General features: G+C 41.2%; 2 protein-coding genes, 1 non-coding gene and 3 pseudogenes across 6 annotated transcripts in view; 4 read left to right on the plus strand and 2 right to left on the minus strand.

Moving 5' to 3' along the window:
- Positions 1-14,587: 14,587 nt before the first annotated feature.
- Positions 14,588-15,280, minus strand: LOC122447950 (annotated as a pseudogene).
- Positions 15,281-26,934: 11,654 nt separating this feature from the next.
- On the plus strand, positions 26,935-28,090 carry LOC122448963 (annotated as a pseudogene).
- A 30,962-nt stretch (positions 28,091-59,052) lies between these two features.
- LOC122449008 lies at positions 59,053-59,160 on the minus strand. The gene has a single exon (XR_006271829.1). It is a non-coding gene; the product is annotated as a U6 spliceosomal RNA (small nuclear RNA).
- Positions 59,161-59,903: 743 nt separating this feature from the next.
- On the plus strand, positions 59,904-116,537 carry FERMT1 (FERM domain containing kindlin 1). 4 transcript variants are annotated; one of them, XM_043480314.1, is made up of 16 exons: positions 59,904-59,934; positions 68,417-68,585; positions 70,880-71,113; positions 74,307-74,453; positions 75,856-76,069; positions 77,840-77,942; positions 90,977-91,084; positions 91,490-91,621; positions 93,156-93,205; positions 105,688-105,812; positions 106,765-106,871; positions 108,019-108,240; positions 109,063-109,187; positions 110,276-110,417; positions 113,889-114,058; positions 115,753-116,537. In XM_043480314.1, exons 2-16 carry the CDS (start codon positions 68,435-68,437, stop codon positions 115,760-115,762), a joined length of 2,040 nt encoding a protein of 679 aa, XP_043336249.1. In that variant the 5' UTR covers positions 59,904-59,934; positions 68,417-68,434; the 3' UTR covers positions 115,763-116,537. The 4 variants fall into 4 exon arrangements, with proteins under 4 accessions (XP_043336249.1, XP_043336248.1, XP_043336251.1 ...); XM_043480313.1 differs by lacking the exon at positions 59,904-59,934 and adding an exon at positions 59,990-60,165; XM_043480312.1 differs by lacking the exon at positions 59,904-59,934 and adding an exon at positions 60,400-60,685.
- Positions 97,680-99,838, plus strand: LOC122448740 (annotated as a pseudogene).
- A 23,662-nt stretch (positions 116,538-140,199) lies between the features above and the next one.
- LRRN4 (leucine rich repeat neuronal 4) overlaps positions 140,200-144,179 on the plus strand; it is a 16,282-nt gene continuing 12,302 nt past the window's right edge. The window contains exons 1-3 of the mRNA XM_043480563.1: positions 140,200-140,392; positions 141,485-142,157; positions 143,329-143,533. Of these exons, the coding sequence (XP_043336498.1) occupies positions 141,494-142,157; positions 143,329-143,533 (869 nt within the window). The 5' untranslated portion in view covers positions 140,200-140,392; positions 141,485-141,493. The remainder of the gene's footprint in view (positions 140,393-141,484; positions 142,158-143,328; positions 143,534-144,179) is intronic.

Here is a 144,179-nt window from a genome sequence, read left to right on the forward strand (position 1 = left end):
AGCCTGCGTGTCGCAAATAACGAGGCCCGCATGCCCTAGAGCCCAAGCTCCACAATCAGAGAAGCCATTGCAATGAGAAGCCTACACACTGCAACAAAGAGTAGCCCCGGCTTACCGAAACTAGAGAAAAGCCCATGCAGAAATGAAGACCCAGCACAGCCAAAAATAAATAAAATCATTAAAAAATATTCGAACCTAGTCTTATTACATGTCCATTTTTCACCCCTTTCGTGTTTAATGTCTCTTCATGTCATTGGCAAAATAATAGTCTTTCAAAACCCTATAGCTTCTGCCTGTGTCTCTTAGAATGTTTGCTCTGAGGAATGCCAGCTGCTATGTAAGAAATCTGAGTACTTTGAAATTGCTATGCTGTGAGGAAGCCCATGCTAGTCATGTGGAGAGATTGGGTAGAAAAAGAAACTCTCTGCCACCATCTGAGACACTTCAAGTAAGAACTGCCCTAATGAGCTCATCAGGCCCAAACCTCTAGAAGATAATAAATTGTTGCTTTAACCACTAAACCATCATCATCATCATCACCATCTTTATCATTATCATCTTGCAGAAGTCCTGCTATCCATTCCCTCTGATCCTGAACCTAAGAAGCTGAGCTAGAGAAAGTATTAATAACAAAGTCAGACAAATGGCTCCATTACAAACTAATGATTGCCAGCATCAACAGACATTCCTAGTGTTTTCTGCTTAATTTCCTCTTTCCTTGTTATAATTATTTTTGCTGCTGAACAAACCATTCCAAAATTTGGTGGCTTAAAACAACCATTTTATTATCTCTCTAGTTCTGTTGGCTGACTGGGTTCAGCTGGGAGGTTCTTGCTCAGAGTTTCTCATGCAGTTGTAGTCAGTTGGCAGCTGGGGCTGGAGTTGGCTGAAAGGCTGACTGGACCAGATATCCAAGATGGCTTCTCTACTTGCAAATCTGGCACCTTAGTTGGGATGACTGAAACAGCTCAGGCATCTCTCTCCTTTCAAGGACTTCTTCAGATAGCTAGCTTGAGCTTCATCCTGGCATGGTGGTCTAAGTCGGCTGGCTTCCCTAGAAGAGACTACTTTTAATCTACCATGATAATCTATTTCAATGAAATATTTTTTTAAAGAGAAGGAAGGAAATAAGCCCTGACAAGATGTATGGGTTTAGGAGGGGTTTGATCAGACAGCAGGTTATCAGGACCCATTTACTATATATTAGTATCTTCTGCCCTCTCCTGCTTCCCAAAACATACATATGCAAAGAGAAATTATCTCCTCTCCTTATTCCTTGTGTTGCAGCCTTCACTTCACTTTTCCTGTTGTCTGAAAATTATCAGTTATAGATTTCAGTTTAAAACTGTCCTTTTTGGAATATGTAAACACTTCTGAAAATTTGTGGAACATTTCTCAGTAATTGATTTTCAGTGATGTACTGGCTATCATTTCCTCAAAACTCAGTGTTATTAAAGTTTTTTATATCACATTTTTTGTGGATCAGTAATTTAGAAGCAGCTTAGTTAAGTGGTTCTGATTCCAGGTCTCAGAGAAGGCTACAGCAAAATGTTATCTGGGCTGTGTGTAGTCTTCTGAAGGCTCCGCTGGGGCTGAAAGATACATGCCAAGATGGCATGCTCCAATAGTTCTAGTTATAGGTGGGAACCTAAGATCTTCCCCAGAAGGACCTCTCCAGGAATTGCTTTACTGTTCTCATGACATGGTGGCTGCCTTTTCACAGAATAAGCAGTCCAAGAGAGAGTAAGGGAGAGGTCACAGTGTTTTTTGTGACCTAAGTGTTATAATTCGTCCTCTTTCACTTCCATAATTCTATTGGTCACAGAGGTTGGCCTTAATAGTGAGGGAGAGTATGAATAACAAGAATATGAATAACAGGAGATGGGGTGTCATTGGGGTCATCTGAGAAACTGAGCTCGGTTAAGCCAAGGAAAAGATAATATTGGGAGAAAAGAAGAGACAGAGGAGATATGTAATATTAGAACCAGGAGCATTTTGAGGAAAAGTGAAGTAATAATTTGGGTACTGAAGCTGAGAATGGGGTATGGAGAATCTTGAGAACTTATAGTCCCGACACATCTTGTGAAGGTAAGAGATAAAAGAGAAGTGAGAAGAATGACCAATTTTTTTTCTTTCAAAGTTATTCCTGCACTAACAACAGGAGACAAACTTAAAAGGTCATTTTCAATTTCTTGGCTGAGCTACAAGGGGAATATTTCTCCTGAATATTTAATTGGTTTTATGAGACAGAAAGATATTTTAAGCTTCTCACAAGAAATTGGGGTTGCCTAAATGATATCTTTATTCAGCAAGGACACAGTCTTCCAGGAAGTTTACTTTTGCCAATATAATTAGTAGTTACTTTACAGGACAATAATGTCCAGGTTTCATGCTGGGATGAAAGGAGGTGATTTTCCAGTTAGTGCTAATTGAAAATTGAAGCAAAGGGAACATTGCAATCAAAACAGGAAGGGAAAAAACATTGTATTGTGGCAAGAACCTTAGAACTTTGTTCTTTCATAACATGTAGGGAAGCAAAGAGTTTCTAAGCTACTTTCATCACAGCCAAATTTCTTGGAAAAATGCCCTCAACGTGCTGTTTCTACTTTACCTCCCCGATACCTCTGGCCTGGCTTTTGCCCCCATTATTTGTTCAGACCTGCTTTCATTGTGGTTAACAACAACCTCCTTGCTGCCTGATCTGATGGACATTTTTCTGTTTTTGAACTTACTGATTTCTAAGCAGCAATAACCCAGTTAAGCACCCTACTATTTCTGGAAATACTCTCCTCCTGATTTCTAGGATGTCATTTTCTCCTTGTTTGCTCAGCAAACAACCACTCCTTGTTTGCTATCTATATAACTTGTTTTTCCACTATCCAGTCTCTAAATGTTGGAGTTCTTGATCATTTCTCTTGTCTTTCTGAGCTCTTTCTGCATAATCTTTTCCAATACCTTGGCTCTGACACCATCTAGATGCCAACAATGTCAACATTAATATTTCCAGTCATCATCTCTTCCTAGAACTCAAGATTCCTATATCCAACTGCCTTCTTGGTATTTCAACTAGGGAATTTCAGAGACATCACACTGTCTCTCCTGCTGCTTTTGGTTCCTCACCTCCAACCTGCTGCCCCAGCCTAAGCCTTACTTGTCTTGTAAATGGCATCATCTCACATTTAGACACTTCGGTGAGAAACTTCAGTACATCTTGATGCATCCTTCTTCTCACTCTCTAAATTCAGTATATCAGAAGTGCTGTTGATTTTATCAACCTGTCCTTTATTACCACCCAATCTCCTTGCCCTATCCAACCCATTCTCTACATAGGCAATAGATGGATCTTGAAATAAAAATTTGTTCATGTTATGATCTATTTAACACCACTCAATGTTTTCCTGCTACACCCAGAATTAAATATAAACTTGCAGTGCCCTCCAAGCTGCTGTAGGACTTCACTCCTACTCACCTTTCAAGCTTATTTCAGACTACTCTCTTAGGCCCATTACACCAGCCTGTCCTGCTTCAGGGCCTTTCAGCATGTTCTTTATTCTTCCTAGAAGGTCTTCCCATACTTTTCTTATTCTGGCTCTTTCTCTTCCTTTAGGCGTTAGCTGAATATTATCTACTCGGAGAGACTTCCCTTGACTGTCTTACCTGATATATGTCTCTTTGTTCCCTTTATTCTCTTTTTAGCAGCTTTTTCCTGTCCATCATCACAGTTATTCCCATAGTTGTAACGTCAGCCCAATTTGTCCACAAAGGAGGGCATTGGGAGTCTCTAATGCAACTTGTTAGATTTGAAACAAATCAGAGGTTACATAAACAATGAACTATTTCTCTCCTAACTAGGGCTTCTGCTGGATGTGACCAATCCCACATAATAGCACCCATATCTAAAAATGGATCAGGTTACTCAGCACCTAAAACCAAAATTAAAGACATTCTTGGGACCCCTTCAGTGAAAAGCTAAACAGTTTCTGTTTTACTGTGGTCATGGCCCTCTGTGACACAGATGCAGTCAACCTAACATGCAGGGGCTGGAAGGAATTTCTCACGACATATCATTTCCTGTGTTTCTCATTGCAGTTTATTATTGTTCTCTTTTCCCTCCTCTAAGACCAACATCCCATGAGATGGTCATTGTCTTGATGGAGCAGGAAAAGAAGGTTTGAACTCAAATTCTTCTGTATGAGCACATGAATGAAACTCCAGATTAGATCTTGGCACTTTAAAATTCTTACATTCATAGAAAATATCAACATTAGGAAGCTATAGCCTTTAAAGTAAAGCCTCTCACTTTTATATCTATGGCAAAACTTTGTGTCACATACACTGAGATGAAAACTGGTCTCCTAATAATTGTGCAATTGAAGTTGTCATTTACTTGGCTAAAACTTTCTCAGGAATTTGCACTCTGTTCTAATACCTTAAACAGCTTCTCTTTTATTTTGTAATATATCACAAATTACCAGCAAGTTTTAAGTGGAATTTAATCCACTGAAGCTCCTACTTTCCAACATTCATAAAAGCCATAAATCACCTTTGTCAAGTTACAGATCCTGAAATTCTAGCTCACAAAGCAGCCTGTATTTTGTTAAGTGAATTCAAATCATCCTCCAAGGAACCAAAAATGTTTCAAGTCTTTAAAAATAAATCATATAACAGTGTGGATAGATAAAATTCCCTGGGAAGAAATCCACTTTGCAGGGAATAGGCCTGTATTGGAAAATCTTCTTCACACAACTAAAATGATCTTTGCATATAAAGAATGAGTCACCAGATACCACAAGGGTCAAAGATCCCAGGCTCATCTGTTCCTGAGGAAACTATGAGGAGGAAATGTGGCCAGATGTTCACATTTGTTTCTATGAGGAATAAAGCTTACTTCAGAGCTAAAATACCTTTTGTATTTTCTCCTGACGGTTTAAAAGTCTCTAATCAAGACTCAATTAAAAATTTTAAATGACATCTTGAGAAGTATTTTTGTTTGGTTTCTTAAACTATAAGGATCAGATGATTGGGCTAAGAGATTGTCCTGAACCATCCAAGAATGCTGTATCTGTCAAGACCATTTCATTGGCTGCTTCTTAAAGGAGTTGATGTTGAGCCCTGCATTGAAGTTGCCCAGCTTAACTTCTAAGCAGAAATTTACACCAGTTCCATCTCTAATTCACAGTGTCTGCTAAACTCCTGGAAGAAATTTTGAGACGCCACTAACTATAAGATATTGCTCTCCTTCTATTGCTCAACAAATGCAGGCAGGATGCATTTCTGCTGTCGATTAGTCAGCCCCGAGCTTGGTGTCTTCTCCTTTAATTGGGTCCTGTGGTTATGACCTCCTTCAAACACCTCCACTTTCAGGAAGTAAAGCCCAACACACAACTGAAATATTTCAGAGTCGGAAGGGACCTAAGAGATTACTTCCTCAATGTTCTCATTTTTTAGATAAATTACTGATCAGTCTTTTACTGGAGTTGAATAACACAGAGTAGAACTTTCTTAAATTCTCAACAAATGACAATTAAAAAGTGATCATCAGATATACATTTTAGAGGGGAAATCTGAAAGAAAGGAATTAATTTTCTTACTTTGAAGGATACCTGGCAATCACAACCCAGGAAGAAACCCAATGATGATAATTTTGTACCCCAAGGTTTTAACTGGCCCTGCTAGCAATTGTTCTTAGTGGTACAAATACTTAGTAAAACTCAACTCTTTCTGGGGTGACATGTGTTCCCTTTTACCATAACAAGGTGACACTGTCAAAACTCTCCATTTTCTCCCCCTCTTAGCTGATTAGCTGTACTGAAAAAGATATGGTGGTTTGACCCTTCTCCCTTTTCTATGTTCTTTCTTCACCTCAGTAACCCCTTCCAAAGCCTGTTCTTGAATAAATCCACTTTTTCATACATACCTGATTATGATTTCTGACAACAATCAGGGGCATGTGTATTTTAGCAGGAAGAAACACTTTAGGCAAAAATAATGAATCTCTAATTGTGGAATTTGCAAAATTCTCATTTTAAAGAGAAATCTGAAGCTCTAAGAGGCCAAGGAGATATGGCTGAAGGCACCGTGCTGGCTGATGGTGAGCTTAAGTTGGAGCTCTTGGCTTCCTGTCCCACATCACTCCCCTCTCTCTCTGTCTGCCAGTCCTGTCATGCAGCATCTACCAAAAAATATACTTGGATTTCGTGAAACTGGAGTACTTACGTAGAGAACCCTTCCAAATAATGTCAGACCCATATGTACTAAATATCTCTCTTTAAGAAATACGCAGTTCCCACAACTTCTATGATCAACCACTAACATGATTTTGCATTTCTGCCTTAGGAGATACTGAAAAATATTTTCAATTCTGTAGAGCAGTTTTTGTAATGGACTTTTGATAACCCTCTGCTTTTAAAAAAAAAAAATGCTTAACTGACTCCACTTACAACTCAAATTCAGCATTTTGGACCCTTAAGGGCAGCCACATTTGTTTCAGGACCCTCAAGAGGTTCCTGACCTTCAGATTATGGAGCCCAACAGCCTGCTAGGCCTGAGGGATCTGCCTCTCTTTTCTCTGCCTTTGACCACCACACAGTTTGGCAGCCTCTCCCCCACTTCTTCTGCCCCAATATCACTACAACTCAAGGTTTTTAGCAGTATCAGATTTCATTACATTGTTGAGGAAAACTTAGACCACATAAGAAGAAAGCCATTTAAAGTGAGGCTATGTAAGAATTTTCCTCTAGCTCAAAGGAAAACTTTCCAAAATGTTTAATTCTTCACTGGGATTGCTTGTTGACACACCCTAGTTCATAAACCTACCCCACCAACTCATCTTCCACTCTTTGTAGAAGATGCTTGTTCGCTGCCATGCATAGCTCTTCTGTTAATTCAAAACCCCTGGCCCTGCCCCAAGAACTTAGTTTTGGTCATTGTCAGTGTTCTTCCCTGACATGGTACATGGTCCTGAGGCTTATTTATTTTGCCTGGGTCAATACATTGGGGACGTGAGTGTCAGCTTATGGTTTTGGTATTCCAGGTCCCTTTGAAGAGTTCAAAATGAACATGGATCCCCAAGTCCTAACCTTGAACTCCAATCTCCCTACCAGTGTAGTTGCAGAGAAAAATCTCTATTTCCTGCTTTCCCATAAGGGAACTGAAGGCTCTTACACACATATACATAAATACAGAGTCTCTCAATGACAGACGTTAATTGTTCATATAGCCTAAACCCAAAAGGGGGAAATAAACCATTTCCCAACATGCTCTGTAGTTCTGTCTCTGATAAACAAAATTTCACATTTCTGTATAAAGTAGTATTCATTCCTTTCCTTAATCTTCCTTCCCCTTACAAATTGTTTTCTCAGGACTATTTAGAATATGGAAGAACTGTTGCATTTCTCAACAACTGCTCTCACTTAGATAGCTAAAGTTCTGAATGAATATGTATATGTGTGTATGCATGTAGTTATTACTTTAGACTATTTGTGCTACATACATTTTATTTCCTGCCTTTTAAAAAAAGTCTTGTGACCTGATGCTGCTTTCAAAGTATCCATTATTCAGAGAAAATATTAATAGCCATCAGATTCCAGCATTCACTATTGTGAATGTACTAGAGAGGTTTCACAAGAAGTACCAGAGATGATAGTAGTGTGTACATCATAGAATTATCAGGAAGTTTCAATGAATTCATTATTGCACAAGCATGCATATATATCCTAAAAATATAGTGCTAAGCAGGGTACCTGGCACATAGCAAGTACCCTATAGTTTTTATTATTATTACTTCCCTGGTGGCTCAGACAATGAAGAATCTGCCTGCAATGTGGGAGACCTAGGTTCAATCATTGGATAGGGAAGATCCCCTGGAGAAGGGAATGGCAACCCACTCCAGTATTCTTGCCTGGAGAATTCCAAGGACAGAGAAGGCTGGCAGACTGCAGTCCGTGGGGTCACTGAGTCGAACACGTATGAGCGACTGACACTTTCACTTTCATGTGTATACATATCTATGGTTTCCACATGAGATTTCAGTCTTTTAAAATACCACTGCTTACAAATTGAAAATCTCAGTTCTGGATCGAGCATCAAACTACAGGTTGAAGACAGTCCCAGATATTGTCAATAAAAACCCTTGTTCCTCTGAGGAACACATGCTTAAGGAAAATGCATTGTCTTCCATCTTATAAATCAGCCAAGGATTTTCAAAGCCATTTAAATCACTGACATTTGTGGTGCAGTTCTGATACACTGGATACAATGATAATGTATTCTCCAAAACATCCTTATTAGAAAGGCTGTAGCATCATCAATGCCATTTTATAGTTGGGAAACATAAAGTTAACTTAGGCAACAGTGCGGATTAATGGTTCATAGGTTGAGAAATCCAGAGGCAGGCTGGCTTCAAATGCAACTGGTGCAGGTGTAGTTTGAACCAGTGACTCAATGAGTGATTATTTCTCTCCTCTTTCCTGGGTTGGCTATAATCTCAGCAAACTTCTCATCATTTTAAGAATTAATCAAAGTCCACATGCTTCTTTGTTCATATTCAGTGACAGAGAGTATCTCTTCTGGTAGATCTGGAAAATTAGGAAAGCTTCATTTTTAGATGTCTTCATCAGACCTCTTCTCTACTTCATTGCCCTAATTCAGAAATCATGTGGCCTGGGGATGGAGGAGCTGATGGGCTTTTCCAGATGCTTTACACCTGAGGCTTAGTAGGGACTAAGTCGCCCCAAAATTGCACTGTAAAAATAGCGGAGGGAATTTCTCAGAAGTTCAGAGTTATTGCCGGTCTTTATGCTGGGAAGGACATTCTTAGATGGAGGCTGACGTGCATGTTCCTAGGGAGTGCCCTAGTGAGCAGCACCCTTGCAAATAGAGTGAAAAAAGCAGGGTTGGGCAGAGGGAGAAGCTGAGCTTCAGAGAAGTCTCAACAAGTGCTGTGGCTGACTCTATAGGGAGCTCTAGAGCTGGGTGATCCTTCACAGGGATCTGGAGCTGGAGCAATGTGGGTGGGAATGAGGTGCTCAGGATTTCATACCAGTCGTCCCCTAACCTCCCCCCATACACCCCATAAACCACATACTGTTTGTGAGATGCTCAGGAAGGAAGGAAGCATGCCCCTGAGGGAGCTGGCCCTTTTTAGGAGAAGGTGATTTCAGGAGAGGGCCCCAGCTGTTAGCTGACAACACTTCTAGCAGCTAGGAGTCCTTTTGGCTTGAAGAAGAAACTGGGAAGTACCTCCCAGAAATCCAGAAGCAGTTGTGGGAAAGGAAACAAGTCACCCAGCTTCTAGCAGCAAAGCCCAGGTCTGCAGGGACTGCCCCAGCTCCCAGCTATTTGCTTAGTTTGGTGTGTCTTGATTTCCACACACTGACTGCTGCGGAGCATTTCTGGAAAGAATCCTGGATACACAGTATCTAAGAGTCAGCTGCCTGTCCATGTGTGTTGTGTGAGTCACTATGCGGGCTGAATATGAGGAGGAAAGCAGTGTTGCTACATCTCATGAGGTGGTTAGGAAGACAGAATGTCTGTCCAGACTCTTACCAGAGAACTGTCTGGTTTGAACAAATGAGGGGTGTGACGATCTTGGGAAGGTAACTACAGCGTCACTACAGTGATGAATATTCTGTTGAACCAGCACAGTCAGGAAAGAGAAATCGTGCAAATCAGTGATGGCCTTAGTGATCTTACAAAGTGAGATGATCCCTTCTACACTGTGATGCAAAGTTCACTGTGCGCACATGTAAAATTTTTAATTACAGCCTTCTTCTGGCAAGTACGCTAAATTATTTTATTTCTGACAAAATAATCAAAATCCTACAAATATTCAGTTCATGAATTTAGCCATTTTATCTCAGATATTGTGAGTGTTCACTGACAGTGAAATTAAAAACACACCTGTTTAAAAAAAAAAAAACCACACCTGTTAAAAGAAAATACCTTGGCAACGTTGGAAGACCCAAAGTGAGGGTGAAACCCTGACCCCGCTTTAGAACAGTGGTCCGTGGAAACTGCATCCAATAAACCACTTAATCATGTCTGGTTCCCATGGCAACAGCCACTGAAGCAGCTTCATTGAATAAGACTGAATGTGATCAACTGCCAACATGGAAATATAAATCCTCCCCTATTCTCTCTGTTTTTCAGCAATTTTCTCTCCAGCATGTTCTGTGTTACAAAGCAGGGCTTGGTACACTGCCTGTATCTCCCTCCTCCTACACTCAACCATATTTCATCGGCAAAGTCCCCCTCTACACTGTGTTTTCAACACAGAACACTGAAATGGGGGAGGGGAGCATTTCATACATTCTAAACACTAGGAAAGTAAATAGAAATAGCTCAGATAGTTCCTCACCCATGCGTGTCCTTTTGCTAAGAGCTCAGTTTTTCTTTCAGTCAGTAATGTCTTTCTGTGTTGGAATCAAGTAAAAGCATATTTGTGTTCAGGAGCAAGACAGATTTCCTAAGTAAGAGAGAAGCTATTTTTAGAGGATTTTGGGGGTGGGGGGGTTGGGGGAAGATCTTGGAATCCATCTAAACTTAGATTCAGCTTTTGGAACAGTGTGTCTCATGGAGTGCACTGCACAAACATTTCATCTGGCTCATTATAAACTTCCTGACATGTAAATGTCCTCAAACACTGTACGGTTAGAGTCTGGAGCTGCCTGTTGGAACATTGCACATCTTTTCTCTTCTTTTAAAGCACATTTTCAGTTTTCTAGTTCTTCAAGAACTCTTCAATGAGGTCAGGTTGTGCTGAAAATAACATACTGGAGATATATCTGGACTGAATGTCAGTAAATTTGGGTGAGTTAGCATTTCTGTGTGTGGGGGGAAATGGAGGAGTTGAATCACTCACTGCACATCAGAACTTTCTGAAAATCCCCCCCATCTTTTTAAGTTCTATTTATTTATGGCTGTGCTGGGTCTTTGTTGCTACATGCAGGCTTTCTCTAGTTGTGGCGAGCAGGGGCTACTCTCTAGTTGCAGGATGTGGGCTTCTCACTGCAGTGACTTCTCTTGTTGCGGAGCATGGGCTCTTGGGTGAATGGGCTTCAGTAGTTGCAGTGTGCAGGCTCAGTAAGCATGGTTAGTGGACTCTAGAGCACAGGCTCCGTGCACATAGAATCTTCCCGGACCAGGGATTGAACCCATGTCCCCTGCACTGGCAGGTGGACGCCTTACCACTGGAGCACCAGGGAAGTTCAGTAGATTATTTTTAAGGGACAATGTCAGTAGTAGTGTTTGGTTTAGGGGTTAGCCCTATAGATGCGAATGTGAACTGGAAATTTTCATCCAAGGTGGGTGGCCTGGGGGTGGGGGTTGGTGTGCTGGGGCAGATAATACTTGGCGGTTCAACCAATGTGATTGGATAGGTAGTGGATAAATATTATAAATGTAATAATTCATTAGGATAATTAAGCTATTATTTTGCAAAGTGTGAACCTTGGATCTTGATTCATACAAATAAACTATTATAATTATTTATGAGATGATTAGGGCAATTTGAGCACTGGTGGACTATTTCATGACATTCCATTACCAAATGCAGATAAGTGACAGGTGTTTGAGGGTTCATGATGATGTTCTCGCTGAGGTTTTCTGAGGAAGTGTCCTCTAAACTCAGACCCCAAGGATGAGGAGAGCTGGCAGGCACAGACTGAGGCGAGAGGATGAGATGTGAGGTGTTGGGTGGATAAGTCTTCCAGGAAAAGGAAACTACCCAGGCATAGGCCTGAAGGTGAAAGAAAGTCCTTGGGACTGAAAGCAGCTCAATGTGATTGCCTCAGAGTTTGGCAACAGAAGAGGCTGGGAGGTAAATTGAGGGGTCAGAAGGCAGTGATAAGAGTCTGGACATTTTCTTTAGAGAATGGAAGCCATCAAGCAAGGGAATTCCTGACTAAATTCAGAGTTTAAAAAATCTGCATGCAGGCTTGAATGTCCCAAGAGAATCCCAGGTTTAGAAGGTCTTTTCTGAGGGCTCCAGCCCTCCTCTTTCTGAGCTATGGAATCTGTGTTCCTTATTCTTTGCTGTTGCTTCATGCATTACAGGTTTCTCTGGTGGCTAAATTGAAAGTTCCATGCTGACATGAGGGAGGTGTTGCTTACTTTTTGCTATGGACTGAATTGTGTCCCCTGCAAGTTTTTATGTTGAAGCCTGAACTCCTGATGTGATTGTGTTTGGAGACAGGGCTTTTGGAGATAACTAAGGTCATAAGGATGGAGTCCTTGCCTAATGGAATCAATGACCTTCTAAGAAGTGGAAGAGAGAGAGAGGTCAGTCTTTCTCCACACACTAACACTGATGGAAGCCCACGTGAGGATACAGCAAAATGGCAGCCAGAAGAGACCCCTCACTAAAACTAAATCATTCTGGTACCCTTATCTCAGGCTTCTAGCCTCTACAACTATGACAAGATAAACTTCTGTGGTTTAAGCCACACAGCTTAGGGTGTTTCGTTATGGCAGCCCAGGCAGACTAAGACATTCTTCCAGGCCCTGCTCCATCCAGTAATCCTGGGCTGGGACAACCCTTAGAGATTTTAAAATCTCTCAACCCTCTGATCTTGATCAGTCATTAAAGATCATCAATGTTATACTCCCATCATAATCACAGTTTCATATCTTTATATCCAAGTACTTTTCTCACCACTATGAAGCCAAGAGAATGTGTAAAGAGATGGTTTTACTGCAGCAATAAATATGTATAATAATCTGATGTTAACATAATCACCCATCTCTTCAGTTTACTCTGCAAAGACATATCTTAGGTCTGTTTGGTTTTCCTTACTTGAAAACTCTCAATCATTACACCAATATGCAATTGCTAACTCCCAAGGTTGGGTGAGCTGCATGTGGTATTTTGGGCATGTGTTTATAAGAAGATAGCCTTTGTTTTATGTTGATAGAGCAATGTTATCTTCTTCTGGCTGCCTTTCATAGACAAGGCAACTGTTCAAAACAAATTGCTTGGCAAATGCAAATTGTTTTGAACAAATTTTGCAAATTTGGACATGATGCTTAAGTTGACTTTTAATTTCCTACACAACAGATTTTTTTTTTCCATTTATTTTTATTAGTTGGAGGCTAATTACTTTACAATATTGTAGTGGTTTATGCCATACATTGACATGAATCAGCCATGGATTTACATGTGTTCCCCATCCCGATCCCCCCTCCCGCCTCCCTATCCGATCCCTCTGGGTCTTCCCAGAGCACCAGCCCTGAGCACTTGTCTCATGCATCCAGCCTGGGCTGGTGATCTGTTTCACCCTTGATAGTATACTTGTTTCAATGCTATTCTCTCAGAACATCCCACCCTCACCTTCTCCCACAGAGTCCCAAAGTCTGTTCTGTACATCTGTGTCTCTTTTTCTCACAACAGACTATTGAAGTATGTTTCTTTGCAAAGTCTCTAAGCCCAAGTAAGCGAGTCTTTCAAGAAAGCAAGGAGAAGTACCAGCTTCTCTGGCAAGATCTCAGGGGAACTAGGAGCCCTGTTGCTGCCAAAGTATTGTCTCACCACTTCTGTCCGTGCCAGAACCACCTTTAGTTGTCATTTTCTCTGGATATTATATCTTCTCTAACTTCCATCTAATAATATGATTTTGTGCTCATATATGTGAATCTGTATGAATTTGTTTCATGAGAATCAAACTCAAAAAGTATCAACTTAACTTTATATTCCATTTTTTCTTAATTATTATTATTGGCTGCACTGCACAGCATGTGGGATCTTTGTTCCCTGACCAGTGATTAAACCTGTGCCCCCTGCATTGGAAGGCAGAGTCTTAACCACTGGATCAACAGGGAAGTACTTCAACTTACATTATATTCTTAAATGAAACTAAATCTGGCTCAACCTCCATCGGCTTTAGTAGTGAAGAAATCCAATTCCAGACTTTGGGTGAAAAACTTCTTTCCACTCCACCAAGTATCTTGCCTTTTGATCTGGAAGAAATAGAGTTGCCCTTTCCTCCTCCTTCATCTCCTCTCCTCATTTGGGTGAAGGCTCTTTGCCAAAGCCCCTGAGTAGCAGCCAGGGTCCCAAACTCTTTGCGTACTTGCAGCCAACCTATTCAGAGGCCCTATCTCTGCAGATTTGAAAATAGTTCCTACCAGGTTTCAGGAAAACTAATATCCTCCATCCCAAGCCCACCCCTTGTCCTCATGTGATATACCTCTACCCTTCAACAAAGAGTTTAACAGTCACCATAATCAAGGTATGGAACATTTCTACCACCCCAAAATGTTCTGACATGTTCCTTTCCCTGACTCTAAGCCTCAATCAACTATTGATTGATTTTCTGTGTAGGATATACCATTCTATCCACTCACTTGTCAATCCACATTTAGGTTGTTTCCAATTTTTAGTGCTTCTGAATAATGTTTATAACATTTTCACACAGGTTTTTATGTGAACACATGTCTTTGATTAGATGTTTAGGAGTGAAATTAGGGATTGTGGCTCATAGTATAGGTATATGTCTCACTACAGTAAGTTTTTGTTTAACTATAAAAAACCTGCTAAACTATTCTCTAAAGTGGCTGTACCATTTTTTTTTCTGAATAGCAAATAGTTTATTAGTAAATACATGGTTCCAGTGACAATAATAAACTCACTTGAACAGAAGACAATAATCAAATCAAAAGAACAAACGCTTGCTAATCATCAGAAAATCTGTGACCATTAGGGTTGTCACATAGACATCCAAAATCACTCAGAGGCCAAATCTAAAGAAGATATGTCCACTTATTAGTCCATATGGAACAAGTCCATAGCACCTGAAATCTGTAACTGTAGATTATCACCTTCTGACCAAACATGACCTATTGGCACAAAACAATGTCTTTTAAAGAAATCTGCTGGGCCACTGGTGAGAATTTTGTCTTCGGCAAAACCAATTAGTCTTTTACAAATATGTGATTTTTGATCACTTGGGCTTTTTGTAATCACAATGTCATCTCTTTGGATACCATAAAAATGTCGATTAAGACTTTCTGCAAAGACAGTACCTGAATTTTGAATTGTAGGCTCCATTGATGGTTCAAAACACATGACAACACTACCAACATATTCAAAAGCACCATGGGCTATACAGCCACACTAAATAGTAAAGCTAACAAGCCAAAGCATTTTTCCCAGAACAGCACAAAGCATAGTTCTATGTAGACTCTGCCACCATTGACCATAGGTCTTTTCAACAAACCATTCAGTTTTTAGTGTAGTAGCAGGGCTTCCAAGAAAAAACGTCTAAAGCATGCTTCAAAGCATATACAGGTGATCCATGATTTCAGGATTCCTGGACCTGCAGAAGTCTGCCTGGCTGTACCATTTTGTGATCCTACCAGCAAGATATGAAAGTTTTAGATGGTTCATATCCTTGCCAACAATTAACATTGTTAACCTTTGTATTCTTAGTCATTCTAGTAAGTGTGTATTATGTAAAATTTAAATACATCTCTATTCTTTTTGTTTGTTTGTTTTTTCCCTTTATTTTTATTAGTTGGAGGCTAATTACTTTACAATATTGTAGTGGTTTTTGCCATACATTGACTTACATCTCTATTCTAAATATATATGGAAATAACTCCATATAACAATACTAATGCCTCTGAGAGGGATATCACTTAGTTTAAGATGATATTGAGGCAGGAGGTAGCCATCCCCACCCCCCGCACCATGTAGATACTCCAAGATGAGACTAGCAGGACAGTCAAGGCAGGAGGCTAAGCTCTGCCCAGATAGGAGATAAGAGACCACATATCTCTCATTCTTGAAATCAGGAGAACTCCTCAACTGCACATGGGCAGAAAGGTTCCTTGGAGCTCAAAAGGGGAGTGATGCTAAGTGATGCTAACTACCCATAGGCCTCTTCAGTAGAATCCATCTTGGCTAAGAGATGTGTGGGCACACATGGAAGGTCTTGAGATATACCAAATATGAACTCTGAGCCAGGGAAATCAAAATGATTGGCTAAAGGGAACCTGGAAGAAATGCCCCTTATAAGTGATTCCAACTACAATGAGGGCACAACTCTGCAACTCTCTCTTTGAGTCTGCCTGTGTGTCTATCCACACATACTATATATTTTTTCCTCCTAGTAAACACTTGACTTGTTTCACTGCTTTTCATCTTTGTGGGAATTCTTTTTCTGCAAATCCACAGAGTTAGGGTCTTGTCACTGACCATTGGTCTAAGTGGCTAGGATTCAGTGCTCTCACCACCGCTACCCAATCCTCAGTCTCTGGCCAGGAACTGAAGCTCTGCTTCAAGCCCCTGCAAGCCAAGGCCACCCAAGATCAATATCAGCTAACATCTTAGTTAGTATTTGTTCATATACTTTTTCCAGTATGCAAAGAGTTTGGGATCCTGGCTGCTCTTCAGGGGCTTTGGCAAAGAGCCCTCACCCAAATGAGGGGAGGAAAGAATGCAGGAGGAAAGGGCAACTCCACTTCCTCCAGATCAAGTGGCAAAATACCTGGATTGAGTAAACCCCAGGTGGTGGCCTGATCCTAAATGAGTGGGAGGAAACTTTTCACCAAAAGTCTTGGATTGGATTTCTCCACTACTAAAGCCAATGAAGGTTGAGCCAGATTTAATTTCATTTAAGAATACAAAGTAAGTTGACACTTTCTGAATTTGATTCTCATGGAACAAATTCATATATATGAGCCTAAAATCATATTGAAACTCAATGACTTCCTAGGAACCATGCAATAGTTCTTAAACTTTTATCAAAACATTTAATGGGATTTCCCTGGTGGCCCAGTGGCTAAGACTCTGCCCCCGCAATGCTCGGGGTCCAGGTTTGATCACTCCTCAGGGAACTAGATTCCACGTGTCTCAGCTAAAGATCCTGCATGCTGCAAAGGTCGAACAGCCCATGTGCTGCATATAAAACCTTGTGAAACCAAATAAATAAACAAATACATATTTAAAAAAAAACATTTAATGTTATTTCATTGGAATGGGAAATGGGAAAATGAATTATTGCCATTACTAGAGAAGACAGGCTCTTTTCTTTTTAAATTTAATTAGTTAATTAATTTATTTTTGGCTGTGCTGGATCTTCGTGGCTGCTTGGGCTTTTATTTTGTTCCTGTGAGCAGGGTCTATGCTCTAGTTGTAGTGTGAGGGCTTCTCATCACAGTGGCTTTACTTGTGGACCTTGGGCTCTAGGGAGCTCGGGCTTCAGTAGTTGAGGCAAGTGGGCTCAGTAGTTGTGATTTCTGGGCTCTACAACACAGGCTCAGTAGTTGTGGTGCAGGGGCTTAGTTGCTCCTCAGTAAGTGGGATCTTCCTGGACCAGGGATTGAACCTGTGTCTCCTGCACCAGCAAGCAGATTCTTTACCATGAGCTACCAGGGAAGCCCTAAGACAGACTCTTTTCAAACATGGGAAACCATTTCAAAGGGATTCCTTGTTGGGAATTTGGGGAAACCATTAGAGATGATTAAGGTGAGAACTAGTGGATGGCAAAATCTGGAGAAAAATGTTGTTTATTTTTATTGTTTTTGGAGTATTACTGTATTTATTAGACCTACTGCTAGGTCTTGTTGTTGAATGTGTTAATATTACAAGCAACAAATGTGGTGTTTTATCACACACTTGTTTTCTTGATATTTTTATTTCTCTCTTCTACTATAAGTGAGTTCTAATGTAAATGTAGGGTTTTTTCCCCCTTATTTTATGCTTTTTAAAAATGGCATTCGGAGAAGGAGCCTATAGGCTTCATTAGAGAGCAACAATATATAAAAAGTTGCAGTGCATGGGCCCATCCCTAGAGACTCTAACTGAACTTGAGTGACACCTGGAAATCTGTATATTTGCTTATGCCTGCTGTCACGCAAGGGTGAAACCCTTTGGGGTTAGCACCTGTCATACAAGGGACAAGGGCCAATTCGAAAACGTCCTACAGAATGGGTAAATGTGATATTGTGATTTATAATAAATATATATATTTAGGTATAACCACTTTGGAGACAGTATGGAAGTTCCTTAAAAAACTAAAAATAGGATACATGTATATGTCAGGCTGAGTCCCTTCATTGTTCACCTGAAACTATCACAACATTATTTGTTAGTCATCTGCACCCCAATACAAAATAAAAAGTTTAAAAGAAAACTAAAAATAAAACTATCATATCATCAACAATCCCACTCCTGGGCATATATCTGTAGAAAATCATAATTTGAAAAGATACATGCACCCCAATGTTCATTGTAGCACTGTTAAGAATAGCCAAGACATAGAAGCCACCTAAATATCCACTGATAGAGGAATGGATAAAGAAATGTGGAGGAATGGATAAAGAAGATGTGATACATAAATGCAATGAAATATTATTCAGCCATAAAAATGAATGAAATAATGCCATTTGCAGCAACAGGAATGGACCTCAAGATGATCACATTAAGTTAAGTAAGCCAGACAGAGAAACACAAGTACCATATGATGTCACTCATATGTGGAATCTAATTTTTAAAGAAATGGTACTTACAAAACAGAAACAGACTAATAGGTACTGAAAACAAACTTATGGTCACCAAAGGGGAAATATGGTGGAGAGGTTACCCTCTCCAGGAGTTTGGGATTAACAAATGTACACTATTTATGAGACAAATAACCAACAAGGACCTATGGTGTATCACCAGGAACTCTATTCAACATTCTGTGATAACCTACATGAGAAAAGAATCTAAGCAAGAGTGAATATATGTATATGTATAAGTGGATCACTTTGCTGTATACCCAAAGCTAACACAATATTATAAAGAAACTCTACTCCAATAGAATTCTTTTAAAAAATTCACATGTGTGTGTGTATATATTTTGTATATATATATTTATATGTACATATATATATATATTTAGTCTCCATCTCTGTTTCTGGTACAGGCTCCTAAAACTCTTGGATTTTCCAAAATGATAAGAGTGACAAAGGTGCATTTTATTATGTTGATGAGGTAATTTTCAGAGCTAACCAAGGATGGGGGTTGGTTGCCAGTGAAACCAACCATGATTGGCAGGTTGGAAGTTTGAGTTAAACCTCCCTGACCTCCGGTGGTGGGGTGGGGGGAGAAGCTGGAGGTAGACTCAGTCACCAGTCATCTGTGTAATGAAGCCTCTATAAAAACCCAAAAGAATGGAGAGGTTTAGGAAATCTTCCAGGCTAGTGAATACGTGGAAACTGGGGAACGTGGCTCTCTCAGAGAGGGCATAAAACATTGGCCTTTTCTCCACACTATGCCCTATACATCTCTTCTGTCTGGCTATTCCTGAGTCATATCCTTTTATAATAATCCAATGATCTAGTAAGTAAAATGTGTCTCTGAGTTCCTTGAGCCACTCTAGCAAATCAAACCTGAAGAGGGGGTCTTGGCTATCTCTGACTTCTATACAGTCAGCCAGAAATACAGGTGATAACCTAGCCTGAACTTGCAGAGGGAAAGCAGACTTGCAGGACTGCACTCTTCACCTGTCAGAATGAGTTGAATTGTAGGGACCCAGCTCGTGTCTGGAGCAGTGCTTGTTCATGGTATGACCCTATACTCTGCCTCCCTGACCCTGAATCAGAATTGGTGGCAGAACCCAAATCATTAAGGAGGCAGCTTGATTAGGGAAAGGAAAAACTAGTAAAGGGAAAAATAGGCATCCCCACCCCTTTTCATATCTCAAGGAAGGTATGCCAAGATCAGGGCCCTGGTGGATATGCTATGAGTTCTATTCTAGTGGAAAAACTTCCCACCCCCTTACGGCACACACTGATGCCGAATAGTCTAGATTGGAGATGTCAGCTGTTGAATGAAGTTGTCTGGAATGCCAAACACTTTTCAGCAAGGGCAGCAGGGACCTTGTAATATGAGGGGTATTGCATTCTCCTCATGGCCAAACATCCTGGTCCAAATGCACCAGAGCTCCCACACTGTGTCCAGCTGCTGTCCTGGCTCTGGCAGATTGGTCCTTGATTTAGTGAGAATCTGAAGATCATACATCTGTCTTCCTCATCCTGGTTTTGTAGATTTTGCCTTTTCACAATAAAGACAATGAAATAAAGATACTGTGTGATGTAGTAAAATGTGTCCAACCTTTTGCAGGACAAGTGACAACCCTAAAAAGGAACCATCTGGTAACACAGCTGATTTTCAACAAGCAGCCAGGAGAGAGATACTCAGGAAAGCATGGAGCCTAGGCAGCATTTAATGATCACTTGGGTCCAATTTCTACGTTTTACTAATAATATACTTTGAGAACCCAGATTCTCAAAGGCTTATCATTCATTTTCCATTTTGAGAGGCAGTTTAGCAGCAAGAAGATAGGGCCAAGACTCCGAGCCCAGGGAATTTTGTCTCTGAGAGCTTTCAAGGCTTGAGGAACTCCTTTGGAATTTTGAGAACACATTCCAAACACATTTTCTTTTGGCCGTTTGTGACCTGATTTTATTGTATACAGCATGGATCAGTTCATTATTGCCCCATTAACTACCCATTTTACTTGCTGATGATTCTGGGTGGGTCAGCCTTTGAGTTGGGTGGTCCTGATGCTCTCATCTGGGGTCACTATGGTAAGTGGAATAATGTCCCTCTTCCAAAGATGTTGATGCTCTAATCCCTGATATTAGGTCTGGGTATGTTACATGGTCAAAGGGACTTTGCAAATGGAATTAAGTTTATGGACCTTTGACTAAGAAGATTATCTTTGATTGTCTGGATGGGTCCAGTGTAGTCACATGGGCACTTAAAAGTGTAAGAAGAAGGCAGAAGAGTTAGTCAAGAGAGATGCAATGGAAGAAGAGATGGGAGAGATTTGAAGTATCAAAGGGACTTGACCCATCACTGCTGGCTTTGAATATTGAGGAAAGGGTTCATGAGCCAAGGAGTATAGGAACAGCCCTCACTAACAGGCAGCAAACAGGGGGCCTCAATCGCACAACTGCAAGAGACTGAATTCTGCCAACAGTCTGAATAAGCAAAGAAAAAGATTCTCCCCTAAAACTTCCGAAAAGGAATGCAGCCCTGCTGACAGCTCAGTTTTAGCCTGGTGAGATCTATGTTGGAGTTCCAGAACTGGGAGGTGATAAATGCACATTGCTTTAAGCTGACAAAGTGGTGTTAACTTGTTCTATAGCAATAGAAAACCAGTACAGTCACGCACATTGCTACAATCAGGCATGACAGGCCGGATGAACTGAGCAGCTCATTTGCATGTCTGGTGGTTGGTGCCAGCTATTGACTGGACCTCTCTCCTCATCGTCTCTTATGCTTGAGGAGATGAGGCTGGCCTACTGCACCTGGAAAGAAAGTGAGAGCAATAGCTACAAGGGTTCTTAAGGCTTTGCTCAGAACTCCCCACAATGTCATTCCTGCCATATTTTATTTTATTATTTACTATTGTTACTCTTATTATTATTATTTTGGCTATGCTGGGTCTTCGTTGCTGCCCACAGACTTTCTCTATTTGCAGCAAGTGGGGGCTACTCTCTTGTTGTGGAGCACGGGATCTAGGGCAAGAGGGCTCAGTAGTTTTTCCTGCCACATTTTATTGATCACAGCAAGTGATAAGTTCTGTCCGGACTCAAAGGGTAGAGAAATTATTTCCACTCTTTAATAGGAGGAAATGCAAAGGCATATTGGGAAAGGGCTCCATTTTCATTTCTAATTTTGTTAATTTGGTTCTTCTCTCTTTGCTTCTTAATGAGTCTTGCTAATGGTTTGTCAATTTTGTTTATTTTTTCAAAAAACCAGCTTTTAGCTTTGTTGATTTTTGCTATGGTCTCTTTAGTTTCTTTTGCATTTATTTCTGCCCTAATTTTTAGGATTTCTTTCCTTCTGCTAACCCTGGGGTTCTTCATTTCTTCCTTCTCTAATTGCTTTAGGTGTAGAGTTAGGTTATTTATTTGGCTTTTTTTCTTGTTTCTTGATGTGAGCCTGTAATGCTATGAACCTTCCCCTTAGCACTGCTTTTACAGTGTCCCATAGGTTTTGGGTTGTTGTGTTTTCATTTTCATTCATTTCTATGCATATTTTGATTTCTTTTTTGATTTCTTCTATGATTTGTTGGTTATTCAGAAGCGTGTTATTTAGCCTCCATATGTTTGCATTTTTAACATTTTTTTTCCTGTAATTGAGATGTAATCTTACTGCATTGTGGTCAGAAAATATGACTGGAATGATTTCAATTTTTTTGAATTTTCCAAGACCAGATTTATGGCCCAGGATGTGGTCTATTCTGGAGAAGGTTCCGCGTGCACTTGAGAAAAAGGTGAAGTTGATTGTTTTGGGGTGAAATGTCCTATAGATATCAATCAGGTCTAGCTGGTCCATTGTGTCATTCAAGGTTTGTGTTTCCTTGTTAATTTTCTGTTTAGTTGATCTATCCATAGTTGTGAGTGGGGTATTAAAGTCTCCCACTATTATTGTGTTAGTATTAATTTCCTCTTTCATACTCGTTAGCATTTGCCTTACATATTGCAGTGCTGCTATGTTGGGTGCATATATATTTATAATTGTTATATCTTCTTCTTGCATTAATCCTTTGATCATTATGTAGTGTCCTTCTTTGTCTCTTTTCACATCCTTTATTTGAAAGTCTATTTTATCTGATATGAGTATTGCGACTCCTGCTTTCTTTTGGTCTCCGTTTGCATGAAATATTTTTTCCAGCCCTTCACTTTTAGTCTGTATGTGTCTCTTGCTTTGAGGTGGGTCTCTTGTAGACAGCATATATAGGGGTCTTGTTTTTGTATCCATTCAGCCAATCTTTGTCTTTTGGTTGGGGCATTCAACCCATTTACATTTAAGGTAATTATTGATAGGTGTGGTCCCGTTGCCATTTACTTTGTTGTTTTGGGTTCACGTTTATACAACCTTTCTGCATTTCCTGTCTAGAGAAGATTCTTTAGCATTTGTTGAAGAGCTGGTTTGGTGGTGCTGAATTCTCTCAGCCTTTGCTTGTCTGTAAAGCTTTTGAATTCTCCTTCATATCTGAATGAGATCCTTGCTGGGTACAGTAATCTAGGTTGTAGGTTATTCTCTTTCATTACTTGAAGTATGTCTTGCCATTCCCTTCTGGCCTGGAGGGTTTCTATTGATAGATCAGCTGTTATCCTTATGGGAATCCCTTTGTGTGTTATTTGTTGTTTCTCCCTTGCTGCTTTTAATATTTGTTCTTTGTGTTTGATCTTTGTTAATTTGATTAATATGTGTCTTGGAGTGTTTCGCCTTGGGTTTATCCTGTTTGGGACTCTCTGGGCTTCTTGGACTTGGGTGGCTATTTCCTTCCCCATTTTAGGGAAGTTTTCAGCTATTATCTCCTCAAGTATTTTCTCATGGCCTTTCTTTTTGTCTTCTTCTTCTGGGATTCCTATGATTCGAATGTTGGGGCGTTTCACATTGTCCCAGAGGTCCCTGAGGTTGTCCTCATTTCTTTTGATCCTTTTTCCTTTTTTCCTCTCTGCTTCATTTATTTCCACCATTTTATCTTCTACCTCACTTATCCTATCTTCTGTCTCCGTTATTCTACTCTTGGTTCCCTCCAGAGTGTTTTGGATCTCATTCATTGCATTATTCATTTTTAATTGACTCTTTTTTATTTCTTCTAGGTCTTTATTAAACATTTCTTGCATCTTTTCAATCTTTGTCTCCAGGCTATTAATCTGTAACTCCATTTTGTTTTCAAGATTTTGGATCATTTTTATTATCATTATTCTAAATTCTTTTTCAGGTAGATTCCCTATCTCCTCCTCTTTTGCTTGACTTGGTGGGCATTTTTCATGTTCCTTTACCTGTTGGGTATTTCTCTGTCTTTTCATCTTGTTTAGATTGCTGTGTCTGGACTGGGCTTTTTGTATTCTGGAGGTCTGTGGTTCCTTTTTATTGTGGAGGTTTTTCCCAGTGGGTGGGGTTGGACGATTGGCTTGTCAATGTTTCCTGGTTAGGAAAGTTTGCGTCGGTGTTCTGGTGCGTGGAACTTGATTTCTTCTCTCTGGAGAGCAATGGAGTGCTCAGTAATGAGTTTTGAGATGGGTCTATGTGTTAGGTGTCACCTTGGGCAGCCTGTATGTTGACGTTTAGGGCTATGTTCCTGCGTTGCTGGAGAATTTGCTTGGTATGTCTTGCTCTAAAACTTATTGGCTCTTGGGTGGTGGTTGGTTTCAGTGTAGGTATGGAGGCTTTTGGACGGTCACTTATTACTTAAAGTTCCATGTAGTCAGGAGTTTTCTGGTGTTCTCAGGTTTTGGGCTTAAGTCTCCTGCCTCTGGATTTCAGTTTTATTCTTCCTGTAGTCTCAGGACTTCTCCAACTACACAGCACTGATAATAAAACTTCTAGGTTAATGGCGAAAAGATTCTCCCCTCATTAGGGACACCCAGAGAGGTTCACAGAGTTACATGAAGAAGAGGAGAGGGAGGGGGGAGATAGTGTTGAGCAGGAGGAGAAAAAGGGGGACTCAAGAGGAGAGAGACAGATCTACGCAGTTATCTGTTCCCAGAATGTTCTCCGTAGCCCAGACACCCACCAGGATTCACAGAATTGGATTGGGAAGAAAAGGAGAAAGGAGGAAATAGAGGTGTTCTGAGGTAGAAAACAGAGAGTCAAGATTGGGAGAGAAAAATCAACACACTCCTGAATAAAAATGGGAACTGAATATTGATTCTTAAATGTTCACAATTTATATCATATATTGAAAAACAAAAATTAAAAATCTAGAGTAGAGATTAGACTCTTAAAAATACTATATTAAAAACAAAAACCAAAACACACACAAAAAAATTTTTTTAAATATATATGAAGTTCAGTTTAAAAAATAGGGCTTCTCTTTTTTTTTTTGGTAAGGTTATAGTGTATTGAAAATGAAAATTAAGGAGTAGTAGAGGAGTACTAGAGGACTTTAAAAGAAATAAGAGAAAAAGAAAAATAGAAAATAGAAGAGAAAAAGGAGAAAAAAAAGAAAGAAAAAAAAAGAATTTTCCCTAATTAAAAAAATCGTAAAAATCTATGAAAATGAAAGTTAAGGAATGATGGGGGAGTAATAGGGAATTTTAAAGGAAAATAAAAGAGAAAAAATAAAAAAGAAAAAATTAAAAAAAAAATTTTTTTTTTAAATTTTTTCTTATTTAAAAAAAAAAAGTAAAAATATATCTAGGAATTTCTCTGGAGCTGTTGCGGTCAGTGTCGGTTCGGCTCAGTTTCAGATATCTCCTCGTTCCAGCTTACAGATCTCGATATCTACAGGCCTCTTCCGGTATAATCGGTGTTTTCTACAGGAATTTTAATCTGTTGCACCGCTCTCTCCTGAAGCGGTTCCCTTTGTTTATTTGGCTTCTGTTTGCCGGTTTCTTCAGAGCCTCATTTCCGCCCTGACACAGGCGGGCGGAGGTGGACTCATTCAAGTAGCTAGTTCTGTCGCGCTGCTGGGAGGGGCTGACGCTGCATGGATGGGCTGGCGCTGGTTTCTCGGTCTGCGCTGCTCAGAGTCCCTGCCGCTCCTCATGGAGCGCACCGCGCGCAGCTTCAGCTCAGCGCTGAACAAAAGGCTGAGTCCGCTCTTGTGCCTTCCCCGTCAGAGCGTTCCAGGCAGCCAGAAGCTTGACCGGCGCACTCTCTCCGGGTGCGGCGCACCCTCTCCCACGGTCCCAATCTCGGTTTCTGCCGGCGCCGGGTGTGTGCGCCTTCTGCCCTCTGCCCCCAGCCCGTCCCTGCCCGCGTCGGTCGGGTGCTGCGCGCTGTGTCTCGCCGCGACCTGCTCCTGCCTCCGGGCGGGTCCGGGCCAGACCGCAGTCTGCGAGCCCCTCTCCGGACTCTCTCGGTCCCCCCGTTCCGCGAACGGCCGGCAGCGAGTTCGGGCCGGTCAATTTTCTCTCTCTTCCCTGCTCTCCCACAGTTCAAGCCGGCAACTCTCAAAAGCTCCCTCCGATTGTCCTCAGGGCACTCAGGCCCGGACCCTACCCCAAACAATGCCGCCTGCTCCTCTCCGTGCCGCCCCCACTTGCTGGTGGCGGATGCGGGTGTCTGGGGCACTTTTCTGCTGAGAGTTGCTTTTAGGCAGGTAATCTGTGGGTTTTATTTATTGTTTCCCTCCCAGTCAGGTTGCCCTCCTAGATTCAAACGCTTCCCCCAGGCCCGCCAGTGCGAGGGTTTCCCGGTGTCTGGAAACGTCCTCTAAAGACTTTCTTCCCGGGACGGATCTCCGTCCTTAGCTCTTTTGTCTCACTTTTTATCTTTTATATTTTTTCCTACCTCCTTTCGAAGACAATGGGCTGCTTTTCTGGGCGCCTGATGACCTCAGCTAGCGATCAGAAGTTGTTTTGTGAAGTTTGCTCTGCGTTCAGATATTCTTTTGATGAATTTGTAGGAGAGAAAGAGGTCTCCCCTTCCTACTCCTCCGCCATCTTGGCTCCTCCCCCCAAGCATTTCAACTTTATTTTTAATGTAGACATTCTTTACTTCTAGTCAATGCAATATTTTCTTTAGTGATTAAAGCAGATGTAAAGTGTATGTTCAAGAGACTACAAATAAGCTCTTTCAGTTAACATAAAATTCAATTAAAATCATGATTAACCCAGAAACCAGGCATTCCCATACCTCAATAGGCGAAATTTTCCATCCATTATTTTTCCCTTTTGATTGTAAATCTTTCTATAGAAAGCACTGATGGTCAAAATATTTGTCCCCTCAATGCCAGGGTGGTTGCTGCCTGCCCTGGGTCCATCATGTCCCTCAGTGCTAGGCTTCCTTTCTTGTTGTTTACATATGTATAGAGATCTGCCTAAGAAGGAGATAGCCTGCCATCCAAGTGGGGGAGCCTATGCCAAGAGGAACCACAGTGGAACAAAGCCCGAGCATGGTGGGAGCCAAGCAGAACATAGCCCCAGAGCACAGAGGAGATGCTAATGCTGCCTGGCCCACACTGCCAAGGCAGGCCTGGCATGAAGAAGTGCCGGGTGCTCTCCATTCAGAGCCATGTCATCCACAGCTAGAGGGCAACTGGGTGGCCATGTTCCTACTGCACGTTTTGCAGTTTGAGGTGGACACAGTGAACTTCCTCCAGTTTTCAAACCACACAGGCTAGTCTCACTGGAAGGGCCAAGTGTTGAACTCAGATGAACTCCCCAAGCTGTCAGATGGCTGAAGCTGAATGACATGAAGAAATATGACAACGTGCTCACAGGTTACATGTGAGACAAATCATTCCTGGCCATGGTGGTAGACATCCTGTGGAAGATGAAACAGCAGAACTCCAGGCTTATGTGAGCAATCCCATGATTGGAGACAAGTAGAATGGAGAAGACTCCATGTACTTCCCTTGAAGACTTCCTTCAGGTTTACAGAGAGAAGGTCATGCTGGTTGCAGACATCATAACCCCCAATCAGTTCTGGGGCTTCCAATGGTACAGAACCCCCCTGCCAATGCAGGAGAACTAAGAGATTCAGGTTTGATCCTTGGGCCAGGAAGATTCCCTGGAGGAGGACATGGCAACACACTCTGGTATCCTTGCCTGGAGAATCCCATGGACAGAGGAGCCTGGCGGACTACAGTCCATAGGGTAGCAAAGAGTCAGACATGGCTGAAGTGGCTTAACACACACAAATGACCAGTTCAAGACTGAGTTGCTGAGCAGGAGGAAGATCCATAGCCAGAAACAAGCCTTAGCAATGATGCACATGCTGCATTTGATGGGCCCCAACATGGTGGTCATCAACACCTCAGATCTGCTGTCACCCAAGAGGCAGCAACTACCCAATTGAGCTGGGGAGCCTGAGGATGCTGACCACCAATGGCTCTGTGGTGACACAGCACGTTCATGTGGAGATGCGCAAGGTGGACACAGTCTTCGTGAGCACTGAGGGCCTCTTCACAGCCATGCTCTTGGTGTGGACCCACAGGCACCCTAAGGATCTCTGGGTGGTCTGTGAGAACACCATGTTGCCAGGCACCATGTTCTGCAGTGGACGATCAAGTGCACAAAAGCCAAGGCTGGGAACAGACCAAAGCCTAGCCTGGCCTAGCTGAATCTGAAAATGGTCCAGAACAAAAAGAGTGTCAAGAACCCAGAGATCATTGTCCAGGCCACAGTGCTATGAGTGATGCAGAAACCTGCCTCCTTAATGCCCATCGTTAGGTTTTCATCCTTGTGAAAAATGTAATGTCTACCTTAGAGCTGTGATCAAAATTTGATTTTTCTTTTATGAGAAAAAAAAAGAAAGAGATTTGCCTGATTATTCAATTAGGGGAAGGCAGAGTGGGGGATACAAGTCAGACATAGCTAATTGGACATGCACAGGCATGCTAATTGGGGAACATTTTATAGGTGATGCATGCATGCATGCGTGTGCTAAGTTGCTTCAGTCATGTCCAACTCTTTGCAACCCTATGGATTGTAGCCCGCCAGGTTCCTCTGTTTGTAGGATTCTACAGGCAAGAATACTGGAGTGGGTAGCCATGACCTCCTCCAGGGGATCTTCCCAACCCAAGGATTGAACCTGCATCTCTTATATCTCCTGTGTTGGCAGGTGGGATCTTTACCACTAGCATCACCTGGAAAGACCTTACAGGTTATGAAAGTGAAGATGTTAGTCACTCAGTCATATTTGACTCTTTGTGACCCCATGGACTAGAGACCACCAGGCTCCTCTGTCCATGGAATTCTCCAGGCAGGTATACTGGAGTGGATAGCCATTCCCTTCTCCAGGGGATCTTACTGACCCATGGATCGAACCCAGGTCTCCTGAATTGCAGGTAGATGCTCTACAGTCTGAGTCACCAGAGAAGACTTTATAGGCTATAAATTTTATCAATTATGCTGAATTGTCACATAAACATTGTTACACTTGTTTTTAGCAGTAGCCTTAAAGCCTGTCCTGAATAACTTTATAGCCAGCAAAAGAATAATTATACCTACTCTGACAAAGATGATCATTTGTAAAGCAAAGCAGGAAAAAAAAGATCAGACAATTTTGTAGCTATTTCATCCTTTTGGGAAATGGTGTGTGTGTGTGTGTCTACTTTTCCAGGGTTGTTGATATAAGTGCAACAAGTAGTGTGAGCAATAGAATTATTGCTTCCTTGTTTAACCAGCAAAACTATGAGGCAGTTCTATTATCCAATATTATGTGGGCTAAGGAATTTAGGGATGTCTGCTATGCTGCAGTGCTTTTTGCAGTTTCCTCAACTATTTGACCAATGGTGGCTGATGGATTTCTAATCATGTCTCTGTTTATACATACTCCTGCATTAGGAACCAAGATTGCCAAAATATTTTGGCATGAGATATCTTCTTATCTTGCTAACATGGATTTCTTACTCTGTAATAGAGAAAATGGATTCATCTCTTTACTTATGTATAGACAATGTAGTAATATATTATCCTAGTAAACACAAACCTTCTATTTGCCAGCTAGTTAAGACTATGTGCCCATCTTTAGGAAGGTGGATCAGCTCCAATATCACATACAAAGACAAAACCTGGGTGAGAATAAGTGATCTCTCCCACAGTGCTTTCATTGCTAGCCTCATTAGCTGGAAGTTTTGTTAGCATGAAATTAAGCCATGGGTCATTTCTCTTGCAGGCTTTTCAAAAGCCATCTCTATAGTATTTGACATAAGGGAGTCACTGGCATAATTTATTTGTGTTTTTTCCATTAAGACATTTGTTAATTAAATAAGAAACAGAATGAGGTGTCCTAAAGTAAGTTATGTCAAGTATCTAAGGATCAAGGATAGTAACAAAGGAGAGACACATTAATATATAGAAGAATTTGTACCTGAAAGGTTAGGCCAGAGGGAGGTGAGTATAGGTGGATGGTAATGTTAGAAACATTTGAAAAGTCAGTGATATAGGTATGATGGTCTCGTACTATGGCAAATTGGTCTTGTACAAACAGAGGAATTTGATGGCAAATCCAACAATTAGACTGCCCCAGGAGATATTGTTGTTGTTGTTCAGTCTTTAAGTCATGTCCAAGTCTTTGAGAACCCCATGAATTGCAGTGCACCAGGCTTCCCTGTCCTTTAGTATCTCCCAGAGTTTGCTCAAACTCATGTCCATTGAGTTGATGATGCCATCCAACCATCTCATCCTCTGTCGTCCCCTTCTCCTCCTGCCCTTAATCTTTCCTAGCATCAGGGTCTTTTCCAATGAGTTGGTTCCTCACATCAGATGGCCAAAGTATTGGAGTTTCAGCTTCAGCATCAGTCCTTCCAATGAATATTCAGAATTGGTTTCCTTTAGAATTGACTGATTTGATCTCCTTGCTGTCCAAGGGACTCTCAGGAGTCTTCTCCAGCACCACAATTCAAAAGCATCAATTCTTTGGTGCTCAGCTTTCTTAATTGTTCCGCTCTCACATCCGTGCATGACTACTGGAAAAACCAAAGCTTTGACTATACAGACTTTTCTTAGCAAAAGGATGTCTCTGCTTTTTAATATGTATATATTAATGTCTAGTTTTGTCATAGTTTTTCAAGGAGCAAATGTCTTAATTTCATGGCTGAAGTCACTGTCCATGGTGATTTTGGAGGCCAAGAAAATGAAATCTGTCACTCTTTCCACTTTTTTCCCATCTATTTGCCATGAAGTGATGGCAGCGGATGCCATAATCTTAGTTTTTTGAATGTTGAGTTTTAAAGCCAGCTTTTTCACTCTCCTCTTTCACCTTCATCAAGAGGCTCTTTAGTTATACTCTGCAACAATTTTACTAAAAAATTTTCATTCTCAGCATTAGGACAAAAGTATAGCTAGAAGCAAAACAATAATTTTCCATTTTGAATAGGAGGACAAATACTTAGTACACACAACAACTGAATTAGTAGGATGGGTCTTATAGGCCCAGTGTGGATTCCTGCGTCAGCTGTATGCCATTGCTGTCATCCCTTTGTCTTAGCGTGGGTGTCATTTGAGGTCAGAAGTTCTTTCTATACAACAGTCCAGTGCAGAGGCCCTTCTTAAGTAGGAAATACAAACTTAAGAGTCAATTCCCATCAGTTTCACTGTACATGAGCTACTTAAGAATACTTTTTTTAATTAATTTATTTTTTATTGAAAGATAATTGCTTTACAGAATGTTGCTGCTTTCTATCAAACCTCAACATGAATCAGACATAGGTATACATATATCCCCTCCCTTTTGAACCTCCCTCCCAACTCCCTTCCCGTACCACCCCTCTAGATTGATAGAGAGGCCCTGTTTGAGTTTCCTGAGCCATACAGCAAATTCCTGTTGGCCATCTATTTTACATATGGTAAAGTAACTTTCCATGTTACTCTTTCCATACATCTCAACCTCTCCTTCACTTTTTCCCACGTCCATAAGTCTATTCTCTATGTCTGTTTCTCCATTCTCACCCTGTAAATAAATTCTTCAGAACCATTTTTCTAGACTCCATATATATGTGTTAGAAAATGGTATTTATCTTTCTCTTTCTGACTCACTTCACTCTGTATAATAGGTTCTAGGTTCATCCACCTCATTAGAACAGACTCAAATGTGTTCCTTTTTATGCCTGAGTAAAGGTCCATTGCCCTGCTTCATTCCATCACTGCAGATGGTGATTGCAGCCATGAAATTAAAAGATGCTTACTCCTTGGAAGGAAAGTTAAGACTAACCTAGACAGCGTATTAAAAAGCAGAGACATTACTTTGCCAACAAAGGTCCATCTAGTCAAGGCTATGGTTTTTCCAGTGGTCATGTATGGATGTGAGAGTTGGACGGTGAAGAAAGCTGAGCGCCGAAGAATGGATGCTTTTGAAATGCGGTGTTAGAGAAGACTCTTGAGAGTCCCTTGGACTGCAAAGAGATCCAACCAGTCCATCCTAAAGGAGATCAGTCCTGGGTGTTCATTGGAAGGACTGATGCTGAAGCTGAAACTCCAATACTTTGGCCACCTCATGTGAAGAGTTGACTCTTTGGAAAAGACCCTGATGCTGGGAGGGATTGGGGGCAGGAGGAGAAAGGGATGACAGAGGATGAGATGGTTGGTTGGCATCACTGACTCAATGAACATGAGTTTGAGTAAACTCCGGGAGTTGGTGATGGACAGGGAGGCCTGGCATGCTGTGATTCATGGGGTTGCAAAGAGTCAGACACGACTGAGCAACTTAACTGAACTGAAAGATCCATTGTGTATATATACCACAACTTCTTTATTCATTCATCTGTCGATGGACATCTAGTTTGCTTCCGTGTTCTAGCTATTGTAAATAGTGCTGCAATGAACAATGGGATGCATGTGTCTCTTTTAACTTTGGTTTCCTCAGGGTGTATGCCTAGGAGTGGGATTTCTGGGTCATATGGTGGTTTTATTCCTAGTTTTTTAAGGAATCTCCATACTGTCTTCCATAGTGCCTGTATCAATTTACATCCCCACCAAAAGTGCAAGAGTATTCCCTTTTCTCCACACCCTTTCCAGTACAAATTGTTTCTAGACTTTTTGATGAGAGCCATTCTGACCAGTGTGAGGTGATATTTCATTGTAGTTTTGATTTGCATTTCTCTAATAATGAGCAAGTTCAAGCTGGTTTTAGAAAAGGCAGAGGAACTAGAGATCAAATTGCCAACATTCGCTGGATCATCAAAAAAGCAAGAGCGTTCCAGAAAAACATCTATTTCTGCTTTATTGACTATGCCAAAGCTTTTGACCGTGTGGATCACAATAAACTGTGGAAAATTTTGAAAGAGATGGGCATACCAGACCACCTGACCTGCCTCTTGAGAAACCTGTTTGCAGGTCAGGAAGCAACAGTTAGAACTGGACATGGAACAACAGACTGGTTCCAAATAGGAAAAGGAGTACGTCAAGGCTGTAAATTGTCACCCTGCTTATTTAATTTATATGCAGAGTACATCATGAGAAACGCTGGGCTGGAAGAAGCACAAGCTGGAATCAAGATTGCTGGAGAAATATCAATAACCTCAGATATGCAGATGACACCAGCTTAATGGCAGAAAGTGAAGAAGAACTAAAGAGCCTCTTGATGAAAGTGAAAGAGGAGAGTGGAAAAGTTGGCTTAAAGCTCAACATTCAGAAAACTAAGATTATGGCATCTGGTCCCATCACTTCATGGCAAATAGATGGGGAAACAAAGGAAACAGTGGCTGAATTTATTTTTCTGGGCTCCAAAATCACTACAGATGGTGATTGCAGCCATGAAATTAAAAGACGCTTACTCCTTGGAAGGAAAGTTATGACCAACCTAGACAGCATATTAAAAAGCAGAGACATTACTTTGCCAACAGAGGTCCGTCTAGTCAAGGCTATGGTTTTCCCAGTGGTCATGTATGGATGTGAGAGTTGGACTATAAAAAAAGCTGAGTGCCAAAGAATTGATGCTTTTGAACTGTGGTGTTGGAGAAGACTCTTGAGAGTCCCTTGGACTGCAAGGAGATCCAACCAGTCCATCCTAAAGGAGATCAGTCCTGGGTGTTCCTTGGAAGGACTGATGTTGAAGCTGAAACTCCAATACTTTGGCCACCTGATGTGAAGAGCTGACTTATTGGAAAAGACCCTGATGCTGGGAAAGATTGAGGGCAGAAGGAGAAGGGGACGACAGAGGATGAGATGCTTAGATGGCATCACTGACTCAATGGAAATGGGTTTGGGTGGACTCCAGGAGTTGGTGATGGACAGGGAGGCCTGGCGTGCTGCAGTTCATGGGGTCTCAAAGAGTGGGACATGACTGAGCGACTGAACTGATCTGAATAATGAGCAACATTGAGCATCTTTTCATATGTTAGCCATCTGTATGTCTTCTTTGGAGAAATGTCTGTTTAGGTCTTTTTCCCACATTTTGATTGGCTTGTTTTTTTTTTTTTTTTTGATATTGAGTTATATGAGCTGCTTATATATTTTGGAAATTAATCCTTTGTCAGTTGTTTCATTTGCCATGATTTTCTCCCATTCTGAGGGTTGTCTTTTCACCTTGCTTATAGTTTCCTTTGCTGTGCTAAATTTTTTAAGTTTAATCAGGTCCTATTCATTTACTTTTGTTTTTATTTCTGTTACTCTAGAAGGTGGGTCATAGAGGATCTTGCTTTGATTTATGTCATCAAGTGTTCTGCCTATATTTTCCTCTAAGAGTTTTAGGTTATTATGAGTTTCTGGTCTTACATTTACATCTTTAATTCATTTTGAGTTTATCTTTGTGTATGATGTTAGGAAGTGTTCTAATTTCATTCTTTTCCATGTAGCTGTCCAGTTTTCCCAGCACCATCTATTGAAGGGGCTGTCTCTGCCCACTGTATATTCTTACCTCCTTTGTCAAAAATAAGGTACCCATAGGTGCATGGGTTTATTTCTGGGCTTTCTATCTTGTTCCATTGGTCTATATTTCTGTTTTTGTGCCAGTACAATACTGTCTTCATGACTGTAGCTTTGTAGTATACTCTGAAGTCAGGAAGCTTGATTCCTCCAGCTCCAATCTTGTTTCTCAAAACTGCTTTGGCTGTTAGGGGTCCTCTGTGTGTCCATATGAATTGTGAAATTTTTTGTTCTAGTTCTGTGAAAAATGTCATTGGTAATTTGATAGGGATTGCATTGAATCTGTAGATTGCATTTGGTAGTAGAGTCATTTTCACAAGATTGATTCTTCCTACCCAGAAACATGGAATATCTCTCCATCTGTTTATGTCATGTTTGATTTCTTTCATCACTGTCTTATAATTTTCTGTGTACAGTTCTTTCATCTCCTTAGGTAAGTTTATTTCTAGATATTTAATTGTTTTATTGCAATGGTGAATAGGATTGATTCCTTAATTGCTCTTTCTGATTTTTCATTGTTGGTATATAGAAATGCAAGTCATTTCTGTGTATTGATTTTGTATCCTGCAACTTTGCTAAATTCACTGATTAGCTTTAGTGATTTTCTGATACTATCTTTAGGGTTTTCTATGTACAATGTCATGTCATCTGCAAACAGTGAGCACTTTACTTCTTCTTTTATGATCTGGAGTCCCTTTATTTCTTCTTCTTCTCTGATTGCTGTAGCTAGGACTTCCAGAGCTATGTTGAATAATAGTGGCAAAAGTGAACACCCTTGTCTTGTTTCTGATCTCAGGGGGAATGCTTTCAGTTTTTCACCATTGAGAATAATGTTTGCTGTAGGCTTATCATATATGGCCTTTACTATATTGAGGTAGGTTCCTTCTGTGCCTATTTTTTGAAGACTTTTAATCATAAATAAGTGCTGAATTTTGTCAAAGGCATTTTCTGCATCTATTGAGATGATCATATGGTTTTTATCTTTCAATTTGTTAATATGGTGTATCACATTGATTGATTTGCATATATTGAAGAATCCTTGGACCTGGAATAAACCCAACTTGATCATGGTGTATGAGTTTTTTGATGTGCTGCTGAATTGTTTGCTAAAATTTTCTTGAGGATTTTTGCATCTATGTTCATCAGTGATGTTGGCCTGTAGTTTTCTTTTTGTGTGTTGTCTTTGTCTGATTTTGTTATCAGGTTGATGGTGACCTCATAGAATGAATTTGGAAGTGCCCCTTCCTCTGAAATTTTTTGAAAGATTTTTAGAAGTATAGGCATTAGCTCTTCTCTAAATATTTGATAGAATTCTCCTGTGAAGCCATCTGGTCCTGGGCTTTTGTTTTGGGGGAGATTTTTGATCACAGCTTTAATTTCAGTGCTTGTAATTGGTTTGTTCACAATTTCTATTTCTTCCTGGTTCAATCTTAGAAGATTGAACTTTTCTAAGTATCTGTCCATTTCCTCCAGGTTATCTATTTTATTGCCATATAGTTGTTCACAATAGTCTCTTATAATCCATTGTATTTCTGCATTTTTCATTTCTAATTTTGTTGATTTGATTCTTCTCTCTTTTTTTCTTGATGAGTCTGGCTAAGGGTTTGTCAATTTTGTTTATCTTCTCAAAGAACCAACTTTTAGTTTTATTAATCATTACTATTGTTTATTTCATTTCTTTTTCATTTATTTATGCTTCGATCTTTATGATTTCTTTCCTTCTACTAATTTTGGGGGTTTTTTCTTCTTCTTTTTCCAGATGCTTTAGGTGTAAAATTAGGTTGTCTATTCGATATTTTTCTTGTTTCTTGAGGTAGGATTTTATTGCTATAAACTTCCCTCTTAGAACTGTTTTTGCTGCATCCTATAAGTTTTGAGTTGTTTTGTTCTCTTTGCCATTTGTTTCTAGAAATTTTTTTATCTCCCTTTTGATTTCTTCAGTAACCTATTGGTTGTTTAGAAACGTGTTGTTTAATCTCCATGTGTTTGTGTTTCTTACAGTTTTTTTTTTTTCTTGTAATTGATATCTAGTCTCATAGCATTGTGGTCAGAGAAGATGCTTGATATGATTTCAATTTTCTTAAATTTACTGAGGTTTGATTTGTGACCCAAGATGTGGTCTATTCTGGCGAATGTTCCCTGTGCACTTGGAAAGAAGGTGTATTCTTCTGCATTTGGATGGAATGTCCTGAAGATATCAATGAGATCCATCTCACCTAATATATCATTTAAGACTTGTGTTTCCTTATTCATTTTCTGTTTCAATGATTTGTCCATTGGTGTGAGTGAGGTGCTAAAGTCTCCTACTATTATTGTGTTACTGTCAATTTCTCCTTTTATGTCTGTTACTGTTTGTCTTATGTATTGAGGTGCTCCTGTGTTGGGTGCATAGATATTTACAATTGTTGTGTCTTCCTCTTGGATTGATCATTCCAGTCTTCTTGGATTGGAAGATCATTGTCTTCCCTTGATCATTATGTAGTGTCCTTCCTTATCTCTTGTAATCTTCTTTATTTTAAGGTCTATTTGTCTGATTGCTACTCCAGCTTTCTTTTGCTTCCCATCTTCATGGAATATTTTTTCCATCCTCTCACTTTCAGTCTATATGTGTCTTTAGGTCTGAAATGGGCTTCTTATAGACAGTATATATATGGGTCTTGTTTTTGTATCCATTTTATGTTTTTTGGTTGGAGTCTATGTTTTTTGGTTGGAACATTTAATCCATTTACATTTAAAGTAATTATTGATATATAGGTTCCTATTGCCATTTTCTAATTGTTTGGGGTTGATTTTGTAGATCTTTTTTTTTCTTCTGTTGTATTTCTTGACTACAGAAGTTCGTTTAACATTTGTTGTAAAGCTGGTTTGGTGGTACTGAATTCTCTTAACTTTTGCTTGTTGGAAAAGCTATTTATTTCTCTATCAATTTTGAGTGAGATCCTTGCTGGGTATAGTAATCTTGGTTGTAGGTTTTTCCCTTTGAGTACTTTAAATATATCCTGCCATTCCCTCTGGCCTGCAGAGTTTTGCTGAAAGATCAGCTGTTAAGCATATGGGGTTTCCCTTGTATATTACTTGTTACTTCTCCCTTGCTGCTTTTAATATTCTTTCTTTGTGTTTAGTCTTTGTTAGTTTGATTAGTATGTGTCTTGGAGTGTTTCTCCTTGGGTTTATTCTGTATGGGACTCTTTGTGCCTCTTGGACTTGATTGGTTATTTCCTTTTCCATGTTGGGGAAATTTTCAACTATAATCTCTTCAAAAATTTTTTCATACCCTTTCTTTTTCTCCTCTTCTTCTGAGACCCCCTATAATTCAAATGTTGGTGCATTTGATATTATCCCAGAGGTCTCTGAGACTGTCCTCAGCTCTTTTCATTCTTTTTACTTTATTCTGCTCTTCAGAAGTTATTTCCACCATTTTATCTGACTCATTCTTCTGCTTCAGATATTCTGCTATTGATTCCTTCTAGAGTATTTTTAATTTCGGTAATCACGTTGTTTGTCTCTGTATGCTTATTCTTTAACTCTTCTAGGTCTTTGTTAATTGATTCTTGCATTTTCTCCATTTTGTTTTCAAGGTTTTTGATTATTTTGCTATCATTATTCTGAACTTTTTTTCAGGTAATTTTCCTATTTCCTCTTCATTTATTTGAACTTCTGTGCTCCTAGTTTGTTCCTTCATTTGTGCAGTATTTCTCTGCTTTTTCTTTTTTTTTTTTTTTTTAAGTTATTTTATTTAAGGTCTCTTTTTCCCAGGCTTCAAGCAAAGTTGAATTCTTTCCTTGAAGAAGATTGAATTCTTTCTTCCTTTCAGCTTCTGCCCTCCTAAGGTTGGTTCAGTGGTTTGTGTGAGCTTCATATAAGGTGAAATTTGTGCTGAGTTCTTGTTTGTTTGTTTTTCCTCTGATGGGCAAGGCTGAGTGAGGTGGTCCTCCTGTCTGCTGATGAGTTAGTTTGTATTTTTGTTCTGTTTGTTTTTTAGATGAAGCATCCTGCACTTTGTGCTACTGGTGGTTGGGTGATGCCAGGTCTTCAGGGGGTTTCCTTTGCATGAGTTCTCACTATTTGATATTCCCTAGGGCGAGTTCTCTGGTAATCTAGGGTCTTGGAGTCAGTGCTCCCACTCAAAAGGCTCAGGGTTCGATCTCTGGTCCGGAACGAAGATTCCACAAGTGGTTTGTTCGGGCATGAAGGGAGAGTAACACAAATATTCAAAAACGAGAAACCAAAGATGAACCCCAGACCAATGGCAGTTACAAAATCAGGCAAATAATAATTAAAATAATGGAATATACACATGTATATATACACTCATGAGTAAAGTGAAAACAGTCCAACAAAAATAAAGTACAGTAGTGATCCAGTGAACAAAGGAAATCAAAAAATTATATTTACCATTTAAGAACAAAACTAACTTGTGCACAAACTGGAAAACAAAACTAAAGCAAGGTGCCCAGTGGGGAATAAAACAATGAAAACAAAAGCAACAAATGTGTTGAGAGCAAAGGAAAGGAAGAATAGATATGCAAAGTTAAATAGAGGTAGATGAAGAAGATATATATACATTAAAGATTAACTGCAAGGGGAAAAGAATAGTAGCAAAGGCAAACAAAGGAAAAAATAGAAAAAAGTAGAAAAAAATAACAGGTTTAAAAAATTAAAATTAAAAAAAGAGGAAAACTCCACAGAACTGCAAAAGCCCAATGTAGAGGTTTATGACAACAATAAAAAATGTGACTGAGAAATAAAAAAGCTCAAAAGCTTAATTGGATTTCTTAGTGCCAATAATATTGACAACTACAACAAGGGGATGGGGTATCCAAAAGAATCTACAGAACAAGTCAAAAAATAAGAATAATAAATGTTTTTCTTGAGTCACAGCTGTCAGAGTCCTTTCCTGTGCTGGGAATCACAGTCCACCTCACCTCCCTAGGATGCCCTCCAATACTGTGCTATCTCTGGACCTGCTGTGGGGGCAGCTAAGATTCTAATCTGGTCCTACCCCTGTGTGTTCTTGCCTCCAATGTCCTCAGCTATCAGACCTAGTGTGCTTTCTTTTGTGGGAGCTCTCAATGGCCTTTTATGTATTTCATAGACACAGAGTCTGCCTAGTTGATAATGTGAATTTAATCTGCAGTTTGTACAGCTGGTGAGAAGATCTGAGGTCTTCCTTAGCCACACTGCCCCTGGATTTCAATTGTGATTTTATCTCCACCTCTGCATGTGGGTCTTCCACTGGGGTTTAGCTCCTGAAGCTGCCCTGAAGGGCTTGGATTTGCCCCTATGAGGGCCAGCTGTGGAGGTGGTGCAGCTGCTTGGGTCTCAGGGGTTCTGGCAGCACCAGGTACTCAGGGGGGTTGGCGGTGAGAGCAGCAGGAAATACAGTGCTCTAGAAGGGTCTGGCAACCAGTATTGGCCAATGCACTCCAGTATTCTTGCCTGGAGAACCCCTTCTCTGACAGAGAAGCCTGGCAGGCCACAGTCTACAGGGTCACAGAGTCAGACAGGACCAAAGCCACCCTGCGCGCATAAACACAACACTTGTTTCTTTTGTTTTGTTTTGTTTTGTTTTTGCCTCTAGCAACTCTGCCCCAGTGAAAGTTGAGCACGAAGGTGGTGCAGCTGCTTGGCTTGTGGGGACCCTGGCAGCGCCAAGTGTGCAAGGACACAGAGTGCCTCTGCTGCAGGAGTCATGGCCCTATCAGTCTTTTCTTCGAGCCTCATGTAGCCGGTGATCAGAAGGCCTCTCTGGCCAGTCTTTATCCCTAACTCCACCAATTCAGGCACTTAGAGGGATCCCTTGCCTTGGGTCCTTCTCTATTGTTCCACGCCTCATGCACATAGAGGGGCCTCCCTGACAGGGGTCCTACTCTGTAAACTGGCGCAACAGGCACTTAAAGGAGCACCCTGGGTGGGGTCCTACTCTGTAGTTCAGTGTATCAGGTCTTTGATGGGCCAGCCTCTCTGTTGTTCAGCTGCCAATGCTGGCATGTGGAGAGAGAGAGGCTATGGTGATGGTTCCACCCCCTACGTGTGACTCAGCAGTATCACCTTGCTTCCATGGCTGCCTGGCTTTCCTCCACAGGCATTTTCCACCACGGTCTCCCCCCTTACATCCCCTCAATCCGTCTGTCTGCAGTCAACAACAGCCCTTGCCCTGGGATTGCTCCACAATCCCTAAGCTCCATCTCCCAGCCGCCGCCCCTTCCAGGAGACCTGCATTCCTGCCTGGCATATGTATTGCTGTGGCAAGGACCATCTGATTCTCATTCCATTTAGGCTGACACAGATCAGCTATTTCGCTCTCAGCCTTAAATGTTTCTCCTCTGACTTGGACAATTGCCCCGCTGTGGGGATTGGACCCCTGCTTCAGTTCCCCCACCCACCAAGGGCAGGTCCAGTCCTACTAGCACTCCTGTTTTTCCTCCTAGTTCCTTTGTCCTACTGAGTTTTGTGTGGTTCTATATATTCTTTTCCACTGGTCAAGTACTCCTGTCCACTCTCAGCTGGTGTTATGCATGCACTGCTGTGTCTGAAAGTGTATTCCTGATGTATCTGTGTAGAGAGATGTACTCCACATCCACCTACTACTCTGCCATCTTGTTCTGCCATCAAGAATACCTTTCATCTATGTTGGAAAGTCCTTTAAATGGTGTCTCTTTCAGTAAGCATGGTCTCCTGGATACACATCATGTGGCATCTAATCTTCATCCAAAGATAGATTACTATAATCAACTTCAGAAAAAGCTTAGAATATTCTTTCAATAATTCAATAAAATTTACAATAAAGTAACATAGCAACAAAGAGGCACCTCCGGTATAGGTAGTAAATGCAAAACTTCAGTATAAACAAAACCTCAGTATCCATAAAGATATATTATGGAAACATAATTTTTCTCTCTAAATTATTTTCATTTTTACCAAATATAATAGTCAAATTAAGACTAATTTGTTGGCAAAATAAATCTGGTTCTAGTAAACTTGGCCTGATTACATAAGTGGAATTGATCATATAGGCTTTTTAAATATGGCTTTGCTGGAACTTTTCAAGAGGAATCAAAAGTCCTCTCAAAGAGTAGCATTGAAAAATACACATTCAGTTCAGTTCAGTTCAGTCACTCAGTCGTGTCCGACTCTTTGCAACCCCATGAACTGCAGCAAGCCAGGCCTCCCTGTCCATCACCAACTCCCGGAATCCACCCAAACCCATGTCCATCGAGTCGGTAATGCCATCCAACCACCTCATCCTCTGTCGTCCCCTTCTCCTCCTGCCCTCAATCTTTCCCAGCATCAGGGTCTTTACCATGTGTAAAATAGATAGCTAATGGGACATGGCAGTATTATTCAGGGAGCTCAACTTTGTGCTCTGTGACAGCCTAGAGAGATAGAATGGAGTGGGAGGTGGGACGGAGGTTCAAGAGGGAGGAGACATGTGTATACCTATGGCTGATTCATATTTATGTGTGGCAGAAACCAACAGAACATTGTAAATCAATTACAATTGAAAATAAATTTTTTAAAAAGTCCTCTGAAGACCAAGAGAGTCATGCCAAGGACTTGCCATGAGATTCTGCCTGCTATATCTAAAGATTTAGGGGTATATCTCTTTTCTCAGGGTCTAAAATATCTTGAGGTTCCTGCATCTTCCAGGAAGTAGCCTTCCTTACTCTCTTGGATAGGCTGCTGGGAACCCAAGAGTTTCTAAATTCTAGAGGGTTCAAGTAGAGAGGAAAGATAAATGCTTCGATCTGCTTACAAAGATACAATTTACAAAATTGTTGTGAGTTAGAATTAGCTTAGGATGGAAAGTTTCCTTTGTTTCAGGGAAAAAAATTAAAAATTTGTACTATTTCCGACCAAAAAAGTCATTAAAATTGTATTTAGTTCATTCAGTCTCATGTAATTAATTTTTGTTCTACTCAAGCCCAGTTTTCCCATTAGTTTTATTGACCTTGCCTGATGATTGAGGATGACAGTGTCAGTGATAATTTCAAGAAATTTGCAAAGGTTTTTGTTAATACTCATCTGATTTGCCTGGTGAAGTGGTGCTTTAATCACTGGAGATTGTAGAAGGTATTCTCTAACTGGAAAACACATTTTCTAACAGTTTATCATTGTGAAATCATCAGCCTTGCAGAAAGAGAAGGTTTTAACCCATCAAATGAAAACTGGGATTTGACAGAGAGCTGGGGAGAACTCAGCAACCATCTTGAGTTTCCCACTCACAGTTGTCACTTACCCACCTTAATTTCTCTGATTTAGGAACAGACTGACCATGTTACAAGGACATCAGGATGGCAAAAGCCTGACGATAAGAGGGCAGAGGCAGAATGGACTTTATCTATATGTGCCATAATCTTACAGATTATGTTGTTACCTTTGCATGAAAGTCAACTAGGACATTCTCCTAATATTTGAGTTCAGTTCCTTTGGCATAAGCTTCAATTTTAACGACAAAATAACATTTTATGTCAGGACATATGACTTCCAGGAATTCACATAATTTCAGGAGATTCTCTGTCCATGGATTTCTCCAGGCAAGAATACTGGAGTGGGTTGCCATTCCCTTCTCCAGGGGATCTTCCCAAACCAGGGATTGAACCTGGCTCTCCTGAATTTCAGGCAGACTCTTTAACATCTGAACCACCAGGGAAGCCCACATAATATACACTGATATCTATATAACATGTGTGGAGATGATTTAATGCTACCTTTTATTTTTACAGTGCTTCCCATATAATTTAACATACTGAATAAGCCTAATTAGTTTAATATCTCTCTTTAAGATGCTTCAGGACAAAAATTACTTTTTTTTCTCTCTTTTTAAATCTTAACTTTCTTTTTATTTATTTATTTTTGATTGTGCTGTGTCTTCGTTGCTGCATGCAGGGTTTTCTCTAGTTGCCACAGGTGGGGACTGCTTTTCATTGCAGTGCATGGGCTTCTCATTGCAATGGCTTCTCTTGTTGCAGATCATAGGTTCCTCGTGTGCAGGCTTCAGTAGTTGTGACTCATGAGCTCTAGAGTGCTGGCTCAGTAGTTGTGGAGCAAAGGTTTAAGATCAAATCTATGTCCCCTACTGGCAGGTGGATTCTTAACCACTAGACCACCAGGGAAGTCCCATTTTGTTTTTATTTCTGTATTTTTAAATTTTTATTAATTTATCCTGGCTTCACCACACAGCATGTGGAATCTCGGTTCCTTGACCAGGAATTGAACCTATGACCCCTGCATTAGAAACACAAAATCTTAACGACTGGACCAACAGGGAAGTCCCCAAAATCACCTTCTTTGTCTTAACAAAATGCATTTCCATTTTTCATACCTTCTTTTACTGAAAACACACATCTTATTTTCATTGTATACTGAAATATTTCCCTATTTCAAATAGCTTTAATTACCTATATATTACCATTTTTAATATTTTTAAAAACCTGGAACTTCCCTGACAGTCCAGTGATTAAGACTTGTGCTTCCACTGCAGGGGGCATAGGTTCAATCCCTGGTCCCAGAACTAAGATTTCACATCCCACAGGATGTGCAGGAAAAAAGTTGGGGGGGGGGATAAAAAAAAAAGGCCTGAATCTCTAGCAAAAAACAAAAGCAAGCAATTTTGAACTGTTTATCGTATCAGCATTCCTGGTTGGCAAACTTGTGAACATACTCTGTAATCTCTAAAAACATGCATTTGCTTATACCAAAATTTCTTCCCTCAATGTCATATAAGACATGTTCCCAATAGACTCTAACATCTTTAATTTTTCTCTAATAAGGAGAGAAAAGTAGGTAAATTTAGACTTGTTTAGCAATTAATGTTTTAGTATTTTACCTTAATTGGAAGTGATCTGAATATTCAATGAATTCCCATCATTTAACTTCATCTAGTAAAAACTTTAAAGCTTCAAGTTACCAAAAGCCTAGAGAAACTATTTTTAGGTAGACATACTACAAAGCCTACCACACTGCAGTCCATGGGGTTGTGAAGAGTTGGACATGACTAGGAGACTGAACAATGAACAACATCCGCAAGACAATCATTCTTAAAGAGTTCACCTAAAAGCTTTTATCCCATTTATTTCTATTCATTACTGAGGAAAATTTCATATTGCCAAGTTATTTTCTTGTTGATAAATTTTGTAACAGAGGTAACATGAGCTTACTGATTTTTAGTAAACCGAGGTAAAAGTGTTATATTTAATGTTGGTGACTCTAAAGACATGTCTGCATTAGTCAAACCAACAAATTAAACTTGTTTTCATTCATTAAAGATTAATCCTAGATCACATGCTCTTTTACAATTTGGGCTTAGTTTTTTGTTACGTTTATAAACATTTGATTTGGGAATTCCCTGGGGGGCTAGTGGTTAGGACATCATGCTTTCACTGTAGAGTACATAAGATCCCACATGTCACTTGGAACAGCAAAAAAAAAAAATTTTTTTTTAATTTATAGTTGCTTTTTTCTTAAGCCAATTAATAGAGCTCTTTTAAAAATTAATTTTTATATTATCTAGAGGTAGAAACATCATAGTTATAATGTGTACACATACATAATATGTCTATCTAGACACAAACAGAGATCTCATAGTTTTCTTGCTTGAGTTTTAAATGACCTCTTCTCCCATTTTTTCTTTTTTTCAGTTTTAGGATCTACTAATTGAACTGTAGTCTGAGGCAATGTGGGCTGTGTTTACATTTCAGGGACATGATAAGAGTTAAAATTTCAAATATTCTCCTAGGACTGCTTTTGTACTATCAGGATTACAATTTTGAAAAGATGTTTTATTAAGCCAGCTTACTCTAACTGTGCACACAAAAAACAGATTTGGAATGTTAAAAGTGTCCCATTCTTGCCATTTTAGGGCTAGAAAAGTACTTGCAAGTATTGGCTCTGTACCAATGGTACATGAAGCTAACTGGAGTTCCAATGGGTAATCAGTCTGTCCAGCAGCTGGTAGTCTTTAAAAGCACAATTTCCTCCTCCTTTTTTTTTTCCAATTTTATTTTACTATAAAGGACAAATATCTCCCACTTTAAGCCACATTTTTTAAAAAAGTCAGCCAACTCGCTTCACTTCAAAGTTCCTTCTAGGCTTTTCCTGCCTAGCAATTCTCTCTAGGTTCTCTACCTAGTAACTTTCCCCTATGTACCTTTCATTAGGAAATATACTGGTATCCCTTTAAGACTCCAAGTCTTAAGATAACAAGCAGCTCAAATAAAATTCATTGACCATCACTTAATGCAAGGAGATCCAGATATCAGGAAAAACTCACTGAAGCACCTGAAAGGTGCTGTGAAGTTGGTAGGGTTGGGGTCCAAAGTAGACTCCAGGTAACCTCAGGTGAATTTGTATGATATCCTATGGGTTATGCCAAGCAATGTCATTGGAAATCATCAATTAAAAAATCTATAACAGGACTATAAAAGTTTTATTTGGCCCAAATTGAGGACTATAGTGTGGGAGAGAGCCTCTCAGATTAATTTGAGGAACTGCTCTAAAGAAGCATGATTTTCAGCAGTATCATACCTTGTCAGAACAAATAACATCAAATAAGTCAAGGACACATTCCTTCAAGGTTTCAAAAATAAACAGATCAGCAGAGCATATACACAGTGAGTCAATATGTCCTTGGCAACTGGGAAGGGTGTTTTATAATTGAAGAAATACCAGCACTGCCATCCTAAGAAGGGACATTTATTTATTTTTAATATGGACATTCTTTTCTTCTAGTCAACACACCCTTTTCTTTAATAGTTAAAGCAGATGTACAAAATATGCTCAATAGACCACAGACTGTTTCAGTTAGCATAAACTTTAAGCTAAATCATTTACAAGCCAAAATGATTTCCCCATACTTCAATATGTGAAAATTTCTTCCATTATAGAGGAAGAAGGATGGAGGATGACTGGAGGATGACCAGAGGATGGAGATCAGTGGACAGTGCCATGTCCTGCAAAAATCTCCAGCTCTGGGGTCATTTGGATGTAGTGTGAATCCCAACGCTGGTATCTATTAGTGGAGCAGCCTAAGATTAGCCACGACATCTCTGAACCTCAGAAAATTTTTTAAAATAGAAGCTACCAGGACAAGTTGTTTTTAGATTTAAAATTATGATCTATGGGAAATATGTATGTATGTGTGTTTGTGTGCGTATATCTCCCTTGGAGCAATGGTTCATTACCGGCTAATTCAATGGTCATGGCAACTTTATAGAACATAATGCCCATGAATAATAAGACTCAGCTGTATATAATATGCTTCTACTACTAATTCTTAAGTTATCAATTTGAGACATCTGTGGACTTCCATGTATAATAGATGAGTATTAAGTTCTCTTACAAATCTCCCACCTCCCAAAATAGGCATATCTAGACATATTTTTAATTTAGTTCTTCTCTTGGTTACTTTTGTTACTTCAAAGTAACAAAGTAATATATTAATACCTTGATTACTTGTTTATTAACCATATCTTTTGGCATTCTGTAATGTAATGAGGCTTTTAGCACCTCTGAAAGTTCTCATGAACTGAGAACTTCCAGATGTACAAGCTGGGTTTTGAAGAGGCAGAGGAACCAGAGATCAAATTGCCAACATTTGTTGGATCATGAAGAAAGCAAGCGGGGGCTTCCCTGGAAGCTCAGTTGGTAAAGAATCCGCCTGCAATGCAGGGGACCCTGGTTCAGTTCCTGGGACAGGAAGATCCACTGGAGAAGGAATAGGCTACCCACTCCAGTATTCTTGGGCTTCCCTTGTGGCTCAGCTGGTAAAGAATCCACCTGCAATGTGGGAGACCTGGGTTTGACCCCTGGATTGGGAAGATCCCCTGGAGAAGGGAACAGCTACCCTTTCCAATATTCTGGCCTGGAGAATTCCATGAACGTACAGTCCATGGGGTCACAAAGACTCAGATATGACTGAGCGAATTTCACTTTCCAGAAAAACATCTACTTCTGCTTCATTGACTACACTAATGTTTTTTGACTGTGTGAATCACAACAAACTGTTGAAAATTCTTAAAATGATAGGAGTACCAGATCACCTTACCTGTATCCTGAGAAACCTGTATGTGGGTCAAGAAGCAACAGTTAGAACCAGACATGAAACAATGGACTGGGTCAAAATTTTGGGAAAGGAATATGTCAAGGCTGCATATTGTCCCCCTGTTTATTAAACTTATATGCAGAGTACATCATGCAAAATATCATGTTGGATAAATCACAAACTGGAATCAAGATTGCCAGGAGAAATACCAACAACCCCAGATATGCAGATGATACCACTCTAATAGCAGAAAGTGAAGAGGAGCTAAAGGGCTTCTTGAGGAAGATGAAATAGGAGGGTGAAAAAGTTGGCTTGAAACTCAGCATTCAAAAAATGAAGATCATGTCATCCGGTCCTATCATTTCACAGCAAATAGAAGGGGAAAAGTGGAAACAGTGACAGATATCATTTTCTTGGGCTTCAAAATCACTGTGGACAGTGACTGCAGCCATGAAATTAAAAGGCGCTTGCTCCTTGGAAAGAAAGCTATAACAAACCTAGAGAGTATATTATAAAGCAGGGACATCACTTTGTCAACAAATGTCCGTATAGTCAAAGTTATGGTTTTTCCAGGACTCATGTACTCATGTATGAACGTGAGAGTTGGACCATAAGGAAGAGTGAGCACTGAAGAATTGATGCTTTTGAATTGTGGTGTTGGAGAAGACTCTTGAGAGTCCCTTGAACTGCAAGGAGATCAAACCAATCAATCCTAAGGGAAATCAACCCTGTATATTCATTGGAAGGACTGAAGCTGCAATACTTTGGACACCTGATTCAAGAGCTGGCTCACTGGAAAAGACCCTGATGCTGGGAAAGATTGAAGGCAACAGGGGAAGAAGGTGACAGGGGATGAGAATGTTAGAAAGCATCACTGACTCAACAGACATGAATTTGAGCAAACTCTGGAAGGTAATGGAGGGCAGAGAACCCTGGTGTGCTACAGTCCATGAGGTTGCAAAGAGTCAGTCATGACTTAGTGACTGAACAACATCCTTTCTTTCTTCCACCCCAAAACTCTATCACCTGTGCCTTTATCTTTGTATTGTTGAGGTTGACTGGACATTTTTTCCCCCCAACCAGTTCTCATTCTCTGACACAAAATGGTGTCCTTCAAGTGAATGCAATTCTGTCACTGGCCACCTGGAGTAGCAGCAGACCCCACAGATATAAGAACTCAGTCCCACAAGACTGTCCTCACTTCAGATGCCAGTTGCAAGAATTGCATCCCAAGTTACCTGTACTCTGTCTGATTTGGTTACAAAGTCAGAGGTTCCCACAAATCCCCTTCCCTCAATGCAAAATAATTTACTGGAAAGATTCACAGCACTCAGGAAAAATGCTGTACTTACTACTCCAGTTAATTAGAAAGAATACAAAGGAACAGGCAGGTGAAGATACTGAGAGTGAGGTGCAGAAGGGTGGCAAGTTCAGGGGCCTCTGTCTTGGTGAAGTTGGGTGCAGGATCTCCTGGCATGTGGATGGGTTCACCAACTCAGAGCCTCTTCAAAAACAATTGCTGAAGGGGTTTTATAGGCATGATTGCGGCAGGTGGTGATAAAGTCAAACTCCAGCTCCTGGAGATTAGAGGATGGTGCTGAAAGTTTTTCATCAAAGCCTGGTCTTTCTGGCCACCAGCCCCAGCCTGAGGCTATCTAGGGCCCTGTCAAGAGTCACTAGTTACAACAAAAGACACTCCTGTCACCCTTATCACTCAGGAAATTCCAAAAGTTTTAGGAACTGTGTGTCAGGAACCGGATGAAGACCAAATATCTCTCTTACTATATCACACTGGCAATGCTCACATCCTGTTTCATAACTACAATTCAGTCTTATCTGCTTTGTTTATGGATTAATTTTTGAAATTGAAAAAGTTGTGTATCCTTTTTTACATCTATTTTCTCTCCTGAATTTTCTAATCGGCTTTATTTTTTCTTGCACTATTTTCCTTTACCAATCCCAAATCTTTTTCCAGACCTCTCATAACATCAAATATTCTTGACATCTTCTTTTGCCCTAGAGACCTCCTCTCCAGAAAAGAGGTCTTCTTTGCTTTTCTGGATTGAATCTACTGTTTCCTGTATCCTAATTGTCCCTCTCTCTTGACTCACTTCCTTGCTTTCTTGAACTCATTTTGAGAATGTTTCTAAGACAGATTTTGTGAGAATTAAATTTTATGAGTCCCAGCATTTCTGAAACATATTTGATTGATGGTCTGACTTGGTATAGAAAGTTCATTTGGGTTCTTTTATAGATAAGCTGGTTTTTCTTACTAAAAGCCTTTGAGTTTGTATATTTCCACAGTGATATTACATTTCTTAATGCTGTACCTTGATATAGCTATTTCTTATTTATTTGATAGATATCCAGTAAACTCTTTAAACTAGTGACTCTTTTTCCTCACTCTAGACAGCTTCACACACTATTTCTGTGATCATTTATCCCACTGTGATTTTGCTTTTCTCTTGTACTGACCTTGATGCTTCTGAACTGTGGTGTTGGAAAAGACTCTTGAGAGCCCCTTGGACAGCAAAGAGATCCAACCAGTCCATCCTAAAGGAAATCAGTCCTGAATATTCATTGGAAGGACTGATGCTGAAGCTCAAACTCCAATACTTTGGCCACCTGATGCGAAGAACTGACTCATTTGAAAAGATCCTGCTGCTGGGAAAGATTGAAGGTGGGAGGAGAAGGGGATGGCAGAGGATGAGATGGTTGGATGGCAACACCAACTTGACAGACATGAATTTTAACAAGCTCTGGGAGTTGGTGATGGACACGGAAGCCTGGAGTGCTGCAGTTCATGGGGTCACAAAGAGTCGGACATGACTGAGTGACTGAACCGAACCGAACTGTATTGACCATCTAGGTTTCTTATTTTTTAACCTATTTTTTATTATTTATTTATTTGGCCATGCCAAGTCTTAGTCACAGCACCAGGTGTCTTATATCTTTGTTGCAAAATGCAAGATCTTCTCTTAGTTGTGGCATGTGAGATCTAGTTCCCTGAGCAGGGATTGAACCCTGGCCCCCTGCTTTGGGAGTGCAGAGTCTTAGCCACTGGACCGCCAGGAAGTCCTGATTTTTACTCATTTTTTGTGTGAAATTTTTTCATGTCAATTGTTTCAATAAAACTGGGATGCCGGGAGCCATTGTGGGAGATCCTACCCATGACGAGGTCATGAGGAAAAGACCTGACACGCAAGGCCGTTCAGGATACAAGGGACCCTCCAGGTTGGCCCCGGCCTCTACCCCACCCTGTATCCTCCCCCCTTTTCTGCTGTTGTTCTTGTTCGCACTGCTGCAGATTCTTGTGTTGCCTGCTGAGAGCTCTCCTGCTCCTCTTTCACTGAATGAGGACCAACTTAAAACCCTAACTAATAAATCTCCTGGACGCTGGTACCCTATGAAGGGGCCAGGGATGAAGGAAATGCTTCAATTCAAACCCTTTTGCTGGCATTCTGGCTTGTTTGATAAATGTGTGCTCTCATTGCAAAAAATGCTCATGATTGTTCTAAACATCCTAAACACAGTATGCTAACAAAAGAAGCCATTAAGCATAGGCCCCTCCGCGGGGTGAGAAAAGCTCCACAAATATAATAGCCACAAATGTGCCTAATAGAAAATACTCTAGATAGAGATTAGCTGGTGACTTCTTGCAGGTAGTTAACTTTTAGACTAAGAGCCTGTTTTGTGCTATATCTGCTGTTTTTGCAATCCTTTGCATTTCTGTTCTGTAAAAATGCAATCCTATCTAGTTCCCATGGAGATGACGCCTAATAGAAAGAAAATAGATTAACCACAAAGAACACAAGGTCGGCTACTGAAGTTGCTTAAAGTTATACCGGGTGCAAGCCATAAAATGTCAACAGGCCTGAAGGCCATAAGATATTATACATAGAGATTAACCATAAAAAAGGCCCTACTAGACACAGAGCCCTTCGGGGGGTGAGGAAGCCCTATTAGAGAACACAAAAAATATTGTTTTAAAAGTGGTTATTGGATCAACGTTTGATTGCTGTTAATGTGCTGAGGTTATGCAGTGGAAACTATTGTTAATATAGTTAAGGATTTAGAAAAATAAGAGTTTAGCCCTAGTGTAAAAACAATAAGATAATTGTTCATTTTAACCAAGGGTGCTAAACAGAGGCTGCCTCACTAGAGCTGCAGAGTCTTTGTGTGGTAAAACTTTTTAGATAAATTTAGCTGAAAACTTCTGCAAAAAGCCTGACTTTTGTGTTAACAGGTTTGTATTTCTACTGTTACAACCTGCTGTACCATGAGATTGCCACTTTTCTGTTTTCTGCTAAGCTCAAGGCCAGAAGATAATGTACAAAAAAATCTATGGAAAAAGACTCTCATAAACAAAAAATATACAGAGAACACCTGGTTTCGTGAAGGACAAGCTGATGTAATGTTAAACTAAGTCTGTGTGCTTATCTCCCCCTTAGAAATGTACCAACTTAGGGTATAAAGGCTACGGTGAAAAATAAAACATTGCCAGACTCTGCTGCACACCCCGGTCTGGTCTCTCTCTCTCTCACTCGCTGATGCCATTCATCCTGAGGGTACCCCTGGATCCTGCTGGGGCTGGACCCCAACACTGGGGGAAATAAATAAAATAAGAATTTTTAAAAGTTTGTTTCTCTCTCATGTTGCATGGTTTCCTTAAATGTTTGATAGCACTTGAAAATGAGGATATAGTTTTTTTGTTTGTTTTTTGGGAGGTGGGGGGAGGTTTCACTGATAGACTTTGCTTTCAGGTAACTAAGTGGAAAATTAGTCTTTAGAGCAGGTGACCTTTTCAAAGGAGACATTTAACTTCTAAAGAGCAGAGCCATCTGAATTCAGCCCAGCAGGGTGGAGATCTTGCAGCCATACACTCTTCCTGAATGTGATAGTGAGCCAGCTAACTGTTCTTCATAGAGATTTTCTATTCATTCCCTTGTTTTTGGTAACACACCTCATATCCACATTTGATCTTTAATACCTATTTGTTGTAGTTGTCATTTTCCAGGACTTGATTTCTCTGAGAATATTCTAGAAAGCCACGGTTACATTCCCATTTTCACATACTCCTAGACTATGGATTTCACTGCTCTGCTTCATTACTAACCACTCCTTCAATTTTCTATCTTCTAGTAAATCTTGAAATCTCTTATTGGTTGTTGGCCTTTCTCCTGTTAACCTTTGTTGCTGTATGTTTATACCTTTTATTCCTATACTGTAGTTTTAGCAGGGAGTCAATAGGATGAAAAGATGAGTGGCCAATCCGCTATCTTTAACCAAAAATCAAAATGTAAACTTAGATTTAGAAAAGTAAAGGATTATGACTATTGTCACATTCAGAATTCTAAATTTTTCAAAATCATACCTGCTACTATAATAATAGCTAGTGTTTATTGAAAATATATTACTAGAAAGTAGGACAGAAATCACTCTAATATTTCTAGATCACCTTACACATGCGTTGAGATTTGGAAAGAACTTGCCGTGACCCTTTTCCTACTAGCCTGGTATAAACGATCACATTTTCCCTGTAGTACAGTCTGGGAAAATTGATAAATTCCTACAGATTCACTTAAGTGACAATTCCTCCCCTTCTTTCATCCCTTAACTGTGAGCAAAAATGCAGGAGAGGCAAGCACAGTATTCTCGCACTGGGATGAGATGCAACATCTTCAGAGGCTCCAATTCCTCCTCATTATTGGAGAACAGCCCAGTCTTTCTTATTTACTTATTACTGTAGTAAAGTTTCAGGCTCTATGCTTGGGGAATATCCTCTCATTTCATAGCACCTTATGAGATGGGTATTATTAGTCCCATTTTATAGAAGCAGAAACTGAAGCTCAGAGATCCAGACTAAAATTTGCCCACCCCCTCTCATGTGTAATGTCAGCAGTACCAGCAGGTGAACACAGATTTGCCAGTTTTCAAATTCTGAACCACCACGCTGTAAAGTCACTGCCAAGATAAGAATATTAGATATGGTCCCCAAACCCCAATCTAGTTTAAAAACTCTGAGTTACAATACCAGAAAAACAAACAATCCAATCAAAAAGTGGGGAAAAGACCTAAACAGACATTTCTCCAAAAAAGACACAGATGGCTAACAAACACAAGAAAAAATTATTATTATATAAATGCAAATCAAAACTATAATGACCTATCACCTCACATCAGTCAGAATGAACATCATCAAAAAGTCTGCAAACAATAAATGCTGGAAAGGGTGTGGAGAAAAGGGAACACTCTTGCACTGCTGGTGGGAAGGTAAATTGATACAGCCACTATGGAAGATGGTATGGAGACTCCTTTAAAAACAAGGAATAAAATGACCATATGACCCAGCAATCCCACTCCTAGGCATATGCTCTGAGGAAACCAAAATTGAAAAAGACACATGTACTCCAATATTCACTGTAGCACTTTTACAATAGAACATGGAGGCAACCTTGATATCCATCGACAGATGAATGGATAAAGTTGTGTTAAATATACACAATGGAATATTACTCAGCAAAAATAAAAAAGAATATATTTGAGTAGGTTCTAATGAGGTAGATGAACTTAAAGCCTATTATACAGAGTGAAATAAGTCAGAAAGAGAAAGATAAATATCATATTCTAACACATATATACGGAATCTAGAAAGATGCTACTAAAAAAAAAAAAATAGAAAGATGCTACTGATGAATTTATTGGCAAAGCAGCAACAGAGAAACAGACATCACAAACAGACTTATGGACACGGGAAGAGGGGAGGAGAGGGTGAGATGTATGGAGAGAGTAATATGAAAACTTACATTACCATTTGTAAAATAGATAGCCAAGGGGAATTTGCTATATGTCTCAGGGAACTCAATCAGGGGCTCTGTATCAACCTAGAGGGGTGGGATGGGGAGGGAGGTGGGAGGGAAGTCCTAGAGGGAGGGGACATATGTACACCTATGGCTGATTCGTGTTGATGTTTGACAAAAAAAAACAGCAAAATTCTTTAAAACACTTATCCTTCAATTAAAAAATAAATTAATTTTTTAAAAAACTTGAGTTACAACAAACAACCACCTGCTCAGGACATTTTCTCTCCCTGCTCACTGGAAGGTCATAGCTGGATCCAGAGCCTCAATTCTTCTCTTCTTAGTGAGTTGCTTCAGGGTCAAAGCATGCTCCTGTTGCTATCTTCCTCCTTCTCCTCATTTTGAATAATCTTAGTCTTATAGGAAAGTTATGAAAAGTACACAGAGAACTTGTATACCCTTGTACATAGTCACAATAAAATTATGGAAATCAGGAAATTAGCATTCTAATAATACTGTTAACTAATCCACTGCCCTATTCACATTTCACAGACTTTCCCTACTGATATCTGCTCTCTGTTCCAGGATTAAATCTCACATGGCATTTAATTGTCTCTTTGTTCTCCTCCAACCTGACACAGTCTCAGTTTTTCTGTCTCTCACTGTCACTTTTGAAAAATATTAATGATTTATTTTGTAAAAAATGTGAAAGTGAAAGTGAAGTTGCTCAGTCGTGTCTGACTCTTTGCAACCCCATAGACTATAGCCTACCATAGACTGTAGCCTACAGGCTTCTCCATCCATGGGATTTTCCAGGCAAGAGTACCGGAGGGGGTTGCCATTTCCTTCTCCATCTTCCCGACCCAGGGATCGAACCTGGGTCTCCCGCATTGCAGACAGACGCTTTACCCTCTGAGCCACCAGGGAAGCCTCTTATTTTGTAAACTATCCTTCAATTTGGGTTTGTCTGATATTTTTTCATGATTAAATTGAAGTTATACATTTTGGGCAAGAATACCATGGAAGTGACGCTGTGTCTTCTCAGGTATGCAAGGTCAGTATGCATTATTACAGATGATGTTTATTTTGATCACTTGATTAAGGTGATAACTACCAGTTTTTTTCCACTCTAAAATTATTATGTATCTTGTAGGGAGATACTTTGAAACTACAAATATCCTGTTTCTCATCAAACTTTTACTCACTTATTTTATAATCCTGTCTTTCCTATGATTACTAGGTGTGGAAACTTCAAATACATCTTGTCTTTGCATCTTACTCACTTCCAAATTAAATCTGTGCGTGCGTGTACCTGAGCAAAAGGGTCTAGATCGCAGGCCTGTGCCCCAGCTGCAAAAGAGGTTGGAAATTCGAGTTCTGATTTCTAGACTGAACAAATTTCTACAAATGTAAAGAAGACTTTCCAAGGGTAGTAGGCAATGATGACTAAGAATGATATCCACTATTAAGATATTTTAAAGTGAAAAAACAAAACAGAGGAAAAAATATATATGTATAGAATACTACCACTTGTATAAAAACTAAATAGTCTACTCACTCAGACTATCTCTGGAAGGTTCAAGATGAAACCAGTAACAGTTTTCTCTGGAGAAGGGAACTTAATATTATCAAGAGAAGATGAAGACAGTTATCAGAGTGTATTCTTTTGTACCCTTTGATTTAAATGGATGCAAAGGAAGGAGGTCTGGCATGCTGCAGTTCATGGGGTCGCAGAGAGTCGGACATAACTTGGCAACTGAACAACAGTAACAACAAAGGAAGGAAGAAGAAAGAAAGAAGGAGGGAAAGAGAGGGCGGAAAGCACAATCTTTCTTGCTCCTCTCACTCAACGGTGGCCTCCAACAAGATCTCCTTTGCCCTTCCTCACTGTCTTTACCTGGTACCTGTCCACAGACCATGACATACCTCTTTGCTCACTCAGGGAGAACATTTTAGAACTTGCCTGAGCATAGAAAGCACTTATTACCCAGCCAACTGGAAAGGAGGGTGTAGCTGCAATAGGCACATAGTGATTTTTTTTTTTTTTTTTGCATTAAATAGAACACAAACATGAACACAGCTACTGAGTCTCAAGGACTCAGTGAAAACAAAAATACATTTTCAGTGACTGTTGCCATTTCTTAGTTGCCAGACCTGTGACACATTTATGAGCTGAATGCGCAATACAGAAATTTACATTGAGTAATGACTTATTTGTTTTGTCAAATAAAGCCATCAATCAGGAAAAAAATTCCCTTTTCTCTTTCTAGCAGTTTTCTCATTTTCTCTAAGTCAAGCATGTGAGCCTTTGAGGGCTCATTTGGTAGAAGTGAAAAGGTAATAGCAGAAAAAGGTCATTTGTGTCTAACAAGTTAAAGTAGCTAGGATGGTCAAAGGCCCTCTACTGGTTTATTTCCCTTTTCTGTTCAGAGAATAAGAACATGACCACATCAATCATCCATTCCAGTGTATTTGTTACCAAGTCTAAGCTCATACCACTGGCCATGCAACAGGCCAATAAATCAAGAGATGAGCTGTTGGGACAAAGAATAGCAACTTTATTTGGAAAGTCAGCATGTTAAGAAGATGATGGACTAGCAATCCAAAGAACCATCTTCCCAGCATTAGAATTCAGGCTTCTTTTATCCTAAAAGAGGAGGCATGTGTCTGGTTGTTTCAAACTTCTTGGTACCAGAATCCTTTGTACTTGCAGCTGTCCAAGTAAGTCAGGTCACCATGTTTCTGTAAATATCCAACAAGGTTCCTGTAAACCTCTGTTCCACAACTTTTTGTCTCTACGTGAGTGAAAAATGTTATATCTTTAAAGGGAGGAAGAGCCTTGAAAATGGGCTATCCTGTATATTTCAGGTTTGTTCTTTTCTGTTATACACTTATATTCCACATGATAATGCAGACCTGACTAACTTTCCTATTGAGGGTAATGATTCTTAGTCCAGCTCTGCAGTATGGTAAGTATCCGATAATAGTTATTGTTTCAATATTTGCATTGTGAACCTGGAAATTTTTGAGATCAGGAAATATGTTTCCTGAAGCACAATAACTATCTACTATTTAAAAAATATACCTTAAAACTGTTTTCTAGAAACTACAGGTTGTTATAGGCAACTATCAAGCTTCCAATTCCATCTCAAAACCCATCTCTGAAGACTTTTCTAAAGCTCCCCACCATGTCACACACCTGGGAGAGGTACATACCACTCCTCCATATTCCTTAGGATCTGAAGATAAAGTCTGTGCCTAATCTGAGTATTTTTAACACTTGTTTCAGTGTCTAGCTCACAGTAATACCATGGATGAATGAATAAATAATCTTATTCATTGCTTGATGAACATGTGTGAATTAAATAACAGACTCAAAGTGTTGATTCTGCTTGTTTTTAAGAGGAATTCAAGCAAGCATTGCTTGTTAATATATTATGAAATTTTGAAGTCCAAAATATACTTTTTAATACACTTGTAAATCAGAACCTTAGAGGATGAATTGAACTTCTATCACAATAATAAGGAAGTACTAAAAAAAAAAAAAAAACCTAAGACATTCAATATGGATAAAACTCAAAAACAATGCTAAACAAAAGAAACTAGACACAAAACAGTATATATCATCCAATTCCATTTATGTATGGTACAAATATCAGCAAAAACCCATTTAAGGATTTGAAGTCAGAATAATGGCTACTTTTGGTGAGTGGTGGTAGTATTAAAAACTAAAAGGTGAGATTAAGGGGATTCTGAGGACTGGCAATGTCTTGTTTCTTCATCTGAATGTTCATTTCTCAGATGTGTCCAGCATGTGTAAATTCATCAGCTGTATATTCTAGATTTGTGTTCTTGCATATAAAAGTATATTTCAATTAAAAGCTTAAAAAGGAATTTAGGCCAAGCAGAAAGTTTAAAACCAGTTAAATTCTTTTTTTTTTTTCATTTATTTTTATTAGTTGGAGGCTAATTACTTCACAATATTGTAGTGGGTTTTGCCATACATTGACATGAATCAGCCATGAATTTACATGTGTTCCCCCCTCCCACCTCCCTCTCCACCCGATCCCTCTGGGTCTTCTCAGTGCACCAGCCCTGAGCACTTGTCTCATGCATCCAACCTGGGCTGGTGATCTGTTTCACCCTTGATAGTATACTTGTTTCAATGCTATTCTCTCAGCACATCCCACCCTCGCCTTCTCCCACAGAGTCCCAAAGTCTGTTCTGTACATCTGTGTCTCTTTTTCTGTTTTGCATATAGGGTTATCATTACCATCTTTTTAAATTCCATACATATGCATTAGTATACTGTATTGGTCTTTATCTTTCTGGCTTACTTCACTCTGTATAATTGGCTCCAGTTTCATCCATCTCATTGGAACTGATTCAAATGAATTCTTTTTAATGGCTGAGTAATATTCCATGGTGTATATGTACTACAGCATCCTTATCCATTCGTCTGCTGATGGGCATCTAGGTTGCTTCCATGTCCTGGCTATTATAAACAGTGCTGCGATGAACATTGGGGTACACGTGTCTCTTTCAGATCTGGTTTCCTCAGTGTGTATGCCCAGGAGTGGGATTGCTGGGTCACATAATCTCCACACTGTTCTCCATAGTGGCTGTACTAGTTTGCACTCCCACCAGCAGTGTAAGAGGGTTCCCTTTTCTCCACACCCTCTCCAGCATTTATTGCTTGTACACTTTTGGATAGCAGCCATCCTGACTGGCGTGTAATGGTACCTCATTGTGGTTTTGATTTGCATTTCTCCGATAATGAGTGATGTTGAGCATCTTTTCATGTGTTTGTTAGCCATCTGTATGTCTTCTTTGGAGAAATGTCTGTTTAGTTCTTTGGCGCATTTTTTGATTGGGTCATTTATTTTTCTGGAATTGAGCTTCAGGAGTTGCTTGTATATTTTTGAGATTAATCCTTTGTCTGTTGCTAAAAATATGGAACGCTTCATGAATTTGCCTGTCATCCTTGCGCAGGGGCCATGCTAATCTTCTCTGCATCGTTCTAATTTTTAGTATATGTGCTGCCGAAGACAGCACACCAGTTAAATTCTTTAGTGCAATCCAGATATTTTCAACTCAAATGGAAAACCAATTTGGTGTAGAGAAAGCCATCACCACTTTATGATCGTGTCCAAGATTCTGAAGACAGTCTATAGTCTAATCAGTCATGCACAGTCTCCAGAAAGCAAGTCTTAGACACTCTCTGCCCCAAATAAGTGCATATTTGCTCAAGCCTTATTAGGTATGCAAGAAAGTGGAACCAGATGACAATTGACCACATTCCTATAGTTGACAAACTACCAAACTAGGAAATTCAGTTTCAAATTTTTAATCATTTTAATTCTAAAACCCCATATTTGCTGATGTTTGTTCAACTGGCCTTTTTAAATTAAATGTAAAGTACTTTCAGAACCATATTAACGGCTGAATATGGTAATACCAAGCAAAAACAAGGGTTCCACTTCCAGATTTTGCAACATTTTAAATTAAATATAAGTTACCGGAAGTTTCATGAAGTGCTTGATGAAAATCGCTAAAGACTGTATTACTGCATGATACTCCTCCATGGACTGAAATTCTGGTGGTGGGAATCCCATCCCTTTACCCATTTTACAAATGAGAAAACTATAATTTCCTGTTTTATAACCCTGTATCCTCAAAACTCAGACTCAGGCCTGGTGCGTAGGAAACACTCAACGAAAGGTTTGGAGAGGTGTGCCAATTGCCCAAGGTCACCCACCCTTCCTGCTTCCTTCGGAAGTGAATCCGACAGGAAGGTGAGCGGCGAGGCTGGGTGGTGGTGAATCTGAGGTGAGCCACCCAGACTTCAGCGAGGGGAGCGGCCTTAGGTTGCCCGGGGATCTTCCAACGTGCGTGTTTGGGGCGCCTCGCCCTTCTCAGAGGTTTACACACCCTCTTACTCAGAGATGAACCACTTTTGTTTCTTCCAGCTGGCAACCACAGGTCCTCCGGGCTCTCTAGAGCGGAGGCGGTTGTTCTCGCCTAGAGCCAAGGCTCGGAGGAAGTGGACGCACCCGGGATGTGAGTGACGAGTACACCCGGAGGGCGGGGAAAGTAGCAGGACCTTAATCACCAGGCTAGTCCCGGGCGGGCCTCGGGGAACCGGGAAACGAGAGGCGGTCTAGAGGAGGGTAGACAGCATGAGAGGTCACAAGAGGGGCGTGGATCTGAGCATCCGCCCCGGTTCTCCCCGCTGTCCTGCCGTGCGGCAGCCCAGGGACCACTGTTTGTCCGTAGTCTGCAGAGCGCCCCCTCCCCGCGCAGCGGGACCTGGCAGGCTGGGGCTGGTCGTGCTGCCGCCTGCCCGCCGCCCTGGCCGGCGGTGCCCCGAGGGCCGCGCGGGGCGGAGACCAGTCGGCGGGGGCGGGCGCCAGTCTAGGCGGCGGGTCGGCGCGCAGCACTCGCCCGCAGAGCCTCGCGGAGCAGCCGCCGCCACCGGGCGCCCCCTGCTCGGCCTGGGTGGCCTCTGCCCGCGTCTCCAGGAGGGCAGCGGCACACGTGCCCGGCCGCGAGACCGCACGCCGCAGGCTTGAGAAAGGAAGTGAGTGCCCAGGAGCTGGGCCCCGGCGGGGACTGGAGACTGGCGGGGAAGGGAGGCTGCGATGGGCACCGCTGGTTCCCCAGACCCCCGCTCCTGCCTTTCTGCGGCTTCCTGCACATAAATAGCTGTTGAATTAAAAATCGCGTGATCAGCTTGTGACCACCTTCTCCGACCTTGAGCATCTGGCTGCGCAAAATAAACTCTCAGTCCAGCAGCGGTGCTGACCTTACGGGTGGGGAGGGGTTTCTACCCACCCATCACATTCCCCTGGGCCCCAGGACCCTGCATACCTGGCAAAAGACAGGCCAGTGGCCTTCGGACCCACTCACTCTCTGTTCTTCCAGAGGAAGCGTTCGGTCTATTTCCCTGTCTGTCTGCCTGTGTCTGTCTGTCTTGACTGAGTTTTCTATAATGGACCGCCCTATGTGGGCCATTGGGCTTCCCCAGGGAAGGCAGGTGTGCTGGGGCGCTTTGCTTTTTGTTCTGATCTTTAACACACTGGGTCTGCTTTCCCAGCCCAAGTCTGAGGCTTTCCTCAACAAGCAACAGCTTGCTGCAGAAGTTCACTCTCGAAAAGAAAGGCGCAGAAAAGATAGGAGCGGAATGTGGGGAAACCAGATTGTCTCATTTTAGCCTGAATTTCGTTGTAAGGGAATCACCACCTATTGCCTGTTTTTTAAATGAGAAAGACTTTGATTGCCCAGGTTAGGTAAGAAAAATCCTGTCTGATTGCTCCCAAAACAGGCAGTGAGGAGTCATTTTAAAAAGTAAGGTTATTTTGTGTACAAAACATTTTAAATAACAAAGCCTCAAAGCATAGCATTTAAAAAGCTGTAAGGACCTTAAAGTCGATTACTTCAATACCATGTTAAGAATTTGACAGTGAAAGAGGTATGCTTATTGTCTCCTCACTGGGAAAGATTTATGTTAGTTAAAATGTTTGGTGAAGGTACTGAGAATTTAGCCCATAGTTTTAAGTGTTGTACTTCATATTAACTTTGTAATATTATCGAGAATGTGTCCCAGTGTGCTGGTTGAGAGTTTGGAGTTAGAACCTGAGTTTCTGTTTGCACTCCATGATCTAACTTGCTGTGTGACTTTTGAAAATTACCTAGCTTTTCTGAGTCTGTGTTTCCTCATTTCTAAATGGGATTGCTGAGAGGATGGAGATTACACAAGGATAGTGGTTATCCCAGAGTACATCACTCTGAATGATGTACACAATAAATAACACCTGAGACTGACGATGACAGTGAGGTGGTTAGACCCAATATAATCATTGCATGACACTGCCCATGCAAGAAGTCTTGTATGTTCCTCTGTGCATTGGGAGGTGCAAACATTAGGATCTTTCTAGTCAACCTTGAACTCTTGAAGTTGAGTGGAACAAATGAAATCTGTTCTAAGCCTGTTCAGATTTGCAGCATTTATCTTGTGATTCTCTTTTGCTTACAAGTGTGAACAGTGACACTGGTGGTTTAATTATTGCTTTTTATCATTTTTTTTTACTTTTTAATGAAACATAGTTGATGTACAGCATTATAAGTTACAGATGTACAACAGTGATTCACAATTTTAAAGGCTATACCCCATTTATACTTATAAAATATTGGCTATATTCCCTGTGTTGTACAATATATCCTATAAGCTATAAAGGTTATTTATTTTATACATAATAGTTTATAGCTCTTAATGTCCCCTATTTTGCCCCTCCATCCTTCCCTCTCCCCACTGGTAACCACTAGTTTTTCTTTATATATGTGTTCTCTATCTATATATCTGTTTCCTTTTTGTTATGTTCAGTAGTTTATTATTTTAGATTCCACATATAAGTGTTATCATACAGCATTTGTCTGTCTGACTTATTTCACTTAGCATAGTATCTTCTAAATACATCCATGTTGTTGGAAATGGCAAAATCTCATTCTTTTTTATGGTTGAATAATATCCCATTCCACAAATTTATCCACTCATATGCTGATGGGCACTTAAGTTGCTTCATATTTTGGCCATTGTAAATAATATCTTTACAATATGTATATTTTGTATCTTTTCAAATTGGTGCTTTGGGGGGATTATTTGTTTTGTTATTTTGTTTTGTTTTTTGATATATATCAGGAATGTAATTGCTGGGTCATATGATAGCTCTATTTTTAGTTTTTTGAAAAATCTCCATACTGTTTTCCACACTGGCTACACCAATTTACATTTTCACGAACAGTGTATTGAAGGTTCCCTTTTCTCCATGTCCTCACCAACTTTTGTTGTTTCTAGTCTTTTTGATCATCACCATTCTGACAGGACTGTATCTCACTGTGGTTTTAATTTGCATTTCTCTGGTGATTAACGATGTTGAGCATCTTTTCTTGTGCCTGTTGGCCATCTATATGTCTTCTTTGGAGAGATGTTTATTTAGGTCTTCTGCCCATTTTTTGAGTGGGTAGTGTTTTTTTAATTGAGCTGTATAAGCTGTTTGTATGTTTTAGAAATCAATCCCTTGTTTGTCACATCTTCTAAAAATATTTTCTCCCATTCTATGTGCTGTCTTTTTGTTTTGTTTATAGCTTCCTTTGCTGTACAAAAGCTTTTAAGTCTAATTAGCTCCCATTTGTTTATTTTTGCTTTTATCTCATTTGCTTTAGGAGACAGAAAAAAAAAATGTTGCTACCATTTATGTCAAAGGGTGTTCTGCCTATGGTTTCTTCCAGGAGTTTTATGGTTTCTGGTTACATTTAGGTCTTTAATCCATTTTGAATTTTTGTATATAGTGTTAGAGAGTGTTCTAATTTCATTCTTTTACATGTAACTCTCCAGTTTTCCCAGTAGTACTTATTGAAGAGACTGTCTTTTCTACATTGTATATTCTTGTCTCCTTTGCTGTAGATTAATTGACCATAAGTGTGTGGGTTTAGTTTTGAGCTCTCTGTTCTATTCCATTGATCTAAGTGTCTGTTTCTGTGCCAGTCCCATGCTGTTTTGAGTACAGTAGCCTTGTAGTGTAATCTGAAATCAGGAAGCATGGTTCCTCTAGCTCTGTTCTTCTTTTTTTTTTTTTTTTTTTCTTTTAACCCACTGAAATGTTGTGAAGTAATCTGTTCTTCTTTTTCAAGCTTGTTTTCACTATTGGTGGCCTTTTGTGTTTCCATACCAATTTTTACATTATTTGTTCTAGATATGTGAAAAATGCCTTTGGAATTTTTTAGGGATTGCACTAAATCTGTAGATTTCCTTGCATAGTATAGTCATTTTAAGAATATTAATTCTTCCAGCCCATGAACATGGTATATCTTTCCATCTGTTTGTATTATCTTCCATTTCTTTCATCAGTGTCTTGTAAATAGATCTAAGTACAGATCTTTTACCTCCTTAGGTTGGTTTATGACTAAGCATTTTATTCTTTTAGATGTAGTGGTAAGTAGGATTGTTTCCTTAATTTCTCTGATAGTGTACAGAAATGCAACAGATTACTCTCTCTCTCTCTCTTTCTCTCTCTCTCTCTATATATAAACATATATATATATGTTTATATAGATATATAAACATATATATAACAAATATATATATGTTATAAACATAAACATATATATATATAACATATATATGTTATATATATATAAGAAACTTATATATAAGTTTCTAACATATATATATATAACATATGTCCTGAAATGTTACCAGATTCATTGATTAGCTCTAGTAGTTTTCTGGTGGCATCTTTAGGGTTTTCTATATATAGTGTCCTGTCATCTGCAAACAGTGACAGTTTTTCTGCTTCCTCTCCAGTTTGGCTTCCTTTTATTTCTTTTTCTTGTCTTATTGGTGTGGCTAGGTCTTCTGATACTATGTTGTATAAAAGTGGCTGTAGTGGGCATCCTTGTCTTGTTCCTGATATTTATTTATTTATTTATTTATTTATATGCATCAGGTCTTAGTTGCAACACATGGGATCCTTCATTGCCTCACAGGGACTCTAGTTGTGGCGTGCAGGCTTCAGTAGTTGCAGCATGTGGGCTCTCTAGTTTTGGCACAGAGGCTCTGGAGTACACAGGCTCAGTAGTTGCCCCAGGGTATGTGTGATCTTGTTCCTCTACAGGGGATCGAACCTATGTCCCCTTCATTGCAAGGTGGATTCTTAACCACTGGACCACCAGTGAAGTCCCTGTTCCTGATCTTACAGGGAAATGCTTTCACCTTTTCATTACTGAGAATGAAGTTTGCTGTGGGTTTCTGATTTATGACCTTTATTATGTTGAGGTAGGTTTCCTCTATGCCCACTTTCTTGAGAGTTTTTACTAAAATTAGTGGTTGGTGGTTTAGTTACTAAGTCATGTCCAACTCTTGTGACCAAATGGACTGGAGCCTGCCAGGCTCCCCTGTCCACAGGATTTAGTGCTTAATATTAAAAATAATGTTCCTCAGAGGTCACCATGGTCCTAGCTTCGTTCAGTTCAGTCGCTCAGTCGTGTCCGACTCTTTGCAACCCCATGAACCGCAGCACGCCAGGCCTCCCTGTCCATCACCAACTCCCAGAGTCCACTGAAACCTATGCCCATCGAGTCAGTGATGCTATCCAACCATCTCATCCTCTGTCGTCCCCTTCTTCTCCTTCCCTCAATCATTCCCAGCATCAGGGTCTTTTCAAATGAATCAGCTCTTTGCATCAGGTGGCCAAACTATTGGAGTTCCTACCTTAATACTCGGAGAATGCAATGGCACCCCACTCCAGTACTCTTGCCTGGAAAATCCCATGGGCATGGATGGAGGAGCCTGGTAGGCTGCAGTCCGTGGGATCACTAAGAGTCAGACACGACTGAGCAACTTCACTTTCATTTTTCACTTCCATGCATTAGAGAAGGAAATGGCAACCCACTCCAGTATTCTTGCCTGGAGAATCCCAGGGACGGGGGAGCCTGGTGGGCTGCTGTCTATGGGGTCGCACAGAGTCGGACATGACTGAAGTGACGCAGCAGCAGCAGCAGCTTAATATTGATCTAATTAGGTGGAAGGGAGGAACTGAGTACTGGAGCTAATTTTTTAAGTGACTGTTGTGACTTTAACAGTGTAAGATGAAGACTAGCATCAGCTGGAGTTGGTTATGAATGCAGGGTTTCCACATCCATCCCAGATCTTCTGACTAGAACCTGCATGTTAATAAGATCCTGCTGAATAAAATTTGCATATAAATAAGATCCACAGGGTTCCTGTGCACTTTCCCCTAGAGAGACCCTTTCCCGGGCCCTTTGCATACACTGATGGTTTTCAAGAACAGGCCTTATGAAAACAGGGATTTCTCATAAGCTGTCTTTACCTAGCAAAGTGAAACAGATTTGTCATCACTTAAATGACAGATTTTTATTTAAAATCTTAAAATAGCCAGGAGAGGTATTATCATTTGCTTCCTACTTAAGAGAGAGTTGACATTTTTAAGTTTTGCAAATTTGGGATTCCAGTCTTCCTGTTTTACTCAAAACACTCAGTTTTGATACTGCTTAGCTTCATTCAGTTCCTCCAATGATGGGACACTATGGGTTTGAAGCACTCACCCAATCTGTACTTTGAAGAGGGGGATTGAATGTCTGTCACTCCTGTTTTAAATATTTTGCCAAAAGTGTGTCCAAAAACTTACATGATATATATAATATAAAATAGTAACTCAAGTAAGTTGGATATGTGCTGCCCCTGGCCACCATGGGGCTGATCCACCACCCAGGAGCAGAGGGCCCCTCTCGGCCTCTCTGCTGCTGCGGGTCACCCTGGAGCCGATCCCCCACTACCACCGAGCTCTGGCCCCAGCCTCTCCTCTCCTCCTGCTCTCTGCCCCCATCTCCGTCTCCGGTGTGATCTCTCTGAAGCTGCTTCCCAGGCTGCCAGTGCCTCTTCAGGCTGCTGCTGCCATGTTGTCCTGTGGACATCCGGTTCACTGGAGAAGGGAATGACAAAGACCTCTAAGGAGGCCTTACAGAAGCTGAGAAAAGAAGAGAAGTGAAAGGCAAGGAGGAAGGGAAAGATATACACAACTGAATGCAAAGTTCCAGAGAATAGTAAGGAGAGATAAGAAAGCCTTCTTAAGTGTACAATGCAAAGAAATAGAGGAAAATAATAGAATTGGAATGACTAGAGATCTCTTTAAGAAAACTGGAGATAGCAAGGGAACATTTCATTGTGAAGATAGGCACAATAAAGGACAAAAATGGTAAGGACCTACAAAAGCAGAAGAGATTAAGAAAAGGTGGCAAGAATACACAGAAGATGGTGTGATCACTCACCTAGAGCCAGGCATCCTGGAATTCAAAGTCAAGTGGTCCTTAGGAAGCATCACTACAAACAAAGCTAGTGGAGGTGATGGAATTCCAGTTGAGCTATTTCAAATCCTAAAAGATGATGCTGTGATAGTGCTGCACTCAATATGCCAGCAAATTTGGGAAACACAGCAGTGGCCATAGGACTGGAAAGGGTCAGTTTTCATTCCAATCCCAAAGAAAGGCAATGCCAAAGAATGTTCAAATTACTGTACAATTGCACTAATTTCAATGGTAGCAAGATTATGCTCAAAATCCTGTGCAGTAGGCTTCAGCAATACGTGAGCCTAGAACTTCCAGATATACCAACTGGAATTATAAAAGGCAGAGGAACCAGAGATAAAATTGCCAACATTTGTTGGACCATGAAGAAAGCAATGGAATTCAAATAAAACATCTGCTTCATTGAATATGCTAAATCCTTTGACTCTGTGGTTCACAACAAACTGTGGAATATTCTTAATGAGATGGGAGTACCAGACCACATTACCTGCCTCCTGAGAAACCCGTATGCAGGTCAAGAAGCAACAGTTAGAACTGGACATGGAACAATGGACTGGTTCCAAATTAGGAAAGGAGTACGTCAAGGGTGTATATTGTCACCCTGCTTATTTAACTTATATGCATCATACAAAATGCTGGGCTGGGTGACTCACAAGCTGGAATCAAGATGGACATGTGGATGGACATGAGTTTGAGCAAGCTCTGGAAGATGGTGTAGGACAAGGAAGCCTAGCATGCCTAGCATATGACCATGGGGTCACAAAGAGAGGGGCATGAATTAGTGACTGAACAACAAAAACAAATTATTAATGACCTGTATCTCTTATGTGCTTAAGATAAAACTACATGTTATATGACTAAAAAAGAAACTATTTTGTTCTGTTTTTTTTTTTAATTTTCATACCAGAAAATGTCCTTACTATTTTATGGAAGGAATGTAATAATATCTATGTATAGATTTCAATGATATTCTTTTAAAAATCAACTCTATTTAGGTATAATATGCATACAATAAAATGCATCAAAGTATACATTTCAATTCAATGCCTTTTATTGTATGCAAATTATACTTCAATAAATGTGATTTTTTGTGTGTGTCAAGCATTGTCATGAGTTGTTGCCTATTGCTAAAGTAGTTCATAGAAGGTCAAGAAAAGTCGGTAGAAAGGGATGGATGCATTGGGTAGGCACAGAAAATAAGTAGCTAGGTGGACCTGGGAGGGTGGAAAGTTTAAAGTACAAGAGATTTAGAAGAGATCGTTTTTATAAGACTTTTTGTCTTTAAAGTTAAGATGCTGAATTTAATATCAGGAACTCTGCAGCATTTTTGAGGAGGGGACTAAAAATGAGAGAAAAGAAAGTTTTGCTCTGCAGAGTCTGCCTAACGAGCCTCAGTTTCCTTCTGGTCTGTCTGCCTTTTTTCATGTAGACACCTGTATTTGCCACAATGCTTTCATCCAGTGACTTTGCATCTGCTTCTTGGGAGCTTGTGGTCCGAGTTGATAATCCAAATGAAGAGGAGCAGAAGGACATCACACTGAGAGTGTCTGGAGACCTGCACATTGGGGGAGTGATGCTCAAGTTAGTGGAACAGATAAGTAAGTTGCTGCCTATTTATGGTTTCTCTACATTTGAAACCCTCTATGTCACATCATCACTGAATGACTGAACTAGGCTGTGTGACTAAGTTTTTCTGATCATCCATCTTGCAATGGCTCTTTTTTTCAGGAATAAGAGAAATGGGGAGCCCTGAAGGAGCCCAAACACCCCCTGACCCCTTCTGTCAAAACTTGAGTCTTTGGTAGCAAACGGAAGCTCCCCAGCCGGTGTAATAACCTATTTGCACTGGAATGAGGTCACCCTCCATGGTGACATCTAGGGTAACCTTAGACCACACCTGGAGCTTTAGACTATTAATGTGATTTTTTTGTCAATGCTTGATTGCTCTGTGAGCAAGCAGCCTGGTGCCAGTGTCCTTAGCCACCATTTGCTACTAGCCCTTGTTTAAACAAGGAAAGAAGTCTTCAGGGTCAGAGTGTTCACACTGGGAGTCAACATGATGGGCCTAGAATTTAATAATGTTTTATTTTCTTTGCATTTATTTTTTTGTCTTCTATTTAAGAACACCGATGTTGGCTTTTCACTTATACTAGTGATATAAAGTATCTTTAAGTTAAGTCTTCATTGGAATATAACATACATACAAAAAGTGCAATTATCATAAGTGTATAGTTCAATGAATTTTCACAAAGTCATATAACCACCACCCAGATCAAGATACAAAGCAGTACCTGTTCCCCCACCCAAGTCCCATATCTGACACCTCCCAGCCACTGTCCCACTAAGGGTAGCTATTACCCTGAATTGTTACTCCAAAGGAATAATTTTACTTGTTTGCAAACTGTATATATGTAGAATTATACAGGATAATATACCCTCAAGCATCTGCTTTCTTTCATGCCACATTATATCTGTGAGATTTATCCATTTTATTGCATATAGTTTGGGTTCTTTGATTCTCATTGATGTATAATATTCCATTATATGATTTTTTTTTCCCGCAATTTATCCATTTACCTGATGGTTTATGGATATTGGGTTCTTTACATATGGGGGCTTTTATAGATAGCACCTTTTTTAGGTAAGTATAGGCATTTCTGTTGGGTATATAGATCAGAGAAAAGTTATTGAATCGTAGGACTTTCCAAAATAGTTATAGCATTACAGCGTTTATGCTGCACTGCACTGTGCACAGTCGGTTCAGTCATGTCTGACTGTTTGTGACCCCGTGGACTGTAGCCTGCCAGGCTCCTCTGTCCATGGGATTCTCCAGGCAAGAATACTGGAGTGGATTGCCATGCCCTCCTCCAGGGAATCTTCCCAGCCCAGGGATTGAACCCACATCTCCTGCATGCAGGCAGATTCTTTACCACGGAGCCATGGGGGAAGCCTACAGCATTTATACTTCTACTAATAGCGCTCAGAGAAAGGTTTTCTAATTTAAAAAGAGAGAAAGAGGGAGAAACCATTTTTTAAGTAAAAGTACTGGTGGCTCTCAATTTAGCAAAATAAAAGATTGAATATGGCTCTAACATTGGCAAGGGGGAAAGATTCAATCTTGATGCCAAGGGGCATTGAAGAAGTGGAAGGGTTCAGTGTTGATGCTACCATTGAGAGATAAAATATTCAGCTTTGATTTTAGTGTAAACAGTTTTGGAAACTGGTAATGCAGTGGTACTGACAACAGGTAGACATTCCTGAGAACAGTGAAATGTAAACTTCTCAGTAGTTCTTTGTGCACTTTGACCAGAAGCTTTTGATATTCCCTTGTGAGCCGGTGTCTGAAGGATTCATATATTTTTTCTCATTGTTGTGGTGGTGTTGGGGGTGCGTGGGCTTCTCTAGTTGTAGCACATGGGCTTAGTTGCCCCAGAGCAGGTGGGTTCTTAGTTCCCTGACCAGGGATCAAACCCACGTCCCCTGCATTGAAAGGGGGATTCTTAACCACCAGACCACCAAGCACCTGGAAGGGTTCATTTCTATTAGAGAAATCATCTTGATTAAACAAAGCCTTGCTTCTGGCCTTCCCAGAAAGGACCGTGGCACTGAGGGACTTGGGAGAAGAAAACTTTAACATTTCATCGTGAATAAAAGTTGTATGTTTCTGTTCCTTCCATAGTATTTATATATAAAGAAGGTAAAGTTCGGTCGGTCTTCTAGCTGCCTTGTCTTAGGGACTTTGACAAGAAGCCAAGAATGATGGAGCCTTGGGTTGTGGGAAGAGATGAGAGTGGAAGACCAGCATTGGCTTTGGTTTTGCACATGCAGGACTTGACTCCAGGGTGCAAGTGCTTGCTCTCACTTTACTGCGCTCTGTTCTCTATTCTTGCAGACATAGCCCAGGACTGGTCAGACTTTGCCCTTTGGTGGGAACAGAAACATTGCTGGCTTCTGAAAACACACTGGACTCTGGACAAATGTGGGGTCCAGGCAGATGCAAAGCTTGTCTTTACCCCTCAGCATAAAATGCTTCGCCTCCGCCTGCCAAACATGAAGACAGTGCGGCTGCGAGTCAGCTTCTCGACTGTGGTCTTCAGAGCTGTCAGCGACATCTGCAGAGCCCTGAGTGAGTACCCGCAGGCAGGCACCTCTACCCTCTGTACTCTCAGCAAAAGAGGACAGGGAAATACATGCACTTCTGCCCACAAGTGGTTGCCTTTACATCCCTTATTAGGAGCACAGTTTTCAAGCCCAGTTCTGGGGACTTTAGCCATTTAAGTGAAGTTAAACCAGATGGAACATTATCAGAGTAAATCAGATTCATTTACCCAAAGCTTAAAGCTATTTCAGAAGAAAATTGTAAACAGAAAAGACAGCTCCATTAAGATTTCCATCCCAAAACTCATTTCCCTAAGTCATACTGAAATTGTTATATTGAAGACAAACGAAAAGAGTTCCATTAAGTCATTATCACCATAGAGCTGATATGTCTGTGTTGTTTTTGAGATAATGGTGATGCAATGTCTTAATTGCTTCCCTAACACTTGGCTCCAGTAAATAACTCTGTCCATAAACATCATTTGTGGAGTTTATTTTAAGCAGAAACGTACAGTTAATTATGGATCAAAAATTTTAACAGCCTTTAGGGACAACACTGCCCAAACCATTTCTTCTTTCTGGGACTTCCATAATAGTAGCAAACTCTGGGTCAGGAAGTATATTTTTTGAGTGTGTAGGTATATTCTTGAGTTCCAGGTTAATATTTAGTATTTGAGCAAAGTATATACACTATGCGAGTAGGTGATCTATCTTCCCCATTAAACTGTAAACTGCTTATTCATTCCTTCAGCAAATATATATTTTGACTTGGCAGGCACTATGGTGAGTGCTAGAGATTGGTTAGCAATAAAAATAATCCAAACCTTCTGCCCTCCCTGAGCTTCCATTGTAGCAGACAGAGACAGAAAATAAATCATGTAAAAAATAAGATGTTAAAGGGGTAGGTAATGGAGGAAAAAAGGGAAAACGTCTGATAATGTACACAGTATTGAGAGTGCCAGTGTTGAGTGGTGCAGGCTGGTGTGGTATTATATAGGAAGAAGACAGCCGTTTCTTGAGCATGTCTGTTCCTAACACTTAGCACAATGCCCGACACATGTCACATGCTTAGTAACTGTTTGCTGACCAGATAAATGATTGGAAGCTTCCATTACAAAAGGTAAGTTCCAGAATTGTCCTTGATGCATGGGGAGCAAATGATATAAGCACAAGGTACCTGGCTTTCAATAATATTCTAATGAAAATTTGAAGACAGTAAATGAGTAAATAAAATGTACATTTCAGACACCACAGTGGACTAGAAACACACATTATAGCTGGGTTCAAAAATTTGAAGTGTTTAAATAAACAGAAGCATTCATACATTCTTTTCTTTCCAGATTACACCTTCATGGTAATTCTAAACGACTCAACTTGGCATTTCTAATAATCACTTTTTTTTTGGGCCAAGATGCACAGCATGTAGGATCATAGTTCCTCATTGAGGGATTGAACTTTGAACCTATGCCCCCTGCAGTGAAAGTTCCCAGACCTAACCACTGAAATTCCAGGGAATTCCCTAATAATCACTTTTTATATCTGACCAACTGAACTTAAATCTAGCAATACGATGATTTTTTTTTCTCTCAAAGAAAAGACAAGATACAAACCTTGGGCTTAGATATCAGTGGGGTTTTTGTTTTGTTTTGTTACTAATGCTTCCACTGGGAATTTTTATTCATCACCTGGTTTTGTGTATAAATTATGCATTTGGAATGGTTACAGGTGTGTGCTGCAACCTGACTTTGTTTACTGGCAGCTCAACTGCCAGATTCAACCTCAGCTGAACTAAGAGGTGGGAATACCTGTGGAATTAGTGCATTTACCTCCGGGAAAGCTGCCCAGAGATTCTAACATCCACATTCCTTGATTTTTACCTGGGATCATAACAGCCCAGTGTACAATCAGTTCTAATTGGAAATGGCAGTTAGAAGTATATTTGAGTAATGGAGGACAGTGGGGACTATCTTCTTAGCTTGAGTTCTCCAGAAGCAGACCTGAGATAAGAATTCAAGTACAAATATTATTTATTTGGAAGGTTATGCCAGGAAACACTGGCTGGGAGTGGTGAAGTGAGACTGGGAAGCTGCTGCTGCTGCTAAGTCACTTCAGTCGTGTCCGACTCTGTGCGACCCCACAGACAGCAGCCCACCAGGCTCCCCCGTCCCTGGGATTCTCCAAGGCAAGAATACTGGAGTGGGTTGCCATTTCCTTCTCCAATGCATGAAAGTGAAAATTGAAAGTGAAGTTGCTCAGTCGTGTCCGACTCTTAGTGACCCCATGGACTGCAGCCTACCAGGCTCCTCCGTCCATGGGATTTTCCAGGCAAGAGTACTGGAGTGGGGTGCCATTGCCTTCTCTGAGACTGGGAAGAGAAGGCTGCTGATAAGCTAGTGTCACTAATCAGCTCACACCGTGGACAGCTGGGGCCCTCTGGGAAGCGATGTGGTCATGCCTTGGAGCCAGGCAACCGAGGGGTGAGGGAGCTGGGGTGTTAATATACCATTCCACTAGTCACTGAGTCATTGAGGGCTGCTCTTGGGGAGTGTTAACTCTCTGAACTCATGTGACCTATTGCATCTCTGGGGAGTGAGGACTCTGGCATCCAGAGCAGGCCCTTGGATAAAGAGATACATCCTAGCTACCATTGGAAGGAGGTCAGAGTGCACCAAAATGGGGAGGGCCAGGAGATGGACAAGGTGCCTAGGATGTCTGCCACAGGGATGGAAGAAGCCACTGGGCAGAGAAAGGCTCTGAGGACCACTGGTCCATAAAGAAAAAGATGGAGTCCTTGCTGGTTGCTTAAAAACCTAAAAACAGAAAAGGAAGGGAGAAAGGAAAGAAGGAAGGAGGGAGGGGAAAACTGCTAGTAAGTAAATGACACAAGAACAGCAAAACACTAGGAATGGTTTAAGGGGGCGGCGAGCATGGGAAGAGGCCACCATACTAGCATTGAATATGTTTGAAATAGTTTCACAACAGATTTAAAAACAAACTAGAAATTTTCCTAGAATGAATCTCCCTCCACTGTTTGATCCCCACACACCCATTTTGGGGGTCACTGATCTTCAATTTCTTCAAAAGGAATGTCATTTAATTCCATTTACTTCTCAGGAGTTTTTTGAGAAATGGTTTCAAATGCCCAACATGACTCAAAGTCTTAGAAGGAATTTTCTTTTTACTTCTTGCTTTTCTTTTTTCTTTTTTATATTTATTTTTAGATATTAGAAGAGCAGAAGAACTGTCCTTACTAAAGCCTTCAGGTGAATATTTTAAAAAGAAGAAGAAAAAAGAAAAAAATAATAAGGAGCCCATAATTGAAGATATTTTAAACCTGGAGGGTTCTCCAACAATTTCAGGTCCATCTGGTAAGATTCATGATAGGTGTTTCATTATTTTAATTTATTATTAAATCCAAGAATTTCTTAAATTCTTAAGTCCCAAGAACTCTCCTTCCCCTCTACTTAGCCTTCCCACCTCTCTCCCTAAACAAGGACTAAAACTAAGGATTCCAGTGATAAGGAAAGAATATCCAGCTAATTTTAGAACAGAAATTTTTTAATAAGGTATGTTATATAGCTCATTATTTTAATTGTGTATATTATGTTGCTGATGAATGAAAAACTTTAGCAGAATTGACCATGGATTTGTGGGATAAGGAAATTTGTTAGATCACTCAAATATACTTCTCTTCCTGAGTCTACCTTCACATGACTCTTTACTGAATTCAGTTTAAATCTTGCATTGGGTATGTAACAGGAGGGGCAGTAAAAATTCAAGAAAAGTGTCATCCTTTTATTTTTACAGACATACTCAGAGATACTGCAGACTGCTGTAATAAAGCAAGTTGCATAAATTTTTTTTTGTTTCCCAGCGCATATAAAAGTTACACTATATTGCTACCATTAAGAGTACAATAGCAGTATGTCTTTTTAAAATGTACATACCTTAATTTAAAATATTTTATTGCTAAAAATGCTAACATCATCTGAGCCTTCAGCAAGTCGTAGTAGTAAAATGAAAGATAACTGTTCACAGTGACAAATATAATAGTAATGAAAAAAAGTTTGAAATATTGGAGGAGTTACCAAAATGTAACACAGAGTCACAAAGTAAGCAAATGCCATTGGAAAAATGGTTCCAGGAGACTTACTTTACGCACAGTTGCTGCAAACCTTCAACTTGTTAAAAAACAAAAAAACATATCTTTGAAGCATGGTGAAATGAGATATGCCTATATATAAGAATGAATCTCTAGCTTGCTTGCAGCACTGAGAGTTTCTTGCATAGTATATTCCAGTACAAAGAATGAAAGGGATTACTTATACTTCCCTTATGCAAATTAGAGTCAGATGATTTATAAACCATCAACTAGCTAAGTTCTTTAAAGTGGTAAGCATTGCAATTTAAGAGATTTGCCAAAAAATAAAGTATATGCATGTATTCTGTGAGAGCTCCAGTTTTCTAATAGTGCCAGAACTCACTACTGATATAAGGGAATTTTGAATTACTGAGAAGGAGATAGTCCCACATTTGTCTGGGTTGATTTTGGAAGTTTTTACAGCCTATGAGTTTCCAAGCTTTCCAGGGACTAAATATTCAGACTGGAGTTTTACTTGTGTTTAACTTCTGCCATCGTTCATCTGATTTTTCTAAATGATACATTTAAGTTCAAAATCCATTTTAGTACAAGCAGTGTTGATAATTATTGTTCTAAAGATTCTTATCCCAAATCTCATATCCTAGTTCGTACTCTCCTTTGCTTTGCAGTAAGTCCTGGCTTATACAGTAAAACCATGACCCCCACATATGACCCCATAAATGGAACGCCAGCATCGTCCACAATGACTTGGTTCAGCGACAGCCCTCTGACAGAACAAAACTGCAGCATCCTAGCATTCAGCCAGCCCCCACAATCACCAGAAGCGCTTGCTGATATGTACCAGGCTCGGTCTCTGGCTGACAAAGCCAAGCTTAATGCAGGGTAAGGACATGACTTGTTTTACTTCTCTGTGAACTGATGTTAATGTAGTGGGAGAGATGCTGCAGAGATGAGGCAGGGAGGGGTTGTTCAGTTCTCAAGTCAACACACCTAGGAATTGTACACTATTCACAAAGGTCAGCACTGATTTTAGCAACAAAAAAGACAAAATGTAGCCGTTTGTCATTTCCATACATTAAAAGTGTGACATTTACACATTGGGTTAACTCAATGGTTTACTGGCATGTGAATGCTAATTCTTTGTTCGGACACGTGTGCAAATTTTATGAGATGTAGATCGGCTTATAAGTGGGGTGGTCCCCTCTGTGGCAGCAGGGGAGACCCAAGTGGCCCCGCTGTCTTTTGTAGAGCACCCCTTTTCCATTCTGCCTTCCAATTAGTGAGTCCTTAAGCTTTGAAGTGGTCTCAGAAAATACACTCGAACTATTTCTCAAACCACCACTTATTTCACTCACTGTTGTCCAAGTCAAGTCACATTTGTTAGCATTCCACTCCCCCGGATCCTAGTTCATACTCTCCTTTGATCCCGTGGGATCAGACCCCACGTCTGTCCATCTGTCTGTCCTGCTGTGCTCTCATGCTCCCCGTCCCCCCAACGTGCATGCTCATTCCTGTGTCACTGCCTTGCCTCCAGCTTTTCCTCTGCTCCAGGACCCTCTCCTTCCCTCCTGCTCTACTGGCCTGTCCATGTTTGTCCTATAAGGCCCAGCCATTTAAGTCTTCTCAGAAGATCAATCATTTCCCTCAAGTCCTGTTCTACTGTTCCAGAGTCACCTTGTTTCTTTAATATGAGGCTTGGTTACCCCACTGACTGTCAGTTCCTTTCGGATGGAGACTGCATCTTGGTTATTTTTATTCTCCCACAGGGGAATATATGATTATATAAGAGGATATTTTATATATAAATAAATAAAATCAATTTATATAAACATATATAAAACATGTAAAATGAACTTCTATATATTCATATATAGAAGTTCAAGCCATTTTCAGTGGTATTGGAGGCCCCTCGTTCCCACCTCATTTCGTTGTTAACTTTTATTCTCTCCTCACCATTACCCAGTATTTATCTTTCAGACTCTAGAACTGTGCTACCCAGTACAGGAGTCACTAGCAGCATGCGGACATTTACATTTATGTTTGAGTATAATTAAAATTAAAATATGGCACTAGCCACATCTAGATCTTCAGTAGCCTCGTGTGGCTAGTGGCTATTCAATTGGACTGGGCAATACAGAATATTTCTATAGTTACAGAAAGTTCTAGACAATAAGATAAAGCCACTTTGGGGTCAGATCACCTGGTGTGGAAGTGGGCAGCTGTCAGCAAGTACACACAGCACTAGGAGGTGCGGCAGTCAGCAACTGCAGGTTCTCATTCTGGCTCCACCAGGAGGCACAGGACCCTGAACATGTCACTTAATGTTACTGAGGCTCATTTTCCTCATTGCTAAAACTAGGAAAATAATAACTGCCCTGGCTCCTTCACTGATTTACTCTAAAGTTTCAGTGAGAAAATACATAAATACAAAAAAGCACTTAGAAAGCTGTGTGATAAAATGGAGGCACAGCTATTATCAAGTCATCTCCTTTACTGGGTTTAGACTATGTTACTCACCCAGACTTTGTTCAAGGGTGTATATAGACATACATGCATACATTTACATGTATATGTATATATATCATATTATATAATACTAAAATATGTGTGTAAAATTGATTGACTTTTAAAACTTATCTTCTTGTTTTCTAGTTGGCTAGACTCCTCACGTTCCCTTATGGAACAAGGCATCCAGGAGGATGAGCAGCTGCTGTTACGATTTAAATACTACACTTTCTTTGACTTGAATCCCAAAGTAAGATACTTTTTCTCTATTCTCTCTCTCCTTTTTTAATGTAAATGCATAGAAATGTAAAACTGAATCATTTAGTTACCAAAATTAGGATTAATTCTTGTAACTTTCTGTTTAGCTCTACTGGGTTAGACCAATAAGTGTATACTGGTCTCTGGATTTTCCCGTTGGTCTCTGGTGGGAATGGTGAGCTTCCTCTGAGTTAGGGGAGTCTCTAAGGACCTTCATGCATGGTGTGTGCTGCCCCTCTCCACAGGGACCCAGAACAAGAAGAGAGTGAGTGGCTCACAGCATGAGGCTGGAGCCCTTCATGCTTAAGAAGAAGGGAGCTGTCAGGGCCAGGTTAAGAGGTGTAGGGGTTCTGGCGAAGAAGCCAGGACCCCATGATAGCACACATTTGGCTCCCCACCACAGTGCTGAATGAGCCTTGATTAGTGAGACAGAGGGGTCACCTGGGTCAGTAAAGAACCCAGCTGCTTGCCAACTCCCATATTAAGTGCACATCCCCTCCCTGAAGTTTCCCAGGACAGCTGAGTGGTGAAACAAGGCCTCTGAATGTCTGCTGTTTCTTTGCCCCAGCTCTCCCTTTTGGAGAGCTGTGAACCAGCACTTAAAATGGCCCAAAGTAGAAAATACAAGCTGGGTCACCTGAGTGCACAGAAGGATTGTATTATTTCCACCCCAGTACCGTGCTGGCTGCTTTTGTCCAATTACCAAAGGGCTGCTCTTTGAGAAGCCTGCTCCAAGTCACCTTCTGTGCCCATCCTTTCCTCATGCATGGCGGTGTCTCTGTCTCTTGTGCCGCTGTCTTCTCCTTAGTCCTCAATTTAAATCTGGTCTCCAGAGGCCTTCTGGGCTCAGTGCTTCTCTAACTGGTGTCTTCTTTAAAATAAGCCCTATTTCTTGTCCTTCTGTGGAGCTCTTGCTCAGTCTTTGGTTGAGATCCAGCTTTCTGCCCCTGGACCTGGCTTGTGTCTGGAGTGCATCACTTCCATCAAACCGTGGTAAGAAAGTAAATTTTGGTTCTTCTTTAATTAAATCTTGAGGAGAAATCACTGTTACAGCTTTTCCTAACCAATTGTTTTAATTTTCCTAAGGGCAATGTGAATTATACAGCTATTAGGATTTTCTTTTTATGTTGCCTGTTAGAACCAAATCTTTTTTTAATAGTTATTTATTTTAATTGTTGATGATTGGTTACAATGTTGGTTTGATTTCTGTTATACATTAACATGAATTAACCATAGGTGTATGTATGTCCCCTCCCTTTTGAATCTCCCTCTCACCTCCCACCCATTCTCACCTCTCTAGGCTGTTACAGAGCCCAGTTTGAGTTCCCTGAATCATACTGCAAATTCCCATTGGCTATCTATTTACATATGTTAGTATATGTGCATCCATGCCACCCTCTCCACTTATCTCACGCTTTCCTTCTTCTCCCCCATCCTTGTCTATAAGTCTGTTCTCTATGTCTGCATCTCCACTGCTGTCCTGTGAACAGATTCGTCAGTACCGTCCTTCTAGATTCCATATACATGTGTTAATATATGATATTTGCTTTTCTCTTTCTGACTTCTTTCACTCTGTGTAATAGGGTCTAGGTTCCTCTACCTCATTAGAACTGATTCACATGCATCCCTTTACATGGCTGAGTAATATTCCATTGTATATATGTACCACTACTTCTTTATTCATTCATCTGTCAGGGGACATCTAGGTTGCTTCCATGTCTTGGCTATTGTAAATAGTGCTGCAATGAATACTGGGGTACATGTGTCTTTTTCAGTTCTGTTTTCTTCAGGGTATGTACCTGGAAGTGATATTGCTGGGTCATTTGGTAGTTTTATTCCTAGTTTTCTAAGAAATCTCCATACTGTCTTCCATAGTGGCTGTAACAATTTACATTCCTACCAGCAGTGTAGGAGGGTTCCCTTTTCCCCACACCATCTCCAGCACTTGTTGTTTGTGGATTTTTTTTATTATGGCCATTCTGTCAGAGATGAAGTGATATCTTATTGTAGTTTTGATTTGTGTTTCTCTAATAATGAGTGATCTTGAAAATCTCTTCATGTGTTTATTAACCATCTATGTATGTTTTCTTTGGAGAAATGTATTTAGGTCTTTTGCCCACTTTTTGATTGGGTTGTTTTTCTGGTATTAAGTTGTATGAGCTCTTGTATATTTTGGAAATTAATTCTTTGTCAGTTGTTTGTTTGCTATTATTTTATCCCATTCTGTGGGTTGTCTTTTCACCTTGTTTATGGTTTCCTTTGCTGTGCAGAAGCTTTTAAGTTTAACTGGGTCCCATTTATTTGTCTTTGTTTTTATTTCTATTATTCTAAGAGGTGGGTCATAAGGGATCTTGCTATGATTTATGTCATATGGTGTTCCGCCTGTTATCTTCTAAGGTTTTATAGTTTCTAGTGTTACATGTAGGTCTTTAGTCCATTTCAAGTTTATCTTTGTGTATGGTGTTACTAAATGTTCTAATTTCATTCTTTAGTAGTTGTCCAGTTCTTCCAGCACCACTAATTGAAGAGACTGTCTTTTTCACATTGTATATTCTTGCCTCATTTGTCAAAGATAAATGCCCATATGTGCGTGGATTTATCTCTGGGCTTTTTTTCCTGTTCCATTGGTCTATACTTCTGTTTTTGAGCCAATACCTTACTGTCTTGATGACTGTAGCTTTGTAGTATAGTCTGAAATCAAGCAAGTTGATTCCTCCAGCTCCATTCTTCTTTCTCAAGATTGCTTTGGCTATTCGAGATCTTTTGTTTTTCCATACAGAATTGTGAAATTTTTTGTTCTAGTTCTGTGAAAAATGTCATTGGTAATTTGGTACTGCATTGAATCTGTAGATTGTTTTTGGTAGTGTAGTCATTTTCACAATATTGATTCTTCCAACCCAGGAGCATGGAACATCCCTCCATCTGTTTATGTCATCATGATACTGTACATAGAAAACCCTAAAGACACTATCAGAAAATTACTAGAATTAATTAGTGAATTTGGTAAAGTCACAGGATACAAAATCAATAAACAGAAATCACTTGCATCCCTATATACTAACAATGAAAAACAGAAAGATAAATTAAGGAATCAATCTCATTTACCACTGCAACTAAAAGAATAAAATACCTAGGAATAAACCTACCTAAGGAGACAAAAGAGCTATATACAGAAAACTATAAGACATTGATGAAAGAAATCAAAGAACCAAATCTTTACATTTTCTATGACCTCAATCTTTAATCTCATTCCTGATTCAACTTACTCTTTCCTTGCCTAGTTTCCAGGTAGCTTATTCTACCTTGTTGTATGCTATCTATTCTAACACATAAGTTTTTTTTCTGAGATCTGATAACACATAAATAAAGCATATTTATGCATTTTCTAATTGCTAAGTCAGGAATGTGGCTCCATCTTGTCTCTTCAGACTTGTACTCCTGTTGTTTATTTTTTCATTTATTTGTCAAACAACTACTGTGTGCCAAGGGCTTCCCAGGTGACTCAGTGGTAAAGGATCTGCCTGCCAATGCAGGAAATGGTCCCTGAGTCAGAAAGATCCCCTGGAGAAGGAAATGGCAACCCAACTCCAGTATTCTTACCTGGAAAATCCCTTGGACGGAGGAGCCTGACAGGCTACAGTACATGGGGCTGCACAGAGTCAGACATGACTTAGCAACTAAACAACAAACAACAACCCATGTGCCAAGAACTAAGATAGCAGCTGAGGACCCAAAACTGCTGGACATTAGAATAAGGTTTTCAAATTTATGAAATAAAACATAAGATTACAGTAAGGAATAATTATATTGAACTATTGTAACCAAAATCTTTTTCAAAATGGATATAAGTAAATCTCTTTCATTAATTGAATAAACAAGAATATATAGTGGCCATTCTCATAACTAGCTTAATATTGAAGTGGTGGTGATGCATGTGAGCATTATTGGAAAATAGCAACTGTGAGGAATATGAAAAATCTGTGATTTTGGTAGTCATGAATGCTCTATAATACTGTAGTTTGTTGCCTACATTCATCATGGATGGAAATGCTAAATTTCCATTAGGAGTCGGTGCAAATGGAGGTGTAGTTTTTGCTCATCCAAGCTTATGGACTACCTGATTTAGACTCCCAGATTCAGAAACCCTGCCCCAGGATCACACTCAGGTCTTATTCCTTCTAGAATAAGAGCTTTTCTCTATTCTTGGTCATGCTGGCCCTTCCATTTTCTGAGTCACAGCTGAGTATAATTTCAGGACTCCTACCTCTAATTGTACCATATTCATGAATTGTCTCCACAAACTGCAGATTCCTTGAAAATAGGGAACACTTCTGATATATCCTTTGCCCTCCGTCCCTACATGTTGCAAGGATGCTAGGAGAGTGATCCTTGGTCACTTGCTCTGTGATTGGATCAGCTAGGTCTTGAAGGCCCTCCTATCAGTTTCCTTGCCAAGAGATTCTACATTAAATTCCTTGCTTTGGCAATTGAGTTCATTGCTGAAAATAAACTCAGTCATCTACTTCTAAAAAATTTGTCAGAAACATGTGAATGACATCACAGTCAAAAAATGCAGACATGTCAGATCATCAGCCTAAGTTAGCAAATATGGAAGAGCAGTGTTAAATATGTGTTGTCTAAAAAGTGGAAGATTATGAGACTTCCCTGATGGTCCAGTTGTTAAGACTCTATGCTTCTAATACAGCAGGTGTAGGTTTGATTCCTGGTTGGGGAACTAAGATCCCACATGCCTCTCAGTGTGGCCAAATTTTTTTGAAAAAAGTAAAAACAATTTAAAAAGTGGAAGATTAAAAGGAATCATAATCCCAGAAGGGGGCAAGCACACCAAAGACAAAGGTCACCAGGGCCATTGTCCTAGGCTCTTTGCCTCCAGTCTCTGATTGCTTAATTGGTAAGGAATTCTCTGTCCACAGCCTATGAACAAAGTGTATTTGAATCTATCAGCCAAATAGCAGCTGCCAATCCAAAAATGACAGGAAGATTCAGGCTGGCAGGATATGACTGCGGCACAAGATGATTCCCAACCACCTAGAGTTGTGGCAGCCCTCCTTCCCTTCCCCTCCTAAACTGCAGAGTGCTATAAATGAAACCAAGTTTAAGGCTTCTACTGTGTACTGGGTAGAGGGATACAGAAACTTAAGATAGAGTTCATGTTTTCAAAGAATCTACGATCAAATTAAGAAGAGCAAAGATAGCACCCAAGAAACCACTGCAAATATACAAGGCATCCTGTATTTAGGAGCTAAATCAGTTAATTGGACCAGGGAGCCTCTCTACTCTGGCTTTCAGAGGAGAGATACAAGCAAGCTACAGGGTATAGGCTACCTGAACTGATTAAAATCTCAGATGTATGAGAGTACTAGAATACAACATTTCAAATATTACTTTAGAAATGCAAAAAGAATCCATAAAAGGAAAGATTGATACATTTTAATTAAAAATGAAAATTGTATATATGGCAAAAAACTACAAGTAAGTAGAAAAATGTTATTGTAATACTTACTACAAACAAAAGACCAGACTCTCTAATATATAAAGAGTTCTTCCAAATCAGTAATAAAATAGCAACAACCCAGTAGCAAAGGACATGAACACATAGTTCATAGAAAAGGAACTATAATAGCTCTTAGTCTTATGTCCACAAAGAACAAAAAGTTCCATACACTATCTTATTTATCTAGAGTGTGGAGAAACAGGTTCTCTCATACATACACTGCTTGTAGGTCAAAGTACAAATTAAATCTCTGTGGAAGACTATTTGACAGTATCTGTCAGAATTACAATGCTGCATAGCTTTGACCCAGCAAATCTACCCTTTGGTATTTTTACCACAGTTATACTCAAATATGTGAATCAATATGTCTGTATGCAAGAATAGTTATTATTACATTGTTTGTTTTAGGAAAACATTGGAAACCACCTAAACATCTATCAGTAGGGAACTGGTTAGATACATTATGATCCGTTCATATAGTGTTGTGATTAGAAAGAATGAGTCGGCTTCCTTTTGATGGGAAACATGTTCAGGGAATATTATTGAGTAAAAAGGAACAAGATACAAAACAGTCAGTAGGGAAACCACCATTTGTGCGGAACAAGGAAGAAAGAGAGATTGACTTTTTTTTTTTTTTTATGACAGAGGAAGTTTTAGAAAGTCCAATAGGCTAACATTATTTTGGTACTCTTAAAATTCTTAAACTTTTTATTGTACACCTTTTGCCTCTTTTAATTTCATTCAAAATTAATCTCATCATTATATACTCTTTTGCCCCATTTAAGGGCATTTTAAAATGTGTGCATTAATAAAAAAAGCTTTTATGACTTCAGAGCAACACTTTCCCTTTTATTAGGCTCACCTGGACTTTTTAAAGTCCAGCCTCTTTGAAAAATGTTCCTTTGTTATTAACTTCCTTGTTAGGAAGCAGACAAACTCTGTCCTTGAAAGATGTGTTTTCTACTTGGTACTGCACTCAGTCCTCAGGCCTGCAGTATGTGGTTTATAAGCAGCAGTCAAGTCTAACATCTTAGAGAAAAGTGCTGTCAAGGCAGGAGGTAATCAACCCGGGCCTTCCATACTTTATACATGTGTGTGTGTGTGTGTGTGTGTCTGTGTGTGTCTGTGTGTGTATGTGTGTGTGTGTTAGTTGCTCAGTCATGTCCGACTCTTTGCAACCCCATGGACTGTAGCCCACCAGGCTCCTCTGTCCATGGAATTCTCCAGGCATGAATACTGGAGTGGGTTGCCATTTCCTTCTCCAGAGGATCTTCCCAACCAGGATCAAACCCAGGTCTCCTGCATTGCAGGTAGATTCTTTGCTGTCTAGGCCACAAGGGAAGCCTATGTAGATAGATAGATGCATATATATACACACATATATGTACACATTTGCATTTATTTTTTACAAAAATAATATAACAGTGTTTACAGAGTTCTATTAATTCTTTAAAGTTACATTGTCAAGGTCTATGCTTCAATATAATCATTTTATACTCTGGAGTAAAATGGGAATTTTAGGCCTAAAATTAGATTTAAGATTACTGAACAGAGGCCATATAGCAACACAGACGTGATAAATCTTGATCATCACATAACTAGAAATATGTTGCTTTTATCCTTATGCTGGGTCTTACACATCCCCCATGAATTAGTTTCATTTTAAGTAAAATGCAAAATAGTTCACTGAAGTAATCTTATTTTCATTACATTAGCACATATGCCAAATTATACTAACTGCATGATAATCTCTATGTATTGAGGCTATACTTTTAGCATGTACTCATATCTACTTCATTAAATACAGCATCCAGCCAGCAACCACAAAAAAAGGAATGCATGCTATACAGCAAAAAAGAGAACAACAACCTTCAGGATGGTGTCTCACAGGGTTTGTTGTTGTATTTTAGTCACTAAGTCATGTCTAACTCTTTCACAACCCCATGGACTATAGCCCACCAGACTCCTCTATCCATGGGATTTCCCAGGCAAAAATACTGGAATGGGTTGCTATTTCCTTCTCCAGAAAAGGCACATCAGTTTTAGTAAGAGGCTTAAAAGATACTAAAAGTTGCTACCCAACTAACAGAGAATCTTGAATGATTAGATCAAAATAGTAATCCTCTCCTGGGAGCATGGAAACTATGGGAGGTAGGCTTTATTATTTTTTCATATTGTTGATTGGGGGAAGGAGAGAGAGGTCTGTTGAACTGACTAGATGGGGAAAAACAGGGATTTGAGCAATGGAGGTGGCAGAGGCCACATGCTTCGGTGATTTCTGTTTTCAATTAACCAGGAGACAAAGGAAATCAAGGGCCAAGGAGAGGGCAGCAGTAGCCAGTCTCTACCAGGGAAAAACGTGTTTCTGAATCACTGAAACCTCTGAAAGAGTTCTCAGGGAAAACCTTTTGGGGCCCCTGTTAGCAAACGAACCTGCAAAAGACCCAGGACCCTGTGCTCAGTGGGAATGTGAACAGTCCAAAGAGGGAAGTCCAGAGCTCTCTGGATGCAGCAGACTATCTGGGGTTCCTCAGCAAGAGCCAGGCCTGGCCCAGCCTGTTCTCCTGATGTCAGTCTGGAAAAGTAGGCAACTCTTGTTAAGCAATACTTTCAAAGAATTGTTTTAGCAGACTTGGGATTGGAAAAGAGATAAGTAGTTTTAGGTGTGGAAGCACTTATTCAGTTTTTTAGATCTGTACTGACTGCATTTGAGAGAAAAGCCTTATTGGGTGATTTAATTTATTTTCACTAAGCAGACAGAGAAGGAGTGATAGGTAGACCAATAGATACATACATACATACAGATATATATAAATATGTATATGACAAATGACAGTTTATTAGCCCAATTCAGATTTTAGCAACTGCACATACTATTTAAATTGTGTGTGTCAGCTTGAATTAAGGGCAGGGGCCTTTTGTGGAGAGAGGGTTGGAAGTTGGTTGCCTGGTTTTTGGGTGTATGTGTGGTTTTTTCAGTTTTCATGTCTTTGGATGGTAGTATAATTGACATGCCATAAAATTCACCCATTGTAAGTGTACAGTGTAATTTTTAGTCAATTTACATAGTCGTGTAGCCATCACCACAATCTAGTTTTAAAACACTTGCATCACGCAAGAACGTTTCCAATCATACCCATTTGTGGTCAGTCTCTGTCCCCAGCCCCAGCCTGCACCTGATCTGCTTTCTGTCTTGAGTTTTGCCTTTTCTAGAAATTTCGCATATGGAATCATACAGTGTGTAGCTTGTGTCTGGATTCTTTCACTGGGCATGATGGCTTTGATGTGTATCAGTGTTTTTGCCAGAGTGATGTCCCATCATGTGGATGGATACATGTGGATACATTTTGTTCATTCATCTTCAGTTTGAGGGACATTCCAGTGTTTCTGGTTTGTGGCTGTTATGGATAATGCTGCCATGAATGTTTTCATGTGGGTCATGTTTCAGTTTGTTTTTGGAGGATTCTGGGGCAACCTCCTGAGGGTTTCCATGACACCTGGCAAAGTTAAGAAAACAAGGACAGACTTTCTTGAGATTGTTATTATTCCAGCCTCCTGAAAACCACACACTTGGATCTGCATTTGCCCTCCTTTCCAAGCAGTTTTAAAAGCAGTGAGAAGGAGGAAGCCTGCGGGCAGGTCACAGTCCCACTGGCCTGAGAGCAGCGCTGCTTCCCAGGCTTGCCTTACTGTGGATTTTGTCCTTCCTTGTCACTTTTTTCCCTACTGTGCATAAAGTTAATGCAAAAGGAAAAGTGGACTCATGCTAACCAACCGATGGTAAACCTGTTTACATACTCTGAATGTCTTTCTATTTCTCCGCCATATTTTCTTCAACATTTTTATCTTTTTTAAAGGATACAGTATAAACTCAATATGAAGGAAAAAAAAAGAAAATCAAACATAGGAGTTACTGTTTAATCGGAACAGAATTCCAGTTTTGCAAGATGAAATGAGTTCTGGAGTCAGATGGTGGTCAATGCGAGTGTACTTAATGCCACTGTGTACACTTAAAACTGGTTAAGATGGTAAATTTCATATGTATTTTTAAAAGGAATTTTTAAAAATCAAACATAAAAAGGAAGTAGTTACAGTAAAAATGGAAAGTAATCCTTTACCATGATCTTTCTCCCGAGAGGTAGCCATGGTTAACAGCTTAATGATTAACCATCCTTGCAGATTTTTTCACATACATTTATAAACATGTATTTGCTTTGTAGCTTGCTTCTTTTTACTTTATAATATATCAGCCATATTTTCATGTCAGCATATATGTGTCTGACTCACTTTTTTTAACTACTACAAAATAATCAAAGGAATACTAACACATATATATGGAATTTAGAAAGGTGATAACGATAACCCTATATGCAAAACAGAAAAAGAGACACAGAAACACAGAACAGACTTTTGAACTTTGTGGGAGAATGTGAGGGTGGGATATTTCAAAAGAACAGCATGTATACTATCTATGGTGAAACAGATCACCAGCCCAGGTGGGATGCATGAGACAAGTGCTCCGGCCTGGTGCACTGGGAAGACCCAGAGGAATCGGGTGGAGAGGGAGGTGGGAGGGGGGATCGGGATTGGGAATACATGTAAATCCATGGCTGATTCATATCAATGTATGACAAAACCCACTGGAAAAAAATAATAATAATAAAAAAAATTAAAAAAAAGCAAATAGCAAAATACATACTCAATCATTTGCTGAAAAAAAAAAAATAATCAAAGAAAAGGCTAAACCATAGTTTATCAGGACCTGTGGGTTGCTTGAAATTTTTGCTCTTTCAAGAACTGAATATTCTTGTTCAAGTATTTTTGATGAATGCTTTGTATTTCTTTAGAATAGTAACCATGGACATGCTCATGAATGGGCAAAAAGACATTTAAAGATCCTGCCAAAGTGCTTCCTACTGACATATGTGTAAGTGCTAGTTTACACCACATACTCACCAACACCACACATTATCAGTACTTACAACCTAGATAAATCTGATAGGAAAATAGAAATTATGTCATCTGGTTTTAGTTTTAATTCTCTGATTATTAGTGAGGTTGAGCATATTTTCCAATGTTTATGTGGCCATTTTGGTTTCATCTGTGAATTGCCTGTTTATATATATTTGCCCCATATTTTATTGAATTCTTTATATTTTTCATATTGATTTATAGGAGCACTTATTTATTGCAAATGTTTTCTTTCAGTCTATATCTTGTCTTAACATATAATCTTCTCTAGGGTATTTTTTGCCGTTAAAAATGTTTAAATGATTTATACATGATTTAAATGATTTAAAAATGATTGTAAAGTCAGCCTTATGTGTCATAACCTAAAGGCTTCCTCTCTTGCTTAGAAAGGGCTTCCTCTCTGAAAGATAACAAAGTTTTCTATTGTGTTTCCTTCTAATAGCTTTGATTGTTATCTTTAGATTTTTAAATATAATATGCCTTTAGATATAAAATCATATACCGTGCATTTCACGTACCAACATTTCACTCATTTAAAATGTACAAGTCAGTGATTTTTAGTATATTCAGAGTTGTGCAACCATCACCACTGTGTAATTTCAGAGCATTTTCATCACCCCATCAAAAAACCTTATCACGCATTAGAAGTATCTTCCCATTTCCCTCCAATTCTCCCAGTCCTCAACAACCATCAGTCTACTTTCTACCTCTGTGGATTGGCCTGTTCTGGACATTTCATGTAAAAAGAATTATACAATATACAAAATACATGGTACTTTGGGACAGTTTCTTTCCTTTAGCATATTTTCAGGGTCCATCTGTATTGTAGCATGTATCAGTATTTTATTTCTTTTTATTGCCAAATAATATTCCATTATATGTATGTGCCACGTTTTATCATGGACATCTGAATTATTTCTATTTTTTGGTTATTATGACTAATGCTGCTGTAACCATTCATGTACACATCTGGGGGTTTTTTCCTTTGACTTTTTTAAATTGTGCTAAAATATACAAAATATAACATTTGCCATTTTAATCATTTTTAGGTCTAAGTTCAGTGGCAAGAAGTATAGTCACAGTGTTGTGCAACTATCACCACTATTTCCAGAACTGTTTCATCATCCTATACAGAAATTCTATACACATTAAACAAAACTCCCCATTTTCTCCTTCCTCCAGCAGCTAGTAAACTCTATTCTACTTCCTGTCTGTATGAATTTGTCTGTTCTCAGCACTTCATCATATAAGTGGAGTCATACAATAGTTGTCTTTCTGTGTCTGTCTGTTTGCACTGAGTTTTCACTGATGTCTTCAAGATGCATATATGTTATAGCTTTTATCAGAATTCTTGTCCTTTTTAAGGCTGAATAATACTCATTGTATGTATATACTTCCTTTTGTTATTCATTCATCAATTGATAGATATTTTGGTTGTTTCTACTTTTTGGCTATTGTGAATAATGCAACTGTGAACATTGCAGTACAAATATCCATTCAAGTCCCTGTTTTCATTCTTTTTCAGTATATACTTATGAGTGAAATTGCTGGATCATATTCTATGTTCAACTTTTTGATGAACTGCCAAACTGTTTCTTATGGAGGCTGCACCGTTTTACATTCCCATGAGCAATGCATAAGGGTTCCAATTTCTCCACATTCTTAGCAACATTTGTTATTTTCTGTCTTTTAGGTTAGAGTGATCCTAGTGGATGTGAAGTGTGGTTTCGCATGCTTGGATTCTTTAATCTATCTGTATATTTTGGATGTGTAAGGCTCTGTGATTTTCTATCTTGTTTTCCAAATGGCTAGGCATTTTTAACACTATTATAGTGTTGAAAGAAAGTTTCTTTTGCTTATAAAATGCCATTTTATTTTATATTAAATTACATACCTTCATTAGGTCTGTTGCTAGATATTGCTTTATTGACATTTTGTCCATTGCCATAGCAATAACACACTATTTTAGTTGCTGCCACTTTATTATATGTTTCAATAACTGAGAGGAAAAGTATCTTCCCAACATTGCTGTTTTTCAAAATGTCCTTGGAGATATTTGAACATTGTCTTTTCCAGCCCAACTTGAACAGCTTGCATGAAGTTCCACTAAAAACCTGTGTCCTTGTCCACTGAAATACAGAGGGTGGGTGGTTAAGATTCTGCTTAGAATTACACAGAGTCTACAGATCAGCCTGGGGATTCCTTCTCCTTATTTTACTTACCACATAAACCATTCCCATTAGCTGTGTTTCCCACCAACAGAAGTATGATAACAAAGGGAAAATAATGGAGTCTAACTAAGATGGGTCAGTTAGGCCTCTTAAAGAAGCTCTGGGAAATATTTTGAGAAAGTTCTTAATTCATAAGTAAAATGAACTGGGGTAGTGGAAAAATAGAGGGGTTTCTTTCAGTTACCTGAGCTAAAATTTATTGCATCTGGTTAACCTCAGTTGACCTCAGTTATTCTAAAACTTTTGTATTATGGGATGTAAATATGCCCCATCACACACGCATATGCACATACCTGTTCTTTTCTCTAGTATGATGCTGTCCGAATAAACCAACTCTATGAACAAGCCAGGTGGGCCATTCTCTTAGAAGAAATTGACTGCACAGAGGAAGAAATGTTGATCTTTGCAGCACTGCAGGTATGAGAACGTTGGTACCTTCCTCTGGAAGGAAACAAAGAAAATTTGTTCTCCTTAAAGTTTCATTTTCTTTCTACTGATTTTTTCTTTGAAAAGGAGTTGAAATTTAGTGTAGTAAATTTAAGTTTAAAATATTCCTCATAAAAAAATAAAATAAAATATTCCTCATAACCAACCCATGTATAATCTTATAAGGCATCAGTCTTGCTATCCTCATTGCTTCCACACTCTAAGGTTAACCAGTGATGGAGAACAACTGAGTTGGAACATGACTAACCATAAAATAATTTACATTAAAATGTCATTTTCCCTGCATACCCAGGAGATCTCCTTCCAGGAGATGTTCAGTATTTTCTTTCTTCATTTGTGTTTCTAATAGTCCTAAAAACTCTGTTTCTGTTGTAGTATCATATTAGCAAACTGTCGTTGTCCACTGAAATACAGGATTTTACAAATGAGTCTGAGGTTGACGAAGTAGAAGCAGCACTTTCTAATTTGGAAGTGACCCTGGAAGGCGGAAAAGCAGACAACACTTTGGTATGAATATTTCTGATAAGTCAGAATTGTGGCTTTGCTCTGATTGAGAAATATAAATGAGCTTTTTTATTATAAATAAGGGAATATTTTGTCTGATTTTGAAGAAAAGAAAATACTCTCTTCCTCGGACAAACTTAAACCTGACTAGCTTTTCTCGGATCAGCTCTGTAAGTGACTGTAAAGTATTTTTATCACTCCCAATGACAATTCTTTTGTATTATATTTCTTCTTAAAGATAAGCGAGCTTGGTATGAGGGGAAGACCAGTCCGGTCTCCATTTCACTAGAGTGGAACATGAAATTGGCCCTTTAACTGAAGTCTAGAAGAATGAAGTAGCTGTGAAAGTAGAGAGAATGCTTCTCAGATACAAAACCATGTGATCTGTTGAGCTAGTCATGCATTTCTCTGGGCAAGACTGTACACTGTAAAAAGTTCCTGAACCCTTTTGACTTTAGGAAATGAAGAAAAACTCTCCAGTAAAACATAAAGTAATAACACTCCTGCTTCTTATCCAGCAAATGTGGCTGAACTGTCAGCTTTATAATTGCAGTGCCCTGCCTTGTTTGATTCATTCATTGGGAGCCAGCCTTTTGTTTAACTTCTTCAATCATTAGTTTAATCACATTGAATCAGAGAGGTAGATTCATTGTAATTGGGTATAAATAGTAATAGATGTAATGAGGCATTGTATTGTATTTAATGTGTGTTCTCTTATGATTAAATTCCTTAAAATAGGAAATTGGTATAATGCAAAAGCAACTACCTCATACAAATGAAATTCTCAGATTCTGTAGAGATCCAGGCCCTGAACCACATTTATGAAACCTGGGCCCCATGAAACTGGATTTCTCTTTTTTTACTTCCTCCACTAAATACTTACAATGGAAAAGTCATCCTTCTTAGAACAAATGGAAAATTCCCTCTCAACGCCCTCAATATTTTTATGTGATGCCAAACAATAGTCTTTTCAGTTTGAAAATAGGCACCAACCTATACCATAAAATGAACTTTGAACCAGATTCCTTCTGAGAATCAGTAGGATTCTATATATCAGTAAACTAGATATAGCTAGTCTTATACACTCTGATGTAAAAATTATGAAATATTTTGTTTGTACATAAAAGTAGTAGTTTCTAACTCAGATTTTTAAGTTGAATGATACTGTATGGTCAGTTTTTTGTCATCTTTTTTCGTTTGAGTAATATATGACACAGAAAGTGAAAAAATACAAAAATGTACAGCTTAACAAATCAGTATTAAATTATCAGCCAAGTTACCACCCAAATCAAGAAATAGAACTTCACCACTTACCCCCAGGATCCTCACAGGTGCCTAATCTCAGTCCCAGTCCTCTCCCACCCTACCCCTGAGGTCACTACTGGAAATGCAGCTCGTATGAATGAGGAAGTGAGTTTTTCATTTTATTTCATTTTAATTAATTCTTATGTAAATAGTTCCACGTGCCAGAGTGAGATAGAGTACCAGCACCACCTGTCTAATTACTGCTTGTCAAATGTTATCTGCTTTTCCTCAGGAGGACATTACTGATATCCCTAAGCTTGCAGATAATCTCAGATTATTTAGGTAAGTTACCCTTGAAGAGGAAAGAAGTTACTCATAGCAAAATCTTGCAGCTAAAGAGTATAGGAGTTTAAATTGAACATCCATTAGGCAGGTTCATGGTTCAAAGGTAAGAGCACAAGCTTTGGCATCAGACAGATAATGGGTGGAGTCCTACCTCCTTAGCACACAACAGCTGGATGATCTCAGGCATTGTTGTCATGTCTCTGAGCCTCAGTTTCCTGATCTATGAGGTGGGGATATATCTCCTCTTGGGCATGTTGGAAATATTAATTTAAATGATGTGTATGAAGCATTAAACATGGTTCCTGGCTCATTAAATGCTGGTATAGATATGGTTGGTATTGGTGATCGTGAACACATATGCCAGACTTTTACTGTCCACCTGCTCAGGGCTCTCATGCCATTTGAAGGCTCTTTTATGGTTTAAAAGCAAGTGGTCTCTAGAGCTTTGATCCCAGACTAATAGAGAGTTGGCTTCCCTGGTGGCTCAGAGAGTAAAGAATCTGCCTGCAATGCAAGAGACGTGGGTTCAATCCCTGGGTCAGGAAAATCCCCTGGAGAAGGGAGTAGCTACCTACTCCAATATTCTTGCCTGGAAAATTCCATGGACAGAGGAGTCTGATGGGCTACAATCCATGAGGTCGCAGAGTCAGACATGACTGAGTGACTAACACACGCATATACACACCTTAGTTTATCTACCTTCACCTGTTAAAGTATTTCTGATAAACCCCCCAGTCACCTCAGATGACTCTGAAACTGTTAAAAGGAATAGAAGTTTTTTACTTTCTTCATGAAGGACTGCCACATTTGTGATGGTGCCAAGGTGGGTTAGGATGAAAGGAGTAAGGTTCGTTTGAAGTTCTATCAGTTACTTTATGGTTTGTTGACTTTTCTTAACAAACTGACACTTCACTTAGTTGGCTTGAAAAGAAACACTGGTTGCTTTTGTTACCACAATTCAAAGAAAAACTTGGAAAGAATGAGCAATGAATCAGATATAAATGAAAAATAAGAGTCCAAAGGTAATAGTATTTGTCACTGGGTTTCTACAGGGTTTTTTAATGTGATCTTAGCAGATAGTCCATCTTAGCAGATGATCTTAACAATTGGGTCATTCATTTATCTTCTGTGGTGTAAATAGTTGTAACCATGCATATCATTACAGTCAAAATTACAGAAAAAAAATAACAATTTGAATTCACAAATCTATCTTTATAAATTATTAATTGTTCTTGAGAGAAATTTGGTTGCCATAGCTTCTGTAGAGAGCAAACTGAGCTCTTCACAGACCAAATGATGACAATATTCTTCCTATAAATGATAAACCCTAAAAAGGAGATGATATTCTGGAAGTAAGCCCCACATCCATATCACTTTAAAGTGACTTTTATGCTAAAACACACAATGTTGTCGTCATATTTGGCCAGTGGACACTTTGTCTACCAAAGTTCTCAATGCATTGAATGTAATATATAATATTGTTTCTGGAAGAAAAAAATGGAGGAGGAAGGGAGCAGGGAGAGTGGAGCTGATGACACAGAAAAGGAGAAGGGAAAGGAGGAAGGAGGTTGGAGGGTATACCTCTGCTGCTGGTGGGTGTGTGACCCTTATAGGCCATTCTTTTCTCTGGGCCTCCTGTCCTCAACGGAAGAGCATTGAACTAGCCCTTTGGTTTTAAATTTTTTTCTTTGACAGTGAAGCTCCTTTTTCTTTCCTAAACCACATCTATTGAACCCACATGTAAATAATGAACTTCTCTTCCTAGCAATGTGGTATCTGATCTGATGCAAATCTCAATCTTGCTTGCCTATACAAAATTGATCTTGAAGTGAGACTGGGAAGTCACAAGTGAGACTTCCTCAGATTGTAGGGAATGAAGAGGGAACCAGTTCTATTAGGTTGGTGCAAAAGTAAATGTGGTTTTGTATTGTTGAACTTTGCCATTTGATATTGGAATACATGCTTAAATAAATGTGGTTATGTTATATATCATTTTAATGCCTATTTCTTGCTTTGTTTTTTCTGCTAGTGACATTACTTGCTGTGTATTTTACATTCATTCTAGACTATGGAAATGATATTAGACAAAAAGCAAATTCAAGCAATTTTCTTATTCAAGTTCAGAATGGGTCATAAAACAGCAGAGATGGTGCATAAAACCTGCAATAATGCGTTTGGCCCAGGAACTGCTAATGAATGTACAGTGGCAGTTCAAGAAGTGTTGCAAAGGAGATGAGAGACTTGAAGATGAGGAGCGTAGTGGCTGGCCATCCAAAGTTGACAGCAACCAACTGAGAGCAATCATCAAAGCTGATCCTCTTACAACTGCAGGAGAATTTGCCAAAGAATTCAGCATCGACCATTCTACAATCGTTTAGCATTTGAAACAAATTGGAAAGGTGAAAAGGCTTGATAGGTAGGTGCCTCATGAACTGACCAAAAATTTTAAAAATTATCATTTTGAAATGTCGTCTTCTCTTATACTATACAACAGCAACCAACCATTTCTCAATTGGATTGTGACATGCGAGAAAAAAGTGGATTTTATATGATGACCAGTAACAACCAGCTCAGTAGTTGAACCAAGAAGATGCCCCAAAGCACTTCCCAAAGCCAAACTTGGACCAAAAAAATGTCATGATCACTCTTTGGTGATCTGCTGCCAGCCTGATCCACTACAGCTTTCTGAATCCCAGCAAAATCATTACATCTGAGAAGTGTGCTCAGCAAATCAATGAGATGCACCAAAAACTGCAACACCTGCAGCTGGCATTGGTCAACAGAAAGGGCCCAGTCCTTCACACCTAACCACATTGCATGTCACACAACCAATGCTTCAAAAGTTGAACAAATTGGGCTACATACAAAGTTTTGCCTCATCCGTCATATTCACCTGACCTCTTGCCAAGCTTGGACTACCACTTCTTCAAGCATCTCAACAACTTTTTGCAGGGAAAATGCTTCCACAACCAGCAGGAGGCAGAAAATGCTTTCCAAGAGTTCATCAAATTTCAAAGCACAGACTTTTTATGCTACAGGAAAAAACAAACTTATTTCTCGCTAGCAAAAATGTGTTGATTGTAATGGTTCCCAGTTTGATTACTAAAGATGTGTTTGAGCCTAGTTAAGATGATTTAAAATTCACAATCCAAAACAGCAATTACATTTGCACCAACCTAATACAGATGCTGGAGAAGGAAATGGCAATCCACTCCAGAATTCTTGCCTGGAAAATCCCATTGACAGAGGAGCCTGGCAGGCTACAGTCCATGGGGTTGCAAGAGTCAGACATGACTTAGCAACTAAACCACCACCATACCTGAATGGTGGTTTTCCCTCCCTTTCCCTAATACAAATGAAGGGCTGGGGTTGCCTCCTGTGAGAAAGTGAGCCAGGACTGAAGCCACTGCCTAAAGGCAGAAACTCGTAAGAGCTGCCTTCTCTGCTTAACCAGGAATAGAAAAACTGCCCATCAGTGGAAGGAAGAGTAAGTTCATCTTTGCATGGAGTTCTGTGTGGGGAAATGCGATGTCCTTTGAAAAATAAGAGCCATGGTCTGTGCCACACACAGATGTAGATCTAAATTTAAATGTCTTATATGATAAAAGAATTCTGAAAAATAAAACATACTGGTCCAAAACCACAAAAGCTATGAAACCCTGGCAAATGTAATTGCAAAAATACCTAGAGAGCTACAGAGAAAGTAAACCCCCTCAAATAAACAAACAAATAAAAACCTTCCCAATACAAATTGCTAACCATGTGAGTTCATGAACTGCCATAAAGAAAGGTCAGTAGGCCCAATAAATAAGAGGATTAGATAGTAGAACAATCTGAAGAAACCATAAAATGAGTATGTTAAGAATCATTAAGTATACTGAAAGGTTTAATTAAATAAAATTCTAGAAACTCTAGAAAAGAAAAATATAGAAATTGAAAATTGAATACATGTGTTAAACATCAAGTTCAAAACACAGCTAATGAAATCCCCTGTCAGTCCAGTGTTTAGGACTCAGATTTCACTGCCAAGGGCCCAGGTCCATTCCCTAGTCAGGGAACTAAGATCTCACAAGCGCACAGCATGGCCAAAAATTTAAAAAAAGTTAAGGAGAGGACTTAGAAAGATAAAAGTGGAAGATGTGATATAGGTAGAATAAGAGGGTTCAACTAGAAGTTTAAGAAGGAAAAAAGGGTGGAGAAGCAAGCTTTCAAAAGAGAATACTCCTGGACTTGCCTGGTGGTACAGTGGATAAGAATCTGCCTGCCATTGTAGGAGACACAGGTTCGATCCCTGATCTGGGAAGATTCCACATGCTACAGAGTAACTAAGCCTGTGAGTCATAACTACTGAAGCCCATGAACAGCCAAATAAATAAATAAAAAGTCAACAAATGAGAAACTCTCAGGTTAAGAGGATTAAACTGCAGAGATTGAACTTTGCGGCTCTGCCTTTCTCTGAGCATTCCTTGAAATGGCATAGGCAAATTACAGGAAGACTTTCTTTGAAGGGCCATTAGATGAAGAAAATGTGATTCTTATATTGTATCCAGTTAATGAGGTAATCATCCAGTAATGATTCTTACATTGTATCCAGTTCCATCAAGTAGAACCAGGTGTTTCCTCAACTTCAGAAGTCAAAGAGGAGGTATTGAATACAAATGATCAAGTTCCTCCTCCTCAAATGAGCTTGAGGAAGCTTGTGCGAGCTCTAGCTTTAGAGGATCAGTTTGTCCCTTGCCGACCACATTGCCTCCAATTAACGACGTGAGTCGGGACACTGTGGTACTGGTGCCAACAACTTACGTTGAGTACCGATGGCCAGAAAATAGAAGTTTATCAGAGACTCCAAGAACACGCTTATCCTGAAAAAGATGAGTATATTCCCAAATCATCACGGGAGGCCCAAGTGCACTCATGTTCAAGGAAATACAACATGGTGACCAAGAGAGGAAGTACACAGAAAAGAAAGATGAGTGAGAGTGAGGAAAAGACTGCCATGGTTGAGGTGGTAACTTCAGCTCGGGTAGCCAGGCTGGCAGCATGGTCAAGAACTGCTGCAAGGGCTGTTCAGCCGAAGGCTGTGAATTCGTGTGCCCGTCTTACCTCTCAGTCCTTTCTGCCCCAAGCCTCAGGCATCCGGTGTTTTGTGGTCCGCGGCAGACCACTGTTGGCAGACACAGAAGGTTGGGTTCACCTGTGGTTCCAAGCAGGTCAGACCTGGGTTCCCAACACCCCCAGGAGGATGACCTCTCTCTTCATGTTACGTGCCTGCACTTTCCCACCCCCAGACCTGGACGATAGCATGTTATGCCCTGAATGTGTTAAGAGGAATGAGAAGATTATGAAAAGATTAATCGCAATGGGGAGGAGGAAGAAACCTGGTTTGGATACATCATCATCATTGCTTTTAAATGGGCCAGGTCTTAAAACAGAATAAGTGATTACCAGAGGGGAAGGAGTGGGAAGTGGGGAAATGGGTGATAGGGGTAGTTTTAAGGTAATCACAGTAACTAGATTTTAGTAGTATCGAATATCGAATTACTGTGTTGTATATCTGTAGTGGTGTGTGCATGTTTGTGTGTGTGTGTGTGTGTGTGCTCAATCGCTGTTGTTCAGTTGAGCTTCATTTATTGGGACCCCATGGGCTGCAGTCTGACAGGCTTTGCTGTCCATGGAATTTTCGAGGCAAGAATACTGGTGGAGGACTTGCCATTTCCTTCTCCAGGGGAAACTTCCTGACCCAGGGATCAAACCTGCGTCTCCTGCATTGGCAGGAGGATTCTTTACCACTGTGCCATCTGGGAAGCCCTGAACATCTGTAACGAAATGTTATATACTGGTTTTGCCTCAACTTTTTAAAATGTTAGAATTCACCACTGGAGCCATCTTTTTTTTTGCTTGTTGAGAAGTTTTTGATTACTGTTTCAATCTCCTTACTAGTGATCAGGGGGAAAAGGATAAATGGTGGAGAGCCCACAGTTAAAGTGACTCACATCACAATGATTGCTATGCTCTGTCCTCACCATCCTCAGTGTGGCCTGGTGCCTTAAGTACAGATGGGAATGTCTGTGTTCTGTACTTGAGGTTTACCTGAAAATGACTGTTACTAGCTGTGTATTGATAGAATGCAATTTGGTTTTGTTTTAGTTAATAGATTTTTTTTTAGCAGTTTTAGGCTTCATGCTGAATATTCCATTGTCTGGATGTACCATAATTTATCCATTCATATCTTGAAGGCCACCTTGGTTGCTTCCAAGTTTTGGCAATTATGAATAAAGCTGCTACAAACAAACTAAAAAGCCTATAAATAAGGCAAAAATCACTTATAAAAAAAGAGAATGCTTGAGAGTTTTTCGTAATTGTTGACAAAATCCTTAAATTCAGAAATCTCAAATCCCAACAAAATAAATCAATATAAATATACATCTTGATATGGCCAAACATTGGTAAGAGAAAGTTTTTAAAGTCAGAGAAAAAAGATAGATTTCCTACAAAAGGAAAATAGGGGCAGCAGATATCTTGTTGGCTGGAAGATATTTTGAAAGGACTAAGGAAAGATAAAGGCTTTCCAGGTGGCACTAGTGGTAAAGAACCAGCCTGCCAATGCAGGAGACATGAAAGATGCAGGTTTGATCCTTGGTCGGGAATATCCCCTGGAGGAGGACATGGTCACCCATTCCAGTATTCTTGCCTGGAGAATCCCATGGACAGAGGAGTCTGGCAGGCTATCATCCATGAGTGTGTGCTCAGTCACTTCAGTCATGTCCAATTCTTTGCAACCCTATGGCTTCTCTGTCCATGGGATTCTCCAGGCAAGAATACTGGAATGGGTGGCCATGCCCTCCTCCAGGGGATTTTCCTGACCCAGGTCCATGGGGTCGCAGAGTCAGACATGACTGAAGCGACTTACCATACAGCACACAAGAGAAGATAAGTCAATCTAGAACTTTATGCCCAATCTCTTCAAAATTTTACTTGCTACAAACCCTTAAATATAAATCAGGCAAGACACAATCCTAATAGTCAATTATATGTTTAATAAAAACAATAATTTATTCCCAAACTGTGAGGTATAACCACTGTTGGAGAAACTGCTTTGGAATAAATGGCTCCACAGCAAGGTTATAGCTGAGAGGTTATACATAAAATTCATTCATGGAGTTAGTCACAGTCAACTTCAAGTGAAGTTCCAATCAGACATACACAATGTGCTATAGAAAACTGAGAGTTTGATTCAATTTATAAATGAGACTCTTTACAGTACTTTTAAAAAGATGGAGGGTGACCATGAATATCTTTGGTCCTGCTTTAAGGCTCACTGGTTATCACATGCAAAATTACCTATAAGTGTTATACTTAAAAAAAAAAGTGTTCCAAATCTGTGACTTTTCTGTGATGATAACTGGCCATTGATGGTGAGTCTCCAGATACTTTAAAAATAATAAATACACTTAATCTGTAATTTTTTAAAGGTGATTGTAAAATGAGTGAGTATGGAACCAGATTTTGAAAGATGTTAATGCTATGAAGAGAACATTTTGAGAGTTATTTGGAAATGTTTCCATTGCCACTGTGTTGCCAGTAATGATCCTGCCTATTAAAACAGTATTATCTGCTCACCTTAAAACTTGGAAACAGAACTTTTCTGTGTTAAACAACATCCAAGTTGAGTGATAGTGTATTTGAAACACACTTATTAAAAATACTAAATTACAACATATCCTGATTAATTTGCATAAGTGAGTGATTGACATCAAGGAATATGAAAATTAGTAGCCTTGCTTCAACAAAAACCTTCACAAACAGATAGACGGCATCAAAATATGAATATTGTAATTAGTAAACACAGCCAACAGTGTGGTTCCTCCACTGGGGTTTGTACAACCTCCCTTCTTGAAACAAAATGAACTTTTCATATATAATTTTCAATAACTATGAATACGTTAGGAAGTAGGTACTCAAAATATTTTAAAGATAGATTATGCCCAGATTTATTTTGGAGATTATGGGGCAAACTAGGAAACCATGTTAGAAAAGCTTACCTAAATTGCAGACACCTGTGCCCTAAACTGAACCTGCTGAATAGGACTCTCTGGGAATGGATCCAGGCTTATATATCTCCAATAAGTTCCCTTCCATGTCTTATGAACACCAGAGTTTGAGAACCATTTTTCTAGAAAATAAAGTCCAACTTCTTAGCCATACATCTAGAGGCCCACAGTGGCCCCAGCCTGCTTGCTGTTCTTGTCTTCATCAGCCCTGACATGGAAATGACGTAGTTTCAGAGACTGCCCCTCTGCCCATTTCCATGGCTCAACCCAGCACCCAGCATAAGGAAGATGTCCAGGAAGTGTTGACTCAACTTCTACCAGCAAGGTGCCCAACTCTGACTCACCTCTGCATTCTGGACATGCAGTTGCCTGCACTTTTCTTTTTGAAATTTCTTTTCTGTTCCTCCCATCAAATGCTTATTGATCCTTCATTCTGAGTTTAAACATTGTGTCCTCTGTTACAACTCCTATATCCTTGTTGTGTGACTTACCACATTTTTTTATATTTATTTAGTTACACATTTCCCTCTTTAAAAGGGAAGCTCCATGAGGATTTGAGACTATCTCATTCTTTTTTCTTTTATTTCTCTCTGTCATTCTTCAGGTAAAATTTATGGATTACTTTTTCATTTATTTTTATTGAGGTAACACTGATTTATAACATTATGTGATTTTCATATATACATCATTATATTTCTACTTCTGTGTACCCTACAGTGTGCTCACCACCAAAAGTTAGTTTCCATCTATCACCGTGGGCTTCCCCGGTGGCTCAGTGGTAAAGAATCTGCCTGCATTGCAGGAGACGCAGGTTCAGTCCCTGGGTCCAGAAGATCCCTTGGAGAAGGAAATGACAACCCACTGCAGTATACTTCCTGGAGAATCCCATTACAGAGGAGCCTGGTGGGCCACAGTCTATGGGGTCACAAGGGTCAGACACAATTTAAACAACTAAACCACAACCCACCACCACCATATAGTTTATTCCTTTAACCCATTGTGCCCCCCTTCCCCCAACCCTCCCTTTCTAGTAACTACTACTCTCATTTCTATATCTATGTGTTTGTTTTGGTTTATTCATTTATTTTGTCTGTTTTTAATTAGTTTTTTGTATTCCACACATGAATTAAATCATGCTGTATTTATCTTCCTCTGTATGACTTATTGCGCTTAATATAGTACCCTCAAAGTCCATGACAAATGACAAAATTTCACTCTATTTTGTGGCTAATATTTCATTGTGAATATATATATTGAAAATATACATATATATTCATATACATGTTCATATCATATCTTCTTTATTCATTTATTGATGGACAGTCTGGTTGTTTCCATATCTTGGCTATAGTAAATAATGCCACATTGAACATAGGTGTGCGTATGTCTTTTTAAATTAGTGTTTTCATATTCTTTGGATAAATACAGAAATGAAATTGCTGAGTTATATAGTAGTTCTATTCTTAATTTTTTGAGGAATCTCCATATTGTTTTCCATGGTGGCTATATCAACTTACATTACCACCAACAGTGTGTGAGAGTTCTCTTTTCTCCATAATCTCACCAACACTTGTTATTTCTAGTATTTTTTATACTAGCCAGTCTAACAAGCATGAAGTGATTTTAACCTTGTGGCTTTGATTTACATTTCCCTAATAATTAGTGATATTGAACATCTTTCCATGTACCTATTGGTCACCTGTATGTCTTTGGAAAAGTGGCTGTTCATCTCCTCTGCTCAGTCTTTAATTGGGTTGTTTGTTTTTTGTTATTGTTGAATTATATGAGCTCTTTATATATTTTGGATATATATATATGCTTTATTGAATGTATCATTTGCAAATATCTTCTTCCATTCTCTAGCTTGTCTGTTCATTTTGTTGATGGTTTCCTTTGCTGTCCAGAATCTTCCTAGATTTATATAATCCAATTTTTAAAACTTGCTTTTATTTCCCTTGCTTGAGGAGACTTAGCTAGAAAGATATTGCTAAGACCAATGTCTAAGCAATGTTGGCAAACATAGGTGTAATGCCTACGTTTTCTTCTTCTAGGAGTTTTATGGTTTCAAGTTTTACATTCAAGTCTTTAATCCATTTTGAGTTGTTTTTTGTGTATGGTATAAGATAATAAGTTTCCCAAGTGGCTCAGTGGTAAAGAATCCACGTGCCAATACAAGAGACGTGGGTTCAATCCCTGGGTTGGCAAGATCCTCTGGATAAGGAAATGATAACCCCCTCCAGTATTCTGGCCTGGAAAATCCCATGGACAGAGGAAAATCCATGGATAAATCCCATGGATTGACAGGCTACAGTCCATGGGGTCACGAAAGAGTCGGACATGACTTAGCAACTAAACAACAACAATAAGATAGTGATCTCGTTTCATTTTTTTGCCTGTAATAGTCCGGTTTTTCCAGCACCATTTATTGAAGAGACTATCCTTTCCCCATTGTATGTGCTTTTGCTCCTTTATCCAAATTAATTGTCCATATGTGCATGGGTTTTTCTGCCTATACCATGCTGTTTTGACTACTGTGGCTTTGTGATATAGTTTAAAATCAGGGAGTGTGATACCTCCAGCTTTGTCCCCTCACCCCCATCAGGATTACTTTGGCTATTCAGAGTTTTTTGTGGTTCCATATAGACTTTAGAAATTTTTACTCTATATCTGTGAAAAACATTCTTGGGATTTTGATAGGGATTGCATTGAATCTGCAAATTGCTTTAGGTAATATGAACATTTTAATTATGTTAATTCTTCCAGTCCGTGAACTTGGAGTATCTTCCCATTTATCTGTGTCTTCTCCAGTTTCTTTCAACAGTGTCATATATTTTCCAGTGTACAAGGGACTGTCTCATTCTTGCGTACATCATTCCCCATTCTGATACCTTCTCCACTCTTCTTTCCCTGACTTTGCTCAGTCTCTGGAACATGGAATAAGAGTTTGGGGATGTGTGAAAGCAGTTGAGGATGAACCAACCTGGAAGAAGATAGTATAAAGAGTTTAAAATCTTTTGATACTATTCAAGTCCAATTAAAATGGAGAAACAGAGTTTCATTCTTAATTCTGACTAGAAATATTTAGATACCTGAGACTAAACCGAGACTTCACTATATTTTGTTTGTAGGCTGTGTCCTTAGATTTTATTTTGAAAACATTGTTAACTTTGGAAAATCTGATTCTTAGACAGGTACCTTTTACATATGTCCCTTAAAATTACCTTACAACTCTCAACATGATAAAACTATTTTTTAAGTAGTGGTTTTTTAAATCCTGGAAATATTAACTACATATAATGTTTTTCCATTTTATTATATAATTGTTATGTAACAATCTCCTGTAATACGCTGGTTTTTTAAATTAACATTTCCTTTATCCTTGTGTTAAGGATAGCACATTTTCAGCTGACAAAATATTAGTACCAACATGTTAAAAGACTTGCCTAGAAGCATATGTGAGTGCAGCTAACCCCAAGCTTCCTGTCTTCCTCCCATTCTTGAATGCAGAAACCCACCTCTCTGACACAAGATACCCTGATCCACCCCCAAAGCTGGAATTGTCCCACTGAACAACATATAAAACTTACTACCTTTCCTCTGTCTAGCTATACCCTCTTCCCTGCTCCTCAGCTTGCTTTCTTGTTTCCTAGTTTGAATGAATCAGCTGAGGTCTTCCTTTGGCACTGCCAACCTTATCTAGCCCAGAGTACAGTTTTCTGGCCTCAACAGATACCATGGTTAGAAATCTTCCCTGAAAATATTTTTTAATAACAGTGGGGTCTACATGGATTAGCTATAGATTTTGGTGATTTCCGTGGCTCACTGGGAATTTTCTAATTGGTTTCTCTTAGGGTCAAGAGGAAAATACAGAAAAGGTTGCTTACTTTTATGTCAGATTTTTATGTCTGTAACTTGAAGCTTGTGTTGTCCATATGGACAGCTTTTTCAGAATCAAGAAATAACTTGAAATTTTAGATGTCGCCATATTCATGGATGTTTCTCACATCATCACAGTAGTAATAATAATAATTTGTTGAGCACTTCAGTTTGCCAGGCACTTTACAGAAATTACCGCTTTCTACCCTCACAAAAGCCCTGTGAATTCAAGGCTGATACTCTCCCATCGCACAGAAGTAGTACTCATGGCCCAAAGAGACACAGTCTTTCCTAGGGTCACACATGTATACAGCAGAGCTAAAGTGTAGCACTGAGTGGTCTAGCTCCTGAGATTTTTGTGTTAACTTCTACATCTCATATCAAAACCCCCATTTTCCATTTTTAGAAATGAGTTAGCAATTTAAAAATTATTAAAAAATAAAGAGAATGTTGTCTGAAAGGATCTCTAGAGCATCTTGATTAGCTTGAATTTGCAATGTGTCCTACATTTCTGGATGGTTTTTCAAATGTTTACTGTACTTTAATTTGCAGGCCCAAAAAGCTAATATTAAAAGCTTTCAAACAATATTGGTTTGTCTTTAAAGACACATCTATAGCCTACTTTAAGAATAAGGAACTTGAACAAGGAGAACCAGTTGAAAAATTAAACCTTAGAGGTAAGAGGGTCCAGTATCTCAGTATGGCTTGACATGGCCCATCAAAAGGGTGAAAGCATGTTCACCCAGTGAAGCATGCTCACTCCAGAGAAACCTCTGTCTGTCATGGGCTGTCAATGGCCACCTGCCTGAAGCTCCTCCTCCCTGTCAAGTATGAACCTGGAATGCAAATCAGTGAAAAAACAATCATTTATTATGCCGTCCCTTCTTTCCCAGTGTGTCCAAGTCTCTGATGTGATGGTAATTGTTGTCATAAATATAATACATGAGACATTGTTGGATCCTGTAAAGCTTTCTGAATTCCAAAACAATTATGTTTAATTCAATGTCACGTTTGGGCTTTATTTCTGAAAGTGGCTGTGAGTGTACTGGTAACTCATTAACTAAAAATTTAACTAGTGCACTCAATTCCCTTATCATTGTGACAATCAGAGAATTCCCTCTCCTTTAATTCTTTCAAACTTTATGTTCAATAACTGATCATATGAGTTAGCCAAATTAGCCTGAAAAGGAAGTCAATCGATGATGTATTTAAGAAATCCATAAAATAAAATATTTTTATTTATCCATGCTAAGTTCATAACTTACCTAGTAATCATTTAATTCAGCCGTCCCTAGCCTTTTTGGCACCAGGGACGAGTTTGATGGAAGACAGTTTTTCCACAGATTCGGGGTGGGGGGGATGGTTTTGGGATGATTCGAGCACACTACATTTATTGTGCACTTTATTCCTATTATTGTTACATCATCTCCACCTTAGCTCATCAGGTATTAGATACCAGAGGATGGGGACCCCTGCTTTAATTAATGTTATCAGCCTGCTCTTCAGTTTTTCAGAAGAGAGTCAAATCTGAGGAGTTTATGTTCAAATTCTTTGTTTTTAGATGCACATGTGATATTTGTCTAAGAGATTTCTCAGAGCTCAGTTCTTTCCCTGCCTTCTATCATTCAGGTTGTGAAGTTGTGCCAGATGTAAATGTAGCAGGGAGAAAATTTGGAATCAAGTTACTAATCCCAGTTGCTGATGGTATGAATGAAGTGTATCTGAGATGTGACCACGTAAGTAAAATCACTTCACTTTTATTAAGCCTCAAGACAAACCATCTCAGTTTTTTTCTCAAATCAGAGCACTCATCAGTCAGCTCCTGCTTTGTAACAATCACAAAAATCTTAAGGACACATACCAATAAGCATTCTGCCAGATGACTAGAGATTGGATGATTCAGGCTGTGGGCAGCTGGACAGATCTGCTCCAAGCCATCCACCTGGCCCAGCTGGCTCTTTTCCACTGGCTGAGCTCATGGGCTTTACTTTGGGCCCCGGGCTGCCTGGGGCGGCTCTTCTCATAGTGATGGCAGAAGTGCCGAAAGGAAACTGGGAATGTGTGAGACCTCCTAACGCTTAAGCTTGAAGTCAGTTGGTAGGTACGCTGTCATTTCCACCCACACTCCGTTGATTAAAGCACATCCATGGCCAGGCCGAAAGTCAAAAGATGGGAAATTACACTCTGGCTCTGATGGGAGGGACTGTAAAATTACACAGCTAGAGATGTGGATACAAGAAAGATGATGACTTGAGGCCAGTGATTCAGTGAACCACACCTACTGTTGCCCTGAAGAATTAATTTCCCTCTTTACCCACATCCCCTTGGCTTCTGGGACCACTCCCCCTTTGCTCCCTGAGGTAGCAAATGAGCACAGACGTAAGAACAGTAAAAGCCACAACTAACTGGTTCACATCCACCGATGGACCTGATTCCTATCATAGGATTAGAAGCTTTGCTAAGGACAGGCCAGGGGAGAAATAATATGAGAAGTCAGTTCATGATTTTTCCTTACTGTCTTCTGTCATAGAGATAAGACTTGATATGACAATGGGAATATACATCAAGGACACTCCCCAGTAGTTTGAGTTTTCACCTGTCTGTTCTCCGAGAAGTTCCTTTGTGTCCTTGGTTCATCTTTAAATGCGAAGTTCTCCACACAGAATTTCTCAAAGTCAGCATTCCTGTCCCTTAGCCCCTTGGTATCTGGAAACTCAACACAGGACTCAAAAGCTCTCATATGATGTTAAATTAGGTGATTAACAACAGTTCAAATGCATGCCACCACACATCATCTAGAATGATAGTCCAAATCCTGCTGTGTTCCCAACATGGCAGCTTTATACTTGAACTTGCATCTCAGCCCTCTGGTATTTCTTGCAGGAGAGTCAGTATGCCCAATGGATGGCTGCCTGCATCTTGGCGTCAAAGGGCAAAACCATGGCAGACAGCTCCTACCAGCCAGAGGTCCTCAACATCCTTTCTTTTCTGAAGATGAAAAACCGGAACTCAGCATCTCAGGTGGCTTCTGGTCTCGAAAACATGGACTTGAACCCGGAATGTTTTGTGTCACCTCGGTGTGCAAAAAAGCACAAGTCTAAACAGGTATTGCTAATCTGGCTGGGGTGATTATTTGCAGTACATTCTGTATTTTCTGAAATAGAATAGGGAATTAAATTGATTGAGACCATCATCATGAAAAATCAGCTAATGGGAAAATTTAACTATGAACTGGGTGTCAGATGATATTAAGAAATTATTGTTAATTTTTTAAATACTTATTTGGCTGCATTGGGTCTTAATTGCAGCATGAGGGGTCTTCATTGCGGCGTGTGGGCTTCTCTCTAATTGCAACACACAGGCTCTAGAGCATGCAGGCTCAGTCACTGTGGCACACAGGTTTAGTTGCTCTGCGGCATGTGAGATCTAAGTTCCTTGACCAGATGTTGAACCCATGTTCCCTGCATTGCAGGGTAGATTCTTAATCACTGGGCCAACAGGGAAGTCCCAAATTATTGTTAATTTTGATTGCAATGACTGCACTGCTAACTGCACATGGCAATATTCCCGGAATAAAAATTTTAAAAGAATGATTTAGTCCCCACAAATTAAATAAGAATGGGTTGAAAGTTACACAGTAAACTGACTAGAGTAGAACCATTGTCCATGGAGACTCCACAGACCCCAGAAAAAAAGCAAGCCTACATATTACCTGATCATCCTGCTTCTCCCCAGTGATTTGTATGTATTATAGAAAAAGAGAGAGAATGAACGAATGAGTGAGTGAATGGAAAGGAATTGGCTTTGTGAAGCTGCAGTTGTGTCTTGTGTTCGTTCTTCTCACTGGAGACCTGAAGCCAACAGGATGCTTGCTGTAGAGAGTCAGTGTCTGCTAAAGGGAATTTGATGTCTCCCGCTTCTGCTTAGCTGGCAGCCTGCATTCTGGAAGCCCACCAGAACGTGGCCCAGATGCCCCTGGTCGAAGCCAAGCTGCGGTTCATCCAGGCATGGCAGTCTCTACCTGAATTCGGCCTCACCTACTACCTTGTCAGGTGATTATAATGCTCACCTGCCTCTTACTTTCTGTTCAATTCTAAGTGGCTTCCTTGGAATCCAGTTTGTTCTCATTTGGTCTAGAATATAAAATTCTCTCTCTCTTTTTTTAATTTTAGAATACTGTCTGTTCACAAATGGCCATCGCTTTTGGATGCTCATAACAATCTTCCATACCTCTGTTCAGAGTGCCTACCTGATCTCTCTGCTTCTCCTGTTTGTCCCCTAAGTTTTCAATTTAGCAGCCTGTGTGATCCTTTTAAGTCAAATCCTGTCAGGCCTCTTCTCACCCCATCTAAAGGCATTCTGTCACACTCAGGGTAAAGGCCAGATCCTTACAGCGACCCTGCAGGACCTTAACTCTGGAATTTCACTTCCTCTCCCCTCATTCATGCTGCCCTGGCCTCCTGGCAGGGAGCCACGCTGGCCTCCTGGCAGGAATTTGAGCCTGAGGGGGCTGGTGGGGGAAGGAGAGCTCAGGCCTTTGCACTGTGCCCTCCGCCTAAGATACTTTTTCTCCAGGTATCCACATAACTCACGCCCTCACAGACACCAGTTCTTTCAATCAAATCTTCCTTCTCTCTAAGATCTCCCTGACACGCTATTTAAAATTGTAACAACCTCCTTGCCATTATTCCCTGTCTCAATTCTGTGCTTTATTCTCCTTCATGATCTTATCTGACATATGTATTTCACTTATTCATGACCTTCTCCCCCAACTAGAATATAAGCTCAATGAGGTTAGGAATATTCTGTCTGTCTGCTTAGGTCGCTGTGCCTAAGCAGTGCCTAGAAGGGTGCCTGGCATACACAGTTGGTACTAATTTGAACTAACTGACTTGACTACCTCTTATTTTGCTTTCCTCTGATGGCAATTTTGTTTAAATAATGTCAGCGGGACATCCTAATTCTCTCCAGCCTTCATATTCTCTCTATCACAATAATAATGCCCTTTGCAGAAAGTTAATCCCTCATTATCTACTCTTCAGAAATGATTTAGAAATGTTGGTATTATTTTTAAGAAGTTGTGTGTGAATAAACATCATGTCACAGGAAGCAGTTACATCTTTTAATTAAATTTTTTCAGATTTAAAGGAAGCAAAAAAGATGACATTCTGGGAATTTCATATAATAGGTTGATTAGAATCGATGCAACCACTGGGATCCCAATTACAACATGGAGATTTACAAATATGAAACAGTGGAATGTAAACTGGGAAATCCGGCAGGTAAAGTGAAAGTCTGGATATATTCAGTGTTGAACCTATTAAACCTGTGTTCCCTCAGAACTGCAGCTTATTCTGGTTTTCAGAAGGTATTCTTATACCTAGCATTTAGAAACCACAAGCATGTGGTAATTCTCTGCTAAAATAATTACATGCAGTCCTCGGCAGTTCCCTAACAAGTATAGGCCAAATGCTTTTGAATTAACATAAGTTGGCTTGGTCTCCATACAGACAGACTCTAAAATTGTGGAGTAGTTTAATCTCCTTCAACTCATGTATGATTATATAAGATTTAGGTTGATAATTACTTAGCAGAAGCCACCTGAGATGTATGTATCATACAGAATAAATCCAAAACAGGCCTCATCTGACTGACTGCCAAGAGGTATAACTGGTTGAGGACTCCCAGGCTCAACTGCCCACATGGAGATCATTCTAGTCCCAAAGGGGAAAAGTACCAAAGAAGCCAGCATGGTACACAGAGGTGACAGGGGAGAATTCAGCCTCTGACTTCAGGAGCCGTCAGCCCCAATCATCTCTGCCCTAGGAACCAGGCCACAACTACATCGCAGGCTGTGCTGGACTGAGTCAGAGACACCTGAGTGTCCTGATGATTTAAAACATTCTTCTGATGATGATAGAGGATCTTTTCCTCATTCCTTTGGCATTCCCATTTTTCCAGTAGAAAGCTGTCAATGTAGAGGGAGGTTAAGTGACTCACATTTTTTTAAGAACCATGGATTCCTCTCAGCACAGCTGTTGACAGTCTTAACTCTTTTGTAGAATGAAGGTCTGAGATTAGATGGCCTCTAAGGAGCGGCTTGAAAGCCTTGCTATATCCTCAAGGCCATATAAATCCCCCTCTGGGAAATGGAAATCAAAACTACAATGAGGTACCACCTCACACCAGTCAGAAAAATCAGCAAACACTAAATGCTGGAGAGGGTGTGAAGAAAAGGGAAACTTGCTACACTGTTGGTGTAAGTTGGTACAGCCACTCTGGAAAACAGTATGGAGGTTCCTCAGAAAACTGAAATCAAAATTACCATATGATCCAGAAATCCCACGCCTGGGCATATGTGCAGACAGAACTCTAATTCAAAAAGATATGTGGACCTCTATGTTTAAAACAGCACTATTCACAATAGCCAAGATGTGGAAACAACCTAAGTGTCCAACAACAGATGAATGGATAGAGAAGATGTGGTACATAGATGCAATGGGATACTACTCAGCTGTGAGAAAGAACAGAATAATGCCATTTGCAGCAACATGGATGCACCTACAGATTCTCATACTAAGAGAAACAAATCAAAAAGAGGAAGATAAATACCATATGATATCACTTATATGGCTATACCATATGATACAGAATCTAAAATATGGTACAAATGAACCTATTTACAAAACAGAAACAGGCTCACAGACATAGAGAACAGACTGATGTTTGCCACAGGGTAGACAGTTGAGGGAGGGATGGAGTGGGAGGTTGGGTTTAGCAGATGTAAGCTTTTGTATATAGAATGGATAAACAAGGTCCTGCTGTATAGCACAAAGAACTATATTCAATATCCCATGATAAACCATAATAGCAAAGTTTATTGTAAATATATATATATATGTATAAACATATATATATATATATATATATATATATATTTGGTTGGCCAAAAAATTCATTTGGGTTTTTCCAGAAGATGTTACAGAATGAACGAACAGTTTGGCCAACCCTGTATATATATATCTGAATCACTTTGGTGTACAGCAGAAATTAGCATGGCATTGTAAATCAACTACAATTTAAAAAAATAACCCAACTGTACACCTTAAATAGGTTTGTTTATTATATATCAGTTATACCTCAGTAACACCATTTGGAAAAAAAATCAAACTCTGGGAATTGCCGAGGTCAGCAACTCTTTTTTTTAAGGTTTTTAAAATAACGTTTCTTAAAAGTTATCATGTGCATAATAGGAAACCAAAAAACACAAGAGGCAAAATACAAAGTCATCCATAATCACAAGCAGTTTACCATTTGATGTGTCCTTCTAGGTTTCATTTGTGTATCTATAAATCTAAGCATCTATTTTTATATAATTAAGATCACACAGTTACATATCATGCTTTTTCACACAACGTGAATATTTACCATTTCAAAGTCCCAAAGCTATGTGAGTATTTGATAACGAAGAATACACTACACCAACTCAATCTAGAAGGAAAAAATGTAGTCCTGCCTTTCTTGGGACAAAAATTTCATAAAAGTAAAAAATGGCAACAGACCTCTAGATAAAGATGTTGGCAGAGTCATGATTAAAATACTACATTCCCTTAATATTCCATTAAAAATGAGACATGAAGCAAAATATAAGCATGAACACATACACATATATCCCTCCATTGATACTTCCTCCTGCCTCTCTGCTGCCAACCTAATGAACGAGTCCTGACATACATTTCTCAGAGATGGATTAATAAGTCCATGTCCAAGATGCTACTTTTTTATCAATTATAACAAAAATATTTACAAAGTGATTAATTCACTAGCTCTACTTTTTATCATGTGTTGTCACCTCAGGACATCTAAAAGGCTTAGATGTTGCAAATAGAGAATGAACTTCGCAAAGATGTTTTGCTTTGTGTACAAGAACATTTCAACATATCCATTGTTGTATAAGTTACATGCATTTTAGCTTTACTGTATATTCTTTGTAAATACTGGATAATATGTCCCAATTGTATAATATCTAGTCTCTAGATATTAAAGAGTAGCCAATGTATGACAAAAGTACAGTTAGTAAACTAACACATTTTGCACACTTTGTGTTAAAATTCATTGGAAGGCCATCTTCTGAAAGGGACCTTTGGAAGTGAAATTGTAAGTCACATCTACATGACACATGTGCCCGTACTTGCCCACTGTTGGGTGGATTATGGAAAGAAGAAATTGGGAGAAATGAAGCATCCTGGATTAGAATGTTTCTTTGTAGATCATCAATTCTTAAAGGTCCTCAGCTGATTACAGTGGGCAGCCAAGGTAGAGAACCTGTGAAGCTTCAATTTCTTCTAGTGTAGAGTTTATGACTTCCAGCTGGGAAGACTGAGGGCCGTGGCCATAGAAAAATTCACATGAGCCGTTTCCTCTCCGCTCAAAACTCTGCAAAGCATCCTGTCCCTCCACACATAGAGTGTTTAGACAGTTCTTTCATCTGAAGAGAGACAGACAGGAAATATCTTTGCGTTAGGTCGTAGTGTTTTGCCAGGTGTGTGGCAAAGCTGACACCACAAGAGGGCGCACGGAGAGCAGAGATGATTTTCTGTAAGCTTTGATGCAAGCAGTGGGGTTTTGTGGGGTTTGGGGAAACTATCTGTCAGCACCTCAGCAGTCCTCAGCTCTGGACCATCTCCAGACAAGCGGCTTCTTTTCGATCCATCCTTGTCAGTTTTAAGCGTACCTGTGCCTACCCCTTCCAGGTGGCTATCGAGTTTGACCAGAACGTCTCCATTGCATTCATCTGCCTGAGTGCGGATTGCAAAGTCGTGCATGAGTACATCGGAGGCTACATTTTCCTGTCCACCCGCTCCAAGGACCAGAATGAAACGCTCGACGAGGACCTGTTCCACAAGTTGACCGGTGGCCAGGAGTGAGCAAAGCAGGCCTGCTGGGCCTACACAGGGCAGCCTCCCCGGAGCTGGGTCCATGGCCCGAAATAGCGTACGCTCCAGGCTGACAGCATATATTCCCATGGACACCCAGACCCTCTCCTTGTTTCAGACACCCTGCCTAACTCATCCCTCCCCCAACTCTTCCGTCTGCCACCTGTGGTGGAAGGAGCCTCAGTTAACTGAAAATGTGGGGTGGGAGAGAGCACCATGCTTGGCGTTGCTCTAAGGCCCTGCCTGTAGCTACAGTTCTGTGACTTGAAGAGCCTTCGCCTACGGGTTGGAAGCTGCTCGTGTGTTTATCTGCTTTGCTGTTAAGTCAGAGGAAAGCCAGGTAGCACATGTAGTAAGCAAAAATCTTATTCCCCAAACTCAGATATGAAGAGAAATAGGTCTTTCCTTAACAGAAGTGCTATTAACTGTCATCTTGTGACAATGGTAGAGGGAGCCCTGAATATACTTATGTCCTGGGAATCAAGGTCTGGGGGAAGGTGGGGTTACCTGGTACTAGTTGGTGACAAGGTGTCAGAGTAGTGGCCCTTGGTGTCATGAGTCCAGAGTGACATCTGCCAAGGTGATCATTGACCCATCTTGTCTTGGACACAGGTTACCGCCCCCCACCCTGCTGCAAGTCCCATTCCATTCCAGCCACCTTTAAGTCCTTCTAAAGACGTGATAACACATGGGTTCTGGGAATCCTAACTCCTCAAAACTGCTTCATGTCTCCAAAGCTTCTACTCTGGGTTGGGGCTCAAGAAGATGGGTCCAGTTCTCTCTTCATAAAACCACCTCATACATCGAGGCTTCCAGCAAAGTTTCCATCGCAGCCAGTCAGGGAGAGAAGAGCAGGACAGCCCATCCCCAAAGCCCACCAAATTTAAGAGCTCTTGGTACCCCTGGAGACTTCTGTCTCCTGGGCCTTTGGCTGGTGGGTGGGTGGGGTAGGGAAGCCTTGCTATAATCACTCAACAGTGTTCTCCTAGATTTGTGTCTGTTTACATGACCATATGTGATCAGTTGCTCAGTTGTGTCCGACTCTTTGTGACCCCATAGACTGTGACCCACCAGGCTCCTCCATCCATGGAATTTTCCAAGGAAGAATACTGGAGCAGGTTGCCATTTCCTACTCCAGGAGATGACTAGATAGCATCACCAACTCAATGAACATGAATTTAAGCAAATTCTGGGAGACAGTGGAGAACAGAAGAGCCTAGCGTGCTGCAGTCCATGAGATCACAAAGGGTCAGACATGACTTAGCAACTGAACAACAGCATGACTCATGGCCTTTCCCCTAAAGGCTTTTGACTTTTGTAAATCAAAAGCTGATAACAAACTTTTTTTTTCCTCTGCTTTTTGCTTTGTCATCTCTGCCATGAGACATGAACATGGGCCAGTTAACAGCTGCCTCAGTTGTCATTTTCTGTTTTGGTTTGTCACTGTTGGGATGAGTGAGTTTTAAGAAAGTAAAAAGCAGTACTGGGGATAGAAGGAAATATGAGATGTATTTTATTATGTTTTTATAAATATTCTTCTGTCACACAAAGGATATGGGTTGCAAGGTTAAAGCCGAGACTTCCTTTCCACTTTGAAGTTCTTTTAGGATGCAAACCTCAGGGGGGCCTGGCTGGACCTCAGATGCCCAAAAACATCCACTGTTGCTTTATTTTCCAACAGAGCTATTTGAGAAGACAGATCTTTGCAATTCTGGGGGCCACCTCAAGACAGCCTTGGCTGGGGACTCTTCGGCCCTGAGGCAGAAATTGTCACTGGAAGTTCTTCTTTCAGCCTCACCTTAGAAGTGAAATGTTAGTGAAGAATCTTCAGGCAATACCTGAACTTCTGAGCCCTAGCTTAAAGATTAATTGTGCCTCAAGCACTTGACTAATCTGGTCCATGTCATAAAGAACTGAGTTTGAAACATTCTATACAGAAACCAGTGCCAAGTGAACTGTGTTGAACTTGGTGGTCATTTCTCTATAGTCCTGGGCCCCCATTATTTTAGAACCTAGCTGGGCCCTACATTAAAACAGTACTCCTTGATGTCACAGTTTACCTGTCTACTGTCAAATACAGCTCTGTCTAATTTACCGAAGCTAGACCTTTGGTTCAACTTTCTTCCTCAGCTTTTCCTAGTTGTCTGATATTTCCATGTAAACACTCAAAAGAGTTGACTGGTTTTAACCAGACTTTTAAGGGAGCATTTCTTCCATGACTACACAGCAACATCCCAGAGGAAAAAGCAAGTGTGACAAGAAAATCATAAATGATGCTGTTCTAAAGAGCAACTTATGGATATTTTTACATTGGGTGCAAAGGTCACCTGACTTCCTATGATGAAATTTGAAATTAATGTGCGGCTTTCAACCTTGTTTGCTTTCTTATCTATGGTACATGGGGAAATCTGCATTGTTTTGTATTTTATATGACTTTTTAAAAGTTTTCTACAGATTTGAATATGGTCTAGTTGTGTCATCTCCAGTCTATCGACTCTAAAAAGGTGAATATTTTCTCCACTTTGAAAGAGAAGTGCAACTTTCAGATTTAACATATGCTTTTGCTCACAATTGCAAGATTTGAGCATATTCTCTGCAGTGAGATTGACTTAGAAATGTTACTTAATCATTGGTTTCAACATCTTTTTTGAAACCAATTGATCATCACCAGATCTTCTGACATATAGTGAACTTTTTTATCCAGGTCTACCTTTTGGAAAAAAGTACCATAGAGCAAAAATGACCAGAGGCATCAGAAGGCCTCTGATTTATGGTCAAACGTCAAGGGCACCGGAGAAGGCAATGGTACCCCACTCCAGTACTCTTGCCTGGAAAATCCCATGGACGGAGGAGCCTGGTAGGCTGCAGTCCATGGGGTCACTAAGAGTCGGACACGACTGAGCGACTTCACTTTCATTTTTCACTTTCATGCATTGGAGAAGGAAATGGCAACCCACTCCAGTATTCTTGCCTGGGGAATCCCAGGGACGGGGGAGCCTGGTGGGCTGCCGTCTATGGGGTCACACAGAGTCAGACACGACTGAAGTGACTTAGCAGCAGTAGTCAAGGGCACATCTTTCATTTAGATGGTCCATAAGGATTAGGGATGTGGAGTTTGTAGACATCCTTTCATGCAGTTCTTTTTTTTAAACTGCAGTTGATTTACAATACTGTACTAGTTTCAGGTACGGATTCTTTTCCATTATAGGTATTACAAGATAGTGAGTATGGTTTCAGGTACACCCTTTGTGCAATTCTCACATCAACCCATAAGGGGCAGGAACGACTTGCCTTCTCATTTCACAAAGGAGAGACAAGGCTCAGAAGATAAAGTAACTTGCCCAAGGTCACACCAAGAGTAAGCAATGGAACAGATTGAGAGGCAGGTCTTAACTGCAGAGACCGTTGAGCTTAGCCCAGCAAACCCCCCAAAACCTGCTCAGCACTGAAATGCCTACCCCAGCCTCAGCCCCAGTGCAGGCCTCTCCTGAGTTCAGTGTCCCCGTTTCACACACTGGTGGGGGAGGGCCAGGGAAGCTAGAGGATTGGTTGCCTCCGAGGAGTTGGGGAGTTGCAGGGGTATCAGAAAAGTCTGGGAGTCAGAGAAGTGAGTTGCCTGACAAGTATTTTGATTCTGGGAAAGTTTCATTTTCAGTCCCAAGGTCAAAAAAGTAAGCAGATGAGTCTCTCATTTGAAAACTCATCTTTGAGTTGCAGGCATTAGAAGCAAGACATCCTGAAATTGCTTAAAATTTTAAACAACTTTATTTAATTCACTTGTAAGCAAAGACTTTTTTTTCACTTCAGTGCATTCAGCAAAGAGTGAAACACAAAAGGAGGCTCCTTTCCACCCCTCCAACCTCCCTGAGAGATTCCAGGGTAACAGGAGGAAGAGAAGAGGCAGCAAAATCATGTGAAATAATGAAATATACATGAAATACATTCTTCATTATTTTCCCACACAAACACATGATTTTTAAATCACAGGAGATAAATCATGTGAGATAATGACATATATATGATTTTCATTATTTTACCACACACCATGTGGTTTCCTGCTTCCTCCTCATCCCTCACTATCACCCCAAAATCTCTCTAGATGGTAGGGGTGGGAGAGAGCTGCCTCCTCTTCTTTTTCACCCCCTTTCCCCTCTTTATGCCCATTTCCTCCAAGAGCCATTGGACCCTGAAAATCCTAGAAAAGCTGACAGTCCGCACGTGGCCCCTCCTTGTATTCAAGTTTCCCCATCCCCTTTCTCAATAGCGGGTTCCTCCCTGAAGCCAAGGGGAAATACTGAGTCCCAGCAAAGAGAACAAAACCGGCCTGTGGGTTCTCCCTCCTTACAAATGCCTGCACTGCCTTGAACTCCTGCTGGCCTTGGGGTGATGGATTCTCAGATTTCTTCAGAGCGGAAATCTTCTGAGTGAAAGGTCAGACTCCAATAAGCCACCCTGGAGCCCAGAGCTCCCAGAAGCCACTTCACATGACACTAGGTCAGAAGATTTAGAGAGCGCCTCCAGGAGCCTCACCACATTTGCCCAGATATCTGTGTTGCATGAAAGACCCAGTTGCCTCAGAGCAGCCCTTCTGAACACATGTAAACAGAATGGGAATGTGAGGTTTCTCTTCAGATTTGCTCATGCTCCTCACAACTGTCAAAAGAGATTTTCAACTAAATGGATTTCCTTCCTTCTGACTCGCCGCTGTGTGACCTTGCCAGCCTCGGTTTCTCCAGACGTTACAGAGGGAAAATCCCACAGTCCCTCCTTTACAGGGGACCTCAAATGACAGTGCTGTCCAGGACCCAGCAGAATGTTGTTTCTCTCCTCCTCCCATGAAAGTTGAGAGGCAAGCCTCTGGCTGCTTTCTGAGATCCCCAGAGGCAGAAATGTGCCAGGGGAGGGGGAGAGCCCTTTGTGAGGGGACTCAGGGCCTCAGGGGAGAGCAGGGTCCAAAGCCCCAAGCCTGTGTCCTTGTTGGCCCCAAATAGGGCCCATAACAGCGAAGCAAGGATGGCAAATGAGGTTCCGGAAGGGGGAAAGAATTGTATGTCTTTGAGAAAAGAGGGGATGGGGAATGCAACAGAGCCTGGGGGCCGGGGCCCCACACATAGAGGTTGGTGGTGGAGTGGCTGGTTTGGGCATCTGCCTTATAAAGGAAGCCCTGACTTGTGCCCACTGTGACTATTGGGAGAGAACAAGGACGCTCTTTCAGGCAACATAGTGGAGAGTGGGGAAGCCAGTGCTGAAATAGTGAGGTCCTCCAGGAACAGGTGAGGCTTAGGGATGGAGGTCTGATGAGGGGCTTACAAAGGGGCTCTAGATACCTGCAGAGTTCCCCAAAAATCAATATTAGCAGCCAGGTCAGTCCACAAAACCAGCATTAAAAACACAGCAGAATCAGTGTTTCTTTTCTAGGACTTAGCCCACACACTCAGCTTCAAAATGGAAAAGCACGCTCTTTGCTATTGAGGGTCAGATACCGAGCATTAAACCCACATACACTGCAGCTTGCGTTCATAAGTGCTAAGTCACTTCAGTTGTGTCCAACTGTGCAACCCCATATACTGTAGCCTGCCAGACTCCCCTGTCCGTGGGGATTCTCCAGGCAAGAATACTGGTGAAAGTGTATTGTTGGAGCCACAGCATTGGTTAGAGATACCAAATCCACAGGGCCGGGAACAGGGTGAAGCAAGCAAGTCACCCAGGGCACATTTAAGGAGGTACTCACCACCAGGGCCTCCTTATCTCATCCTTGTCCCAGCTCCGAGGCCCACCCTGACCTCCTGAATTTTAACAAGACCTTCAAGTGATATGTGTGCACAGCAAAGTCTGAGAAGCTCTGGCCTAAGACACATGGCATGGATTTGGCGGAGAGGACATCAAACACTGAGGAATTATGGACACAAATACCATAAAACCTGATTGCCAGGGTATGGGTTGACTAGTTTTCCCCCAAAACTCCATGTTTACCCAGAACCAGTGAATGTAACCTTAACTGGAAATAAGGTCTTTGAAGATGTAATCAGGTTAGGATGAGGTGTTCTAAATTAGGGTGGCCCCTAAATCCAGTATGATTTGGGTGCTTTATAAGAAGAGAAGAGCCAGGCAGAGACAGGGAGAAAGAAGGCCCTGTGATGACTGAAGCAGAGATTAGAGTGGTGTAGCTGCAAGCCAGAATTTCTCAGGTGGCACTAGCGGTAAAGAAACCACTTGCCAATGTAGGAGACATAAGAGATGCAGGTTTGATCCCTGGGTTGGGAATGGCAACCCACTTCAATATTCTTCCCTGGAGAATCCCATGGACAGAGGAGCCTGGCAGTTCATAGGGTCGCAGAGAGTTGGACATGACTGAAGTAACTTATCACGCATGCACACATGCAACTGCAAGTCAAGGACTGCTGGCAACCACAAGAGCAAGAACACATTATTCCCAAGACCCTTCAGAGAGATCACAGTCCAGCTGACATCTTAATTTTAGACATTTAGATTCCAGAACTGCAAAAGAACAAATTTCTATTTGAAGCCACCAGGCCTATGGTAAAATTTTATGGCAGTTCTAGGAAAATAATGTAGCCAGAATTTTCACATCTTTAAAAATGGGGGTGCTGCTTTCCCCACCATATCACTGGGTTACTGGAAAGAATATATGACAGAATGACTGCAAAGATGTTTCAAAAACTATAAAACACAGATTTCCCTGGTGGTCCAGTGTCTAAGATTCCATATTCCCCACTCAGAAGGCCAGGGTTCAATCCCTGGTCAGGGAACTAGATCCCACATGCATCAACTAAAGATCACACATGCCACAACTAAGACCTGGTGCAGGCAAATGAATAAATATTAATGAAAAAACTATAAAATGCAATTCAAAGATAAAACATTATTTTTTTATATTTTTAAATCTTTATTTTTTTGGTCATGCTGTGTGGCATATGGGATCTTAGTTCCCTGACCAGGGATCAAACCCTCAGCCCCTGCATTGGGAATGCAGAGACTTAACCACTGGACCATGAGGGAAGTTCCAACATTATTATTTTTAACGAGAACATACTTTCAGTTATAAAATATTTATGTATTTATTTTCAAAGAAGTTTGTGTAATAATTTGGATACTTGCCCCCCTCCCAGGTGTTGGTAGTGCATACCTCTTGCCCCATTGTGTGGACTTGGCCACATGACTTCCTTTGGTTAATCGGATGTTGGTGATTGATGTGAGCAGAGGCCCTCATGTGCTTGTAGAGTTTGACTGCCCTTTTGTACTCCTGTCATCCACTGTGAGAACAGATCCCCCAGATAATCACCTGGGCCACAGAATGGAACATAATGCTTCATCTTTTAAGACATTTTCTTTTGTTTTTTCCTTTTCTCCCCCCCATCTTCACCCATTTCTTCCATCCTCCACTCCCACCTCTGGAAACCACCAATTTGTTCTGTTTCTAGGGGTTCAGTTTTTGTAGATTCCACATTTAAGTATGATTATACAGTATTTATTAATATCTTTTTCTGTCTGACTTATTTCACTTGCCATAAAACCATCCAGGTCCAGCCATGTTGTTACAAATAGCAGCATTTCCTTCTTTTATGACTAATATTCCACTGTGTAGATATACTACACTATTTTTATCCATTCATCTGTCAGTGGACACTTGAATTGTTTCCATGTCTTAGCTATTGTGAATGATGCTGCAGTGAACATGAAGGTACAGATACCTTTTCAAGTTAGTGGCTTTCATTTCCTTCAGATAAATACCCAGAAGTGGAATTGCTTGATCATCTGGTAATTCTATTTATACTATTTATCATTTTTTTTAGGAACCTCCATACTATTTTCCACAGTGGCAACACCAGTTTATATTCTATTTTAAGATATTTTCCCACTTGCTTTTCTGATCCCATTTAGAAAATTGGCCTACAGAGTCTGAATTTGGTCATTTTTTTCACCATAATCAAAAGCTAAAAGCATCAGCCTGGTCAAAAAGGAAATTGGAAAAACAACGGTAGAGGAAGATTAAGCCTGAATCTAAGAGCATGTGTCTCCTCAGTTGAAAGGCAAGGGTGTAGGACTGTGTGGTTTCTTGTAGCCCCTTATATCCCAGGTTTCAGTGATTATTCTCCATTCCCCCCACCTCCTCAGTCAGGTCAAGGTGCACCCCCCACTCCAGTGTAACACTCCAAGCCTTTCTACCATACATTTGCCTTTCTCTCAAAATTCTGTCATCACTCTGCCAACACAACCTCATTATCTGTGTCAGGCCCTGTTGTTAAAAGTGAAAGTGAAATCGCTCAGTCGTGTCTGACTCTTTGCAACCCCATGGACTGTTGCCCACCAGGCTCCTCCATTCATGGAATTTTCTAGGCAAGAGTACTGGAGTGGATTGCCATTTCCTTCTCCAGGCCCTATTGTTACATAACTCAAATTTCAGGATAGGATGACAAGCTGCCAAGGCAGTCAAATATGCCCCAGGGGCCAAAGGAATACTGAGAGGTTAAATGGCTCAGCCGTCTTAGAGCCAGTGAAGTCAGCTTCTGCTTCCCCAGAGAGCAGTCTCAACAGTAACATTGCTAATGATCCATGACTAAAAGAATTAGGAAACTAACAGGTATTAGGGGCTATCACTTGTGCTTCCCACAAGGTCATTCCATTCATCCTCTGGGTGAGATAGGTATTATCAGCGCCATTACACAGACTTGGAAAAGTACAGGGAGTCCTGGTAAATTTTTAATAACTCCATGGGCAGGAGGGAGCCCAAATTTGCCAGTTTCCCTAGTTTAAAGATGTCTACCACAGCCAACATGACCCAAGATAACATCAGAGTTGGGAAGAGATTCAAACACCTGGCCCTCTGACAAGGCTGAGCAGACTCCAGCACTCACCATAACTGTGCACAGAGAGGTTAAGCAACTAATCAAAGTCACCCAGCTAAAATGTGGAACCCAGACCTCTGACTTTAGTACAGCTCTTGATATTCCCATGTGAACAGCCAGTCCTTGTGGGCAGAGAGCCCTAGACTGTCTTTATACGTAATAATATACCCCTGAGGTGATTTTTCCCAGAACTTATTAGGTCAGACCTACAAAACTCTGTAGACATTTTTTCCTCCCAGTTACATCCAACAACAAAATGATGAAAATTTCTTCTAAAAAAACTTAGATCTAACTGCTGACCTACTTGTTCAATATGACATTTGACTGCAAATGGGACAGAGGCGGAGTTTAGGAGGGGAAAATAATTCTGCCTTCTTCCCAATAGAGCAAACACCCAACGGTGACCAGAGACAACCCTACCCACTCCCACTCCCACCCCCACACAGGGCTGGCCCAGCTCCTGCCATTGCTTGTAAATGATTGATGCCAATTCCACCAGGGAGAGGTGACCCTTCCTCAGGGACTGAGTGCCATTTTCAGAGGCTGAGTGAAATGTTTTTATTCTAACCTTTGCCTCCCTTTATAGATGGTTATTTGAAACCAGTAAACATCAGGAGAACAAATGGGCAGTCAAACACTCTGCAAGAAGCTGTTGGCTGATCAGTTGTTTATAACCCAGCAGAGTCCACTCTAGGATGTTGTTGTTATTGTTTAGTCACTAGGTCATGTCTGACTTTGCGACCCCATGGACTGTAGCCCACCAGGCTCCTCTGTTTGTGGGATTTCCCAGGCAAGAATACTGGGGCGGGTTGTCATTTCCTTCTCCAGGGGATCTTCCTGATCCAAGGATCGAACCTGTGTCTCCTATATTGGCAGGCGGATTCTTTACCACTGAGTCATTGGGAAACCACACTCTAGGATAAGGGGCTATAAATGCAAGTGCATTCAGGGGCAGACAATGTGCATGGTCACAGCCAGTCATGTGAAACCACAGGGCTTCGTGAATCTTGTCCTGTCTAGTATGCACATATCTTTAAGATACATAAATATGTGTCCCATGTATCTGAGAATGTGATGCAGCCACTGGGCCGAGAGTTTTCAAGCCTTGCTAGGGTTCAGTTAATCATAATTCAGCCAATGTAGTTAAATCACACACACACACATACACACACACATACAATTTTTACTTATTTCAGTTGGAATTGTTAAGCTATAAGTGACAGAAAACCCAAAATAATAGTGACTCATAAACAAGCAAGAAGTTTTTTCTCTTCCACCTAAAACTCTCAAGGCAAGCCTAGACCAAAAAGGCATTATGTATGTACCATGTCAGGGACCTACATCCTTTTAACCTTTTACTCTGCCATCTCATGGTGTGACTTTGGTGTCATCTCTTTGGTGGCTGCTTTAGCTTCAGGCATTATGTCACACAGCTTCAATTAGCTACGAGGGAGATTGAGATATTTGGTCTTTATTCAAAGTAACCATGAACTCAATTCAAAATCAGCATTCTGGGACTTCCCTAATGGTCCAGTGGCTAAGAGTTTGCATTCCCAATACAGGGAGCCAGGGTATGATCCCTGGTCAGAAAACTAGATCCCACCTGCCACAACTAAGAGTTCACATGTGCAACTAAAAAGGCCATGCATACCATAACTAAGACCCGGTGCAACCAAATAAAGAAATAAATATTTTTTAAAATAGGATTTATTTTTTATAACAGTAAGAATAGTTGTTGGGAGACAAAGTAGCTCCTTCTACCATAAACACCTGCTACAAGCTACACACTATGTCAGCTATGAAGAGGAATCTCCTGAACAGAGTTTATAATCTAGCAATAGACAGGACTCTGAGCAGTTTTGTAATGCTGTATAACAGGTACTATTTTTGATACATAAAAAAGACATATGACAACAAAAATGAGAGAAAAATTAGTTTTGATAGATCAGGAGCAAAGGATTTCCCAGAGCATGGGACATTGCATTGGCTTTGAAGGATGAGGAAGAGTTTGCCAGGTGAGGAGAAGGTTGGAAATTGGGCCAAGCTTGACAGAGCAGCCACTAGCAGAGAGAGCCAGTGAATGTTCTTATACATGAGAAGCCATAATCAGACTTTCACTTTAGAAATATAAGTCTGGCAGCTGATGGAGGATGGATAAGGAGGGCCACACTGAAGTTGGGAGAGTCATTTCCGATGGCCGAGTTAAAAGACACAGGACTAGAGCTAAACCAGTGGAGAGAGATAGATGTGTGAGCTATCTCAGAACTAAAATCAGCAGACTTTGCAATTGTGACCAACACTATTATTTACCTGCCAACACCATTTTCCTTTCTCCCTTGGGACAGAACTTGAATTTGGCTGAAGGAATGTGTCCAGCCCCAAGAATGGATCTGTATTGGTCTGTACCAATCTAACTATTCTATTCCACACTTTCCAGTGGCCTTTGCAGTTAGGAATGGCCATGTGACCAGTTCTGGCCAATGAAGCCTAAAGAAAAGTATACTGTGGAGATTTCTAGGAAAGCTTTCTCTATCCTGATAAAAGGGATATGCAGCTGGCTTTACCATTCCCGTTTTTCCTGTATTGAATGTGGATATGATGCCTGGAGGTACAGCAGCCCTCTTGAAACCTGAAGGAAACGAGTCTCAGGATGAAAGGATACCCTAAAAATGGTGGAGCCTAAAAACAGAGGGACTGCATGCCATTATGAGACAGCTGAAGGTACACCAACAGCTGCCTAATTCTGGGCTTTCTGTTATGTGAGAAAAAATAAACAAATGTGTTTAAGTCCCTATCATGTAGGTTTTCTACAACTTTCAGCTGAATATATTCGCAGCTAATTGTGGTAAACAGTAAGTAAACAAGTGCATTTGTAGAGTCGTGGAGCAGAGAATCAAGCTTGACCTACAGTTGCTAACTTTGCTAGTTGGAGGGATGGAAACCCAGTTGATTAATAAATATAAAGAATATTGGAGGGAGAGAAGGCATAGATAATAATCAGTGGACACAGACAATGAGTTTGGTTTGGGTGAGCCTAATATCTCAGTCACTCCTGGTACGATGTGATTCTATGAAGTATGTGTGGACCTTTGCAATGGTGCATCCTCAAAACTCCCCTTTGGAAATTCTTAGCAAAGCCTCATTCACCTTATTTGGGATATCCTGACTGTGGATGAATCTTCATTGTTTTCATGGGGATCCAGCTTTTGGAAATATCTAAAACTAAACAAGGTGAGTTATGACATTTTGATAAAATATTTTTGTGCATGCACTAGGAAATAAAAGTAATCCTGTTGATTGTTTTCTGTGCATATCATCAGTTCAATTCAGTTAAGTCGCTCGGTCGAGTCTGACTCTTTGCAACCCCATGAACCGCAGCACGCCAGGCCTTCCTGTCCATCACCAACTCCTGGAGTTTACTCAAACTCATGTCCATCGAGTTGGTGATGCCATCCAGCCATCTCATCCTCTGTCATCCCTTCTCCTCCTGCCCCCAATCCCTCCCAGCATCAGGGTCTTTTCCAATGAGTCAACTCTTCGCATGAGGTGGCCAAAGTATTGGAGTTTCAGCTTCAGCATCAGTCCTTCCAATGAACACCCAGGACTGATCTCCTTTAGGATGGACTGGTTGGATCTCCTTGCAGTCCAAGGGACTCTCAAGAGTCTTCTCCAACACCACAGTTCAAAAGCATCAATTCTTCGTGCTCAGCTTTCTTCATAGTCCAACTCTCACATCCATACATGACCACTGGAAAAACCATAGCCTTGACTAGATGGACCTTTGTTGGCAAAGTAATGTCTCTGCTTTTTAATATGCTGTCTAGGTTGGTCATAACTTTCCTTTCAAGGAGTAAGCATCTTTTAATTTCATGGCTGCAATCACCATCTGCAGTGATTTTGGAGTCCAAAGTTTAACACTATTTCCACTGTTTCCCCATCTATTTCCCATGAACTAATGGAACCAGATGCCATGACTTTAGTTTTCTGAATGTTGAGCTTTAAGCCAACTTTTTCACTCTTTCACTTTCATCAAGAGGCTTTTTAGTTCCTCTTCACTTTCTGCCATAAGGGTGGTGTCATCTGCATATCTGAGGTTATTGACACTTCTCCTGGCAATCTTGATTCCAGCTTGTGCTTCCTCCAGCCCAGCGTTTCTCATGATGTACTCTGCATATAATGTCCTTCTAAAAGCAATTCCACAACAAGAAACACAAATATTTTCAACTATGAAAGCATCATTCACAAAAGTACACCACTTACCAAGTAACTTCACTCAAGACAAACTCTTGCCAGATTTTTTTTTTTAACTACACTCAGAAGTTGGTGATCCAAACATTCTCTTAAATAAAACAGGCAGGTATTTTTCATTTTCTCCATACTCCTAAAAAAAAAGAAATGACCTCAGAGTTCTAATCTTAGGTTCTTCCTCAGACTTAATTTATGAAATTAATCCTAATTCCCCCAAGCAATAAAACAGAAACAGCAAATGCCTCCCATCGAATGTGGTGAATAAGAATTGGTCATCAACCTCCTAGAATTTAGTGTATCTCTCCTAGTTTACATAAATACTTGGCATAATTAATAATCACCAGTAAAATGGTTTTGTTATTAATGTATTTTTCAGGATTGATCATCAGATACTTAAGGCTTCCCAGGTAGTGCAGTGGTAAAGTATCTGCCTGCCAAACGCAGGAGACACAGGTTCAATCCCTGGGTCAGGAAGAGCCCCTGGAGTAGGAAATGTCAATCTACTCCAGTATTCTTGTCTGGAAAATTCCATGGACAGAAGAGGCTGGTGGGCCACAGTCCATGGGGTCACAACGAGTATTATCTATATTCTTTTTGGCAATAAAGAAAGGTAGCACTGTTAAAATCTGCTTTTCAAACAAATACCTAATGTTGCCACTTTCTGAAATTACTGTGCCGTACAGCTTCTCTTTTCTCAATCCTCCTCAGCACCTACCCTTAGCTCATGATTTGTAATGTAATGACTTATACATTACTGGGCACAGTGAAGTCATCAGAGGGAAGCAGTCTCATCTTTTCACTCTACATCCTTCCTCACCATGTTCTTCTTCCCTCCTGTCCTGGTGAGAACAGTGCTCCATCTCGAGCCTTTGAGTATTGTCCCCTTGTGACCTGCGAAGGACTTGATTCCTAAAGTTTGCTCTTCTCTCTTTCACATCATTCACCTCTCCCCATCTCATGGTGCACTCCCACCCAGCCTGCAAACATATTCTGATCTGTGGGGGTTTAAAACATAGCTGCAAATTCTCTGACTGTCCTTCCACCAAAGGGCAGGAACTATGTCCCAACCCTTAATCTGGTTGGGCTTCTGGCTAGATTGATCAATAGAGTACAGCTGAAGTGATCATCTTTGACTCCTAAACATTAGTCATAAAAGGCCAGGTAGCTTCTATCTTGTCATGGGATGCTCCCTCTTGGAGCTCTGAGGCCATCATACTAGAGAGGCCACAAGCAGGCACTCCAGCTGACAGGCGAGTGGAGCCCATACCCACCAGATGCCAGACCTGTGAGTGAAGCCATCTTGAACCCTCAAAACCAACCTCTTCAGCAGCTGAATACTACCAATGACTTCAGTCAATACAAACTGGAGCAAGAGAATCATCCAGCCAAGCTCTGACCAAGTTCCTGGCCCACAATAATTACGGAATAGAAAATAAGGATTATTGCTTAAAGCCACTCTTTATAGCGTACTTGCTAGGCAGTCATTGAAAACTACAACAATATTTCCAACTTTAAAAAGTTTTGAACTCCACCTTACCCCATTTTTCTGCTCCTTCTCACAGTAAAATTTCTTCCAAGCGTTAAGAAGGCTAAAACCTTCTTTCTTGCACCTTAACCTTTTCTCTCTGGCTTCTGTCCCTTTCTTCCCACCCCAAACTCTGCTCTCGCCCAGGTCGTGTCCTCCCCTCATTCGGTCTCTCCAAGCCTGACTGGTCGTGCCCTCCTCACCAAAACTCTGATAATACCGAACTCCTGAGTTTTCTTCCCCTCCCTTGCTGATCTTTCTCAGCCGGCTAGGTTGCCTCCACCTTCACGTACTGGTAACTGAGTCCCCTCCTTTTCTCTCTGCACACATTCCCTGGGAAGCCTCAACCATGCTGCTGGCTTTAAGCACCATCTCTATGTGGTGACACCTCCAGAGTGTAGCTCTCCCGCTCTGCCCTCCCCTCAGAATTGCATAGTCAGATATCCACTTATCTCCTCAACAGCTCTGGAAGTCCAGCAGACATCTCAAACTTAGTATGGCCCAAACAGAGCCTGTGATTTTCCTACCCTGAATCTGTTGTTCTCTGAGTCTTCTCTTTCCCGGTAAATGGCATCTCAATCCATTCAGTCCTCAGGCCAAAAGCCTGCATGCAGGCTAAGTCGCTTTAGTCGTGTCTGACTCTGTGTGACCCTATGGACTGTAGCCCTCCAGGCTCCTCTGTCCAGGGGATTCTCTAGGCAAAAATACTAGAGTGGGTTGCCATACCCTCCTCCAGGGGATCTTCCCGACCCAGCGATAGACCCCACATCTCTTACATCTCCTACATTTGCAGACAGGCCCTTTACCACTAGCACCACCTGCGGGTCATCCTTAACACCTTTTCTCCCCCTCATGTATCAGTTTCTGACAGCTACTATAACAAATTGCCACAACCTCAGTGATTTAAAACAACACATGTAATATTCAGCTATAAAAAGGAATGAAATTTTTTTAAAAAGAAGTAAAATTTTGATATATGTTACAACATGATGGACCTTGAAGACATTATGCTTTCGTGAAATAAGCCAGAATAGAAGGACAAATATTGTATGACTCCGCTTACAGGAAGTATCTAGAATAGACAAATATGGAGACAAAAAAGTAGAATAGAGGTTACCAGGAGTTGGGGAGAGGGGGGAATGAGGAGTTATTATTTAATGGGTTCAGAGTTTTTATTGAGATGATGAAGGTTTTTTAAGCCAAAGATAGTGGTGATGGTTATACAACACTGTGAATGTATTTAATGCTACTGGTTTGTACACTTAATGAATAGTTAAAATGATAAATTTTAAGTTGTGTAAATTTTACCACAATAAAGAAAAATAACATATACATGTGTTCTCTCAGAATTCTTGAGATGAGAATTCTGAAGTCAGATTCACTGAGCCAAAATCAAAGTGTCAGCTGGACCGTGCTCCTCCAGAGCAATTAGGAGAGGATCCACTCCCTTGCCTTTTCCAGCCTCTAAAGCTGCATTCCTCAAGCCAGCAGTGGAGCATCTTTCTTCAGTCTCCACTTTGCCTTCTTCTTTGCAGCAGAATCTCTATCTGCCTCCATCTTCTAAATAAATAAGTAAAGATACTTGTGATTACATTCAGGGCCCATCCACATAATCCAGGATAATCTCATCTTTAAGATCTATTACCTTAACCACACTTGCAAAGTTCCTTTTGCTATATAAAGTAACATCTGTAGGTTCCAGGGATTAAGACATGGATATCTTTGAGGGCCATTATTCAGCCTACCATTCCTCATTTTCAATCCACTAACAAGTTCTGTGGATTCTACTTCATACATATCAAATATGTATACTTGCCTCCACTTTTATTATCAACACTCTCAAACCAATATCATCACTTCCCCCTTGGATACACTCAACACCCTACTAATGTAACTCCTTAGCTTTGTTGCAGGAAGGGGGACCCCTTCTAGGGCTCAAGACCGGACTTTTATCCAAGGAGACACACATGCTGACAAAGCTAGAGACTTAATTGGGAAGGAGAGCCCAGGCGGAAAGCAGCAGAGTAATGGAACCCAGGAGAACTGCTCTGCCATGTGGCTCAGTCTCAGGTTTTATGGTGATGGGGTTAGTTTCCAGGTTGTCTCTGGCCAATCATCTTGCTTGGCCCATAGTCTGACTCAGGGTCCTTCCTAGTAGTGTGCACATCTCTCAGCCAAGATGGATTCTGGCAACAAGGATTCTAGGAGATTGGTCATCTTCTCCCTCCTTTTGGCCCCTCCTGAATTCTACTGGTTAGTCTTCCAATGGCAGCATCAAGTTCCTTATTGGGACCTCCTGTTCTGAGACAACTCAAGCAAGCAGTTATCATTGTAACCCTAACCCTGGCCACAGAGAGCATTTTGGTCAACAGTTCCCTAACAGCTTTGCTCTTATCTACAACAAAGCAAAGACAGTGACCTTTCAACACACCAAGCAAGTCATGTGCAATTTATTTGCAAGATACTGTCCCTGCCTTCCTCTCCCCTCCCCTATATTCCTACAGACACAAAGATCTGCTTTCTGTGACTCAAACCCAGCAGGCCCTTTCCTGAAGGCTTTTCCCTGGAACATTATTCTTGTGGCTCTTGGCGTGACAGCTCCCTCTCATCCTTGGGTCTCAGTTCAAATGAAGCAACCCCTCTTGATGACCATCTCCACTCTCCTCCCTGATTCCTTTACATTGTAAAGGAATTTAACAGTCACCTTTGCAGCTCTTACTGCAGTCTGTAATTACCTTATCCATGAATTCGCATGTCTACTATACTCCCCAACAGGATGAAAGTTTCCAAAAGAAGAGACTATATCTGGTCCAGCATTTTGAATAGAGGTTAGTGTAGAGCAGAAGCTCAGTGTGTTGAACGAATTAATGAACAAATGAAACTGACATTGTAACCAAGGTCTGTATCAACCAAGATAGATAAAAAATATGCTGCAGAAGTAACAAGCAACCTAAAACTACAAAGTTTATTTCTCACACTACGCATACATATGTTCAACCTCAAGAGAATTCTGGTCTTCCTAGGGGCCAGGCTGATGGAGCAACCACCTCCCAAACAGTGCCAACTGCAAGAGAGGAAGAGAGAACTCCCTGAAAGTTCTCACTATAGCAGTTAAATGCCTTGCCTAGAAGTGACACATTGCTTCCTGTTACAATCCACTGACTAGAAGAAAACATGGAAACATGGTCCCACTCAACCACAAAGGGCCAGGAGTAAAATCTTACCAAGTGGCCAGAGGGAAAGAACCTGATATATGTGGCTAATAGCACTAACGGCTACCGCAAAGCCTTTTAAAAAATGACCCAAAAAACCTTCTAACTCTCTCCCTACAAGCCTCCTTCCTGGCTCTTGCAATCCTGCTGCCATACTAGGTTGCCCCTTCCCTCAAAACACCAAGCCTTGTCAAAACTCCATTTCTTTGTACATACTGGGCCCTCTGCCTGGGATGTTCTTCAGAGTTAAGCGCTATAGCCCATCATATGACTATACCATGATTTATGTATCTATTCTCCAATTTTTTGTGTGTGTATCACAACAAACCGTGGAAAATTCTTCAAGAGATGGAAATACCAGACCACCTTACCTGCCTCCTGAGAAATCTGTATGCAGGTCAAGAAGCAACAGTTAGAACCGGACATGGAACAATAGACTGGTTCCAAATAGGAAGAGGAGTACATCAAGGTGGCATATTGTCACCCTGTTTATTTAACTTATATGCAGAGTACAATCATGTAAAATGCCAGGCTGGATGAAGCACAAGCTGAATCAAGATTGCCAGGAGAAATATCAATGACCTCAGAAATGCAGATGACACCACCTTTGTGGCAGAAAGTGAAGAACTAAAGAGCCTCTTGATGAAAGTGAAAGAGAGAATGAAAAAGTTGGCTTAAAACTCAACATTCAGAAAAGATCATGGCATCTGGTCCCATCACTTCATGGCAAATAAATAGATGGGGAACAAGGGAAACAGTGACAGACTTTATTTCTGGAGGCTCCAAAATCACTGCAGATGGTGACTGCAGCCATGAAATTAAAAGAAGCTTGCTCCTTAGAAGAAAAGCTATGACCAACATAGACAGCATATTAAAAAGCAGAGACATTACTTTGCCAGCAAAGGTCCGTCCAGTCAAAGCTATGGCTTTTCAGTAGTCATGTATGGATGTGAGAGTTCGACTGTAAAGAAAGCTGAGCACTGAAGAATTGATGCTTTTGAACTGTGGTGTTGGAGAAGACTCTTGAGAGTCCCTTGGACTGCAAGGAGATACAACCAGTCCATCTTAAAGGAAATCAGTCCTGAATATTCATTGGAAGGACTGGTGCTGAAGCTGGAACTCCAAAACTTTGGCGACTTGATGCGAAGAGTTGACTCATTAGAAAAGACCCTGATGCTGGGAAAGATTGAAGGCGGGAGGAGAAGGGGACGAGAGAGGATGAGATGGTTGAATGGCATCACCAATTCGATGGACATGAGTTTGAGCAAGCTCCGGGAGTTGGTGACGGACAGGGAAGCCTGGCATGCTGCAGTCCATGGGGTCACAAAGAGTTGGACATGACTGAGTGACTGAACTGAACTGTACTTTCCTATTTGTATCATTTGGGCTGTTTTCAGTTCAGGGCTTTTGAATAAAGCTGTTATATACATTCTTTTGGTGGATATATATACTCATTTCTCTTTAATATTAACCCAAGATTGCAACTGCTGAGTCACCAGGTAGATATACACTTGACATTCACAGATCGACAGTACCAGTTTTAGAAAATAGCTGTACCACTTTACACTCTCATCTGCAGAGTTCTAGCTGCTCCACATCTTCCCCAAAACTTGGTACCATCAATCTTTTTCATTTTGGCCATCCTGGTGGGTGACTACTAGTATTTCATTGTAGCTTAAATTTGTGTTTCCACGGTGACTAATGATGTTGAGCACACACTCATATACTTATTTGATAGCATACATTACTTCATTCCACAAAATGGTACTGAACATCCACATTGCATGTGTATGTGGCTATAGCAGTGGGAATAAATAACATTCCGGCTCCATGAAATCCTATATCATTGTCTTGTTTGTGCAACTTGAACATTGTTGCTTCTGGAAGAATTTTATTCAACATATTAAAAATCTAAATAAGTAAACAGGTAAACTCTGACAGTCCTTCTATGGAAAATCCTAAATTAGGAAATATAACTGCTCAGAAACAGAAGGAGATGCAGTTAATAAACCCTTATTCATTCAGCAAATATTTCTTAAGCATATATGTGTGCAGGTACTGCCAGACCCTGAAAACAGCAAGGAACAGACTGGACACCTCCACAGCTAACAGAGCGTGCAACTCAGCCCTTTGTGACGGGGTGGTGCACTCACACTATGAAGGACTGTATTCTGTCCTCTGCCCTTTCTAGTCTGGGAACTGCGTGAGGACAGAGTCCCATGTCCTGTTCATCTCTGAGTCACCATTTTATATTCTGAGCACCTCGGGCAAGTGCTGCCATGTTCTGAGGATGGTTTTTGTTGTTCAGTCACTAAGTGGAGTCTTGACTCTTTGTGACCCCATGGACTGCAGCACACCAGGCTTCCCTGTCCTTCACTATCTCAGACATGTGTTGAATTGCTAAGCCTGAACCAATTAATTTACTTAAAAATATGAGACAGGGTCTTCCCTGGTGACCCTGGTAAAGAATCCTCCTGTCAATGCATGGGACATGGGTTTGATCCCTGATCCCAGAAGATCCCACATGCCACAGAGCAACTAATCCTGTGTACCGCAACTATTGAGCACGTGCCCTAGAGCCTGGGAGCCACAACTGAGCCCATATGCCCTACAGCCTATGCTCTGCAACAAGAGAAACCACTGCAATAAGAAGCCTGTGCACTGTAATGAAGAGTAGCCCCAGCAACTAGAGAAAGCCTAAGCAGCAACAAAGAGCCAGCACAACCAAAAATAAATAAATAAAATTCAGCATTGGGAGTAGAAAGAAAATATATGAGACAAGTAGAAGCTTAAGGATGCTTTGATTGTACCCAATCAAAGATTAGAACTGTTATGATGCAAACCCAGTATCCTGTCCCACTTTAAAGAACTTTTTACTTGTGTACTGCCTCTGAAAGAGAAAAAAGTGAAAATGTTAGTCACTCAGTCATGTCCAACTCTTTGCAATCTCAAGGACTGTAGCCTGTCAGGCTCTTCTATCCATGGAATTCTCCAGGCAAGAATACTGGAGTGGGTAACCATTCCCTTCTCCAGGGGATCTTCCTGCCCAGGGATCGAACCCAGGTCTCCTGTATTGCAGGCAGATTCTTTACCATCTGAGTTACCAGAGAAGCTCATGCCTCTGGGCTGTGGTAAGTTCCAGAATGTGTTTTATCAAAACAGCCTAAGGACTTCCCTGGTGGTCCAGTGGTCAAGAATTCACCTTGCAATGCAGAGGACACAGGTTCAATCCCTGAAGGGGAAACTAACATCACACATGCCTTGGAGCAACCAAGCCCACACATCACAACTAGAGTCTATGCGCTGCAATGAACATCCATGTGCTGCAACAAAGACCCTAGTGCAGACAAATGAATTTAAAAAACAAAGAGCCTATGTACTACCTTATCCCACTTCCTACAGCCACACACAAAATAAAGTGGCAGATTAGAGTCTCACTTTTCAATTTTTTCTCTTCCACTACAAATTTTAACGGGATCTCAAATGGTAATTTTTTTTTTTATTCTAAACATTCTACAAATCCTCACGTTAAAATTTCACTGTCACTGAGTGATGTGTCAATAGAAAAATAAACGTGAGTCTCAACCCGTTACTATTTCATTCCGTCAAGTTCAGATCGGCCGCGTGAGCGGAGCCCCCACCTCTGCTCTACATACCATTCCATGAGAGCTGCTGCCTGGAGACTTGACGACCTGGTACCATCTCCTCCCACAACCACCCTTCCATTCCTCCAGCTTATCTCTGGTGTCAGAGAAGAATGAGCCTCAAACCTGTACATTCCAACTCCAGCCCTTGGGGGAAGAACCCTTGGCACAGCCATTTGGCATCTGGAGGCAGGATGGGGCAATCGGCTGCCCAGTCACCCGTGACTGGCCCCTTCACTGCACCCAGGCTGGCAGAACCGTGCACAGAGCTAGATGGGGTCCCTTTGGAAAGCACCAAATCTGAGTCTCTGGGGCAGCCCCATATAGTCTCAGGGTATTTTTCTCTGGGGTCCTGGGAGTGGTATCAGGACCACAGGGGTCAGCACCCCTAGAAACTCTGCCAGTCACCTGACTCTCGTCAGGTGTGTTCCAGCAGTCACGCCTATGGAGAAAGGCCCACTGTGCTAATGCCAGGGCAGGTGAGACCTGGCTGGCTATGCAAACGAGCCCAGAGCCCAAAACAGAACAGTGAGAATTAGGTCAACCCTTCCTTCTCACTGGACTATTGGGACTCAACTGTGTGACCCCAGACAAGCCAGTGTTCCTCAAAAGGGCTCAGTTCTCTCCCTCTAAAAAGACAGGGAGGGGTGGAACCAGACAAGTCACATCTAAGGCCAAGGACTTATGACTCTGATTTCAATCTAAATCCAGAAAAACGTGTAGCCAGGTGTGTAATTACTGATTTACTGTTTTTCTTCTGAAGGCTCTGGGTTTACTAACATCTAACCTTGTAATCTTCTTCCAAGAGAACTTTCCCCCAAATATCCCTAGCTGTACTGGGGAAAAGGATTGGAAACTTCTTTGGGACTCAGTTCTCTCCTTCCATTCTCACCTCTACCTGTACCCATAATGCCCACTTCAACTTTCACCTGAGCTCTTCTCAAGGCTGGAATGCTGGCAGACCAGGGATGTAAATCTCAGACACTTGCATTTTTTAAAATATTATTTATTTGGCTGTGCTGGGTCTTAGTTGCAGCATATGGGATTTTTTATTTGTAGCATGTGAACTCTTAGTTGCAGCGTTTGAGATACAGTCCCATGACCAGGGATTAAACCCTGGGTTCCTGCATTGTGAGTGCAGAGTCTCAGCCACTAGACCACTAGGGAAGTCTCAGGCACCTGCATTTAACATTCACTGTTTTGAGTCCTGCCCCATCCACTCCTGGGCCCCTTGGAGTGAATTCTAACTCATTTCTTATCCTGTGTGCCAGCCTATATCCTGAGCACCCCTGGCTCAAAAGAAGAATAATGTGACCCATACTCAGGGAGTTGACTCTTACATTAGGGAGGAGCCACATCAGTCCACGTGACAGCAGTTAACCCCAGGCCCACCTGGGAGAGAACATCAAGTGAAAGCCTGCCTGGGCAAAACCCTGAAGGTGCTAGGCAGATGCTGTCAGTGCCCACCCATCCCCATAGCCCTCCTTGCAGTTCTCAGGGCAAAGCAGACATTCTGGGCAGTTAGAGCCGTAGGAAGAACCCTTGAGCCAACAAGTAGCAGAGGCTGGGGGGTAAACACCCCACCTCCCCGCCACGGGATGAAATAATCCCAAAGCAGCTGGACACAGGCTCCTAGGGGATCCCAGGAGGGCTGAGCGACCTGCTTGTAGATAACACAGCAACAGTATCTGCCCTTCCGGGTCTCACTTCCTTACTCCCTCTCACGCCTCTCAGGATGGTCTCTTGACTAAACTACCTGCATGCAAGTCCTTACCTAAAGGCCAACTTCTGAGGGAAGCCACGGGAGGTCTGGAAGAGTGAGCTGGATTGGAGAGTAAGGTGGTCCAGAGGAGGGCACCCAGACAGAAAGCCCACTTGGGAAGATCCCCTGGGGGTGGCATGCAGCCTGGCTCCAGGACTTTGTCATTGGACCTTAGCACCCTTGTCCAAAGAGGGCAAACACTTGAGTCATCTTTTCCAGATGTGGTGCTGGGGGAGAAGGGGCAGGAGAAGATGACCAGGGTCTTCCTGAGAGGTGCCCAGTGACCCTGCCCAGCCATCTGCCTCAGTCCTGGGACCACAAGGGCCCAGAAAGTCAGTTCTGTTTCTTTGGAGAATGAGCTGCTCAACTATGAAAGGAAATATCCCATCTGTCCTGGCTTCTAGAGTGATTTGGGTCCAAGTATTTGGAAGAGTTTCTCTTGTGCTTACAAAGGATATTACAGTGTGAAATCCTGAAGCTTGTGGAAGGCAATATAAAGCAGTGGGTAAGCCAGGCAGAAACTAGGAGTGTGCTCCAAAGCCTAGAAAGCCTCTGAGAGCCTCAGTTTCCTTACCTGTAGCATGGGGAAAATCTCACCCAGTGAGGATTCAAAAAGATAACACATACAGCATTGGGCTCTGAGTATAGTTAAGTGCTCAATTTTAAAAGGCGGAGGGAGGGGCCGGGGATGCTGGTAACAAGCAGAGTGCACCCACTGAGGCAAGGCCAACCTACCCACCTGGGTGAGACCCCTGAACAAATGCTGCCATGAAGGATCTGCCTCCAGACTCCCTGGCTTAAAGGCCCAACTGGGCAGCCCAGCAAGAGCGTGTCTGCTTGGGTTGGGTGTGACCAAAGCAACAGAGCAGTCAGAGGGCCGAGCTCAGGCATCGGGTCCACCTCACCTGGCCAGGCCCTTGCTGCCCCTGGTGGGCTACCCAGCAAGAGCAGGAAAGAAAAGGTGGCTCAGAGGGCCTGGGGCTCCAGCAAGTGCCAGACGATGACCTCAGGGGACTCCTCGAACAGGGCCTGTCCCGACCTCTTGCCCCACTGGTGTCCAGAGGAGCAGGCCAATGTCACTCTCTGGGGTCCTCTTTATAGGCCTCCATGGACAGCCACTTCCTTCTCAGGGTCTCTGTTCAAATCTGTTCAGTGGATTCAGCTCCCTCTCATCTGGACACCCCAGCCTGAATGCCCCAAACCTCTGCTGCCCTCAGGTTGTTGGTCACTTGAGAGCAGACCCAGCTGGTTATTCTCTGAAAGAAGCTGAGGTTGTGGTTGACCTGCTGGTTGCTCTCTGGCATGAGAACCAAGCAAAGGCAGAGGTAAGGGCCTCACCTCAGGCTGCCCACAGCCCCCACACTGGTCCTTTCACTCTTCCCATCTCTCCCTGACCCCTCCTCCCTCTCAACCTCATGTCACTTATGACACAGCATTTCTACCTCTGGGGCCTGAGCCTCAGGCCCCTTGGGTAGTGAATGAAATACCCCAAACAGTGCCGCACAGAACAGGCATCTCCCTGCCCTCTCGTGTGGCTGATGGAGGTATACTTCTGAGCAGCAAGGCTCCGGGCTAGCACTTAGCCGAAAGGATATTTTTGAGGCTTTAGGTAGAGAAGGCCTCAAAAGAGATGCCCAGGAATTTGCAATTATCCAATTAAACATGCCAATCCCCAGAGTTCCTGGAGTTCCTCAGGGCTGTTCAGATAAGGACTGACAGGAGGAAGGATGAAGTTCTGGTCTCAGAAGTCTGTGTACACAACACTGGGAATGATTAACCCCTGGCCAGGGGTAGCGGGGGTGTGCAGATCAAAGACCCTAGATGAACGAACAGTCTTGGAATTCTGGAGAAGAAAGGCACTGACGGCTCTAAACAAATATGTTCGAAGGAACGCACACGTAACATCCCCACAGCTTCAGGGAGACCTGGGCTTGTGGTAACCAGGACTGATCACCCCAACCATGGGGTGGGAATGATCTTTCTGCGCTTCTGCCCTCTTTATTGATTCCCACCCCTTATGAGAGACAAATATTCGTACTTGCACCAAACTGGGTCCCAGAGGAACCGAGCCTTGGGGCTTCCCTGGTGGCTCAGTGGTAAAGAATCTGCCTGCCAATGCAGGAGACGCGGGTTTGATCCCTGAGCCAGGAAGATCCCACATGCTGAGGAGCAACTAAGCCCCTGAGCCATAACTATTGAGCCTGTGGTCTAGAGCTCGGGAGTCACAATTACGGAAGCCTGCGTGCCCTAGAGCCTGTGCTCAGTAACAAGAGAAGTCACCGCAATGAGAAGCCCACGTACCTCAACGAAGAGTAGCCCCCACTTACCACAACTAGAGAAAAGCCCAACAACAAAGCCCCAGCACATCCAAAAATAAATAAATAAAATTATTTTTTTTAAAAAGGAAACAAAACCAGTCCTTCTCGATTTGCCCCATGCCTGCCCCTGCTCTCACATTCCTCTGAGGACGCCCCTCCTGCCGCTTTTTCTTTTCGGTGGACTGGGGTACCTTCCTCTTCTGGGAAGGGGGTTTCCTCCTCATACCAACTCACCATGCAGCCTCCAGGAAATGGGAACCGCCTGGCAGGAGGATCAGATTCCTGGGAGGTGACGGGGCTGCCTCTGCCCCTCTGCAGCTGTCAGCCCTCAGCGCTCACGTTGGCCCGGAAGAGCCGACTCCCTCCAGCTCAGGCCCCAGAAAGGTGGTTGGCTTGGTAGCTAACTGGCTGGCATGAGGCCAGGTGAAGATGGGGGAGGGCTGAAAGGAGGTGCCATGCCTAGAAAGGGGCAGGGGCCGGCCCAGGTCCAGAGTAGGAGCAGGAGATAGGCAGTGAGGGTGTTAGCTGAAGACCACAATGTCTCAGTAGGGAAGGGGGGCTGTAGGAGCTGGGGTATCTGAGGCTCCCTGGTGGGTGGGGCCAGGGCCAGGGGCATCTGGGAAACAGACCTCCTGAAATTCAAAGTTGAGCTGCTAGCCACTGGCTCCTGGAATCTACAAGACAAAATTGAAGACTGCAGACAGGGGCACCCAGGGCTGCCACACTCCGAAAGGACAGCTTCTGGGTGAGTATGACATACTGCTGGACACATGGACTCCTAGCCTCAGTTTCCAGGATTTTTCTCATTGCCTAGACCCCCAACTAGCAAGAGGAGGGCCTTTCCCTGAATCCAGGGTGGTTGCTCAGGGACTTAGCAGTCAACAGACAGCAGAGCAGAAACACACACCTGCAGAAATGAGGGGATGTCAAGCAGTGACCTCAAGGCCAGGACCTAGTTGGAAACAGCTTTGCCACTCCCACACCAGCCCATTGCTGCCTTATCTACCCCAAGTTGATCTCCCAGCTGCCTGTGTAATCCTGGCTACTCCAGAAACTCCACACTGAGCAGCTCTCGGCCATCCCTTGCTGGCAGGGCTGACTTCAGGAGTTTTTGTTGGGACCAACATGTCATGAGGAAATGCTTGACTCCAGGCTCCCCGGCCCTACAACTGTCTGGAGGCTCCTTTCTTCCCTGAAGGCGACCCTGAGCCTTCCCAAGAAAGCAATCCCAGAACCTGAAGTGTGACCTACAAACCAGATCAGAGGCAAGCCAGACTCACCTGTGGCTGGGCAGTTCTAAGGATAAAAACTGGGACAACCAATGTCTTTGAAACTAACAAAATCTCCCTCAAGTCCCATGTTTTTACCCCAGTGGAGCTTCCTCCCTAGGAAGCCTCCCACTAGAGTGTTATTAAAATATGTTTATGCAGCAACATCTGGGCACCTGGGGAGAATTTACGAAAAGGCCACTTTCCATTCTCTCCAGAAGCTCATGGGATGAAGACAAGCAAAAGGAGAGGCTTACTGGGTTCAGGGACAGATGGGGGAGGCCTTCAGCAAAAGATCACCTACGGGTAGTAACCCTTGAGTGAATTAGAGGGAAGGGCAAAGATTGGGGAAGGAAGGGCAGGCGGTGCCCGGGTGTACATGCGGGAAATGATGGGGGAAGCAGGCAGGGGCCAATTCACTACACATTCCCGACGCAGGGATCAACCCCCGCCCTTCAGGGAACATCCAGGGCTAGGTTCTCCTGGGAAATGGGCAGCGAGGTGGGGACATTGCCCCTTCTTTCGGGGTTTCCGCTGCATTTAATGGGCTGTCCCGCTGTTCTCTCCAGCCACTCGCCATGTGGTGGGCCCTGCTGCTGCTGCTGCTGCTGCCTTTCCCGATAGCGCCGCGACCCAGCCAGGCGGGGCCGCTCCAGAAGACCCTTGTTTTCCGGCTCACTCAGCAGGGCCCCTGGGGGAGCGGGGCCGGTAACTCCACGGTCTCGCCCTGCGAGTGGCTCCCAGTGGCGGGAGTCACGACCCTGACTTTAGTGAACCGTGGCCTAGAGCGCCTGCCCGGCTGCCTGCCCCGCGCGCTGCGCAGCCTCGACGGCAGCCACAACCTGCTGCGCGCCTTGAGCGCTCCGGAGTTGGGCCACCTGCCGCAGTTACAGGTGCTGACACTGCGCCACAACCGCATCGCGGCGCTGCGCTGGGGCCCCGGGGCGCCCGCGGGGCTGCACTCCCTCGACCTCAGCTACAACCTGCTGGCCACCCTGCCGCCGTGCACCGGGCCCGCGCTGCCGGGTCTCCGCGCGCTGGCCCTGGCCGGGAACCCGCTGCGGGCCCTGCAGCCCGGGGCCTTCGCCTGTTTCCCCGAGCTGCGCCTGCTCAACCTGTCCTACACCGAGCTGGGCCGCGGTGACCACGAGGACCTCGCCGACGCCACCTTCGCGGGGGTGGGCGGCGCGCCCCTGGCCGCCCTCCAGATGCTGGATCTCAGTGGCACATTCCTCCCCCGCGGTGAGTGCCGGCACGGGGTGTCTAAGCCGGCGGGCTGGACGATTCTGGGAGGGAGGGCTGTGAACTTCCTCGAGGGGCGCTGCCCTGGGCGCCTTCTTGCAGGAAGGCTCAAAGAGACCCCAGAGATTCCCTGAGTCTAGGGCACGCTGTTCGAAGCGCCTCACTGGTCTGCACTCCTTGAGTCCCAAGAGCTGAGGACTATTACCTCCACTCTGCTTATGAGGAAACTCGGGGCACAGAAAGGAGAATGGCCGGCCTGCAACCTCCAAAACTCCTTAGCGGTTGCCTCCACGTCTGACCTGTGGCGTTCTGGGTCCAGAGCCCACAGGTTTAGCCTCTGTTCTGCTCCCCAGCAGAATAGAGAATGGGGAGTGGATGCATTGCTCTGGGGCTGATGAATGGACAAACCTGGTGTCACACATTTTAACATGAAGCAGCTGATGTGCAGAGGATGCTGTCATTGATTTCTATTAATACTTAGTTGGCTAAAATTCTTTCTGTGAATGTTAAATCCTTCAAACAAGACACAGGAGGGAGGTGAGAATACCTGTTCTGCTGTACTTGGGTATTCTGACTCTGATTTACAAGGCTGGTTTTATTGTTTAAAAACACTTCACATATTGATAATCACCTGTTCCACCACCAACAAGAGAACAAAGAGCAAGAATGGGAAACAGAGGAGAAGGGGCACATTGTCCATTTACTAGGAGAGCGATGAAATGAGATTTCCCGGCCTCCTCCTGCCTCACTCCTCCTCTGAGCCTCCTTCCTTACATTCCTCAAAGATTTCCCCTGCTCCTGGTAGCCATCATGTTGAAGGCTGGGGTACTTCTGTGTGGGGTTTAACAAGAGGGTGGGACAACAGCGTACTTGGAGACAGTGTCCTAGAGTCAAGCTCGGCCTTATTCCTTCCTTGTTGTGTGGCCTTTAGCCAGTCATCATCCTCTGGGACCTCAGCTGTCTGGGGCTGGAAGGGGAAGGACTGGTCTTCTCTGAGGGCCCTTCCAGCTGAAATGGCAGCTTCTGAGATTCCTGAAGCTGCCCGCTGTCCACATGCTCAGCAATGACCTTCACCACTCACCTTGTCACTCTCATTGTTTCCTTAATGCTGTGCCAGCCTCATGGGTTCATGCCTTCCAGGATAGTGGGCAGTGTCCCATCTGTATTTCAGTTCAGTCGGGATGGATCAGAAACCTGCCGCGGCTCACATCCCTCTACCTGAGGAAGATGCCAAGGCTGAAGAGCCTAGAGGGGGATATTTTCAAGATGACCCCTGACCTACAGCATCTAGATTGTCAAGATTCGCCAGCACTTACCTCTGTCCATACATACATCTTTCAAGACACTCCTCACCTACGGGTCCTTCATTTCCAGAAGTAAGTGTTACTAAAACACATGACTGATTTTTGTCCATTACACTAAATTGAATAGTCATAACTATTTTATAGAATAAACTAGACCTTCCTTTTTCTCCCATTGCTCTTTCAAGTCCTTGCTGGAGTCTTGTTCTTCCTTATCCTTGGGGTGATATGGTGAGCACATCCCAGAGAGTCCGTCCGGCCTAAAAACCAACCAACTCAGTGCTGTCCAGAGTAATGTTAAAACTTCAAACTCTCACACATGTCAAGTTTCCTTCAAGTCCAGGATGAGAAATCTGCAGTGGGAAGAGGGCATCAGGTCTTCTCTATTTCTCCATCCACCTGCTTCCCTATGTAGTTATGCAAGTCAGCAGCCCCTTCCAGGGCTTGAGCAGCTCCTACTTGCACTGGGACCCAGGGGTAGTTCCCTCTGGGCCATGGGTTATCCTGAGTCTTGCCATATCCACCCTCCTTCCCAAGAGCAACTACTATCCTGACTTCTAGCAGGAAGGGCACCATACCTTTGAAGATGATCCCTGGCCACCTGCTTTCCTGGGAGCCCACAGCTAGGCCCTGGGAAGCAAGCACCATTGCCCTGCCATCACTCAATGTAGCCACTTCTCTTTTTTCTGGACTAGCTCCAGACTACTCACTTTGGGGCTTA

This window comes from Cervus canadensis, chromosome 10 (assembly GCF_019320065.1).
Source record: "Cervus canadensis isolate Bull #8, Minnesota chromosome 10, ASM1932006v1, whole genome shotgun sequence".
Taxonomy (NCBI): Eukaryota; Metazoa; Chordata; class Mammalia; order Artiodactyla; family Cervidae; genus Cervus; species Cervus canadensis.

What these genes read in the sequence shown, in the direction of transcription:
- FERMT1 (XM_043480314.1), top strand. Translation starts at nt 68,435, where the DNA reads ATGCTTTCATCCAGTGACTTTGCATCTGCTTCTTGGGAGCTTGTGGTC. An exon ending in CAAGTTAGTGGAACAGATAA is followed by an intron (nt 68,586 to 70,879) that starts GTAAGTTGCTGC and finishes CTATTCTTGCAG; the next exon opens with ACATAGCCCAGGACTGGTCA. An exon ending in CTCACCTACTACCTTGTCAG is followed by an intron (nt 109,188 to 110,275) that starts GTGATTATAATG and finishes AAATTTTTTCAG; the next exon opens with ATTTAAAGGAAGCAAAAAAG.